Source organism: Gymnogyps californianus, chromosome 1, assembly GCF_018139145.2.
Source record: "Gymnogyps californianus isolate 813 chromosome 1, ASM1813914v2, whole genome shotgun sequence".
NCBI classification, from domain to species: domain Eukaryota; kingdom Metazoa; phylum Chordata; class Aves; order Accipitriformes; family Cathartidae; genus Gymnogyps; species Gymnogyps californianus.
Genome location: NC_059471.1, coordinates 147,953,601 through 148,069,601, shown reverse-complemented (window position 1 = coordinate 148,069,601; position 116,001 = coordinate 147,953,601). Strand labels below are relative to the sequence as shown.

The 116,001-nt window shown below is 40.8% G+C and overlaps 2 protein-coding genes across 4 annotated transcripts; both read left to right on the top strand.

Moving 5' to 3' along the window:
- Positions 1–35,425: 35,425 nt before the first annotated feature.
- STRAP (serine/threonine kinase receptor associated protein) lies at positions 35,426–43,940 on the top strand. Its single transcript, XM_050913939.1, has 10 exons — positions 35,426–35,618; positions 36,838–36,973; positions 37,736–37,817; positions 38,081–38,153; positions 38,740–38,836; positions 40,302–40,439; positions 41,022–41,158; positions 41,907–42,056; positions 42,608–42,673; positions 43,011–43,940. The coding sequence occupies exons 1-10, from the start codon at positions 35,507–35,509 to the stop codon at positions 43,070–43,072; spliced, it is 1,053 nt and encodes a 350-aa protein (XP_050769896.1). The 5' UTR covers positions 35,426–35,506; the 3' UTR covers positions 43,073–43,940.
- A 1,520-nt stretch (positions 43,941–45,460) lies between these two features.
- On the top strand, positions 45,461–100,905 carry DERA (deoxyribose-phosphate aldolase). 3 transcript variants are annotated; one of them, XM_050906714.1, is made up of 9 exons: positions 45,461–45,494; positions 56,244–56,341; positions 59,733–59,880; positions 61,579–61,674; positions 62,988–63,122; positions 71,121–71,192; positions 94,607–94,719; positions 98,425–98,574; positions 100,309–100,905. In XM_050906714.1, the coding sequence occupies exons 1-9, from the start codon at positions 45,464–45,466 to the stop codon at positions 100,363–100,365; spliced, it is 900 nt and encodes a 299-aa protein (XP_050762671.1). In that variant the 5' UTR covers positions 45,461–45,463; the 3' UTR covers positions 100,366–100,905. The 3 variants fall into 3 exon arrangements, with proteins under 3 accessions (XP_050762671.1, XP_050762661.1, XP_050762679.1); XM_050906704.1 differs by having other exon boundaries at positions 71,121–71,249; XM_050906722.1 differs by lacking the exon at positions 71,121–71,192.
- The last annotated feature ends 15,096 nt before the right edge of the window (positions 100,906–116,001 follow it).

Genomic DNA, 116,001 nt, shown 5'->3' with positions numbered 1-116,001 from the left:
ATGTGTACAGAAAGTATGGACATTTATAAAATTATTTTATATGATTATGAAGCTAATATCACTGCAGATAGGAAACCAGAACATTGTAACACAGGGGATGAAGAAGGCTTTTCATCAATGTTTTTCTGTTTGGGGAAAAGATGAAATACGCCAAAGAATTTCCTTCTGTTGCAGAATAGCCTAAAGATACTTTCCGTGCTGGAAACCTGCAGAATGACTTACACACAACAAATGACTTACACAACTGTCTGGCAGACCCAGCAGAGTCTGTTTGCTGACACCCCCCCTTCCTGCGTGGAATTCGGCCAAACGCCGTGGCCCCAACCAGTTGCAATCTCCTTTGCAGGTGTACACGCGATGGAAGGCACGGTGCGGGGAACAAACCTGCACATTCACGGGGAGCGCCATTGTTCAGGCTGTATTGAAAATAGATGGGCAAGTGTTCAATTTGTACAGTATTGGCTGCAGCAAGCCTGAGGATTTAGGATTAACTGCTTGATACTGGAATTTCCACTCTTGTTGAAAACAGACACGACCGTATCCATAGAGTTTTCAGAAGAAAAATACACAAAGGAAGCCTGATTCTTCTCTTGATTTTAAGGCACGTGCAGCTACAGTGAGAAAGAGCAGAATTGTTCCTGATTTAGGATCATAAAAATGCGAGGTTAATCCAGAGGAATCCACAGCAAATGAGAGAAACAAAAGAGACTGGCTATCGGTCCATGCTCCTCCGTTCTTTATGCTATGAAAAAGAAGAAAGAAATCCCAAATACAGAAAGTATTTATTTTCTGCTTAGGTAAAATTATAGACAACCTTTTGCATAAAGGATAAACATAGTCCTATCTAGAAAACAATGCAGGCCAGAGGATCTGAAGAATAAGCATAAGAGATTTTTCTAGTCCCAAAGTCATTTGTAGTCTGATTGGGAGTTTCTTTGGGGTGTGTCTGGCTTTAAAATATTCTGCTTAAATGTGTCATCCTTCGTGCTATAAATATATATATAAATTTAAAAAAAATATTAAAAGACCTTCTCTCTCCCCATAGGCTTTGGAACATTAAGAAGTAGTTAGTCGATTCCTTTATTGGAGAGCTTGTGCTTAGTTGATTAATATGAAATTACAGAAGCTACTTGCATTTTCTTTAATAACCTTTCCAGGGAAGGTTGGTTCAGGCAAACAAAGTAAAGCTGACCAGAGAGCTACCCATGATCTAAACGTGAAAAGGAAGGAGGAACCCAGCATGTCTGTAATCCTCTCCCCGCAGAAACCGAACTCCAGACTCAGTTCTGAACCAGAGGGAAAACGTCTGGACTGCTCCTGGCTGACTCTTACCCTTTATCCCAGGTATGGAGCCAAAGCAGCGCAAAGGATTCCCAGAAGCCTCATTCCCACCCAAGAAATGATTCTTCTGAAGAGCTCGAGGATACGGCAGAGAATATATCAGGCGAGAACAAGGTGTCTGTCAGAGTGCAGTCACGGTGCTGAACTCCACGGAGACTCCCAGTGACTGTGATAGATAGGAGGGCCTCAAAGAGCTGTCGTGAGTCACTTTTTGCCCCAGTTATACGAGGGACCACTCTATACTGCAGAAAAGTTTGGTGTCTTAAAAAAAAGAAAAGGCACAATCATTTGCTCATGGTCCCTGTGGTGCCTGCATCCCCAAGTCAGAGAACGCGGAGTTACACCTCCTGGATGTACTGGTCTCTGTTTTGCTTAATTTAGAGCTTGCATCAGTGAATATACACCTTTTCTATTTGTCCCTTAGTCTAGCTACCAGGGGTTATTAGGTTTTTATTCCTTGTTCTTAATTATTGTTACATCCATGAGGGAGATTATTTGAGTGAGCTGACTAGGATAAATGAACCAGCTGTTTATCCTGAGCCCAAAACTCTTCAGCCTGAAGCTGCCACCATCGATGACTTACAAACTTGCCATCCAGCCGTTCCAGTTACTAATGCATCAATTACAAGCCACGTAAATTTATGGCTAGGATTAAAGTTGAATGCGTGGTGATAAAAAGCCTTCCAGTAAGACAAGGGCTCTGTGATATTATGAATTATCTGGCAGTTCTGCACAATCCTATGTGGATCGCAATCAGCTAGTGAAGTAACGCAGAGGACCTTTCTCCCACTGGAGCCATGGGGAGTGTTGCCATTTATTTCGGAAGGAATAGAATCAGACTCAAATCCTTAATTTGCACATTACTCAATCTCTGCACTGAGAGCTGGTTGGCTGACACTCGGATTTGGAAGTCAAGGACTCTGTCCTGAAAGAAACCTGAGGCGTATGAAAAGCCATATGGGAACCACTGACATCATGTGGGCAAAGCTCAGCACGTTCGTGATTACTAGATTTTGATCTGTGCCCTCTCAAGAGCTACACTGTGTTTGATGGATGAGACTCTAATTGAATTTAAGCAAATAAATTGCAGGTTAGAAAGCAAACTCAAACGTTGTTATGCATTTTGATGCCTCCATATTCCTATCTTATGGAGACAAAAATGAAATAAGACACAGACAATCAATCTTTTTGTATCTATGCTCTGCTCTTTATAGGGAACCATGACAGATGTTTTTTATTACAATTGTATGTTTATTGGGAGAAAGGTAGAGCATTAAACCTCAGATATTTCATTTTCCTTATATCTCATATTTGTGAGAAAAGAAAGAGAGCAGGCAGAAAGAAAAATAAATAACTGAAAAAAAATTTTCATCTGTTTTGCCAGAATTTATAGAAGTTTCTGCTTTTTCTTTTTTCTTCTAGGCTTTTGAACTATACTTCTCTGACGGAGGAGGGGGAACAATCTTAACCATATGGCTCATCCCAAGCCTTCAGAATTCTTGAGTCAAGCATCTAAAATCAAGAAATTTCTTTAATAATCACGAGGTGTTGATAAAAAGATGCTGACATTTTTATTTGGGTTTGGGGTCTGTAGATTTCATGTTTCCTAGCAGAAATGTCAGAGGGAGAGGCTTTCTTCTTCTAACAAATGACAAGGATTTGGTGCATTCAGAAGACTATAGCCAATTAAGCTTTTAAGAAATATATCAAATATCATTACCACAATACTAAAATCACTAGATTGGCCAGAATTACTTTGTAAACTGTATTTTTACTGTTAATTGTGCTGAATTTTAATTTTGAAAATAGTAGTCCCAGTTCCTGTTTTTAAGGACAGAAGGGCCTGGTTTCACTGTCTGACCTGTTTAGAGAATGTGTAGGTCACCTGAAATTCTGCATTTGCATATGTGAGAAAAAATCCCCATCATTTCAGCACACACTTGCTTAGTTCTGACTGCATAATTATTTCATTAGCTGAGGGAAGTAATTAATAATGCTGATGACAATTTTTGGTTACATAGCTCTTGCCACAGACCTCAAAATTGTCTACCAGCATTAATGAATCTGGAGAGACAACCTTCATTGTACAGAAGGAGTGGCCAAAGCTCAGCTAATACTGAAAAACCTCACAGTTATATCCTGAAACTTGGATAAGTTGTATTTTTATTAAAGCCTAAAATCACAGAATTTAAAAGATGGTGCCATCTGATCCTGGGAGATCAGAAATAGAAAATAACAACAAATGCATATAAAATAACTCTGTGTGTGTGTGTGTGTGTGTGTACGTGTAGTTTTAAATACATTTTATGTGAATCTCATGAGTTTTGGGTGGAAGAACATGACTCCTTATTTCTGGTCACACCACATTGGCAAAGCTGAAGAGGCTCTGTCACGCTGGGTAGTTGCATCCAGTGCCCATGGAAGCAGGGCTATGGTGGGGCCCAGGAACCCACGTTCCCAGCATGGTGCTCTGACCATTACAGTGCCTTGTACAAAAATGGGACAATGTCTCTGAATTTGATTTCACGCAGAGTCACGGGTGTGGTCCTGGGAGTTACGACTGAGATGGTTATGGCATGATTGAAAGGCTGCGTATATTGTCACAAACACAACTAGACTCAACAAGCTTTTTCTTTCCTAAGGAAGATGCCCACGAGATAGTTTCATTTCCATACAGTTTTCAGATAAACATATGTAATGTCCAAGTTGATAATTGCTTAAGTCTATGACAGATGTGGCAGATCTACAGCTGCATTACTTGAAGCTATGATTTTGCCTTAAGGCACCCCAAACCCCATGCTAATATCAGCATTTGAAGCACACATACTACCAAACCAAAGAGGACCTTCCCTGAGCTTATAACAAGTAAAGTCAGGGAAGGCTAATAATAATTAAAAGGGAGACTAAATCCTGCCTTTGTTATGATCATTAGTCAGCCAGTTGTGGATGTCATACTGAGGCGGTCACAACGATTTGCTCAGATATGCTGGCACAAGGAGAAGCCACCTACCATAGCAGACATTATGCAGCCCTCCTGGAGCGCACAGAAATATGGTTGAAGGCCCTCTGATGCAGTCTGACACTGAGCAAGCAGTCTAATGGCTACTTTCAGATATTGAATAAAAATCTGCCCAGAAAAAACAATTAAGCCCACAAAGCTCATTAGGTGGACTGTAATGGCTTCTTAACAATTTACTAGCATGCTACACAATAGTACAAGGCAAAGTGAGAACATAAATACAATCAAACAAAAACACACTTTAGAAAGGCAGGGTTCAATTACTTGGGCTGAATTTTGCCCAGTCTCTATGCACGCTACAGAAGTCACTGCAGAGCAATAGATGAGAATGGAGAGAACAGAATATAAATGATGTGCCAGTCAACACACACTTCTAAAGCAATTTTGGAACCCTTATTATGGATGCCTGGGATAATATTCTATTTTAATTGCCTCTTACATTTATCCCATGGCCCACTCCTGATTTCATCACCTTTGTTTAGGATCTTGCCTCAAAGACCTATGAACCTCTTGTGAGAAGTTTCTTTTTCTCAGACAGCTTTAAGTAAATTGAAGGCGTTGAGGACAAAGAGTCCACACTCTAACTCACCAAAATATCCCAAATGCTATGGGACATACTGCATATATATCTACAAAGTGGGAAGCATCTTGTATGGTTTACAGCATGTCGCTGTTCTTGTGTGCCATTCTCCTTCCTCCACCATGTGAGGAGCTTTTAATTTAAAATTGATTCCTCTAAATGCTATTTTGCACCACTAGCTTATTAAAATCTCTTAGGGTTACTCACCTTGGAAGTTCACTGCAGATGTATGTATTCAGAAACAAATATTTTCCCCTTTTACTAAATAAATAAGCGAAGTTTTAGTACGTAGTTTTCAGATAGTACTGACGAATGTCCTTCCAGAGGTCTGAAAGACCTTTTGTACTCCAAAATAATCCTGTCTGGTAAAGAGGGCATGAGAGATTTCAGAGGACATCCACCATATGCATATTATTCCAGGCAGAAACAGTGCAAAGATGTGGTTTTTAACCCAAGGGCTTATGAAAGTTTGTAGTGTTTGGCACCTTCTCTCCCACCAATGCAGCAACTGGGAGGTAGCATCGCCAGCTGTGTGACACACATCTCGGGAAGTATTGAACAGAAATGGCTGGGACACAGAAAAAGTACTCAGGAAAACTCCCAGCTGGAGGTCACTGCCTCTCACCAGACCTGAATGGTGGAGGGGTCTTTGAGAGCACCATCCCTGTAATGGCCATCCTACCATCAGCTTGGTCAGCTTTTTTCAGCTGTAACTGAAGAAGCGACACCAGGACAGAGAAGATCCCACAGCGTGCTCCACCCCTGTGTCTTTTGGGCATCAGGTTGCCTTCAGGCAAGGGATGTTTTGCTTTTGCTGGGTGGCTGTTTGCCAAACCTCCCTTCTCCCTCCACTCCCCCAGAAGTGTCCCTCCCTCCTCCCCAGCCCTGTGCACCCAACTGTAGCCTCCTAGCCCAGGAAGCATGGCGCTGCCATGGTTAGGGACAGTCCGCAGGCTTTGTACTAACCCGGCAACACCCCAGGACATGTCAGACTTTGTCTGGACTTGTTTTGGCCTGCCTGGAATAGTGTTTTAGCTTGTTTAGCTGTAACAGCAATTTTCTAATGTTCAGGTGGCTATTGCCTAATTTACTTAATTTTTGCTTAGCTCTAGAGCTGAGCAAAATCATATGGCAGAATCATATGGTATAACCATATGGCATAATAATTTTTATACAGATAATAGTAACAAGCTGATAGTCTGTGTATTATGACATATTTATACCCTAGTATAATGATGTAGGAGGACAGCAGAAGACTCCAAAGTGGGGACACAGGATGCAGCCCAGAGAAGTACAGGCACAGGATGGTACTGGAGACTTCAGGGTGATAAACCATTCACCTGTGGTGAATGAACCGGGGTCAGACACAGCCCCAGGATGGCCAGGCAGGGCCATGGGGATGGGGACGGGTCAGGATGTAGGCCCATGTGTGGGCCTGGCTCCAGGGACCCATGGCTGGGGAGGGCAGAGCTGTGGGGAGCTGGAGACCAGCCCTGCTGCAGCACCTCTGGGGCAGGGACTGACGGCCCTGGGGGGCTGAAACGGGGTCCTGGGCTGTGGGCTGGGCAGGGACAGTGAGGGCTGGTGGTGCTCCCAGGGCCATGACACACGGGACACTGATGCCTTGCTGCAAACCCACTGCTTGCTTTGTTCATAAGGAAGACTCATGCCATTTCCCCCAGGACACAGGCAGGCAGTGGAAAGAAACATAACACCGGAGAATGAGGGGTAGATTTGTGAGGCTGGTTTCCTTGTATAACAATTTTTAACTACTTTATTAATAGGACTTATTTTATATTAATTAGATAATTTGGACAGTGAATATTTGTGTATTGTAACTGTACTACTACTAATTAACTGTGTGTTGTATATTAGTTAGCACATTAAGATTTTAATTAGACTAAAAAATTCTTGGCTTGTGTGTTCCCCCTTTGCCAATAACAAGATTTTGCACATAAAACCCTCTCCATCAGTCCTCCCCTCTTTCCCTGTTCTTCCTTTCCTTTTTATTGTGATGCCCCATCACTTTTCCCACCCCTTTACAAGTAAGTGCACTCATCAACACCCACTGACACAGTGATGGGCCAAAAGCATTTTTGTCCTTTCTAGTGCCAGTAAGATGCCAGGCATTTTACCCCTCTGGTGCTAGAGGTCGGAAAACCAGAGGTGTGTTCTTCAAGACCGACAGACCCTGACCTCGATACGCCTGTCGCCGGCACACCATGAACGTGAGACTCGCAGAGCTGACTCCCCCCCATCCCGCTGTGAAGCCAGGCAGCACTGGGGCCTCTCCCTCCCTCCGTGACCCTATACAAGAGACACAAGGGGGTGATGAGGCGAAAGGGTACGGGGTGGGGAGAAGCCATCGTGCCAAGCGGCAGGTGACAGGCACATCAGCAGAAAGGCTCCCATGCAGCAGCTTAGCATCATGGTCCATCCCCGCCTCTGCACCCGACCGCCACCGAAAGCGGGAGAAACCTGAGCTGCCTTCCCTCTTGACCCTTCACAGGGGTGCTTTTCAATGAGCTGAAGGAAGAAATCGAGCTTACACACAATGACAATCACCCTGTTTGTTTACAGAAACATTTTCCCACATCTTTTGTGGTTTCAGTTTTTAAAAGGGTGAGATTTTCAAGGCTGGGACTTATCCTCACATATATATGTGTACAGTGCCTAGCACAGCCAGGGCTCCGTGCTGAGGAAAGCCTCTGTATCCTACCAAAACAGGCAAAATAATAACAAAAGTAATGTCAGTCCTTCCTCTTTACACGAGCCTATGTTAAAAGAATAAGCAAGTACTTGGCCAAGAGAATTTCTTCTTCCTCTGGAGTGGTGTCAGCCAGCAGAATTCACCACTCCAAAGGGCAGAGACACCCGGACTGCTGTTGAATTTAAAAAAGGGGGGTTGAATGGTCTTGATCAGGCGATGCTTGTGGCTGGTGCAGCTGTATGGAGACAAAAGGAAAAACTGAGAAGGATTGAAACTCTTATAACGTGACACAGATGACTTAACCCCTAGAACTAAGGATTGGGAACACAGTTGTGATATAGATATTTCTGGACTATAAGAAAAATAGGAAGAGAAGGAATTGAGTTAATCCCAAAGTAAAATAAACAAACAAAGAGTTATTGGAAATAACTGCATAGATAATCTGGGAAACTCCCTGGAGGGACCGTAAGAGCTTTCAGATTCACAACCGTAAGACAGCAATACATGCCAGAAATGTACACAGCAAGGCACTGCTAGCCTACCTGGTCTAACAGAAACCTATTTCAAGGATTCGTAACCCACAAAGTATTTGTGGATTTGTGGGATCTGAAAAAAACATTGCAGGTTTATGACTCTTTTTTTCTTGCATTTAAAACTTGGGGGATGTATTTTTTTTGATGGAGGTAAGGAAAGTGAACCTTGGATGTCTGGAACATCCCTTCTCAGTCTGAAAACAAAAGCAAAGCCAACACAAATGAGATAGTCAATGGGATTTCCACCCTAAGACCCCAAATCTCTTTTCAAAATAAAAACGCTTAAGTGCTCTTATTTATTTAAACTTCTGGTCCTTTTCTCTTTGTCTTTATTGCAAAGTGAAACTTATTCCTAATTTGTTTTGATAACAGTTGTACAAATTACTTTGCTCCCTTCTTCTTAAGCATATTCACACATTGTAGAAGCTGCAGGAAATGGCAATAATTTTGTTGTAACGCTGCTCCTAATGCTCCCCCAAAATAGAGGCTCCATGACACTTTAAAGTGGTGGTGTATCTGCATTAAAAAAGAAGCTCTCTTTCTGAGGTGTATTATATGCACGCCATAGCCAAATGGAATAAGGGTAAGAATAAGCATATCTCAGATTTCTTTTCCTTTTAAATCAACACAGACTTTTATAGCCCTACAAGAAAGCGCAGGTCCATCACAAGGGAGCGTGAGTAGGCAGGCTCTGGTTTTGCACATGCACCCGCAGGAGAGGCAGCTCTCCCCTAGCGAGGCACTATGGCCAGCTCTGCATTTCTCTCTTGTTCTCTGCCTCCAAATTCTACCCTGCCCTCTGGAGAAAGTGAATTGCTACATGGAGGAGAGTGAGACACAGTGAAGATTTATTCAGGTGTAATTACAAAACACTCTGAGATCCCGAGATGAGAATTGTGATAAAACTGAATCCAAAGTCCACTAAAGCCAAAAGGATATTTTCAATTTATGGGGCACTGGAGCAGGCCCATACATACTGCAAAATTACTACTGAACTTTACAGAGTAAATGACTGTTGCAACAGATAAATCAGGATGCACACAGTACTATGAAAGTAGAATTAATTACTCTTTCATGTGCCTTTGCTCTGTATTATTCCAAAGAGATATTCTTGTTATCCTCATCTAAGTTACAGGCTGTTAAATTATCAGCACGAAGACTGCAACAACTGAAAACAAATCAGGAACAATGACTTGAGCTTCTCTGTCTGTGAGAACAGGGCAAATGGCAAAGACTGTTTTTCAATGGCTGAGTTGAACATAACATATATAACATCTGACAGCAGCCCCAATCAAATCACTATAGCACGGAGAGACAATACTCCCCCAGTGTCAGGCTCTGTGTGCTGAGAGCTATTTTCAATTAACTTTCCTCATTTACGAGGTAGATGCTAGAGTAGTGTTGAAGGAATCCAAAAGCTTAGTGGTAAATGAAAAATTCTCTTGTGTGCTTCATTCAATGCACTTCTCTCAGGAAGAGCAGGGAGAGACAGTTTGACAGCTTATTTCTTTAGTGGAGAGACAGACAGACATGTTATGTTACCCAGTCTTGTCAGCAGTCTCCATTCACTCACAACTGAATACACACAATAAGTCAGGTTGTCCTAAAGGGGACACAGGAGTTTTCATGCAACTCCCTGTGCAGTTCCCTTGAGGAGCTACTGGCCAAGAAAGTGGAAGGTTTTAAAGAAAATTTTGTGTTTATGAGTGCATCTTCTCAATATGGGGTTAACTCCCGTTGGACACTGACGTGACCTGCACTGGCATATACTCCAGCATGTGGGCTGAGTGAATCTTCCCATTTCAAGCAGATACGAACTTCTCCAGTTCAGACTGTGGGCTGTTTTCTCCAGACAGCAGTTTGCCCAGTGTAGTGACTCCAGCTGATGGCCACTCATGGCCGAATCTGAGATTTGATGGACCTGATTCTTGTTTACTCTGCTACAGCAGTGTAGTTTAACCATTTCATTTACTTACATGGATATTTTATTTATTTATTTATACTTACTTGAAAGCCCTGTAAAACTGCAAGAATTGGCGTAAAAGAGGCTTTAATATAAAGGAGAACCAGAAAATTACAGATTCAGATAGTAATTCAGTTTGGAAGGGACCTCTAGAGGTCATCTAGTACAACCTGCTGCTCCAAGCAAGGCTAACTTCTAAGTTAGCTCAGGTTGCTCAGGGACTCATACAGTTGAGTTTTGAGTATCTCCAAGAAATGAAAATTCCACAACCTATCTGCGTCCGTGTCCCCGTGTTGACCAACTTCATGGTGATTTTTTTTTTCCTTTCATCCACTTGGAATTTCCCGTGTTCCAACCTGTGCCCATCACTTCTCATCCTTCCCTTGTGCACCTCTAAGCCACGTCTGACCCTGTCTCCTCCTCACACTTTTGTTAGGTAGTTACAGACAGCAATAAGATCTCCCCTAAATTTTCTCTTCTTAAGGCTGAAGAAATCCAGCCTTCTCACACTCTCTTTGTACATCATATCACCCAAATAAATCATCTTAATGACCCTTCACTAGATTCACTTCAGTTTGTCTATATTGCTCTTGTATTCAGGGGCCCAAAACCAGACACGCTGCTCCAGACATGGCTTCACAAGCACGACTGGAGAAGCAGAATCACTTCTTGTGATCTGCAGCTACCTTCTTGTTACTACCACCTAGTATGTGCTCAGCCTCCATTTCCTTGGGGCACACTGCTGAAGCATGCTCAAACCTGGCTGTCTACCAGGACCCCCAAGTCCTTTATGGCAAAGCTGCTCCCTGGCCCAGTCAGTCCCCAGCTTTGTCCCCAGCTCTATAGCCCTAGAGCTATTTCATGTTTGGTCATATTTTTCAAGCATTTGTACATTAAAATCAGCTGCCGTTTTGCATTTTGCATTTGATTTTAAGCAACTTGGAGTGGGGTCAATGTGTGTCCATTGCTGCAGTCTAGCTGTTGCATAACCCTAGTTTGAGTGCTTTCAAGCATTTCTGTTCCACAAAACGATAACAGTAATAATATGGTAATGTCTGCAAAATCTGGAGTGAATAAAAGAAAAATAACAAGAAAAAGACAATACATTATATATTCTTGTTAATAATACATTATGATTATTGCCTATACGGTCTATTATTATTATAGCAAACCTACAATCCTAATAAAGAACCCAGCAGTGTAAGAAACCAGCTCATAGAAATCTTTGGGAGCTAAAAGGATTCATATCAATGTAAGCTGTTTCAGACTTGGGTTTCACTGACTATTGTGTCCATTTAACTGTAATCCTTCCAGCTCTTCTATCTCCTTTACTTAAAATACACATCCAAGTTGTAGTTAACATATTGATATAAAATGCAAATATGGTGAATTCACTTCCATGTCCAACCTTTCTCTCGCTCATCCATAAGCTGATTTTAAGACCACCAACACTGATTTGAGAGGCCTTCTCCCTGACCATTCCCACCAGACTTCTCTTTCCTCATATGCCAACAGCTTTATGACCCAAACTTTCTTTTGCAGTTCAAAAATAAATCCCAAGGCTTGAAATCTCTTTTCTTTTTCGAATCACCAATTTCTGAACTCTGCTGGCTATGAAATCTGGCTTAGCATACATCCCCATTCAACACAAAAGTTTATGTTGACAAGTTAGGGTATGTTGCTGGACTGTATAATTGTAATGCAGGATGGCTGTGCAGAGGCATGGTAGTGTTACTGTCTTTTTATGGAATATGAAGGAATTAATTGCATAGTTTAGAATGAACTTGATTCTCTGGGTATGAATAAAATTCTTTTGCTGCTTGACCCAGGAACAGAGTATTATTCAAATCATGTTTATCCTAGTGAAAATATATTAATTCTCTGAGTAACAGCTATAACAGAACGAAGGTCTCCTTAGTAGTAGGCCTGTTTTTCAACAGGTAGGCTTTCCTCTTATCAACATTTTTTCATGAAGTTTTATTTTCATATTAGGAAGATTTCATTGCTGCTATTAAACAAGACTTTATGGGCTAAGGGTTGGAGAAAAGTGAGAGAGAACTTGATTAATTGATGGCAAGATTGAAGTTTGTGACTGTGGATCTCACAATACATTGGAAATAAATAGCTCACAGTCCCCCATCATCATTTGTCAGCAAGTGATTTGCTACGTTTTTCATCCTCATTGATATATTTCATTGAGTTTACAATGTTGTATTGACCTTATCCTTGTTCTAGTCATCAATTTCTATCCTTAAGATATTTAAGGTTATTAAATCTTTAGAGTTATTGCAGTAGACCTTTCTCTTCAGAGGATTTATTATTTTATACTAGAGGAATGTGATTTTTAATGACCTGCATTTTAAATTATTTCTCACTTGTAGGCAGTTTTGACCATATAGCAATAAAAATGAGGTACAGGTCTCCTCCTGGGTCCCAGGAGGAGAGCAATAAACTCTAACAGCTAACTACTTATAGTATTACTGTTTGCATTAACTTAAATTGTGGGAATATGCCAAAGAAATTGCACTTGATTTCTCATTAGGTTCCCCAAATTTTAGTATGCTTTATTTCACCTTGTTGGGCCTCATTCTTGGGTTTGGGTTTGTTTTGTTTTGTTTGGAGACCTGTATTGATATTTGGAAACAGAAAAAGTTGGCTGTCGGATATGTTTTTATAGGTCATGACAGGGGGTAATTTAAAATTGCCTTTTCTACCACTGAGTCATCTTTTGGACTCATATGAAGATCTGCAGATACCTTCTTCTTTCTACCAACAGCCAACACTTCATTTGCCCAAGGGTTGTTCTAGCATCCCGTGGATTCCAGGCCCATGTTGTCACAGCTGCACTTATTAGAACAGGAAGTTTGTCATTAAGTTAGAGATATAAAACAGAAAAAAAATTATTTAGCTCACAGAGTTATAAAGCCAGAAAGTATCGAGCTTCTAAACTGAAATATCATCTGCACTTCTACGGCATTAAAAGCACACAATAGTGCAGTGTAGAGGAATTTGAACATTGAGCAGTCCAGAGGATACTGTCATATACAGAAACTCAGCTGTTTTGTATTTTTCAAAGCTACCTTCTTCACTTCCAATACTATATAGATACTGTATAGTTGCTTGTATGGCCACTATACTGAGGCTTGTGAGGTTGCTTGTCATATCTATATCTACATCAGCATTACAGCTCCTGGACAGAGAGATTTCTCTTCCAGCCTCTTTAAGTGCTTTTTGGGCATCTTTAAACACGGGGATCTGAGTGAGAGCAGCACCTCCTCAGCAGAGTCCTTTCAGTGTCAGAAAGTTTTCCTGACTGCTTACACACTACCCTGTGCAGCAGGGAGCCCTGATAATATGATACAGAAGCAAGAAACACAGACACTAGTATTATGCACTCACAAGTCAAGATTTATTTTTCCATTTTAAAAATGATGGGCATATTTCAGTGATAGTGCTCTTTCCAGTTGGTTCTTTATGGAACTTTATAGGCATAGGAGGGACATTCATATTAGCTATCAGTGGGTATCAGTATACAGATATTGCTCACTAGATCAGTTTCTCAAAGATATGAACACTTAAACCCAAGCTTACTCAAGACCACAGCCCAGACCATAACCCTCACAGCACAGAGGATGAAGCAGCCAAAACAGTAAAGATTTAACTAGTGAGTTCAGAACCTTTGTGTTTTGCAGTTGTCTGGTACATTGCAATTTCCCAGTTCATTTTTAAAACCTCCTAATGTATATTCAATATTTGGGACCTACACCTAAGACAGGGAAAAAACCTACTGTATTTGCAAAAGGACAGACAAGCCACTGTAGGTCTGGAACAAAACAAAACCCAGCACTCTCCTACAACTGCCACCACCATCTTCTACCCAATTCTGGAACCACATGGCTGTTCAGAACAAATCTTTGTGCATCCTTGACCTTAGTCATTGCCACTTTGAGATCCGTAATAGTTCCTCCTTATCAACTTAGTACAGCCTAACCCCTGTGTCCCCAGACAGACCTTCAGCTCTTGCTGAGTACAGCAGTTAGGCTGCTGGAGAACGGGCAGCTTAAGGATGGGATGGGGTAAGGGGGTGGGGGCATCTTCCTAGGGCTTAAACAGTTGTAAGGGTTTAAAAGGAGGCAGAGAAATAAACAGAAGACATGAACATTTGACATTGGAGAAGAGCCTGTTTGTTTTTAATACACCAGAGAAATAGCTGAAGCACAGAACAGCCGTGTGAAAAATACGAAGTTAGCTTGCAGAGCTGACCTTGGCAGCAAAGCAACAGATGCCCGAGAGACGATATCAGTTTTGCATCCAATTTCTGTGAGATTGAAAACAAAAACAAATCAATGTTAGAAGAAAGCTGTCCTTTTCCTCTTCATTTGCAAGGATTTGAAACAGACTCCCCTTGAAATAAATGTGCAAACATATATCCTTACCAATATTAGAATCTTCACACATTTTTGCAACAGGATTTATTATCCTGGACCATGCTGAGTGTGAACCAGAACAGTCTCCAAAATAAAATCACAAATACAATCTAGAGATACCTTAGACCATATTATTTAAATTGAATTGTTCAAAGTCTAAAAAGTTTCTGGGAAAATAAGGATCCCATCAAGAATATTAAAACTTCATTTGGACACATTTTGAAACAAGAAAAAATGTTTCAAAATAACAAAAATAGCTTATATAGGTAAGGTATGGCTGTGTTCTCTTGGCTAGACAAAAATAAAATTGATTTGCAACAAATGTAGATTAAAAACTTAAAAAAAAATTAAACCAATCCTATTTTGTTCTCATATAATACCTTACAGTGCCTTACAAATATCATTTAACGACATTCAAAACTTAATGAAAGAGACACCAATTATCTGTCCCATTCCATTGTAGGAAATAGAAGGACAGAAATCACACATCCCTTAAATATTTATTCCCGCTATAAAAATAAATGAAAAGACCATATGCAAAATTCATATCTGGTCTAGTGTCTCTATTTCAGGTACTTACTATGACAAATTTTGGGGTTAAATTCTACTATTAATTTGTAACATCCTTTGCCAAAACACAGTATGAATATCAATATATATTGCCACATTTTCCTAGTGGTTCCTCTTTCAACACAGGACAGCCATTCATGAGACCACTAAGAACTTAACCTGATGTAGCACAAGCTGGTGGTTCCCAAACACAGTGTGTAATCTATCTGGAACAGGCAGAAGCATTTGATACCAAATTCCAAAGAGATAATGTTGAAACAGAAGCTTGTACACAAGTGCAGTATTTTTAGTTGCAGAATAAGAAGCTGGAGGTTCAAAGTGACCTTGCGGCACTCTGCGATGCTGTGGCACACGCGGCACACTTCACCAGAACATCTTCTTACAGCAGCCGGACCAAGCACACCGGGCCCAGGGCGGAGTAGGTATAGGAGGACAGACATTTGTAGGCACATTGGTATTGCCTTCGTAGTTCTTCTCAAATGTTATTTATTTTACTGTATCCGTTTAGTACGGGATGTTCCAAGAAACTGATGTCCTTAATTTAACCACAAAACAGAAACAGAATGCACAGAGTCTGCCTGAAGTGAGGGAAATGTGTCGAAGGGATAGGGATTTCTCCTTCTGTATGCACTGAATCGTTGAGAAACTACCAGCAAGTATGCTCATCAAACTGTCCTGCATTATCTAGAATTCGCACACTGGATAAGCCTCTACACCATTCAAAAGTTTTATCACTTTATTAATAACTACTTTATTCATTATATGCAGATAAATGAACACATCTACGGGCTTCAAAATCAGGCTCCGCTTCTGGTAAACACTCAGTGTGCATTCTCACTCCTATTATTTTCCTTTGTGAAGTGTTCTGCTACAAGAGTGAAGATGACAGAATCTGTCCCACTGTAACTGTCTGTTTATAGTCAAACAGAAGAAAACGTAAAGAATCCCATTTTACAGATGCTATATGAGGCAGAGAGAGTATGTGATTTGACAAATTACACAGAAAACACAAGAAAAAGGTGAAAATAAACTGCAGTTCTGCTGACATCTAGTTGAGTCTATGCAGCCTTCCACAACTAATGACAGCTGGGTTTGTACTTGTAGCAGGTAACAAAAACTGCTGCCCACTAAGAAATTATCAGAAGTCGTGAGTTTCTTTCTTATCATAAATTCAAAATGGATAATGCATTTGTTATTGTTAATGTTATTTGTGTCATCATGGCTCCCAGAGAATAAAAATCCCATGACACTGAGATCATGGGAAAGATTGAAAATAACTCCCTTCACAAGTGAATCACAAAACTGGAATCCTTGAAATGTCTTTGAGGGTACACCATTTTATATTTAAATTATAAAAAGTTATCTCAGAAAAATTTGATATCTAGAACAGAATCTTCGGCAAAATTGCTAGTTGTAAATGTCGCAAATTATGCAGTCCAGCTGTGAAATATTAAATGAAGATATTTTCACTTTCCCTGTAACTTTGAGCCCTTAAGGTGCACTTGGGTTCATATTTTATTTTTTTTCTCTGTGAGACCTAATAACTTTATAAAAGTGAAGTTCAAGCTTCTTCAGGATCCAAAGTATCAAGTAAAAACATGCAATACTGAAAGTTTGAGAATGAAGCTTCAACAATCAGTAGTGTTATTTCACTGTTGCTAGCCAAATAGGAGGGTGGGTATGAAAGCAAGCACCATTGGAAAAAAAAGGCATTCTTTGCTTTCTCTCTTAAACTATCATACAAATATCAACAGGCAGAGTTCTCTTGTTGGCCTAGTACAAGGCAGAATAATAAATGCAAAATAAATGCAATGAGTTGTGGGGTTGGTCATCGGTTGTTTTTGCTTAACACTTCCCTTTTTTACCTCCTACTCACTAAAAAAATGGAGCAAATTGTAGGCTGCTGTATAGATCAGGTGATCTTCAAGCTGGTACCTGATTCCTAGCATTGCCTCACCACCTGGAACACAGCTGATTGCTTATAAAGGAAAGATAAATCTACTTTTCTGCAAGAGTCCCTTCACACAATGGTAGGCACTTTATTGCAAATGTAAATCTTGCATCAAATCGTTGCTTGAGCAATCTCAGCATGAATCAGCAGCTGCAGGGGATTATCTCCATCAGGACACGTGGAAAGGCAGAAGAGGCTGATTCTGAAGGGAGTTGAATATGTAACATAAATCTTCCTCTGTTAGGAAAGATTTACTTTATAATTTTGAATCAACTCAGTTCTAGTGGAAAAAAGTCTTTCACAAGAAAGGTTGGGAGGTGTATCTAAAATCGGTCAAATCTGGGAACTAACAGCATCTCTTTCCAAACGGCAAACTCCAAAGTCAGAGCCCAGGATTTCATAAGGATCCCAAAATGAGCAGCATTTTTTTTTTTTTTGTGTAAGAACTTTTCAATGATTGTAGGTTTGTTCGTTCTAGATTGTAAATAAATCTCAGTAATCTTAGTTTACAGTTCCACGTTTCTGATATAAAATAAATTATTTTTGTACCATAAAGATGAGGGGAACATTCTACAGGGAAGATAGGTAACTTTGGAAAGCATATGAGGAGTGGTTTTATGGTTCAGGACTGCTGAATGTGTGACCTCCTTGAGGAGATTACTCAGTAGTGAAGACCCTCTGCCAAAACTATCTGTCTTCAGCCTTAGTGTACTTTGTCCTGGACTCTGAGTTGCTTTTCTGAGAAGGATGCAGCTCTGTAGCTGTAGTGCAGATAGCGATGCCCTGCCAGTACGAATAGATTAAAACTTGGTGATGGCTTTGAAGATTAGGATCTGACCCTCAAATTGGCAGCCAGAGTAGACCTGAAGCTAACAAAGATCAGTGCAGAGGAACAATATAGAATAGCTGCAGCTCTTAATCCCCCTGAAAATTAGACAGCTGCATTCTTCAGCAGTAGAAGCCCTGGTGTTGTCTTTACCTTTGGACAACATCTGTAACTGATGGGCTACTGTAGTCAGGATCTCTTCTGACAGGATACAGGGAAATGGGATCAAGTTTAAGGATGAGTTTTTGCCACACTGCCTATGAGCTAAGGAATAGGCTAGTGTTTCTGATCACATTCACATCTGGGTGGAAGGAAGAAAATATATTCTAACTATGTAGGTGTCGAGGTTTAACCCCAGCTGGCAACTAAGCACCACACAGCCGCTCACTCACTCCCCCTCTGGTGGGATGGAGGAGAGAATCAGAAGAGTAAAAGTGAGAAAACTCGTGGGTTGAGATAAAGACAGTTTAATAGGTAAAGCAAAAGCCACACACGCAAACAAAGCAAAACAAGGAATTCGTTCACTGCTTCCCATCGGCAGGCAGGTGTTCAGCCATCTCCAGGAAAGCCGGGCTCCATCACGCGTAACGGCTACTTGGGAAGACAAATGCCATCACTCCGAATGTCCCCCCTACTTCCTTCTTCTTCCCCCAGCTTTATATGCTGAGCATGACATCATACAGTATGGAATATCCCTTTGGTCAGTTGGGGTCAGCTGTCCCGGCTGTGTCCCCTCCCAGCTTCTTGTGCACCCCCAGCCTCCTCGCTGGTGGGGTGGGGTGAGAAGCAGAAAAGGCCTTGACTCTGTGTAAGCACTGCTCAGCAGTAACGAAAACATCCCTGTGTTATCAACATTGTTTTCAGCACAAATCCAAAACACAGCCCCATACTAGCTACTATAAAGAAAATTAACTCTATCCCAGCCAAAACCAGCACAGTAGGTCAGCTCTGGGAGGCAGCTACTGTTATTTTGGCATGGCACACCATTAATCTGAATAACTGGTTCCTCATTCAAGCATTAAATACTGTGGAATTTTTGATGCTGAATTCTTCTGTGGAAAACTGTATCTCCAAACAATTATATCTGATGTGTGGTTGATATCAGTCCATTTTCCCAAGTGGTATCATATATTTACTGAAGCAGGATTTCTGTCCAGGACAACTTGGCAGAAAAGGACTTCTTGCTCCTTACTGATCTCACAATGCTTTTGATAGGGAATGACTGACTCCCGTGTAATACTGAGTGGCCAAATCGTACTGTTTTCCTGTTCCACTTTGTGATGTGAACAGGTTTTCTGCATCGATGGTCAGACATGCCATCAAAATGCCATCAAAAGGCTGAATATGCACATATAGTTTCTATCCAGTGTCACGAGAAAGTCTTGCCCTTTCTTTGCATCATTGCTAGCCTCTCTGTATCTTGCTAATATCCAGTTAATCCAGCAGCAGGAACATTTGCAAGCCTTACTGTTTCTTGATAATGATTTTGTCTAAAAATAGGAGGATGAAATAGCGGATAAATGGGGAGGCTTCCAGTATCCATTGTTATCCTGATGCTTCTATTGCTTTCATGAAATTCATAGTGGTCTTATTTCTCTGAAGGAAGCTCATAATTTCCATTAATAAATATATGCTTCTTCGGCAGTCAGAAGACACGCCAGGATAGTTTTGCAGGTTGTCATGTTTCGAAGCCAAAATGTGAGAGGTTCACGTACGTGTAAAACTAACTCAGAGAGGTGGGAATCCTCTGTCCCCCGGGAGCGCCACTCCTACTTGGCTGATATTGCCTGTAAAATAGGATAGATAGTCACCCCAGATATCACTGCTGTGGTTGAATTACACAGTTAGTACAACAGGATAAAAAGCTAAGAGATCTGCTTAAATGAGAAGTGGCACTAGATGACCTAGCCTTGCAAAAAATGTTATTTGAAATAGAGACGCTGTGTGTCTTCCATTTCCTCTAATAAAAGAAGAAAAGCTGGACACAAACTGAAAATGCACTCTATGGTGGTATAAACCCACAGTAACTTCTTATCATAGAACCATAGAATCACAGAATAGTTTGGTTGGAAGTGACCTTTAAAGGTCATCTAGTCCAACCCCCCATGCCATGAACAGGAACATCTTCAACTAGATCAGGTTGCTCAGAGCCCCATCCAACCTGACCTTGCATCTTTCCAGGAATGGGGCATCTACCACCTCTCAGGGCAACCTGTTCCAGTGTTTCACTACTCTCATAATAAAAAAATTTCTTCATTATATCTAGTCTGAATCTACCCTTTTTTAGTTTAAAACCATTACCCCTTGTCCTATCGCAACAGGCCCTACTAAAAAGTCTGTCCCCAATTCTTCAATTGGCTCAATGCTCTTTGTATCAACTATCAATTCAACTATCATACATCTTCTCCCTAGTGTGCCACTGTGCCGCTTTGTAATTATTTCCATATGTATACATTTACCAGATGAGTTTCTCAGGCTTCTGGAAGAAAAGATCTCTAGTTTCTGCCAAAAAAGATCTATAGAGGGGATGGTACATATTCTGATGGTAGCTTCTTGCAACTGCAAAAAACCAAAACCAAAATCAAAACCAAACTTCAGGCATATTTAGACTGGCAATCTTCTTACATCTTTAAGCAAAATGATAAATCAGTAGGTTTGTTTTCTGTTTTTAATGCACCATCTTTTCTTCAATTAACTAAGTTTTACTTATTGTTTAATCTAGTCTACCTAATAAAGATTGTGGAAAAAGAATTAAGTGCCCAATCTACTTTCACTAAAATCATTGTACAGGCGCCCAATGGCTTGACTGGAAACAAGTCTGGACACATTTCAGTTATCACTAGAAATAGAAAGGCTTGATTTTTTTGGTCACTGGTTCCATAACCATATCCAAGCTTATTGGAAAATACTCGTATTTCTTTTACAAGTTGCTTAAAAATCTGGAATATCATACATTTTCCAAATTATTTTGAATTATTTTAATTCAGGGGCTAGAAAACACTTAACTGCCAGGACCAGCTACATGCCTTTTGGGAAGCAGCAAATGCACATGGAATTTCTGTAGAGGGGATAATAGTGGAGAAACTTCCTTCAATCCTGAACTGAGTATAATATAATATAAGCCCTTTACCTTTGATAGATTAATGCATTTGTGATGAAATGACAAACATTACTGCCATCTCTCCACTCAGAGCAGGTATGAGAGCAGCAAAAGCAGCGACTGCAAGACTCCGCATTCCCCGCAGTGCCCTAGCAATGACTTTGGTTTTGTTCCTTTGCCTTTATGTCTTAACTCTCAGCTGAGACTGCCCACAAAGCACCTAGCTAGAATTACTTCTCTTAATCAGCAGACATCTTAGGGAGGTGGACAAAAAAACCTCGCTGACTCACTAAATAAATGCCACCCAATCGTCAAATGGTAATGTGTAATCACTACCAACTGCCCATTCTTCTTCGTCCTCCTAGGCCATGGTGTATCTTAGGTTGACAACAAAGAATGAAGTTAACAAGCCCATTTGCTTACTACTTGAAGTTGATGGAAGACGCTTCTGGCAGGTTTTTGGAGGGTGCTTTAGAACCCCTAGCTTACAGATGCCTTTGTTCATTTCCAACAGTCTCATGCAAGATACATGACACCACGTGAAATGCAAAACAAATAGGAGAGAAGAAAGCATTTGATAGAAGGCAAAATTTGCACCACGACTTTTCCTGGTTAACTCTCTTTGGGAGTGTGCCTATGTTGATGGTTCAGGTAAAGCTGTTTTCTAAGTAAGAGAGTAAGTGGGTAATGAACACACTACTGGGAAAGACATTGAATGTCCTCATTGAATGAAATTTTTTGTATGATAATGCAGAAATGATGAAGAAAACTAGGTAAATGACATTTGTTTTAAACAGTGCTTTGAGACTACTCTGTATATGAAAGTATCAAAGGAACATCACAAATGTCAATGAAGACATACCATTATATTGCATGATTTGTAACACAGAAGTTGTCCTCATCCTTCAAAGAAGGTGACATTTATTGACTCCTTCTACTGACTACAGTAACAGTTGGATACCCAGTGGTGGTGCAAATCAGTCCAAATCTGACCTAGGTCAGAGTGTATGGCAAAACCAGGAAAAAATAGCATTCACATCTCTAGTCTTAACTACAGAGTCGTTCTTCTTGCAGAGTGCTAAATAAGGAGTCTGCAAACTTTTCTTCAGCAGTCCTAATGGAGGCTGCCAATGGCAGTGCCAGCTCTCATTCCATCTTGCATTTCTGTACCACAAATGAATGTCCTACACTTTGGGAACTTCCACGCTAGACTTGCAGCAAAACATGGGCTGAAAATCACTTTCCTCATCTTGCCCCATAATAATTAGAAAAATCTGCTGTTTGACCACAGAAAAATTTCCACTGCTGATTGATTCCTAGGTCTGTTTGGCTGATTATAATTCTCCAACCTACCCTTATGTGATTCACACCCATACATCTGCTCTAGCTTCAGCATATAATTGTTATTCCATACAGACAGCCCAGTATTTATTCAAACAAGGGTGCTCTTGTGTATTTCTCCTTTTTTAGCTTCTCTAAAAAAAGTACATCAGTCACAATACATTACATTGTATGTGCATGTTTGTGTGTGGGAATAAAAACTAATTTTATTATCCTCTCAAAGGCAGCAGCTGATTACTAAGACAGAATAAATAAAAGAAGTATGTTAAATGGAGTACTGTACATTTACATTAGAGACAGGGCATTCCAGCCTTCTCTAAAATACTGTGGCTAGTTAAAAAAGATGATGATTTCTGTTATTTTCCAACATCATTTTCCATATTACAAAACAAATATTTGCTCTCCTGCAGATCTGTTGCTACAGTACAAAAAATCTAGGCCGTGACTCTGTGACGCTGCAAGTCTTTGACGCCTATGTTATCATTTTGTCCTGGGAGAAGCAGAAAAGATGCTTGTGGAATGAGCAAGTTGGTACTGCTTGGATTATCTTCATAAAAGAAGCTGAAATGAGTTTAAAAACATTTGTGCTCTGCCAGAGTCAGTTGATTTGGTTCTCAGGAGTTTGTGTGAACTGTTGTTTCATGGGGTTTTTTGGCTCATGCATGTGTTAGGACCTTGGGAGATTTCAATGAACCTAGATCTCAAAGCAAAAATATTTTACCTACATTTTCTAGTGGAGATGGTTTTTAAAAGCTAGATTTAGTTTTCTGGAAAATATTTTAAAAGTAATTTTAGACTAACTTAACTTGTTTTGTGAAAACAATCCATATATAGACATGAAAGTCTAGGGTTGGCAGCTTGGCTTTTGGTTTAAGGCATTATACAAGTAGGGACGTACTCCTAAAAAATTTTGTAACTACAAGCTTATTGCCAAGTCATGTGATATCTGGATGTGGAATTTGAGGTATTTTCAGTAACATCTATTGAGATAAAAGCAAAGCATTGTTTTTTTCCTAGAATTATAAAGACTCTCAGCAAAGGAATTAATACAGGTTTTATTCCTGAGACCTTTGTGCTTCCTATCACTGTTTTCCACGGTACTTGCAGTCACATCAAGAGCATATGAAAGGGATATGTTTGTTTTTATCTACTCATTCACATTGTAGCTCTGAACAAACAGCCAGTAACTATGTTTCCTCTCAAACTCACATCCCTTCGAGTACTTCAATTCCGAGTTTCGCAAATGGAATCAGACCAGCAGCTGGCACTCCTGAAACCAAGAGACTCATACGCAGTGAATTGAAAGCTTGCACAGAAAGCCACAAAAGTAGCTTTCATCTGGAGTCTTCTGCATTGTCATCAAGTTCTGTGGTGGAAAACAGGTGAAGGGAATACATAAATTTAGTTAGCAAAACATTTATAAAGCAATAAGGATAAGAATATCCAGCAAATTAGCTGTGGCTTTAATGGAGGAGCTGATAAGAGGAGAAGAGACAGGTAGCACAAAAAGCAAAGAGAGGTATTGAAGCCTGGTTAGGAGCCACAGGGCAAAAGCCTGAAGGCCTTCAGGAGGGTAGGGGTTACTTCAGTTATCACAGTGAACAAAATATTTCACTTCCAGGCAACCAATTCACACTCAGCTACAGTCAGCAGTGCCTACAAGTACTGGTGATCTGACAGATAAGATGGTGATCTGTCAGTTCTTTAATGGAATATGTAGAAGAAATCCATTTTTCAGTAGAATGAAATGAAGGTACTAATACATAACTTTACACTTTTCCACCAATGTATTTTAACTCTCACAAGAAGAAGAAAAGTTGTTCAGATTATAGGATTAAACTGTCTTTGGCCTTTCAAGTGATGCTGTCAACAAGAGGGCTTTCTGATACTTTTGATTTTTTTTTAAGATGACAAGCTAACTGATAGCAGGTTTTGGTCTTTCAAGTCGGCACAGATTTGATTAATGATCCACAGATGGAAATCTCTGTAGCTCTTGCCAACTGTAGTAACAGCCCATTCCCAGGTGCTGGGCAGATTTTTAATAGATTTTTTTTTTTTTTTGGCTGATAATGTAACACAATAAGTTAAATTACTCATATCATTCCTGTAGGTTACCAGTTATTAGTTTCCAAATTCTGCTCCCATTTCTTACTTTACATATGGTTATTTGTTCAGTGCCTTGAATAGGTGAGATACTAGATGCATATTATTGGTTATAATACCATATTCACATTAATTATTTTTAGTGTTGTTTTATTATTCATGTAAATAGACTAGCTGAAGTCCCCAGATATGCTACTGTGATATGGGGTTTTGTCTGTAATCTGTTTGCAGCTGTCAACCCTTAGGTGGTCACAATGTTCAAAGGATTTGCAGGAATGTAGAGTGTAACTAGTTCTGTAAAATGACTTTTTTTGTCTGCCAGAAAAATTCCTTCCCAAAAGCCTGCACTTGATAATATTCCCACACTGGTCCTCTGTACTTCAGCAAATCAACAGTGCCCCAACTATCTCAGGGAATGTCTCTGAGATGCCTGAATACACTGCTTCCTTTGGATTTACTGCCCCCACAAAGATGGGGCAATCCAAGTCTGTAAAACACAAGGACAAAAATTGAGGTAAAAGATTAGGCATAAAACCAGGGGGGAAAATGACAAGTAGAACAACTAGAGAATGCTATTCTAGCTGACACGTAACTGGATACCTCTGTTTGCTCCAATATTCTCACAATGAGTTCCTATGATATGCTCCAGCGTTCAGAGCCAAGTACTCAGTTTCCATAGAAATAGAGCACTTTCCAGATAAGGCCTAAGATTAACTACTTAATGATTTTTCCTTACATGGTCCTATACTTATGCCCTTAGCGTTAGGCTTTGTTGTTAAACTTCAAAGGCTCTTGATGAGTGTGAAGGGATCTAGCTATCTTGGGAACTTGTGATTTCTTCCTGGTTCATGCTCAGTCAGCTGATGAACCTGTAACTGTGTAAGCAAAGATGATGGTTTCACCTGGAATCAAGCGGTATGGGTGTCTACAGATTATTTCTTCTTCTATTATCCAGTCTGACAGCCAGCCACTTCTAGCCTAAATCTAAACTGCTCTTTCATATAAAACTATTCATACATCCACATTAAATGTTATATAAAACCTGGGTCCCACCAACATTCACATGCAAATAAGATTCTTGTTTTTAGCATCCTGTCATGATTGCAGATGATCCGTTACTAGTACAGACTAGCTTGGACATGACTGGGAGATGAACTAATGCCTCCCTCCAGCTTGTCAAGCTGATCCTGTGTCACCATCAAGAAACAAAAAGAAAGAAACAATAATTACACATTTTGGAATCCTAGTCTGTATTTTGCATGGCACGATTACATGATGTGCAGCACCAAACGTGCAGGTCTCACAGAAACCCAACTGGCAAGTATCTTCATTGCACTAATGAATTTCCAAATATTTGTATAAGCCTCGTGAGCAAAGTTTTACTCAAGAATAATGATAGTACTTCCTATCTTTTTGACTCGCTCCACCATTATATATTTTCAGTTCCTTGGAGTTATATAATTGTGATGCATCTTGGGACAATAATCTTTGTTCCCCAAAATTTCAATAAAATGGAAACCTTTGCAGATCTCCCTGTCATGTCTCATACTTGTAAAAGCACGGTCACTGTCTTCTACCATCAGTGCTATTAATTTCTTTCAAAGTTTGATCCTGGCAAAAAACCAAAACCCCACAACTGTAGTTACTCCAAGCATAATACCATGAGCCAAATTAATCCATGATCTAATACTGATGACATTGGTGGATTCAGTCCAGAGACAAATGTAGCTTAAAGTTGTTTGAAATGGAACATATTCTCAAATCTCAGAAGAGCAATAATACTTGTTTAAAAGTTGAGAGTTTTATGCCCTTAGGGCAGAGATAATCATATGAATTGCTGTCTATGCAAAGAAATTTTATCTAATAATTTTTCTCAATAACATAAATATACGTCGCATATGAGTAGTCTCTCTTATCTTTCTCTTGCTATCCTCTATTTTCAAGTTCACCTATTTTTCTGGTGTGTCCTAAAAAGGAAAGACAGTCTACTACATAGTACTTCCCATTTAAAAAAAAAAAGTTCTACTTTTTCAACTCTTATTTATTGTACAAGTAGTAGCAGAACAACAATGCTGTGTTCTAGTTCTCTGCAATGCATAACTTGTTCTGATAAACCAGCAAATGTCATGTTGCCTGGTGAAGAGAGGCTTACAGTCAAGTTACAAACTAAGCTTTATTTATCAGAGATTAGAGCATTTTACATCTTGGCCCTGTACCACTAATATTAATGGTATAACAACTGGACTTGCAAGGGACTGCTGAAAAACAGAATCTGAAGAAAATCTGCATGATTGTTCAAAAAGCGATTAGAAAAGGCTTATCAACAAGCCTGACTGATGTTACCGAGTTTAGCTTCTTTTTTGTCAAACTGTTGAATTCAGCAAAGCTTACACCTCCAAAAACAAGGAAAAAACATTACAGTACCTGCCGACATAAATTTAATTCTGTATCCGCTGCCCTGTAGAGGTCTTGATAGCTGCCATGGATTATATAAATAAATTTTACTGTGTTCTTTGCATCTGGTCTAGCACTTTTCATTGCTGGAGGCATTTGCTGCACTAGCCTGGCATTATTGCAATGTAAGGAGGCCACTTAAGGAGTATCACTGACCTTCTCCCTGACACGTCTGGTTGTGTGACTAAAGGAAGCAGATGTATGATTCTTTTGAATGATCCAATTTGATGCTGAGTTATAGCAATCCTGCATCAGTCAGCATTGTGTTGCTGATATATAGACTCAATAATGCATAGGAAGCATATGTTAGATGACATCCTGTGCATGAAGGTGAAGGACTTGTAAAATCTAGCAGTGGAGCAGGATATACTTCTGAGGAATCAGGTCAATGCTTGAATATAAAGTATGTGTAGGTGACTCCTGTCAGTCCTTTAAGATATAATGCTTTGCCTTAAACAAGATGACAATTTTGGAAGCTATTCTGACTCATCTTCAAAGGCTGAGAGCAAATACATGTAGTGAAGGCATAAGAAATCATCATTCAAAGGAAACAGGAAAGGAACTAAAATCACATAGGCTGAAAGGAAACTCCAGAGTTAACCTCATCCCACCTTCTACTCAAAGGAGGGACAATGTAGATCAGGTTGCTCAGGGACTTGTACAGTCAAGTTTTGAGTATATCCAAGACAGGAGATTCCACCAACTCTCTGGGCACCTCTTCCAGCACTTGATCACTGTTGTGGTGAATTTTTTTTTTTTTGCTTACATTTACTTGGAATTTCCCATATTCCAACTTGTGTCCATTGCTTCTCATCCTTCCACTCTGCACCTCTGAGAACAGTCTGCCTCTGTCTTCTTTAAATCCTTTTATAGGTAGTTATACATAACAATAAGGTCCTCCACCTTTGCTTTATCTTCTTATGCCTGAATGAACCCAGTACCCAAAGTGCAGGACTTTGCACTTGCCTTTGCTGAACTTCATGAGGTTCCCTTCAGCCCATTTCTCCAGGCTTCAACAGCCCCACTCTCCCCCTTGGCACCCCTCATGTGGGATCATTTGCAAATTTGCTGGAAGTGCACTCTACCCCATCATCCAGATTGTTAACAAAGACATTACATGTTACTGGCCACAACAATGGTTACTGAGGGATGTCGCTGGTAACCAGTTGCCAGCTCGACTTGTACCACCAATCACAATCCCTTGAGCCCAGCACTCCAGCTGATTTTCCACCCACCTATCCACTTACTCAGTTCTTATCATTGTGGCCCTAAGGATACTATAAGAGACCGTATCAAAAGCCTTGCTAAAGTCAAGGTATGTAGCATACATTGCTCTCCCCTCATCCACACAGCCAGCTATCTTGTTATAGAAGGCAATATGGTTGGTCAGGCATAATTTTTCGTTGGTCTGGAAACAGCTCTACAACCTTCCCAGGAACACAGATGAGGCCGACTGGCCTGCAGTTCCCTGGATCCTTCTCTTGTCCTTCTTGAAGATGGGTGTGTTCATCTCTTTCCAGTTATGAAGAACCTCCCCCGATCCCCATGACTTCTAAAGCTGATAGAGGGCAGCCATGCAACGGCACTGACTTGCTCCCTTGGCACTCTTGGAAGGCTTCTGTCTGGTCCCATGGACTTGTATATGTCCAATCAGCTTTAGTACTCCTAGGATAGCTGGACTAAGGCTGTCTGCTATGGTTGATTTTCAGAGGCTGATGTTTGAATTACTTTAGCCTTTTAGAACAGTAAGTATAAACGTCTTGCGCTGTGAAGAACATCTTCCAAGTGAAAACATCAAAGCAGCCTACAATTATGAATTAGCTCAGCTAAAGCTCATTCCTGAAAATTTGTATTACTGTTTCTTACAGTACAGTAAGCACAGAGAGAGGTATTACAGATGTGATGATACTTAGAGAATAAGAATTTTGCTAAACTGTTTCCTGGAAAGCAAGTGAACTGCCAGACAATTTTAATTCTCTTTTAGCAAAGCTTTTACAATCAGATTCATTTTTATTATGAATTGAAATTCATTTTGCAGAGGTAAATACTTATTTAGCTAGCCTGAATTATCAAGTGGTTCCAATATGAGGCTTGAAAGAGCTAGGACAAGAGTATTATATTACTTCTATGTCTCCTCCTTTACAGTGCAGTCATGCTTTGAATGGTCTAGAGAGCAAAGCTGCTGACTGAGAAAGAAAATACAGAAATGGCTTCTTTCAGCCAGAACTTAGCACCCATAATACCCATAACTTAGCTGTTTCACTTTGTCTTGGTTACAAGAACTCTAAGCATGAGAACAGACTTGTGTATCTCTCTTTATCTCCATTTCCCCTTCCCATCTTCCCTACTAACACCGCAAGATCGCCTATCCCACCAAGCCTTGTGTGAGCTGCTATAACGCTGTTCATTGACCTTTGTTCCTTCTATAAATGCATATCATATGCATTGGCTTACTGCAACATTCTATACTGTTAAATGGATTGACTGAGCACAGTCCTAGTACAAGACTTTGGAACACACGTACATATTTTCCTCTCTAGTTGAGTTCCCTATATTGACCCTGTCCGGGCTTCCCCAACTATGTCTTTGCATCTTTCAGCCTAAACCCTGAATATGTATATATTTACTTTACTTTTTTTTTTTTCTGAGGGTTAACTTTAGCAACAGTATATTCTGAGAACAATTGGGTAGAAACTGGGGAAGCACTTCCTTTTCTTGGATTTGTTTTTTAATAATTTCTTCAACTGTTGTCCCTTTGGTTTGGCAGTGGCTCAGCTTTTCAGTGAAAACACTGGCTACTTATGTCCTTTCTTTTTCTTATCACTCTCCTCTATCTGCCCAGCACTACGAACTTTTTCCTTTCAAAAGACAGAATGGGACCTGAAGACTGAGGAACAGAGAAGCTATTATAGCAAAGATAAAACAATTTTTAATATTCCTTATTGGTTTCATCACTCTATGGTTGGTGCATGCTCTGAATGTGCCTGATCCCTGCCCTCCAGACAGATGGAAAGGCTCCTGATGGTCTAACTTGAATGCAGACAGCGTTAGGAACAATATTCTTCTCAGAAGGGTAAATCCTTTTGAGATCGTAACACTAAGATGGTGATTAAAGAAGGGATCTTACATCTGACCTCACCTGAAGAGACAGGAAAAAAGGTACAAATCTCACTATGAGGCACACAATTGGACTCTGAGGCAAGTCTCCTATTTCCCCTCCTATCCAGCTTCCATGTGTTATATTTCTCCTGCTAAACCACTTATCTTCTCTTCCTTGCTGCTGTCCCAAACTCCTCTTCACACTCTTCCCTATTCCTCTACAGCCCATTTCCCTCTCTAATCCCCTTGGCCTCTATTCACACACACAAACTATACTACCATGCACACCCAACAGAAGTGTCTGTGGTCCAGCACTCACGTTCCCTAGATCTATGTCACAAGAAGTTGCATGAAACTAGAAAAAATGTGGTCACCTGCTGTGAAAGGCTGATCTAGAAAGGACTCCTTGACTTGAAGTACACTGTTCTATTATTTGTGAAATATGATTACATCTGCCTTTTATCTTTCATCTTGTTACCCAGTGATAATTGACTGCTCGAGGCTGGCACGCAGTTGTAATTATTCCCCTGGTGAAAACACAGCAACATGCTCTGCAATTACAGCATCTGTAATGCACCATCCTTCAGCAAACAGCCATTCCTCCCCACCCCCACCCCCCAAATTAGTTGTACAAATTAGTAGGGGACATTTCTCCAAAGAAAAACTTAACAGAGGTAGAGAGCATCAATGTGCCCACAGATTACACTGAATGTTTCACAATACATTAAAATAACTCGTATTCAAGGTCCGCTAACAAAGGGGCTGCCTGCTGCTGTCTCTTGTGGCACCCAGAGATTTCCATTTAACTATTTAGCCAATTCATTTTAGAGATTTAAGCATCTAGTAACTTCTTGAGTGCTATGTCCATGAAACTGCCAGATACAAGCTGAAATAAGCATCAGTAAGTCACCTCACAGCAGAAGCTCTCAGCTAGATGGTTAATGTACTAATACATATGTAAGGAGCTCCACTCAGTGGCAAGAGAACGCGTTTCCAACTATGATATCTAACATAACAGGAGAAGAAAGGAGTCTTTGGAAATGTAAATATGTATACTAAACACCCTCTACTTAATTCAATCGCTGCACGATTTATTTTAATCAAAGCACTAGAATCATGACCTTTCACTAGGATAGCTTTATTCATCATCAGCAACATTTCTGAGAAAATTCAGTCACCGGCTGTAGAAAGATATTGTGTAATCAAGCAGACACTCTGAATTATAAATGTTAAGTAAAAGAGAGTCTTGGCCAGATACTTTATAACCTATGATTGGCATACTTGTTACTCCATGCAGTAATGGGGTGAATTACTCTGTATGATTACAAGGCCCAAGTTGGGGTTGGCGAATACTTGTTTAACACTACAAGACAGTTATTTGGGCAATAAATAGACAAATATGAAACTTTGAATAAAAAGTTTTTAATGACATTTCTTTTCTTTGTAACATTATTGGAATCCGATACATAATCACCTTGGCTAAAACAATAAAACTCAGTATTAACTCAGTATTTTTATTTTAAGCTTGCTAGGCTTTCATTTGTAAGTAACTACTTTTTCCATCTTTCCTTCTTTTTCTTGCACCTTCTCTAGACTTTCTTGAAAAACTGAGGCCTGTTTCACAGTTCCCAGCTTCTCTAACAATCTCTGTATTAAACGTAGTCTAGCCTGAGGGCACAGAATTAGTGTATTTCTAAATCAAATATTCTCAAACTGTGGGGAATAAACATATTTAAATGGAGATGCTACTAGGGAGCTAAAAGGAGGGCAATGGCGGGGGAAATGCCAGAGGAGTTGCAGCTAGGGCCAAAGGCTGTTAGGCTCCAACAGAGGAAAACAGCAGCTCTGAACACAAGCAGAGGAAGCACATCTGATAGAAATGACCACATTAGGATGTTGCTCCTCAGCAAGAGCTCGCTGACAATGCCGGATCAGTTCAGCACCTCCTTTTGCTCAGGCTCTGTGTGTATTTGGCCCCTTCCCTTCTCATCCTTGCTCTTGCTTCTCTTTGAAACACTTCCTCCTGAACACACTTCTCATTCCACTTGCAGTGGCTCCACAGCAAAGTGTTTCTCCTTCCCCAACCACAAACATGCTTCGTGGTAGTATCTCCCCTCCCCATGCTCAGTTTAAGAAATGTTGCATTAGAAATTTCTAGTTGGAGTTGGGCTAGAGATGCAGACTGTACCCTGGAATGCAGCAGGAAAAAAGTCTGAGACGGCTGCTAAACAAACTGGCTGACTGACTTATGCATGATATATCCTGAGTTAGGCCTAGGACAAACTTCGGAGACTTTCAATTACTATGTTCTGTCCTGGTATTAAAGATTTAAGAAAAAATGTAGACAGCTTTATTTTCAGTATTATTTCTCGACGTCCTTAGTCATATTTCCCAAAGACAATAAGGGTCCCCCCTGCTTTCCAGAATTGCAGTTTAAGTAGTCATATCCTTCTGTATCACTGTTAAATCTAGACTCTAAGGGCCTAGTTCCTATACTTCTTGTCCAGCCATGCGACTGTACTATTACTGTACGTAGGAATGGAAACATCTTAAGTGTGGAAGGCAAAAATCAGTTTCTGGAAGCCACAGTCTGGTACAGAGCAGGGGAGCTAGTGCGTGGGAAATGAGGCCAGAGAGGCTGTGGCTGGGGCCAGCAGGGAAGCGTCAAGCTCTAACTGGGAATCAATCAAGTCCCTCCTGCTGGAAGGGGATACGGGCACCGCGTGTGGCTCAGGTAATCATCTACATGCTTGTACCAAGTCCACCTACCAGCAGATTAATAACTTCTATAAAACCGGGCAGTAGCTGATAACAATCAACACACAGGTTTCTACCCAGTACAATTATTTTCCTCAGGATGAAACACAGCAGCTAGCAGCATGATGCCTAAAGTCTGCCTAGGTCCGACAGTAGGTATCAAAGTCCCTTTTTAAGGATCTGGCTTTAGTGACACCCATCATGTTCCTTATTAGAATTTTCATGTTCCTGCAGCATACAAAAAACTTAATTCATAATATTACCCTATAGTTTTGCTGGGCCTAGTGGGATTTTTAATATGTCTAGATTTTATAGGTTTCACGTCTCCATGATTTTTCTCCTTTTCTGATTTTCAGCTACTTACTGGCAAATTGGAAATATTTTTGCCTTTGTCTGCCTGTTACAGATTTTGTGTCTTCCGAAGTGGATGTCATATTGTTGCTTGGTGCAGGTGGAAAATCACGCTCCAATTTAGTAGAAGACAAAATCAATCAAAGCTATGAAATAATTAAAAATAAACTTCCCTAAACACAATCTTCCCTTTCTTTCCCTTCCTCAATACTGAATTTTAAGTAGGTAATTTAAATTTAATACTAAGTTTTTATCTTTACTGACCCTTAGGGGTTTTTTTTTCCCACTCAAAAAGTTGGTAACATCAGTTACCAGAACAGTTTTTTAAAATGTAAACCCAAGCAGCATTTCTAACTTAGGAGACATAATTCTATGTTTAGATTAGGTTTTGAAAAATGTAAATTTAAAAGTAATAAATCTTTTGTTTAGCCCTGTTTTAAATACAGGCTTAGAAAAGGGATCTCCATCTACCTTCCCCCCTAGTTTCTGCCCCATTCCTATAAATGTACTTTTTGGTGTGCAATGGCTCTAATGAAAATCAAAACAGATATACAGTTAGGAACAAAGAAAAAAAATGACAAGGAATAGGACAAATAGAGAACATACACGTAAGGTTTAGAACACTAAGACTAATACATCATGACATTTTGGAAACACTGCTATAATATAAAGTATAATAAAATTGCATTTGACTTTTGCACTCTGAAGTTTTAGCCACTGTGCTGAATAAAAACATTTTATACATTAAGCTCTCAAAGTATTCCTAAGGATGGGATAAAATACAGAAAATTCCTCAGTCACAAACAGTTTTATCAAGAGAAACACATGTTTTGGGAATTCTATTTAAATATGACTTCTAATGTTAATTTAAAAGCTTTCAGTGATGCATTTGAATTCCCCATGATTATAATCTGTAGTCTGAGACTCGATAGATTCAGCTATAGGCCTGTGTCAAAGCACGGTGAGAGACTGGTATCACTGTTAGGAAAAAATCGAGAAAATCTCAAAGATACTGAAAAGGTCTATGTGGTAGTCTGGGGCTGTGTGTGGAAAAACTGGAAATGTCAGTTACAGCAGTAGTATGCATGAAAATGGGTCATGAAATTACAAAATCATTAGGAGTTACTTTCGAGAACTCTGGGATGATAGATGACACACCAGAAGGTCAGAAACTGAAATATGGTGCCTATCCTTTAAAGAGAAGCTGTGGAAGACTGAAGTTATCTTAAACTTCAATTATCTGTTAATGATTTTAATGCTTTTCCTAGTTGTAAGACTTGAAAAAGGAGGTAACTGTCAATCATTCTGATTTTTTAGCCTGTTGAAAGAAGAGAAACACCACTTCCCTGATTTTTAAGTAAGGCTGTTGACACATCTTCAAGTGCCATCTTTAGATGCTTCTGAGGGCAAGTCTAGACGCTACCATCAGCTTGGCTCCCTCATCTTGTATGCAGACCCAGGTGGGTGCTGCTACGTATCCCGAGATCCCCACGTCCCCTTCAGTCTGTCTTCCTACCGCCTCCCCGGCTGGAAAGGCTTATCAGATCCTGCAGCGAGCCATGAGGAGAGCTGCCCCTACAGCACAAACTGTGCTTCCTTTTGGTAGGATTCATTTGCTGGTGGTTTAGGAGCCTGAAGAGAGCAGAGCAGCACCACAGGCCCACAAAGAACTAACTGGGAAGGAGCTGGGCATGGGGAGATGGGCAGGGCCGTGCCACCACTGGCATCGATTTATGCGAAACGCCAACTACTGAGAAGCAAGGACAAGGCTGGGGACTGCTGGGAACCGCTGTAGAAGAGCTCCTAGTCAAAATAAAGGAGCACTGAGGAGCCTTGGACCCTACCCTGGAGTCAGTGAAGCAGTATTCCTTCAGGAACTGGGATGAGGGAACAGAGGGCGCCATTATCGCATTGGCGGGGAACGCCGCGGTGTCAGAGGCCGTCACGGCTGAGGAGGAATTCAGCGCCGCCCGCGGGCGGGCCGGCTGCCCTGTCACAGGCCGCCGGACACAACGCGGGCGCACTCAGCGCCGCGGGGCCGGGGCGGCGCCGCCCCTCGATGGCGCTGCGGGGGCGAAGAGCTCCGGACCTCCCGGCTCCCCTCAAGGCCACGCCGCGCGGTGACGCCCCGCCCCGCCCCCGTGCGCCTGCGCCGAGCGGCGCTTCCGGCTGCGCCCCCGCTGGCTGACGTAGCTTCCGCTCCGAAGCGTTTCCGTGCCGTCATTTCCTCCCTCGCCGCCACCGTCGCCGCTTCCTGCCCGGCCGGAGGGGACTCGTGTCCCTTCCCAGGTTCCGTGCGCGCGCGCCCCGCCGCCGCCCCGCGCCCCTTTCCCCCCCCTCCCTCCCTCCCTCCCCCCGCCTCCGGGGCTGCCGCCGCCGCCATGGCCATGAGGCAGACCCCGCTGACGTGCTCCGGGCACACGCGGCCCGTGGTGGACCTGGCCTTCAGCGGCGTCACCCCCTACGGCTACTTCCTCATCAGCGCCTGCAAGGGTGAGCGGTGACGGGCGGCGGCGGCGCTCCTGTCGCCGGCCCCTTTGTTTTAGTCTGCCCGGCGGGGATGCCCTCGCCCCCGGGGGCGGCGGTGTGTGGGGAGCGGGGGGGGGGAGTGGGCCGTGCCGCGCCTCCGCCCCGCTGCTCGTAGGCCGCGCATCGCCTTCCTCGGGGGGGGGGGGTGTGTGTGGTGTTGCTGGGGCGGGCGGGAGCGCGGGAGGAGGCCGCGGGAGGGTGCCGAGCGGCCGGTGCTCGCCGGGGCAGTTGTGGAGGGGCGCCCTGTTCGCCCAGTGAAACGCTGATGCTTGTAGGGGAATACCAGCTTACGGTGTTGCCGAATGACAAAGGGAGCGGACAGCTGATTGTCGTGGTGCTTAATTACCGGGTTAGCCTAGGGGGTATCAAAGCCCGTATTCGCCCGGTTTGGAGCCAAACTGTTGAGGGGTTGGGAAGCCTCGAAAAGATTTCTTTCTAAACCAGCCCGTTTCTACTGTCTGTGCACATAGGCTGTAGGTTTTAAAGTGAGCTCCTGTTTAACCAGGGCAGCTGCCTTGCTGGACACAGAATGATGACGTCTGCCTCTTTTCCCATGAGAACTCTCTTCTCATTATGTGAATAGCATTTCCCCTTCGTCCATGTATATGTTAATCTTATGCATGTATTCATAAGTTTAAAAGGACGTTCCTTTTTGCCTTGGAGTGCTTCTAATTCAGCTCTACATCTTCTTGTGTAAACAACTTTTTGATAGCCTCCCAGAAAAAATAATCACAGGAAAGACTTTCTATTTCTGTTTCATTTTTACAATATCTCTGTATGTATTTTAAATGTATCTGATTACAAACACAAGACTTATTTTGGCATACTGTTAGTCTGATAATACTGTTCCAAAGTAAAAAAAAAAACCAAACCTGTCCTGCCTGGAGAAAACTTTAGTAGAAATAAAACCTAAACGAAATGCACCTTTCTATCTCCCTTCTACCTTAACACAAACCTAAAGAAAACTTTTATCTCATTTGGAGTAGTATTTTGATGTCTGTACAGTTTTAGATGCATGCAGCAAGTACAGCTGCATATCTAAGCTCTTCAGCTAAACTCTTTTACAAAGAATAGCTTCATGAAGTATGTGGTATTTCCACATGCCGGTGCAAGGGAATCTTTTTTTTAAAACAGCTTCCTTTTTTTATCATGTTACCTGAATATTGGTTTTGTTTTTGTGAAGATGGGAAGCCTATGCTGCGTCAGGGCGACACAGGAGACTGGATTGGCACATTTCTAGGTCATAAAGGTGCTGTTTGGGGTGCCACTTTGAACACGGATGCCACTAAAGCAGCTACAGCAGCAGCAGATTTTACAGCGTAAGTGATTAACTGTCTTTGAAGTCTGTATTTTGATTTTAGTCTATAGTGCTCTTTGGTGGCATAAAGCTCTAGTAAATTACTGATTCATTTGTTTTTCTTTAGTGATTGTTAGCTTATTTATGGCTAGCCAAATTAAAACCTAGACACTTAGGTTCTTGAAAGCAGCTACAGTTAATTCCGTCATGATGAACAACTATGATTGCTTCTTGATAAATATACTTAATTACCATACCGGTTTGCTAGAATAACGTTTCTGTGCGGCTCTAATCTCTGGCACTGTAGTTACAGCAGAGTTCAAAGAGTGATTTTTATTTTGCTTCTACCAGTTAGCCGTTTTTTATTACAAGAAAACTCTTGTGAAAATTCTAGTGGATTATTTCTTTGATGTTCTTTGTTGTTTGTTTGTGCTGTTTGCAGCATATGTTAATATTTGGCAAGTTGAATCCTGTTAGTAGAGGGCAATCTCTATTAATAAAGTTGCAGAGAACAACTGCCTTTGTCTTAAAACTAAAATGCTAATCAGTCTGCATTATCCTGAAGAAGAGGATAAAGGAAAGTGGTGGGATAGTACAAGAAAAGCTTTAGTAAAAACATATAAAGTATTCTTATTGACTAACTGGGTTATAACTTAAAAGAATGTAGCATTTATGGTAAAGTGTTATGGTGGTATGAGGAAAGATTGCTTACAAACTGATCTGACTGTCCAGGTTGATTTGTCCTGGTGCTACTAAAATAAAAATGTTTTCTCTTGCCGTTTAGCAAAGTGTGGGATGCTGTGTCAGGTGATGAACTAATCACATTGGCTCACAAACACATTGTCAAAAGTGTGGATTTTACACAGGTATGAGAAACCTTTATACCTTATTCACCAGGGAAGTAAGCTCTTGAGTATGTTTTGCTCTTAGTTATTTTTCTACTTTTTTACATGTGTAGCTTAACAGGCAAATAATCTAGCATACCACTTCTAGTTTTTAAGATTGTAGCTTAAATGTAGTAAGTGTGTTAGAAGCTGTCTGAGAGAAAGAGCTGTTATTTTAGGACTCATGAATGAAGGCTGGTATTTTGATTCAAAATAGAGTTGACCCTTTATAACTTCTGTTTCAGGATAGCAATTATCTGTTAACAGGTGGACAAGATAAACTGTTGCGTATCTATGACTTGAGCAAGCCAGAAGCAGGTGAGTCTGCTTTTAGAACTGATTGTTTTTTGGAGTTAAATAAAAGTTCTGAAACTAAGAGCCACTTTCTGTTATGAATCACAAAAGATAAAGTTGAGGATTATTTTACAAATGTAGTGTCTGTAACCTTTTGCTATAGTAAGGTAATCTGTATATTTTAAGTTTACGCTTTTACAAGTGAATTAGAGTTTATCTATAATGGACTTGAAGGATAGCATGTTTCAGTTCAACACAGACTCATTAGAAATAGGTCTAATTAACTAAAATTTAGTCATCTGAAAGAAAAAAGACTCCACATATTTTAAGTGTGTTTAAATTCATGTTGATACTGAACTACTGATGATTGATAGGAAGCTAGAGATCCTTGATGTTAAACTAGTGAAGCTTTTTAAATTTAGGCAATCAGATGCCCAGTTTACATTTATCCTGTTCCTGGAATAAGATCTACAAATAAAGTCATAAGTGCTTGAAGTAATTTTACAGTTCCTAGTAAATGGAAATCTGTATTACTTAAGAAAGCTCCCAAACTGCTGCATGACATATTTCATTTTCTTACATGTATTAAAATATTTGGCTTTATTTTAAGAACCTGATGTTGTCAGTGGGCATACTTCTGGCATTAAAAAGGCCTTATGGAGCAGTGATGACAAACAGATTCTTTCAGCTGATGATAAAACTGTCCGGTAAGAAAAAGTAACTTTCAGTTTTCTAAGAAGCTCACTTTTATTTGTTGTCATAATCTATGTGAGAAGATAGTTATGTTTTTTGGTAACGGATATAAGTAGCACAGGTTATTTGATCCTAGATTCTTACAGCTGCATGCCTAATACAGTTCTCTTCTGCTGTTAGAGACATAACTTTTGTAATAATTCTAATTTACCCCATAAATGTGTCCTCCCTGATAAGAAGAGGTGGTCTTTGAGAACTGCATAGTAGAATAAATTTATGCCTCTCGTAATCCTAGAGAAGATGAATTTATAGATGAGGTCTTGTGCATACACGTTGTGCTGAGATATTGCTGCCTTGTCTTCTGCAATCCAGCCTTTAAAGATGCACAAGGCATGGACTAGCCAGGCACTGGGATAAAAGATTGGGAAGAGTATCTGGAAACAGTGCACTGTTGATAGACATAGCCCTCTTTCTCTGCCATGCTGATAAGTTGAGTAGGCTTTAGTGTTTTTATAAGATGGCTCATCCAGTCACGGTTAAGTGTTTGGTTTATTTTATGCCCAATTGGTAGGAGATGTGCTGAAACCTAGACAAACCTGGCTGCTGGGGAGATGAATTGACAAAGACCCTTCCTCAAACTATGCTGTCCAGAAAAGATGGGAGATGTGCCTAACTGCTTCCTCAGCTTTCTGGCTGATATGACCAGTGTCATGTCATGCCTAGCTGTTTCACCATTCTTACATTTATGGCACAAAGGAGAGAGAAAAGAATGGTCTTTTCTGCTTTGGGGAAGGAAGGATGGGAGGGTGAAGTCACTGGTGCAATTTCCCTGTAGTCTCCTTTTCAGCTCCAGTTCTTTTCAGTTTCCTAGTGTTCAAGATAGGCGAGAGCCTAGTCTTGTTTTTTTTCTCTTGTTTTTTTTCTCTGAATTGCAGAAATAGAAATGCAGCAGTCAGCTAATGAATGAAGATTCTTACTTGTCATAGCAGAAATAATTAATTTCTTTTCTGTTTAGATAGGTCTTGCACCCCTAGATAGAAAACTATATTATCTTAAATGAACCTCTGTTCTTTGTATAAATTGGCATTAGTACCTCTTTGCCTTGTGAGGTAAAAAGGCAGAATGGAATCTTCAAGCCTTGCTTCTAGAAAGCTCTGTTGCTCAGGAGACTTACAACAAGATTTTTAATCTCCAAGAGAATCCTTGAGTAGTTAAATGGTATGTGTACCATTTCATGTTGTAGCATTAAGCTTCAAAAGTAGCAGTATTTTAAAGTAAGCATGCCTTAAAACTTTGCCCAGGTGAGAATGAAGATAAGGATGCCACTGAAAATCCAAAGTACCTGTGGAGTCAAACCACGTTCTTTGTTAGGTGGCGTTTTTGATCCAAATCTTGCCAGGGATGGGAGGTGAAAATTGTTTGATTTGCTGAAGTAATCTGAGAGTCTTTTTTTTTTTTCCCTTTTTGTTTCCTCTTAAGCCTCTGGGACCGGAGTACCATGACTGAAGTAAAGGCACTAAATGTTGCAATGTCGGTGAGCAGCATGGAGTATGTTCCAGAAGGACAGATACTTGTGATAACCTATGGGAAGACTATTGCTTTTCATAGTGCAGAAACGTGAGTCCAAAACACAGAATTTTCACAGGTTGAGTAATGGGCTTGGTTGTGGGTAAAAACTGACCGCACAAGGCCAAAAATCACCAATTTGTCAGAAGTGGCATTAGTGGATATCTTTGCTTGCCATCTTGTCAGAGGCACAGTGTGAAACAACCACCCTTTCTAAAATAGTGAACCCTAACTGTCTATAAGATGCTAGACTGTAAAGGTTCGGTGCCATTTTTGTATTTCACACTAATTGTAATTGTTGTTAAATAAGTTTCAGCCAGGGTTCAGTTCAGTGCTTTTCAGAGAACTAATTATTTATACATCTCTATGATGTCTTAAGAAAGCAAGTTACACACTTAAACATATTCCAGAAAGTAGCTCTGAATGTGTGAGCTTTTGTTTTGCTTATTCTGAACTCGTTTCTAACTTGATAAGCATGATTTGCAAGTGTTAAAACTTGTTTCAGAAACTGTGTGGGTGTATTCTGTTTTTCTTAAAAGCAGTTGTGACAGTAGAATCACAGTTTCTTTGCTCTCAGGATCTTTTTTTTTTTTTTTTGTAATGAACTTTGTTAACAACCTTTTTCTCCCTCAGTCTAGAGCAGATTAAATCGTTCGAAGCACCTGCTACAATCAATTCTGCATCACTTCACCCTGCAAAAGAATGTTTGGTTGCGGGTGGTGAAGATTTTAAACTCTATAAATATGACTATAATACAGGAGAAGAATTAGGTATGTTTGTCTTCTATAATAAAAAATGAGTTCTGAAATGGGTATTAGATTAATGAAATAATGACTAATAAATGAAACTTGTACTTGAATAAGGTCTTAGCATAGCATGCTGTGCAAGAGGATGAAAAGGTATATTATCAGTTAAGCATTTTTTCCTATCGGTATACCTAACGTTATTCTTCTAGAACTAATTAAAGCCTCCATTAAACAGCTCTTTGCACCTGATTAAAAAAAAGGTTGTCATTCTGTATTGCTGCAATAGCAAGCTGTTTGTTAACTTAAGTGTTATACTATAGCATTCATTAGATATGTCTAACGAGCCGCAGTTACTTGCTTTTATGAAAAATGTGATATGTTTGTGTTCTTGTTAATGTTGGCCAAATATATTTCAAAAAAGGTGTGTTTCTAAGTTTGTTCGTTGATCCTGTCCTCGTTTAAAATTGTATGTGTGTGGAGTGAGTGGTTGAAGGAACAGAGCATGTGTACTCTGTGCTACTGGCTTGCTTTGTAGTTTTGCCTACAATAAATAAGCACTGTTTTCTTGCGGTTAATAAAACATTAACATGTTACCCAAATTAGAGATCACTGAGATACCAATTAATAGAAGCTTTGTTTTGCATCAGAAGTTAAATATTGAGAAAGTGCCCTCCCATCAGTATTTTTTCCCCTCTTCTGATCAGTTTTTACTTACTAATTTCAGTTGTTGGCTGAAATTTGATATTGATGGTCTTGTTATGTCCTCTTACAGAATCTTACAAAGGACACTTTGGTCCAATTCACTGTGTGAGATTTAGCCCTGATGGAGAGTTATATGCAAGTGGCTCTGAGGATGGTACACTAAGGCTGTGGCAGACAACAGTAGGGAAAACCTATGGTCTTTGGAAGTGTGTAGTTCCTGGTAAGTGTGTGCTTGTTCCTGGTGAAACTTGGCTGCTTCGTGTGCACTTTTTAAGTAATGTCTATCGTAAGTGGTAAACATCCCTGAATTTCATACAGTAACTGTACTGTCTTCTGAGGGTTTCTGTATCCACTCAGATCTGTTAGATTTAAGGATTTACTTTTGTAGCTGTCATTTTAAGCAATTAACTTCAAAACTGTAAGGTTATTGAATATAGACACTTTGTGGATGTTTAAGCAAACAGTCTGATGTATTTTTATGTTAAAGAGCAAGAAATATGAAGTACCACTTTTATAAGTCTTAAAGAGATAAGAATCTCTAGAAAGAAGTGTGGATGATAGTTTTGTTTTATATTGTACTTTGGTTCTCTAAACTTGGGGGGGAAGCAATGTCTAGAAAACCACAAATGAGTATTCATTAATGGAATTGCTTACCCAACTGGTTCTCCTCAACACTAAATTAAAAGGAATGTGGTGTTTTTTTTTTTTTTTATTAAGGTGGGTGGGGGGGAACTGAAGGTACTGACTGTTTTTTCTCCCTCCTCTCTGCAGAAGAGGAGAATGCAGAAGCAGCAAAAGCAAGGGCCACCCTTCCAGGAACTGCAGAGGAGGAAATAGGTAATGCACTGAACTGCCAGCTTCAACTCCGCTAAGTGTTAAAAGATCAGCCAAGATGGTAGCATTCTTTAGTATGGAAGAGGTAGTTTTCCCCAAGTACCTTCTGGCATTTTTCACTCTTCTCAAAAGATCTTTGCATGCATTTTCCTGAAAATGACCATGTGGTAAGTGTCAGACTAGTGACTAGAGCTGTGCAGACTGAACAGATGGGGTAGAATAACTGGATCAGGTTAAATGGGAAAACAAACTGAACTGGTCTTTAAGCAATCCTTGCAACATTTCTTTGGTTTATGTATCTAAGGTGAACTTAAATAATACCCTTTTTATTTAATTGCAGAAGAGCTTGCCTCTGAAAACTCAGATTCAGTGTACAGCTCAACTCCTGAAGTTAAGGCCTGATTATTGCAACTGTTATGCGACATATGGACATACGAGACTAAATCAAGTGAACAGTGATAAACAGCAGCCTTCCAGAGTGCACTCTCTACACGAGGCAAAGATGAGCAGTAATTGATGAGAATGCGGTGGAACTGGCTAGGTGTTGTCTGTAAGAGAACTGAATATCAAAAAAAAAAAAGACAAGTAGTAGAGTTTTGCTATATTTTTAGCATAACTGCCTACTGTCTTTTCAAAGAAGTGTGCAAGCCAAGATCCAGTCTCTCCACTTTCAATTAGACTCATTGTAGTGTGTTTTCTTTATTATGGAGAAGAGATACAATGGCTTTTACCCTTTTTTTTTTTCTTGAAAGTTGGAAAATTTGGCTTTAGTTGAAAAGAAGGGATTATGTACTTAAAGTATTTGGTTCGGGTTTTGTTTCATTGTACGCTGCTTCTGAACATTTAACTGTTTTCAGTTGTCTAAATAAAATGCCTCTCAAAACTCGTGTCTTACTGTTGAGCGTTGGGTTCATGGAATGGAAAAACAACCAAGTTAATTACGTAATCCTTTCTAGCATCTTGGTTTTGTACTATACAGAGGGAAAGCAATAAGAATGTTTCAGTGTTGGTACGGAGGGTGGCAAGTTCTTTGATCTGTAAGCTTTGTGTCTTTTTATTCTTTGAAGTTTGAATGTAAATGTGAGTCTCAAAAACAGTGAAAACTCCTAAACTAAACGTGCTGCCTGAAATATTTGGTTGTACATGAAAATCTCAGAGGCTGGCTATGAATCTGTATAAAGCTTGGGTTTAGTCTTCCAGACTGGATAAAAAAGTTACTCTTTCAAGGTTACAAATCATATTTTCTTCATTAAAGAAAATATTGCCATTCTTCCACTTGTCATTTCCCTTAATGTTATGCTGAAAGGTTTACATAATGCATTCTGTATGGAAAGGAGAAAAGTTATACAGTGGTATAGTTATTCATACACCTTTTTATTTTTTCATATTCATACTTGTCCTTACTGTTCTTTTGGATTTTTTCACAAGAGTACAGTAATGCCATCATCTTAGAAAATTGAAGCTTAACATTTGAAAATTGGGGTATACATTGAAACATGGGCAATTCTGTCTGAACATAAGAAAATCCTTTTCCATTGTGAAGGGCAGTCAAAACACTGCAACAGGTTGCCTGGAAAGGTTGTGAAGTCTCCGTTCTTGAAGATACTCAAAACCCAACTGGATGTGGTCCTAGGGGACCTGCTGTATCTGAGCCTGCTTGAGCAGGTGGTTGGACTCGGGTGGTTGACAGAGGTCCCTTCCAGCTTCAGCTGTTCGGGTGGGGAAGTAAGAAGGAAAACAGAGAATGATCCCATGAATGATGGTTTCTTAGTGCAATAGTAGTCTTAAGGATATGGCATTTCACAGACTTTTATTCCAAAATTAGTTTTGCAGTTATCTATTTGAGTTTTACTCTAAAAACAGGCAAGTCGTAACCCTCTGGTTAACAGCTAATTGTTTCAGCCTTATCATTAATTCCATTAAGGCTTATGAGGGCTCCAAATCTAGTATTTCAGTCTAGGAGCTGTTCATTTTACAAGCTGAAGGATGTGTTTAAAACAAGAAACTCACACACTTCACCCCATGGCAAAACGTCTTGCAGGCTGTGGTCTTCATGCGGTATTTCAAGTAGGCTGTGTAGCGTTTCATAGAGACGCCTGGAACAGCGTCCTCCGATTTCAGAGCTGTGACCCTTTGCTGCTTTACATGATGCTGTTGTGAGTTTGTGGTTTCTTTGCTAGTACCGAGCAAGTAGGGCTAAAGTTGCAAGATGTTTCATCCAAATGACAATATTAACAATGTTTAATACTTTTTTCATGCGGGTTTGTCATTACAACTCTGGGAAAAAAGTAAAGGCTGTGAAGTTGTCAGTGGCTTTGTTACCGGGCTTCCATTTTGCAAGTGTTACTAGTAAGTTTTACAAGGTTGGTAAGTTTATTAGAGCTCATTGTGTACGTGTGGCACAAGTTTCTACTTGAAGATTCAACTCAAATCGGAAGTTGCCTGGACTCGTTATCATCAAGACGGCAAGATAGGTGTTACTTAGCACTGAAGGAACAGAATAGCCTAGCAGCTCCCGTCACAGAAGGGCAGTGCTCTCACCCTGTCGAGGTTGAGGGCTGCGGGTAGGCCTTGGCTGCCTCGTTACCGACGGCTCTGGTGCGGTGGGCTCGCTACTAACGCCATGGCGGCGGGGGAACGCCGTGCCCCGGCGGCCGTAGCAGACCTGCCGAACCTGCCCGGCCGCCGCCGCCGCCGCTTCCTGTCCGCGGGGGGCGGGTCCAGCGAGGCCGAAGGCTGCCAGCCTCGCCCGGGTCCGCCAACGGGGGCGGCGAGCCGCCGGCAACGCGGGCCATGGCGGGCCGAAACCCGGGCACCGAGCTGGGTAAGGGGCGGCGGCCTACGGGGAGGGCCGGGGCGCCCACCCGCTGCGGCGCCCCCCACCGCGCGGGGGCCGTGGAGGCAGGCCTGGCCGCGGCTCCTCAGGCGAGAGCTGTTAGCCGCGGAGCCGTGGCGTGAGGCGTTCCCGAGGCGGGCAAACCGGGGAGAGCTGCTCGGGCAGGGCCGCCTGCCCTGGGAACGGGCGGAGAAGTGCCGGTGGGCGCCCGGGAGGCTGAGGCGCCGGGTAGCTCCCGGCTGTGCGGCCGGCCTCCCGCCCGCCTGCCCGCGCCTCTCCCCCGCCTCTCCCCCACCCCCGGCTCACCTCCTCAGGGTGTACGAGCCAGGCTGCTGCAAAACCTTGTTTTTCTGAAAAGTCAGAATAGAAATAGACTTACGATTCCTTTAGATCCTTTAACATACACTCGTGACATATTGTTCGGGCTGTCTTTTCAACCGGGGGGCCTGCAGGAGGCTTATTTTCCCTTTGGTACTCCAGGTTAAACAGAAGTTGAGGTTTGCCCATCACGTATGGCCTCGGCTTGCGAGGCTCCGAGCAGGGTGACAGCTCACAGGACGGCCGGCGCTGCGGGGCTCGGCAGCCCTAGTCCTGTCACAAAGCTGGGCCTGATCCCCTCTTGCACACCTTTCTGGTTCTCACTGAATAAACCTCCCCCTCTTCCCCGAGAGTTTCAAACCGCTTTTTATTAGTTGGATTCTGATTTGTAAACTCGGGACTTTACTAATCGTTCTCCTTGTTGCTTGGTCTCTGAAGACTGATAAGGATTTTCCAGGTGTTTGCAGGTGGTCTCTAGGCCTGAAAGGTGGCTGTGCCTAAGGTAAGGCAGAGAGGAGCCAAGAAAGGGTTTCTCTGCCATTTCCCAGCTGGAGCTCCTCTTCTGCTGATAGCTGGGAGTGGGGAAGGAGAAATGGCTACAGCTTTCTGACTTCTCCACCCAGCAAACCCCAACTGCAGCAGTGGAATGAATTAAGGTGATTAGCCTTCCTACAGTCCACCTCTTAAGGTATGAAAATTTGGTCAATACGAGTAGATGGACAATTAAGTGGAGGAGCTATGGGGGTGGTGTCATGGAAGATGGGAAGCAAAGGACAGCTGGTGTGGAACAGGGAGATCTCAAAGTTAGCACGAGCAGAGTTCAGGAGGCCATGCTGCACGGTGTCACGTGGCTATACTCCTGTCTCTAGCACAAGCATGGGCATTTTTAGAGAGCTAACATGCAGTTTAAATGATTAGCCTGTGGACAACTGAAAGTTGACTCTGTTTTCATTCTCTGAAATGACTGATATGCTGTAACTCCTAAAAGTGAGCTGTCGAGTTCCTCTTTGATGTGCTTATCTGTGGGCTGCTTGCAGGGACGGGTGAGTTTCAACTGTAGCCATCTTAACAGCATCTTTTTGCTGAAACAAACATAGTAATAATATAGTGGCAAAACTTCAGTGTCTGTTAGGAAAAAAGCTAGCATGGAAGTTTGCAAATGCACTCCAATTACTTTAAACTAGGTGTGTGTTGTGCTTTTTCTTACTGTAAATTTAATCTTAAAATTAATTGTTGGTATGTGTGGGGAATCCAGAAACTTGAATGTGAAGTCCGTTCAGTTCCTATCAAACAGTCATCCTCCAACAGACAGGCTTACATGTAAGGAAGGCGATGCTGCCAAGCGGGAAATTATTGGAAGAAACAGGCGACCTCACTAACATTTGGCTGGATCTTGCTGTACAACCATAGGCAAGGGAAAAGTATTCAATATGCAGCTGACCAGCACAACATAATTGTTGGGTTTTTGCACCCGCTAAAACAGTCTTTGAGTATGTTCCAAATATTTTCTATAACTCTTTCTTCTCCCAATAAGTAGCCCTCCCCTCCCCAAGAGGCAGAGTCAACTAATGCTCAAGATTATTGACAGAGAGCACAGAGGGATGGATGTCTTCAGGGCTGTACCATGTGGCCTCGTCCAGCTGCAACTGATTTACCTGAAAGGGCCACTGCCCTCAGCTTATCCACAGGTACTTGTTGTACCCTTCCCAGTGATCTTTGTTTAAATCGGTTGCAGTCAAAATGAGCTGAGTTAGATGTGCGGGGCAGGCGTAGTAGGCGAACAGTGTGGCCATGAGTGCGTTTGTATTAAGCGGCAGCATACCCGTTGTGGCTGTTTCTAACAGCTGCCTTATGCTGGCTGCTTTAAAGGGAGAACTGAATCTCCCTGCCACTTGCTCTCCCACTAAATACACATCTGAAATACGTTAAGTGCTACATTTAAGTAAGTTGCTGTATCTTACTTAGTGCTATATCTTAGCTGGTAGCAGTACTCAAAAAGGACATGTTAAATACTTGCCTTTATCTTTCATGGTCTCTAACAATCCACACTGGTTCTGTGACTTAGACACTTTGGCTTTTGAAGGTTTTGCCAGCTTGTGCCAGCAGCTTTAACAGTAATTCAAATTATTTGCCCTGTATCTCACAGGGCATTCTGTAGGATTATAGTTTTGTAACAGGGACACCTAGTGGTAAAATATCTTTTACTTAAAATTATATTATTTGGGTCCTTTTCTCTGTGTCTGCTATTTCTATGCTTGCTACCTAATGTCATTATTTAAGGAGTAAATTTCTGATGCTGCCATTAGAGAACATCTATTTTGTTTATCAATGACAAGTCAAGCTCTTCTCAAATCATGGCATGTAATGCTTTCCCATGTGATTTTTTTTTTTTTTTTGTAAAATAAATACATTTTTGTAAAAGCCCTTAATTCATCCTTTCTTTCTTTCTTATCACTGTTCCTTAGTAGGAGAACAAGATGTTTACTTGGAATAAAGAACAGGTACATGTAACATAAAAAGACACTGATTTGCATGAACTAGTCAGAGGGTTGCTAGCCTAATACACTGATACATTTGCCGTCAGAGATTCGTGTAAAGAAGGTGGATAAGGAATTTTACAAGTTTGTCATTCCAAAGGGACTGTTTGCAGAGTCGTTCTTGGGTACTCAGGTTCACCACGATGCCTGCGGGGGCTGAAAGGAGTCTGCCTCTCCTGCTCTGCTCCCAAGGATGCTGGAGTATAATGGATCAGATGCTTAATGTTTTGTCATGTTTCAGAAAAGCATCATATGTGACTTTTTAATGCCACTTCACAACAAAACAGTGAAACACATCAATAAGCATCTGTTTTGTGGTGTAAGCTAGAAGCATACTCCTTTGGTTTAACTGTGGGGATGTAGACATGTGCCACATGGGTTTTCTGTTCCTTGCAGATGGAATTTTGATGCAACAACTTCAGAAGCTGTGGAGAAAGAAAGTCATTCAGTAATTTTGGGTAGAGACAGAAAATGGCAGGTAGGGTGTTTAAAACCAAGTAGGTAACACATCTTTTTGTGTGGAGCCTGAACCTGTGCCTAGATACAAGTCTGTCTTCAAGGCCAGTCAGTAGGGAGATTGAAAGGGGGAATGGCCTGAACGATAACACAAGGTCACGTGGCAAAACAACAGTGGAGTTGTCACATAGTTTTATCATTTATTGTATTGGTAAAAGGGTAAATCGTGCCTGACCAACCTAATTGCCTTCCATAGTAAAATGACTGGATATGTTGACAAGAGAAGAGCAGTGGATGTTTTACTTCAACTTTAGCAAGGCTTTTGACATTGTCTTTTGCAATATTTCTTATCCAAGTTGAGACATTTGGATGGGTGGATACTGAAATGGTTAAAAACCTGGTTGGGTGATTGGGCTGAGACGGTGATGGTCAATAGGTCATACTCTGCTTTGGGGCTGGTACCAAGTAGGGTAATGCGGGGGTCTAGCCTGGGACCCATCCCATTTGACATTTTTTTCAATGACTTGGAAGAGGTGATGGACTGCTTGCTCATAAAGTTTGCAGATGAGACTAAATTAGGCAGATCATTCAGAGGGACCCAAACTGGCTGGGGAGATGGGTCAACAGGAGCCCAGTGACATTCAGCAGGGCCGAAGGCAGAGCCCTGCCCCGGGGAGGACGAGCCCCAGCAGCCACACCGGCTGGGGCCTGCCTGCCTGGGGAGCAGCTCTGCCAAAAGGCCCCGGGGCCTGGTGGGCAGCGAGCTGGGCACGAGCCAGCAGTGCCCTGGCAGCAGAGACGGCTAGTGGCCTCCTGGGCCGTACCAGCAGGGACACGGCCAGTAGCTTGCGGGAAGCGAGGGATCATCCCCTCTGGTCAGCACTTGTTAGACCATATCTGGAAGACTCTGTGCAGTTTTGTTGCCTGCCAATAGGTGAAAGCGATTGATAAACTGTCACAAGTTCAGCAGAGGGCCACCAAGATGGTCAGGGGCTGGAGCACCTGCCCTGTGAGGAGAGGCTGAGGGAGCTGGGCTGGTTCAGCCTGGGGAAGCGATGGCTTTGGGGGTCCTAACAGCAGCCTGCTCATCCTTGTGGAGAATGTATAAAGAAAGCAGAGCCAGGCTCTTCATAGCATTGCATGATGGGATGAAGCGAGACAGCAGGCTTGTCTTGAGACAGAGAAGTTCATACTGGATATAAGGAAAAATTTCTTCATGCAGGATAGTCAGGTGGTGGGGCAGGTTGCCCAGAGAGGCTGTGCAGTCCCCATCCTTGGGGACTCTCAAAACCCAACCGAATAAAGCCCTCAGCAGCCTTGTCTGAGCTCAGAGCTGACCCTGCTTTGCACAGGAGGTTGGACAAATGACCTTCAGAGATCTTCCAACTCAAATTATTCTGTGATTATATGGGTTTTTAGCTGTGTGTGTGTATATATATGTATTCTGAGTAATGAATAATTAGTTACAGTTGTTTTGCAAAGTATGTTCTTGGATTCTAAAAAAAAAAAAATAACCTATCTGTGTTGCTCAGCTCCTCTAGTTGAAGGGCCAGAAATACATTCATTATGTTTCAATTGATATTTTTAATTATAGTTGGTATTTCTGAGCCATTTATGTGTGAGAGCTAGCCTGTTGGTAAGTGGCATTTAGATAATGAAGTGTTGCATCCCTTTTCAAGACAGCATAATTCTGTTCTAATATATTAATAGCTGGTTTTAGCCTGTACTGTGGCTCTGTTTCTTCACTGTTCCTTTCTAACACCTTTTGAATCTGCTAGATAATTTTAATCAAATTTGAAGGACAGATAGATGTCTCAGAAATAAGTCACTGGGTGGAGTGACCAAATTAGTCCCTTCTGTTGAGGGAAAGGCAGGCACAGCTCAACAATTACATGACTTTTCATTACATCTTTTTGGGGGGGCTTTATGCAAGTAACAATGTCCTGTTTTACTCCATGGTCGTAAGGACCATAACAGGACAGCTGGGTTATTGGAGTGAGGAGAGGTCTCTGGAGCCAGGGAAGAAGAGAGGGAACAGCAGAGGACTTGGACCTGCAGGAAACCAAGCTCCTGTTGTTCTGCAGCTCACCTACTGAGGAAAGGCTTGTCAGCAGTTTTCAAAGTGCTTTGGAGGATACCATGATCCATTTCATGAGATCCATGGTCAATGTTGTGTGATTTCACTAATGTCACAAGATAATAGAGCTGATTTCTAGTTCATGGCTCATGCCTTGGTGTCCTGCTTTGAGTATCTGAATGCTGATGACTTGGAGACTGAACTTCTCATATAAGGAGGACCCATCTGAAAATAAAACAGGTCCATAGCAAGAGTCACTATGGGAAAATAACTACAGCGTTTGTCTCTAAGAAATAACCCCCAAACCTCTAAACAGTTTACATGATATGATAACTGTAACAAGACCTGATCCTGAAGCCTTTTAGCCCTCTTCAGCGGCTTTGCTTGGCTATGCATGGCCAGCTGGGGTCAGTGTCCTGGTTTCAGCTGGGATAAAGTTAATTTTCTTCTTAGTAGCTGGTACAGTGCTATGTTTTGCATTTAGTGTGAGAATAATGTTGATAACACACTGATGTTTTAGTTGTTGCTAAGTAGCGCTTATCCTAAGGTAAGGATTTCTCAGTTTCCCATGCTCTGCCAGCAAGCAGGTGTACAGGAAGCTGGGAGAGAGCACAGCCAGGACAGCTGACCTGAACTAGCCAAAGGGGTATTCCATACCGTAGAATGTCATGCTCAGTATATAAACTGGGGGGAGTTTGCCAGGAGGGGCGGATCGCTGCTGGGGGCATTGGTCAGCGAGTGGTGAGCAACTGCATTGTGCATGACTTGTCTTTTCTTGGGTTTTACTTCTCTCTCTTTTTTTTTTTGTTATATTCCTTTTCAATACTATAATTATTATTATTATATTTTATTATTATTGTTAGTAATATATTTTATTTTACTTTAGTTATTAAACTGCTCTTATCTCAACCCACAAGTTTTACTTTTTTTCCCAATTCTCCTCCCCATCCCACTGGGAGGGGGGAGGAGTGAGTGAGCGGCTGCATGGTGCTTAGTTGCTGGCTGGGGTTAAACCATGACAGTCAGCCTGTGTCCAGCTGAATACGTCATTTCTGCGCTAAAGGTTCAGGGCACAGTTTCACTCACTTCTCCAGAAATAACAGCTTTCATCACTTCCATTACCCATTTTATCATGTGTTCATGGTAAGAGCAGGAGCACACATGCTGTTTCTGGCGCAGAGGAGGAAATAACCAATTGAGGGGGCAGCTTCTTTTGGGGACAGTGCTGCCTTAAAATGCTTGTGAAACTACAGCCTCAGGCATTCTTGAGCTTTCTGTTTCACCATCTGAAGGGATGCCATCTACACATTTTTTTAAAGCTTCTGAAAAGCTTAGTCTGTTTTATGAGGAATGTGTTAGGTATCTTAGATATTTATGTAATTATACTAATGAAGTGGTTTTATTTATTGTTTTCTCAGGAAATGCTTGGTATTTTTGGCTTCATGTTCTTCAAAGAGAGGAGTTGAATTTCCTGTTAAGATTTTGAATATAATTTTTTCAAATGTCTTCAGAGAAAAAAGTAAACTTGAAGAGTGATTACAGAATATTGGCTAATTAGCTATAGTGTAACTGCTTTCATTACTTTTATCCCTGAAGCCACATGACTGTGCAGATGACTAGCAGATGACTTATTTAAAAAAAAAAAAAAAAGACATGTTCACACTGCAAGGTTAATGAGCCTAATTAAATATAGTTTTTCTTAGCCAGATACTAAATCATAAAGCTTGGGGGAGTAGGGGAGGGGGAGAATCCAAAGGCAGTCAGTTCTATTTCAAATAATGGTTTTATTCTGATTTTTAATGCAAAAAAAAAAAAAAAGCTGGATTTGTAAGTGATTTTTCTGAATAGAGACACTTACATTTAAAGATTTGGTGAGACCTCACATGGCAAACTTTTCAAGTCTATTTAGAGACAATTACGCTGAGACATATTTGTTTTTACTTGCCCACTGCTTTAATTAATGGAGAAGTGGGCTTGAATAAAAGGTCTGTATTAGACAGAAGTCTCCATCTGCTGCTGCATATTACTAGAACCTTTGTCCTTCCTCACCATGCATTTTTTTATTACACCATTTTGTTTCCTTTAGTAAGCTGCATAATGTCTCACATTAAGTTGTACAGACAGGATGGAGTTCTGATTTTTTTTTTTAAATTATTTTAAAATTTTTTTTAAGTTTTCTGCCTGTGCTTTGCACAGTGGTTCGATATCCCACATTCAAAAAAGTACTTGGAGATCCAAATTCTATGGTCTTGCAAGGAAACTTGCGTCTCAGGCACAAAAATTAGATATTACACCTTACTGAGTTGCCATGTGTCAGCTACCTTCATGACGAGTCTTGAGTTATTGAAAACAGAAGGTAAAATGTGTTGCACAGTGAAAAGGGCTTAAGCCAATGAATTTAATCATATTTGTGAAGAACATGCAATCAGCTATTGCTGATCAGCTGATATATAGTAACTTTCACAGGTGACTTTGGGCAAAGCAAAAGTAGTAGCTTATTTCACTTCCACTGTTCTTCCCCATCTTTTCTCCCATTGATTATGAATTTATTTTCTTCTTTTTTTTTCTTTTTTTTTTTCTTTCTCCAAATGGTATTATACTTGACTATTTCCTTTAAGCTAATCTAGTGTGCAGTGCTTGATTGCCTGAAAAGGTTACTCAGACCTTCTGAGAAGCTATGCTCAAAAGTCAGGTAGGGGCAGATACAATAGCTGTATGTATATTTCTACCGAAGTCCAGCACAAGATGAATCAGACTGAATCCTCTCCAAATAATATGTAATGAAGAGTTAATGTACTCATGGGGGAAATTTCTGTTCTTCCACTTAAATTTTCATCTGAAACCTCAATTGTCCATATCTAACAGACTGGACGCTGTCTTCATATACTTCCAGACTCTCCTATAGAAGGCTGTAGTTTTTGTTAATTAATTACTTAGTTGTATTTCTTGGGTGTCTTTCATAATGTAGAAAGAATAGGTTAGAGTAGAGTAACTGAAAGGATCCTTATTAGAGAACGAGAAGCCGAGTTCCTCATCTAAACTGCTTTCTTTGATTTTATCACATTTTCCAAAGGGGCTGAAAGGTCACCATGCACCCAGTAGGGTACAAAAGTTATCTTGATAAATTGGGTTATGATTAAATGATTCTACCTGAGCACTTGGCACACAGTAGGAGAATCACAACACAGAGTTTGTGTTTCCATTTATTTATTTATTTACTTGTATTTTCCTCCCCCATGGACTTTGTCAAATATTGCTTATAGCGGCCCCATGGGAAGTGATGTACACTCTCTGCTGATCACGTAGGAGCCTTGACCTTAAAGCAACTGCGGAGGATGTAGAGGTTTCACTAGCTTACATTTCAGCTGTCTGTGTATGGTTTGCATTTATTGATATTCAAAAAGAAGGAAAGTTCTAGCCATAGGTTTTGTAGCAATAGCTTTTCTCACCTGCTTTCTACATGACAGTTGAGCTTTTTGCTTTTGGGGCAGAATGGATAAGCCTGTGGCTTTGAAAGTGGAGAGAAGTAATGAGGGTTTGTTGTTCGACTGGTTTGCAGCTTTGCAAGCTCCTCCTTTTCTTTGTCGCCATACAGTGAGACTGTTGCTAAATTCTTAAAGAAATCCTTAAATTCCTTAGGAGTCCTTTGAAATTCCTTCTGTGATTTACTTTTTCTGCTTTTGGCCAACATTTTGACCTTGTAGGTACCGCTCATTTAATTACTTGTTTGTGGTAATAGGAAAGTGGTAGCAAAGTGGCTTACTATGCTCAGAACAAGATTTTGTTTAGCTGTATTTCATGCCTTTGTCCTGCATTTCCACTGAGTCATCTTTACCCTAAATTGGTTTCTCCAGAGCTTTTTGTAAGTCTAATTAGGTAAACAAGCTTGTATTTACATACTTTAGCTAGTATATTAGTTCTGCACTTTTTTTGGCTATTAAAACTATAAAGTAGGAAGAAAAAAATTTGAGGATAAGATTTCTGTACAAAATTAGTGATTTTGGCTATCAGCTTTTTTTAAAGTTTTAAACCTTTTTTAATCAATGTGCTCGAGGGAAATGCAAGTTTAATACAGTAGTGAAGAAGACTCATAGAGATGAGATGCTCTTAATAAATTAAGTCATCCAGAATTATTATCTTTTAGTATCTAAGCCCATGTCCATATACTGACCTTAACTGATGATGATATTTGATGATTGATGGTGATGATTTGCTGATGATTGGTGGTTATGATTGTTGATGTTGTTTTCAGAGTATTTTCATGGATTGCTTGTATGATTAGAAGAATTATTTATGTTTTGGGATATGAAAAATTTTAAAGATATTCCGATTTCTTTTTCCTGTGTACTTCTGTGAGCAGTTTGTGTTTATTAACATTCAGAATTACGCTTTTGGTTTATCATACTAAGCAGAAATTTCAAGATTCAAGAGCCTGAACTCTCAGTTCTCCTTTATCAGTCAGTTACCCTTCGTTAAGCAGTGTCCAATTTTTGGTGCCTCTGTTTTTAGACAGTTCCATTATTTTAGTAAATGTTGAGCATCTGCTTCTCTTTGGGTCCGGTTATTGTTTATGGATACTGACACTCATTGAAATTGTGAGCCAGGCTGTCTGCAGTGGGCATCTGAAGGAATTCATGCGTTGAAGATGTTGCCCTGAGTCCTCCGGGGTGCTTGGCAAGGTGAGCACTTCTCAGTCAGGCACGCATCTCGGCAGCTTCCAGGCGGGTATGTTGCCCAGGAATTCAGTGCTTTTGGAAACTTGCAGTTAGTCAGGCCCTAGTAGCAAATTCAGTAAAATTAGCTGTAGACAATAACAACCCAAATGCTTTGTTATGCAAGAGTCTGTCCAGGGGTTTTGGTGACCGTGTGGGGTACAGTTCCTGTAAACAAACGTTCATGCACACAAAAAATGCTGTTGTATTCTGGGTGCCAGCAAACAAGCAAAGGACTGAACAAATGTTACCATATTCTGGAATCAACAAGTAAATCAGCAAGCAATGGCAGAAGGCTGTTTTGTGGGGGCTTTTTATATGCTACATGTATAATAAACTTCATAGTCCAGGACTGGCAATATAGTGTCTCTCATCAGCAGTAAGTTAATTCAGTTGTAATGGCAAAAAAACCATGCTGTGTGAAACATCCAGTTCACAGATCATACCCTAACAGAAGTTAATGCTATTATGATATTTTGGACTGGTGATAAGTATGCAAGCCCTTAAAAGGACATGAAAGCACAACGTGCTCTTCAGAGGTTCCAAACCAAGCTACAGATTTCTTCTAGAGTCCCACACCATATATTAAAAGAACACAGAAATAGATGAGAATTTTTTTTTTTTTTTCGCACCCCAGAGCTTGGCTGGATCTCAAAAGTGCATGTGAATCGACCTGCAGTTGTGAGGCATGCAGAACAAATTAAAAAATGGAGAACTGTGAAAGGTAATTGGCAAGTAAGTGCTCTTTTTATGCATTCTGTTCCTGTATTTTTAAAGCAGTCACTCTCCCTCTCCAGGCTGCAATATTGAATTTTTTTCAAGATACATGTAAACTTAAAAGATGTGCTTGTCCATGTCTTATTTTAATAATTTGTATTTGATGATGATGGGATGGAATAAGGTGATGCATTTATCCAAACAAGTTAAAAACCTTATAACTCATGAGTGGCAAAACCACAAATGAATTTAAGTCATCTTTATTCATGAGTGGATTAAATTGTATATTACTATCCCACCACATTTATTCTATTTCCCAGACAGACTTCTCTGCATGCTGCCTTCTTATTTTTTAATTTTAAAGCTGTAAGATATGATCATGGTCCCTGTCAAGTTTGACCTACTTGGATGATTTTTCTTTACTTAAACATCCCCAACATGTGATTTCTTTGCTTAACTAGTTCTTACCTAAAACTCAAAAATCCTGACTGGTTATGGCACCTGGGGGGAGAAAGGGAAGAAAAAAAAGAAGAAAAAAAAAAAGAAAGAGCCCACTAATACTAATGTTAAGGGGACTGACTTCTCAGCTCCTGAGATAAGGTAAATGATCAGTTACTGTCCATCTTAGTATAAAATAGGTTCACATAAGCCATCGCTAAAGCCAGTGGTGCAAATGAAGTTTTCTTCAAGGCTGACTTGTATTCATTGAACATACATGTTTAGAGTGTCTTAGCAGTTACCCTCAACCTCTGCTGTTACTGCCCTGCTGGCAGAATTGACGGATACTGGCCTGGTGTGCATTTTGGTTTCTCCAATTTGTACGTGAGAATCGTAATGCAAAGCCATCAGATCAGCAACGTAAGCTAATGCGTTCTGCAAAGCAGAGCAGGTGAGGCACGGCCACGTGCTGGCTTCTGCCACCTCAGCAGCAGGACGGGAATCGCTGAGAGGGGAACAGCAAGCAGAGCTGGCTGCAGGATGCTGCAAATGCTTTGGCAGCGTTCAGCCAAGGGCAAGGTCTGAGAAATGCCATGCAGCAGACCTGGAGCTCCCAGTGAGCTCTCAGCCATGGGGTTGTAACTGGTGTCCAAAGGACAAATTGATTTTTCATTCACCAAACAGCTGTTCTGCAAGCAAATGCTTGTGATTCCTCCCCTCTGCACGCTAAAGAAGTCGTTTACTTGCAACAGTAACTGAAAACCTGGAAGCGGGAGGAAGGAGACAATGAAGGATCAGTTGTAACAGTGCAACGTAGTAGAACAAAGCAAGACTCATTTAATTATGCTTAATTCTTAAAAAAGCTGTTCAAAATAGTTGGCGTCCTGACCTTAGCATGTCGGGCAGCCATTCTGGCATGGCTGAAGCTGCGTTCACAATGAGCACAGATCTTGCGGATTACAGTTTGGGTATAATTTGATGTAGCTGTAAGATCCTACTGGAAGGTGATAGAAAAAAACTTCCTGCCTGTTACATGAACCTGAAAGTTTGTGCTTTACATGTTATGATTAAATAAAAAATAGACATAAACTGAGGAAAGTTAGACACCAGCTCAGCATTTCTCAAGAGTTTCTTATGCATAAAAAGTCACTTGATACCAAGTTTAGCAGTCCAGTGGCTCTGGATTGGAAAATAGTGTTCGTGAGAACATCCAGAGAATATTCCATAACCTTGGCTATCTTCAGATACTGCGGGTGTAGTAATGTAAAAAGTAAATCTTCTCATTTGACCAAAGTTACTATACAAAGAACAAAGACATAGAGAGCCATAGGCTTTGATAACAAAGAATCATTGGGAAGAAAGAGATTTAGTGTCACTTCCTCAACATGGCTGTAGGACAGATGTTTAATTATTACTAACACTTGCCATTCTCCTGTGTGGTAACACTGGTACTGAGCTACTCGAGTAAAGTTTTACTTTGAAGAATGCCAGAAGCATCTCTCCTGTATTTGAACACTGACATTGCAGGATAGTCATGTGCTGTTTATTTCACACAGATGATTTTGAACCTTTACATGTTTGAATGTAAGTAGCACCACTGATGCAAATTTTGAAGCCCATTTCCCAAAATAGGCATTTGAGAAACCCTTTTAAAAGAATGAAGTTCATAACAGTTCTTGGAACTCCCTGACTACATCTGTCTTGATGACTTTGTGATTTATGTCATAAGAGATGAGACAAAAATTCCCTCAAACGAAGGATAAAAAAATCCAAGTAAAAGAGACTTAAAACCATTTAAAGTGAAAAACCCATTTGAAGTATTATAGGCTGAAAGTAGAAATTAGTTAGAAACAAGCAGTCAAGCTTAGACTAACAGAGGCCAGTAATGGTTCATTACTCCGTTTAGTCACCCCAAAGCAGCTTTCAGTGTAACATTTACTGCAAGTTCAGAAAGGAGACTCCCATCAGCGAAGTGTGAAAAGTTTGTAGGCTGGCCAGCCACTTAAGATTTGCAGAGTAATACCTCCACGCAGAAGCAACAAGTTTTGTTGCCTATACTGACAAATTGTGTCACAGAGCAGAGCAGTCAGAGAGGGACTTTATGGACTCAAATGGACTTTGCCATTGCAAACTCTCCCCTTGTTGAACAAGTGCCCACTAAGAGATGTCAGCTTTTAGTGAAGCCATCACTGTAAATGAGAATTTGCTGCAAGACCTTCAACAAATATTTCAAAATAATGTCTTAAGCTCAATTTTTGTTCAGCAAAAAAGCTCAAAAATATTTTAGTTGTGCTTCTATTCCATTCTCCAATTAATAAGTCTTTTAAAATTCTGTAGCATTTTCATCTAAAGAGTGCTTTAGCCTTGTCACTTAGCTCTTGCTTTTGTTTTTTGCACCAAATAATTACAGATGTTTTTTATTCCCGATTCACACAAAAGAAAGTGGAAACATCTGGAGTCTAGACCGTAAGTTTTAAGAAGTCTGCCTTCTTACCCCCCACGGATTCCATGTTTCACTCTCACAGCAGGAGAAGCGTGCAAACGTGCAAGTGTGCAAATTGCTGATGTGTAGACTCATCTGGTCACTGGCAATTGCAAACCTGTGCTCCTCTTGAAGCATGTGTATAATTTCTCGTGCATATAAACCTTAAAGACACAGACATACTGTATAGAATGGAGCATATTATAACAGTGAGGTTCCTCACATAGGTGATGTTTTTATCTTTGTCTTACAGAATTAAATTTGAAACAAGATGCTTTTTGTCCAGGAAAAAATGTTTGTCTGATTCTTACAGAGTCCCATTTGGTAGTTTGTCAGAAACCATTCTTTGCATATCCTCCGTGCTATATCCCATACGTTTCCTCATTCTTAGAGTGAGAGCCAGGCTTCTGATTCCTGCATCTTCTAAGTCAGTTTGGCTTTGGAAGCATAAACTGAAATACTGTGTTCCTTGCTTCACTCCCTTTGTAGGCTGCTTGGCTGCTGAAAGCTGTTACCTGCATAGACCTTACCACTCTTTCAGGCGATGATACTCCTTCAAATGTTCACAGACTGTGCTTTAAAGCAAAGCATCCCATCAGAGAGGATCTGCTGAAAGCCTTGGACATGCATGATAAAGGTATGATAGTTTTTGTTGTGTCTATTTTGTAGAGAAGATGTCTAAATTTCCTCATTATTTTTTCAGTTTTCAGAAAGGTGTAAAAATGGGCTCTTCTTCCTATAATGGAAGCAGTTATGGTAGGCAGCACTGCAGAATTAATAGTTCTGAGAGAACAAACTAGGTCCTATATGGTCTTATTCAAAGCAACTATCTTAAGTTCTGCCTGCAAAATATCTATCCCTTTGAGTTAATACAAGGAGAAAAAAATCCATTCTCAGTTTGGCAACCAAAGTGAATCACGGACTCAGGGCGACACTGTAAGTTATGACACCTAATGAGCAAATTTGATGTGGAAGCCACAAGTGTGTAACCTCAGTGTATATTTTTTAATAACAGTGCACTAAGGTGAAACTAATTGAGTATTCTGTTAATCTGTTGATGTCCTTAGTAAATTGGAGAAGAGGAGAGTGTTCATGTGACTCCTTTAGATTTCATGCTTAGCTGCTGTTTCTGTATGTAACTAGCGAGCCTGCCACTTTGCCTGTCAGAAAAGATGCATTCCACAGTCCTAAGCATGTTATTTTTCCTTCAGAAAACATTATCTGTTACCTGCTTGTTTCAGTAGTTAAGATAGGAGACATCTTTGCAGCCCAGTCTACTTTAAGGAATCGGTCCTGTAGTGATTGTGCAGTTGTGCTTATCATGTCTACACACACACATACACCACCCGCCCCACAGACACACCACCCGCCCCCCCAGCTAAGTCAACAGAGTTGAAGGGGCAGGAGACAGCCCTTAAGAACTAGTGGTAAAACTTTCATTGACATTACTCAAGCAGGCTCCATCTGAAGTCCCAATGTTACACCTAAGACTGAACACGATAAAACTTCAGAGCAAATTGAGACTGTCAATATAACTATCAATAAAACCTCTTTATATCTGAGCAGCATTTCTGAATTTTTCCAGATGTAATCACTGATGTGTCAGTGAATACCATTTGACTTTTGTCCTGTCATGTTGACCTTATGATGATCTAACAAAAAGAAAATCCCAGCAACATTTGGGGCATACTTTTACTATTGCAATACTTCAGTTTTTCACAGGCATTGGTTCACTGATTGAAGTCATATGATGTAGAACCAAAGGGGAATCAGGCCTCTGATTTTAAGCCATAAACATAAAAGATCAAAGATTAGTCTTTTTTTAAAACTTGGATTTATGGACTCTTCAGACAGTTGAAGTATTAAATATGAAGTCAATTATCTGAGACTTTGAGAGAATAGCATTTTAACTAGAAATGCAGTAGGACTGCATTAACATAAAGACTGCTCAGTTGCTGCTGGGCTCAGTCTGGCTCAGCAAGTAAGGACAGAGCGTGGCAGTGCAGTTTCTCTCACAGTAATTTGCTGACTAAGCATGTCTTAACTACATGTTGGCTTTAAACAGTGAATCTGTCGATAAAAATCTTGGCGTTTTAACTCCTGCTAATGCAAACTTGCTCCCAGGGTCAGGTGAAGGAACATGAGGGAGGTAACAGTATGGAGAATTACCTGAACTGTTTGAGCAATATAACAGACGTCCCTAGTGTAGGTGTTTAAGATCCTTGTGAGAACGCAGAAGTGGGAGTTGAGAACAGTGCACACATGCTCATAATATGGATTGCACTCAAGAAGGTGGAAATCTATATATGAAAAAAGTGAACTGAGGCTTTTGCAGGTATTACTGTTGGAGCAGTTTGTGTATATCCCGCAAGAGTCACCGATGCTGTTAATGCCCTAAAGGCTGCTGGTTGTAACATACCAGTAGCGTCAGGTAAGCTTTATTCAAAAATATCCAATTAAATATTTTGATGCTGTGAAATATGTAGAAAAATCCAGAAATTTGGACTTGCTTTTGTTTCAGAGAGTAAGGTGAAAAGGTAGCAGGTAGAAGGAAAGGAATGGAGGGGAGGATTTACTTCTGGTATAATCTTTTGGTTTCTTTCAACTTCAAGCTTATCAGGAATGCCAAATCTGTTTTGCTGGAAGCTCTTCAAAGAGATCCTTAAGATATATCAGTGTTTTCCTCACCCGAATAGAAGAAATTGAGGTAGTGTGCTGGACAAAGTATCAGTAGACACTAAGTAGATGATCATAATAATAATAATAATACTGCAATATGAGCTTTAGGAGTTCTAATACAAGTTTTTTTTTCCTTATCAGTTGTTTGGTTTTTAAATATAATCCCACAAGCTGAATTCAATGAAGCTGTATGCAGAGGCAAGGGTTATTGCCTGCTGAGCAGCCCACAGGTTCCGGACTTGTATTTACAAATCTAATTGTACCAGCTGTTCTCCAGTCACCACACATGAGAGAAAAGTCCTGAATTTACAATAAGCAAGAAGTAGAGTCAAAGAATTATGCAGGTTGGAAGGGAGCTCTGGATGTCATCTGGTCCAACGTCCTGCTCAAAGCAGGGACTAACTTTGAAGTTAGGTCAGGTGTTTAATGCTAAGATCCATGTTTTCTGGTGGGTTTTTTTGTTGTTGTTTCATTGTTGTGTAGGGGAAAAAATATGTACTAAATGCATTTATATGTCAGAGAGAAAGAGGATCTCTGACAAAGCCATTATTTTTTCCATTTCCAAAGTTACCTTTGGGTTTTGTACTTAAACATCATAAACATAATCTTAAGTAGACCTCATTGAAAGCAGTTTTTGCTATATTGTGATTTAACTGTTAAACATATTACTAGGATTTAACTTGAAATACTACTTAAAAGAATTGGGGAGAGTTAAAAATGTATGTATTGCTTCATATATGAGTTCACTCCTTGTTTGCTCAATTCTGCTGGAAGCAATAGATATTGTGCTTTCTTACGTAGGCTGCTTTGGAAAAATTTAAGGCATGTGAAAGAGACCTTTTCACAAGATGCACTTAGTATCTTACTGGATATTGGTTCTTGAGGGAAGAGCTAATGCTTTTGTGGATGAAGAGAGGGCAGGATGAGGTGCCTTTATATTTTTTGAATCATGGTAGTGATAAAAAAAGAAAAACTTTCAAACTCTTTGGTGTATTAGAGGTATATGCAATTTTATGGTCAATTTATAAAACATTTTCTTCCCTCTGCCTGCATCCTTCTTGCTAGTGGCTGCTGGGTTTCCATCTGGACAAACTCCTTTAGAAACCAAACTGGCCGAAATAAAGCTAGCTGTGGAATATGGTGCCAGAGAGATTGACATTGTCATTAGCAGGAGTCTGGTGCTGACTGGCCAGTGGGAAGGTAAGTACCCATCCTTTGGGAAGGAACCTAAACTTCTGTATGTGCGTGTGCAAGCTCTGTCTTTATCTCTTCCCCAAGTCTCCACATCAGTCCTGGAAGAATTTGGTTGCTCCCCTAACAGTAACTGATAATCTGGGGCACTGAACTAAATAAAAACTATTTAACTAATTTATGACGAATGGTTGCATTTTTTGAAAAGAATGCTGTTACAAGTCCTGTCAGGCTGGGCATGCAGAATGACTTTGTGTTTTGAAAATTCAGGTCTATTCCTTCTATGCCTTTAGAGGATTTTGTGTACAGGATTAAAAAAATAGCAAGTGAAATGGAAGAGAATGCCTAATTATTTGAACAGTTTTGTTAAACCCCCCAAGGGCTTGCTAATGTAGATTATACCTTGTTAAATATACATGTTTCAATTCTTGACAAAAAAATATATTTTAGTTGTTTTCTTTTTCCTGAAAGTTGAGGGTACAAATTGACTGTTCATATTATTATTGATGTTCTTGTGTCTGTAGACTACTACTAATTAGTAAGAACAATAATGCTGAAGATGGTTTTTGCTCTAATTGCCTCCTTAATGTACTGTCAATGGTTTGCCTTAAGTGCTGACAATGCTCCTATAACTAATCTCCATGTGAAGGTAAACACGTCGTCTTGGAATGAATTTTCCATTTAGTTGTATAACGCAGTGCTGTAGTAGCCTGTTTGCTTGGAAGACTTCATAAAGGACGCCTGGTACCTGAGTTTGGTTAAGGAAATACAGTCATCATGGTAACAGATCATATTTTCTGATTTTGGCCTTCCTTCAATTAACAGTTAGAATTGAACCAAAAAACCCACATGTTTCTACATCTGTGTCTTCAGGACTGATATCCTGGTTTCCACTTGCTGGAACATCTTGGCCCCTTTTGTGGTATTTACCATCTCCATCCTTTTGCTCTTAAACATATGCAGCTTTACAAATGTTTGACTTCTTGAGAATGAGCATTGTTGCAGACATTTGTTTCTTTCAGTGTGGCTATTTTAAGTTCAGGTATGGCCTCAGAAATTGCTGGAATGTGGAGACTGGGTGATTGAGCGGTTTTAAATAAGACAGAATGATGGATCAATTTCTGTACCAGCTGGCAGCAAGACTATGCACACCTTCCTACGCTGTATCTTTGTTAGGGTCTACACTATGATCTACAGAGCAGGTATCCCCTCCAGGAGCTGCGCTCTGCTGGGAACACATATTGGTCTTGGATACAAAGTGAGCTGAGTCAGTGATCTGTCACTAAGACTAAAAAAAGACCACTAAACTGGACTTGAGCAGCACTTGCAATTGTGTCTGAAAAAGTCTGTCTCGTAGAAATTTCTGACGTAACTGTGGTTACCATGCTTCAGACTTCGTGGTACAAACCACTGTTCAGTGCAAGTTGCATAGAGCAGAGATCAGAAAGTTAGTGCACGTAGGCAATTGCAAATGCAGGCTCGAGGTTATATTGCCCAGGATTATGTGAAGGAGAACTCAGAGGAGAAATACAGGGCTAGATTCAGAGAGGAAGTTTGTGTTGGTGATTGAAATGAACTGGACATACATTGTTAGGTTTTTCTATGTGGGAAATGAATTGGTTTTTGTGATCACAAATTACAGGGGAGGAGTACACAGACATAGCAATGATGGATAAAGCTGTCAGTTTACTAAATAAGTAAATTAGGAATGACTTTTGATTTGGTATACATATTCTTTTATCCAGAGCTGAAGTCATGACAAGTTTGAAAGCCATCCTTCTTTTGGCAATGGTTGGTTTACTTTTTTTTTTACTAAGGGCAGAATTGAAATTATTTCCAAATGTTTTCTGAAAGTTTATTCATGAACGTGAGTCTGTGTATGGCATGTATTTACACGGTCTTGAAAAAAGCTACCTCAGGAACAGAATTTACTTGCCATCCAGATAATGATGCTACAGGGTGAAAAATTATAATATTTAACTTGCCCATCCAAAAAAATTACTTCATTAGGTGATCTGAATATTTTGGTGAAAATCTTGTGTTCTGACTTCCTGTTTAGCTTTCAATAGATGTATGTTACCTGTGTGATCACGCAGGTTTCCACCTCTAATGATTAGATATGATACACACCAATGTATAAAGTACGTTTAAGGAAGCTAGAAGAAGGGACGAAGAAGTCTTTTTTTAGGATGGATCCCTAATTTACATAAAATTGAAAAGTCTAGTGTAGTAACTATGCCTGTGTTCAAGGCGCTTCATCAACTAGAGCTGCCTTGCAGTTATGACAGAACCTTTGCTTATGCTTATAACACTAATATATTTTTATTGTTATTTTCTCATGCTGCCTGTCTTCACAACTTCAGGAGTTATTGACAAAAATATGTATGTGGTAGAGTGCTTGATCTTACCGTTCATATATTTTTAGCTTTTCTTCTAGCCTGTGCAATAATTGGGGTCACCATGCTAGAATAGTGTTGCTTTGTGATTTGTTTCAAAGGCTTGTTTGGTTATTAAATATTTTAGTGTATGTCCAATTATGTCAAGTTATTTTAAAGGAGTTCTTAAATATTGTTGGAGTTCTTTATGACACTCAGAATATATTTTCTAGATCTTTATGAAGTGATTGTTAAGATCTTTTTAATAGTGCTGAACATGAAAGCAACTTTATTGGACAGCTAATTTACATTGGAAAATAACTTTAAATGAGATTTAAGTTTATGAACTTATATACCTTTTACAATCTATTAGCTTTTAAAGCAATACCTACTTTACGATAGTTTACTCAACCATTGTCTTGTATCACTTGACAAAGTATGGATTAAGCTTAAAAATCACAATTTAGATACTGTCTTTAGGCACAGAATGTGGAGCCTGTATGTAAAGAGTGATGAAGTTGACCAACAAATTGTTGAAAGAAACTGGATTTATTTATTTTTCTTTTTTTTTTTTCCCTGTTATCAATGAATATGTTGCAGTTGCTGTACCTTCTGAAGCTGTCTGGGGTGCTGTAATATTACTTTTAGTTCCACAGCTTTTAGCAAACACCTGGATGTACTACACTGTCAATGGCTTCAGAGGTATTGTTAACCCATCGTTTGCTCTATGTCAGTTGAATTTTCCTACAAGAAAAGGGAACAAAACAAGTATACTCTAAGAAATTTGAATGTGACTGCATCCATGAAATACATTAGGTATAACCTCATTATGAAAGCTGCCTTTCAAATCTGTTAATAACTATTCAACTGTGAGTTTAGAGGCTTTGTTCAGGGATTGGGGCCTCCTTTTGTGCTACATACTTTATAAACAGCGCAGAGAAAATACACTCCCTGTTCCAGAGACTTGGAAAAGACGCCACGTGTTGTTCAGAAATATTATAGTTGAATTTACCTTTTTCTGGAGGTGCAAGCTGACTTGGGATCTTGAAGTCTGGTTGCACAATTTCTGTCTTATATTGTCAGCAGCAGCTCAGACTCCTGAAGCCAGGCTCTGTTTTCAGTTTTATGTGAATCACTGGAGCCTGGAGTTGCACATATGTGGCTGAGAGCAGAACTGAAAGAGTCGTGTTGTGCTGATAGCCTTGTGCTTGTCATTTTGTTAACAAACCTGCCATTAACATGCAAGACGGAAAAGACTCCAGCTCATCTTCCAGTTTCCCATCATGATTACCTTGATCTTTTGGTCTAACAGAAATCGAAACATCTTCCCTCCTCGTCTCACTTTCTAGCCTTAACATCAGTCAATGTGACTGACTAGATAAAAACAGCAAATAAGCTGAATTTAAAAAAAGAAAAAGTGTTTTTATCACCACATTTTTGGAGAAGAGCTGTTTCATAAAAATTTAAGCTGTGTTTTTTTCCACTTAATATTTTAATTTCCTGTGTAGGAGATGTGGATTATCCCCTTTATTTTGTGATTTTTAGGACAAATGTATTAGACCAAAGCAAAAGACCATCTAGACAATCTAAGGCAGATTATAGCCAGCAGTAATTGTCAGGGATGTTTGCTTGAGAAATGTGTAGGGGGAGGAATGTTTTCTTTGGTGTATTTTATAGCTGCTAAAAATCAATATAATGTACTGAATAGTTAGAATTTTAGGAAAACTACAAAAAAGACACCTTCCAACACTTATCTTTTATAGCAGTGAAATTAAAACCACAGCTATGAAAGGGGCTTTTTTTCCTATAAAATCTGAATTTTTCTGACTTCTATAAATGTATCCAATAAAAGCAGATCTAAAGTTCATGAAAGCAGTAAGGTTTCTTAAGTAAGTGGGTGCAAAGTAAAAGAGTTCTTATGTGGCATCCATTTTAACAGCTAAGTCAGTGGAGCTACTACAGACTACATCAGTGAGCATCTGCCTCCAAATATATTCTATATAGGTTGGCTTGCTTTGAGGGTTTTTTTGGTGTGTTTTTTTTCTTTTCTTTTTTTATTCTCCTGGCTTAAGACTTAGACCTGTTTGAGTAGGGGTAGTGTTGGTGCTGTGTTCAAGATGCTACATGGCGCTGGCCGTTTGCTTTGAGAGCTCTTGATTTTCTTTTCCTTGTTTTTAGCAGACAGGAGAGTCTCTTGCAACCTCTTCATGGTGGTCTTAGCTCACAGTTGAAAATACGCCTGCAGGGTTTTTTGTGATAGAGGTTTTTCCCAAAATCTTTGTGCCACTATTGCTAACCAGAGAAGCTCTATCTGCTGCGTCAGTTACTGGTGTTCTGCACAGGTCACAGATATTCCCAGAACCGCAGCATGCAGCTCTGCTCCTGCTACTGATCGGCTTGACAGAACTGAGTAGTTAAGTGATGGACTTTTTCGCAGTACAGACTGTCCGAGAAGCAGCCTGGGACCCCTTGAAACACTGAGTGCATTTTCAAATGCGATTAGCTCCACCCGTACTTTATACATTTGCCAGGAAGTTTCAGGATAATCAAGTTATTTGTGCCTTGATGTAAAACTGAGTACTAAAACTTCTTTTTTATTTTTGAAAGGAGCAGGAGTTTTTGCACTTGTTCTGTATCAAAGCAGTTCCTGCTTGCACTGGGACTGGGGTCCTTGGGTTAATTTTCTCTGTCCCAGAGGTAGTTGCATTTCTATTTGCGCTTTTACTGTAGGGTTGAGAATGTCCTATGAATGCCAGCTATTGTCTGCAATAATTGGTCTCTGAATAAAAAGCAGTATTTATTACCTACACACCTGCCCCATTAAAGTATGCCCACTTTTCCACCACCTCAGCTAACCTGATAGACACGGATGATTGAAGATCCTCAGTTGTTCCTGTCCGTGGGTTGATGCGTGCTGTCAGATAGTGAGACTGTTCAAATGATCTTGGCACTAATTGCATATAAAAGTACCTTCCAACAATAGGAAGGGTGCTGTAGCTGCGACACTAACTCCAGTGAACAACAGCTATGAGGATATAATTTCTTTTCATGGAATCCAACCTAAATGTACATTTTGTTGATTTTATTTTGACATTTTTGGTGGCGTATCTTAAAGGTAGAGAAAACTTGAGTCTTTTCTTCTTGTTACCGAAACTAGAAGAACATGAAAGCTGCTTTCTCTGGCTTTCCAAAAGCTTCGGGAAAGAGTTACTCCACAAAAAGAGACTGCATTTGGATCTAACATGAGCAGTGTTAGCAAATGCACAAGAAAATAGCAGAGGTTCTTTGTATTTCCTTTTTGAGTCTCGATTTGATGTAGGTTTCTGGAGTATCATCAATTGATCAATAAAACATGTTAGACTGCATGCTAGTACTGATTAATTCACACCTTTGGTACACAGTAAGAAACAAGGTGAAGCCTGGTGTCTATAAAGGGACTTGCTAAGTGCATTAGCCAGTTGTCTACTAATGTGTGTAGTACGTCTCAGAGGACCACCCCAGCGATCCCAGCCCCGGCCACCTGGTGTGCCGATGGCATCAACAGGATGCCACAGCGTCACGGGTGTAGGGGAGGTCCAGCCGTATAGCAGCTGGCAAACCCTACTGTATGTTTCCAGGTCTCGCTTGAGGACTGAGGGGGAAAAAAAAGCAAGTATTGCTGGAAAAATTTAGTCTTCATAGCCGTATCCTGGACTTTTTTAGCAAGAAAGATTTGTTAAAAGCCGTATTTTAGCCTTCCATAAAAGAACTTTTTGATTATATGTTTGAAGATTGAGTACGATTTGTGAAAAGGACTCTCTTGCAAAGGATCCTGTTTGCTTATTTTGCGTCTTTTTTTAAATCAAATTCCAGAAATGGTGGCTGTATGCTGTAAGAGCTGCTTTTCTCTCCACACTGGAGGAGTCTTAAACATCCCCAAGCAGTCAGCTTCTAACAGCTATATTTCGATAATTTCTATCTCTTTTAGCCTCCCTATGTTTAAAATTTTGTGGGAGCACTGCTGAATTTTACCAAAAAGAGTGGGAGAGTTTCCCTGTGCTCCCCGTGTTGTGTTACCTGACCAGGTCCACAAGTTCTAGCCTTTTTACAGTCGGTTATGCCCAAATTTATTCCAGTCCTTACTGAGTCCGTGAAAACATAAAACTGTTAGAAAGTTAAGCATGCCTCTGGCCATGACACTTCGTAAATCCGAAAGCAGGAGTTTGTGAGGGGGTGGTCTGCTCCGGACAATGTCCATGAGCAGCCAAATGCTGGCCTGTCCTCCCTGTCCCTGCTTCTCCCTGGCTGCAGCCGGTGGCTGGCTGGTTGAGTGGCAGTTCACTGAGAAGCCGTGAGGAGGTGGGATGTGTGCTGGTTTGTCTCAGGGACATGCTGACTGCTTGGAGATGAGAGCTAAGGAGAGCTGTAGGTCAGAAGACAGACTGATAGCAAGAGGCCCTCCAAAGGCAGTGGAGCTGTCTGTGGGGAGGGAGGGGTAACTCCAGGGCAGGGTTTGCTTTTTGTTTTCCAAGTGGTGTGAAGATACAGAGATAATGGTCTGCTTTATCTCCCATCTAAAAGGCTTTATATAAGTCAGTCCTGCTGTCTGTGCCAGTGCGAGTGGCAGTGCTTGTGTGTATAACAGTGGCTCATGACAAACCTCCTTCCTGAACTCTAGCTGGCTTCCTCAGCGAGCGTGGGCATCAGAAGCGAGGGTCCAGCTCTGCCCGTGGAGCTGTAGCTCCACAGCACGCTAAAGAGATGTCCTGCTGGCCCTGCTGCCGTGGTGCTTCCTTCACCTTTGCCGGAGCCGTTTGAGGTCACGGCACAGGATGGTCCAAGTCCTCGATAACCTTGTGGGCAATGCAACTACTTGAGGTGGTTTGTAAACACAGATCCGTGCGGATTTGCTGGTCCTTGAGGTGTGATCCCAGGCCTCGGTCTCTCCTTAATAGGGATGTTAGCAGACAGCATCGTTTTTTTCAGGAAATTCTTATTTTCAAGAAGCTTAAAGTGGGATTCAGATGCCTAAACACAGACATCGAGCTCCATAATTGGACTTCCTGAGATGGTCCCATGGTACTAGGGGGAACAGTAGGAAACCGAAGGGAGATGTGGAGCCTCCAGGAGTGGCAGCTGGAAGCCAAGGGGGATATGTCATGGCATCTCAGGTGGCACTAATGTTTGTAATTAGACAGCTTGGTCACACCTTTGGTGTCTTTTAGGCTAAGCCTTTTGGCAAATGTGGCTGAAGGGGACAGAGGGGGTGATGATGTGATGTGGACAGGAAAACATAACTGTCCTCGGGTACTGATTCAATGTACTACCATATTTATTGCTGAAAAAGCTGTTTTAAAATCAGTCTTCACTATCATAGCATTTTTTACTCCTGATGTATTCATGAGTGTTTGGCATACTGTGCACATTCTTAGTTTTGAGAGAACCGACATTAATAGCTATTAAGTTAAGTCTGAAACTGTGTGGCGTTGTTAATTACCTCCAGTCATGTAATTTATTGAATTTAAAAAACTTAAGTTTTTGAGTGCTATGACTAATTATAAGATTGGAAATTAATCCAGAAGTGGAAATTACAGCCATACTTGAAAATGTCTCTCAGGCCACTTTGATCATTTTCACATGCTTTTATCCACAGGTCTCTATGAGGAGATCCGTCAGTGCCGTGAGGCCTGTGGAGAAGCTCATATGAAAACAATCCTGGCAACAGGTGAACTAGGGTCCCTTGCTAATGTCTACAAAGCCAGTATGATAGCTATGATGGCAGGTAAATATATGTGGTTTTCTTTTTAAGCTAAGAATGTCTTAGCTATATTATTTATGAAGCTTAAAAAATTCTAGTCGTGAAAGTTTAGTTTTGCTGATAGTAGAAAAAAAACTATTATGCAGCAATTAATGAAGTTGCAGGTGTAGTAATAAAGTGTCACTTGTTTTGTATAACCTACAAAAACTGCATGAAATGTTAAATAACACTTAAAACTGCTAAATGACGAAATTTGTAGGAACAAGTAATATTTGTTGTCAAACGTCTGATCCTTGGTATATTTAATAAGGACACATACATTTGGAGCAGATAGATAAACATATTATCCAGGCAGTTGTGGTGAGCTACAGATGTGGTGTAGGTAGATGGCTCATAAGCTTATTTTAAATGCAGAAGGAACTTCCCTGTGAAGATTCATGCTGACAGCTCTCGTTTCTGGTTTGCGATCACTTCTAACTAACTGTGCCAGAAATGCAGTGAGGGGAAGAACACCATGCGCTCCAGCAGGCACTGGGATGGTTATAACTGGTTTTAACTGGCACACTCACAAGCAGTAGCGCTCACTACCGGCAATTAATTGGCACTTCAAAAGGTGTTCAGTCTTCCCTGTCTTTGAAAACTCGATTACATCTGACCTAATGTGTAGGAGTTTGTCTGTCTTATTTTGAACTTTTCAGCTAAGAAACACATTCCCATGAGCAGGATAGAGTTTTTAGGGGCTACGTATAGTTTGTAGGTATTACTTTTTTGCATAGCTATAGCCATTGCAGACTGAATGTAGTGAAGCACCCATTTGAGCGCAGATTTACAGCAGTATATTCTCTCTGCAGCTTTGGGTCTGCGCTGGTACAATTTTCCCTAGTTTAACCAGGATTTTAGGGCTGTGTTTTAATGCCATCTTTAAGATGCAAAACCGGGAATTGGCTGATAAGGCTATGTTCTTTGAACACTGTTCGAGACACCTGCTTCTTCCACTGTGCTTGAAAGAGGGCTCTTCAAGTATATTGATAGAAGTGTAAAGATATACTAAGAACCACTTGGGTTAGTCTGTCTTCTAAACTTTCCCTCATTTTTGTGTTGATTTTTTTTTTTCTATTGTAAGCTCTTCAGACCTGGAATTTCTTATTATTTTCGAGCAAGAAAAAAACCATCCAAGTGTCTTGTCAGTATTTAAATAAATATTCAACTTGCTGCTGACCTCATTGTCTCCTTACACAACACTATGCTTAGCTACTTCGAATGGAATGGGAAGCATTTCAGGCTTTTTACATGCTCAGCTACAATGTCAGTGTCATTAGACACAGAGGATCAGTATTATGCCAGTAAATATTGCTTTTAATTAGAAGAGGTGTAAGAAATACACATTTTCTGTCATTTAAACTGGTGTACTAATCATTATGATCACTTTCTGTAACATGGAGTAGTGAAAAATTCAGGTTGTAAAGCATTTTAACATTTTCAGATTTTTTTGCTGGTGTAGTTTTTTTGAAATACAGCAGATGGCTCTATTGTTAATGATTTTCCTTGCATAGTTATTCATTTTACAAGATACTTATCCATCTGAATATATGCAGTAATTTCCTTATTTCAGTCTCTTGCTTTTTCTTTGGGGATAGGTGTAAAAATAATAATTTATTGGTGCCCTACGTACAAATATGGAGGGCCAGATTTTCAGACTCTGACTTGTCAGAACTGCTGAGAACCTCAAATTCCAGTTGAATTTTGTTTGATTTGTATATTTGTAGCATTTTGGGGAGAAAATAATTTGGTACAGTAGTTTTAAATTCTAGCTTTAGTATCCATATAGTTTTTTCAATTGGAGCCATGATTTAAAAGAAAGAAAGAAAAAAAGCAGATGATCTTGTGGATATGGCAGGCCCTGGCAACTTTTGTCTGAAGATAAAGCAACAGCTCTGATAAACTTGACCGTAGTAATTAGTTTTATATGGGGAAATTAGGTACACAGTATAGTGAATTCAACTACAAAACTGGCTTTAGAAGTTTTTGCTGTCTCTGGCCAATTGCTCCTGTCCTTTACACCAAAATTTGCTGCTCCTTCAGCTGTGCTGTTAGAAGTACTCATCATGCTGCGTTGTAAGCTGAGTTTTCAAAGTAATACAGTTGAAAATTACTCCAGAAAAGGCTTAACTAGTTTGCTGTGTGTTTTTTGTGATTGGTTGGCAATGTTTTTTTTCAAATGGTCACAGCCTCAATAATCTGGTTTACAGCCTTGCCTTGCATGTGATTGTATCAGTGCAGCTGAGGACGTGGTGTGCAGTCCTTAAACTGTTTTCACTTCATTATGCATAATATAATCCTATCATGTAAGGAGCACAAAATCCTAGACTTACAGATGTTTACGTTGCCCATGCTGAGCATGCACACATTCACCTAGGTCCGGAAGCACAAAGCCACTAGATGTGTTGCATCGTGTATGTAAAATATATGTATTGCCCATGTGTCTCATTTGTAAGACTCAGAAGGCTGAGAGGGTAACACAGTGCTGATTTATCAGTAGCTCCATGGTTAAAAAGCTTGCCTGGGATGTCTGGGACTTGGTCTCTCTGACTAAGGTGGTTCTTCCACACAGAGGTCAATTTTACAGTGTATTTGCTGTTAGGACCTCAGTCCCTCCTGATAAAGTTGCTCTGCTTTGCAGAAAGCAATTAACTGGACGGGAAATACAACCCAGATGTCTCCTCTCCCAAATAACTTTCCAAAATTTGTATACAGTCTTCCTTGTGCTGGCTTGAGGAATTATTGGTGTATGCTGGGAACCACAGCATGTTACATTTGGTCTGATTCAGCTAGCAGGTGGGGGTTCAGCCACTGGACGTGAGGCCAGCTGCACAGATCACTGACTTGAAAAGGGATGGTAAAAGGTCAAAAAATGTGCACCTCTGCATTGGCTGGGATTTTAAAAGAATGCTAAAGGCTGTGCTCAGGGTGGGGTGGTGTGCAAGTGCACTTTTATATTCAAAGCAGATTGCATAGGCCAATTCTGTAGGCAAACAGCTGTACTCTGAATCACAGCCCTTGCAGGACTCAGCGGACACCATTCACTGCACACCAGCGAGTGAGACTGAGCCCATGGAGACGTGCAGATCCCAGCAGAGCACTGGAGGTGGAGGCCAGTTGTAGAAACGGTGCTTTGCACAACATGCCTGTGTACAAGATCTTAATGCTTGCACCTGCAGGAACTTGGGAAAAAATGTTGCTTCACAGTGAGGTATGAGAATAATTTGCCTCTATTTGAAGCAGTGGCTCTTGGCTCCTCCTATGTCTGAAATCATATCTCCGAAGTACCATGACTACTTTTTCTTCCTTCTCTAGCACAGTACATAAGGAGAAAGACATCAGAATGGAAGCAGGCACACAGTTCTCTTAAATTATTTTAACCATACCTTTACAGACTTGACTGACACGCAATAAATTCTTCTGGAATATTTAAGTACCTCTTTCTGAGTGAAAGAGGCTGACAGCCCTCTAAGGACAGTGGCTCACCTGGCAAGAATAATCCTTACAGTGCTAAGGAGGACATAATGGCAGGTAGGATTGCACATCAGTGGCTCTGTGTCACTACCAAAGGAGCACATTGTTTTCAGAAAGCTGACCGAGAGAAAATCTCAGCATTGAATCAGGGAATTTTTGGTCATTGGTTTATAACGTGCCATTTCTTGAGCTTCTTGAAGTCTTATAATGGTTTGAGTACATGAGCTTCTCAAGGGAAACTGACTGCATCTTTGACTCTACCAGACAGCTTCCAGACAATGAGTAGAGCAAACTAATTAGTGGTTTTCACTGGCTGGTATATACCTGTGTGAGTCACGTCCATTTCTACAGGAGACACTCAAATCTGTGTCTTCGTAGCCTCTTGGAATAAACAGTCGTAAGGAACACAAATGGGAATGCCTGACTCCCCCACACCAGTGGTAACTATTCTATGTTTCTTCATTGTGGTGTCTTTAAAAAAACCAGGTCTTGTACACAGTTCTCTTATGAGAGGTAGGCCATTTTTTAACTTTTATTTTTTGACACAAACATCAGAAACTGCCAAGGAAGCCAGACAAGGAAGGGAAAGATGTAAACTTGCAGTGGGAAAGGAACGCTTCAGTAAAGGTGTGGATGACTTATTTGCATATTTCAGTCATATATAAGGTTTTTATTTTGGAAAATCACATTTTAACCGTATTACCTAATTACAAAATCTTTATTGTTCTGTGTAACAATTCATATTAATTAAGATATGCAGACTGGGGGAGAGGGGGAGAAAGTGATTAAGTAAATGTACTTCACTTTAAAAGTGAAAACTTCATCTGTGTCATTTTGACTGTGAAAGCTGGTTTTGATAGCTCCTTTTACATTACTCTCCGGGAAGCTAAGGGAAACACAACAGTGACATGTGAAAGATATTTGTTTTCATTATATATATCTAAACAAGTACCTGTGGAAGATCAGGAAGGAGTGATGTATGTTCTTCTTCAGCTCTACTAAACGTATGAGTTTAAAACAATTTTTTCATAGGTCATTAAGCAGTTAGTCAAATAAACTGTAAGTTGAGATACTGTCTAATGTAAAAATTGAATTTAGAAAGGGAATGAGTTAATGCTAAAACAAACTCACTTCTAAAGTCTCTAGCACAAAAAAACCTGCAAAAAGTAGCAGAAGATGGCTGAGGCAATAAGGTCTCTGATGCTGATAGTCTAGAAGAAGAAAAGTAAAACACATTAAATGTGTGAGCAGAATTTTTTTTAGATGCTTTGATACTGTTCATTCCAAAGTGAACAGAAATAATATAGCCAAACCGTGAAGAAAAGCTGTGTCTTGCAGTTCTCAGGAGAGCCCACTATCAATCCTTCCAGGCTTCATCCTGCTTTACAGGAGTGGTTCCAGTTAATACATGCTTAGCATTTTCACAGCAAACCTTACCAAAACTTAAAGGCCCAAATAGGCTGGCCTTGTGCTGGATCTGGAGGGAGACTGGCTGAGGGCTGTAGTATCCAGTTGTTGTCTCTAAAAGCAGAGAGCAGTGCCACAAGGTTCCCCCAAAGAAAACTCGGGACACGGCAGTACTGCATGAAAAGGTTATCTCAAAAATCCTCAAGACTGGAACATCCCACTGCACAAAAGCCTAGTCCTGAATTAAGAAAAGATACAACAGTTTAATGATTATAAGAAGAGAGAGTCCAAGATATGTGGTTTGGAACATCGCAAAACGCTGCCTGCTACACAACACTTTTACCTCAGCTCTAAATAAGATTTTTATACTGTAGTTAATATTGGTGCAGATCCATTTTTAGTATGAATAATGGGAAGACAGTACCAGTAGCTGTTGTTGTTTTGAGCACTGTCTTGCAAAAATTTGTTTTGAGCAGGGTTAGGTGGTGTGGCTGTAAACATGCTAGCAGCTGTCTGAGTGCAAGGGATGACTTTCCTCCTGCTGGATGTGGACCACCATGATCCAAAACCTCTACCAAGCAAATGTTTCATGAAAAATGAAAGAGAAGAAAGGAAACCAAACTAGCAAAATTTGACTGAAAAGCTAGGCGTGCTTTGCGCGAATGCGACTAACGTAGGAAACAAGACTACTGAATAAGTAATAATACTTGGCACTTAGATAGCACTTTACGTCTTCAAAGCACATACTGATATTAGCAGAATAAATCTTACAATTGCCCTGTGAAGTATGAGACAAAGATAATAACAGACAAGTCGAAAGTCAAGCTGAGATCAGTTGTGAGTTCCTGGCTTTAAATCCCACGCTTAAACCAAAAGTCGAGGGTCCCCTCAATAGCATGTGAGTTGTATTATGTATTGATTTAATTATGTGTCTACAACTTCAGCTGTAATTTGATGCTAAGTCAGTCAGTTATTAGAGCCCAGAGCATTTCCAAATGAAAGGCAAACCAAGGGAGGAGGCTTGGTAACACATATAAAACAAGATTTCAATTTGTGTCTTGTTTTACACATCTGAAATACAACCAACTGTATTGATTTTACAGTGTATCTTCAAAGGGTACATTTTACCCTGTAAAAGGTCCATCAGAAATCAGGGGCAATGTGTGGCTGTCATCTTCTAAAAGCAGACCGGGTCAAAATTGGCAGCTCCTTTCTACAGATGTGAACTGTCTCTGAGTGCTTTCCAGGGTGACAGATGATGTTAAGCTCTGGTCTGGAGGTCCAGTATAGGGCTGAGGACAAACTAGTAAGTCCTTACGCTTCTGAATGTGTGGGAAGAGGACTTACCACCTGACTAGTGACTAAGGCTTTCTCGGTCACAGTCTGGTGGCCATTTCCTTTCTCCCTCCAACCAAGCAGGAGTCAGAGTGAGTCCAAGGTGTGTTGGGGATTGCTTGCTGTTCCAGCTTGGCTGAGCTGCGCTCACTGGCTGGGGAAGGTGGATGTTGAAATGCAGCGTGTTCTTGCATCTGACTGCTTGTCTTCAGAGAACAAAGCGCAGTGCCGAGAGAGTTCTCCCACCTGTGTTGTCAAATGGTAGAGAATAATGCCAATTTTCTTTGGCTGTAATCTTTTGGCAGTACAGATTAGATCTAGCGTGGGCATGAGCACATTTCTGAATTTCTGTCAGTTTACTGAAAGCGCATAAAATGATGTTTATGTCAGCTCTCTTCTGTCTGCATGCATGCAGACAATGCCTCATTTGTCCAAAGATCTGCCCATTCCTTCAGAATTTTTAGATAAATTTGAACTTGCAGAGTTTGTACTACTTCAGCACTTTGCATCATGCAGATGCAGTGTTGTATGTTGTTTTAGGAACATAGCCTTGGTTACTGTCTTGAATATGTAGAAGTGGTTGCAGTTGGCTGCTGTAACAGGCTCATCAGGACAGTAATTAATGCTATGGAATTATATTAGTAGTTGATAACTTTCCTGTGTGCTGCAGCAGATGTCCTATATTCTGCATAGTCTGTGGTTGTTCTGCATGTTCAGAGCTCTGGTTAACATCACTGAAAGTTTAGTGCAAGGAACGAGCGCAAAACATGCTGTAGAACGCCAGGATACAGAGCAGGTCAGAGTGACACAGTCTGTCTCAAAATTTTGAATGATATTATGGACTAAAAAAGTTTTTGAATTAGGAGTTAGATCAAAAGATGGATGGTCTTTAAATACAATTGGTCTAAAAGAGGTCTCTACAGGAACAAGTGACTTCATTTATTCTGGTACAGAGTGGGGGGAAATAAAAAAGCCAGTAGTATAAAAATGCAGATAGCTGCACGTTCGGTAAGGCGGTACAAGGCTGCTCCCTTAAATGATGTAATTGCCTACAAGCTTAACAGTGATACTGCAGCTCATCACTAGAAATAATGTAGGCATGATAGATAAGCTTGGACTTGAAAAGTTCTGACAATGCAATCACAGTATCCTCAGGTTTGAATTACTGATGAGAGTCCATACAAAGAGTAGTAACACAAAAAAAATGTTGGGCTTGAGTAAAGCAGACCTTGAAGGAATGCAAAATGAGACTTAAAAATCTGTCTGGAATTCAATAATGTATGTATAGGGAATCAGAAGTGAAGGAACAGAAAGTGGTTGAGAAACACTAGGGCAGGCTCTAATGAAAAGTCTTTTCAGTAGAGTCAAAAGAGCAACAGAACCCTATATGGTAAGTAGAGAACAGAAGTAATGCGTAAGAGAAACAGAGATGTTGGGGGAAAAAAAGATACAAAGAGTCTGTGAAGGGAGAACAGAGTTAGAGTGTATACAGTAAAACCTCACTTGTTTGCAGTTTGTTAAGCTAGTAACCCAGTTGTGCATGCGATGCCACATTTTGTTATGCATTTATTTATGTGCTTACTGAACTGTGCACTAGCCTAATACAGCCATATCTGAGGGCAGATAGTTATTTGGGGCCATTCATATTTGTCATACCAGGATGCCTGGCAACTCAGTTTGCTAATTTTGTGAAAGGTCTGTTCTATTAATGGTATTCTACTGTAATCAGAAAATAGCAATATACACCCTCTACTGAAGTCAAAGAAGAAATACCAGTGTAAAACAGATGACATTTGTCAGCTCTGTACCTGTTTGTTTGATTTTGTGTTATCCACAACACCACTTGACTTTCTCCCTCCACCATCCCCATTTACAAATAGAAACAGTGCTATTTCCAAGCACTTCTCACCAGAAGAATACCAACTTAAGTCAGGAAGCCAGAAGATGGGTAGGATTGTTTGAGGTAGAAGAATGACTCCTAACATCATCACCTTTGACAACTCTGTTAGCTTCTCTGTTTTTCCATATGTAAAATTAACATTGCACATTTTATAGGACCTCTGTGAGGTCTAGTAAATTAAGGTATAAGCAGAAATATGTTTCTCTCATTAGAAGGCAGAAATTTTCCATGCCTGTGCATGAAGATGGAATACCCTTGGTCACAATTGGAATTGGGAAACGGAGCAAGAGAAAGTCTGGAAATTTTCTGGTGGGAGCTGCTGACTCTGATTTACTAGTACAACCGACCCTGGGAGCAACAGTGGAGGTGGGAGCTGGCACGGCTTGCCGTGGTACTCTAGGGTGATGGTATTGTGCACGGCACGATTGACCGGCACTGCCCATAGCAGCAGGGAGGTCGCCTCCCTTCAGCTGTTTTAATAGCACTCCACCCAAAAATTTCTTTTAAATGAAAGAGTTTTGCCGTGCCTCCCATATGCCTGTTTTGCTGTGCTTTGGTGTTCTCCCTGCACTGAGCAAAGTGGAATGAGCAGTATGCCCCTACAAGAAATTGTAGAGGAGCAGGAGCATGATAACTCCCCAGAAATCCCAGGACTTGTCACTGGATCTGAGAGAAGGGTTTGAACCCTGATTTGCAGATTTCTGCTTCTTGACCTGTAAGAAAGTGTCTAGTCTTTATGCTTCAACCTTTGAAACTGGTTGTGAAATAGTAGGTTACAGTGGGTAGGCAAGTGCTGACAGTATAACATACTGTTGAGAGGGGTCAACCTTCTATTAACAAACTATCCTAAATGCCTGAATAGCATTTTTCTTTTGCTGATATTCAAGATCTTTGCAAAGTATGTTAATTAAGGAATATCTAAATGGTATACTTTCAATTTATAACAACTGATGCAGAGAGGTGAGAAAGCACCCCTGTTGCGTTAATTTTCCCCATGAATGAAACCTTGTTTCTATGTTAAATAATTTGTTAGAATTTGAGTTAAAACTTCTGAAGTTTCATATCACCTCGGACTCAGAAATCGTTGCACAGTGAATAGTTCTAGTCAAACATGCCATCAAAATAACACGGCTTCCTAGCAAAAAAACTTTGCATCTGTGAAGCTCCAGTATTGAAGGTAATGGTTTGAGAGAATGCAATTTTAAAACATGGAAATATTATGTAAAATCAATAGATGTACAGGGTTCTATTTATTTCTCTGATATTTCAGGTTGTTTTTTTATTCTGTCAGCAGCAGGTGTTAAATTCTACTAAACCAGTGAAAAATAGAAATAAATATTTAATTTGCTGTATCTATCAATTATACAAAATTGGCTTATGAAATATTAAAGTATCTTTTAAGAGATTGCAAGTAGGAACACTAGTTAGAAAATCCAATCCCTTAACAGAAACTTAATATAGATGTGGAAATAAACTAAGCATGATTTTAGGGTTGTAGGTCCTGGGATTTTTTTGTTGCTTTTTAAGGTGACAAGGCCTAGTGATTGTGCCTATCTAATTTGAAGGTATATGCTCATGACAGCAGAAATATGAAATTAGACTTCTAACGAGAAAGATGTTGAATGAAAAATACACTAGGAATACGTGATGTTGAACATCAATAGGTTATTGTAAAACACTATGGACACTCATTTGAATAAGCCCATTTAATCATAAGGAACAGGAATACAGTGGAAAACAAAGAAGCATAACAAGAGGTGGACACAAACATAAGTGAAATACGTATTGAGACATAGAAGTGGGACAAAAATTAGTCATATGAAACAGGAAGCTTGCCGTAAGGAGGTTATGGATAGTTTCCTTACCGATAAACTGGATATTAAAACACACCGAGATCAATATAAAGACATCCACTAACTTTTAACAGATCATGTCCTAATGGTGATGATGCTGTATTTCAAAGTGTTACATCATTAAGTGCAGAGAAACAGGGTGAATACCCAAGCTGACTGTGGGGTGCTTCAGCTACAAGTGATGCTACAAACACATTCCTTACTGAGCTAAACAGGGCTGCCTATTCAAATGCAAACATTTATGCTTGTGTTTAACATTTTCCCTTCCTTATAAATGTAAGTTTTTAACCGGAATTTAAAAGGTCTTCTTAATAGACTTTGTCAGTCTTTTCTCAAAGGAAAATATTTCTATCAGAATATGGCCACAGGATACAGCAATATTCTTCAGGAACGTTCTCATTTCAGTGGTGTTCGGAGAGAGAGCTCCATGGCTTTTTCCAGCTTGCCTCTGTGGTCGCTTGCAGTATTTTTGGTGAGTTGCACAAGGGACTTGAACTTCCTTGGTAGGTACCTGGGTTACTTGGAGCCTGTCTCCCAGGCTTTCTGCGCTCCTTTGATTTGTGTTGCCAAAGTGCAAACCGTGTTGGGAAGATGTTGAAAAGAACGGAAGATACTCCCTTCTTTGATACTATACTTTGGAATTTCATCCCCTGGGAAACGTTCCTGATTTATATTTTTTTAATTCCTTTTCTGAAATGGTAGTTTTTAATTTCAGCGTCTCTCCGATAAGACAGTTTCTAGTTTCTGACTATGCTTACTTTATAGTTACCAGAGACAATAGCTTTCCCAGAGCTGTCTGTAATAGTCCTGCTTTTGAGAGAATTTCTTCAAAGACAAAGATGACAGCAAAGTCCATCGTCTTCATGGCAAGTCAACAGGGATCTGACATCTGATTGTTATTTGCACCTTTGATGTTTCTTCCCCTCTAGCATTTGTGCTATAAAGTGATTTCCCTGCAGTGTACAGCTGCAGCTGATTTCTCAAGTTGACTTCTCCCTAAATCTAAGATGTAGAAAAGATTCCTCCTTGATGATGACAGGACTTTTTCTTAAGCAAAAAGTCTTCCTTCCATCACCTTTGCAGTTACACTGCCAATCCAATGTCGAACTTACCAGCCTACCCCAAACATCGCAGAGGTGAAGTCTTGTAGTTTATCAAGATTTGTTAATTCATCTCTAATGGACCAAAAACGAAACAGATGATGATGTTCCATATTCTGTGCAGCACATTAAACTTAAATTATGCAATGCAAAATTATGAATCATATATCTTCAAAAGCCTCCTTCCCACTGGTCACGGAAAATGGACGTGTAGAGAGCTCAAAGGAAACACAAAGCCTTACACATAAATGGAGCTTTGAAACGAACCAGGGCCCCAGGATGAGAAATCAGCTTGGTAGGGAGTGATGGAAGGGCATGCCATGTTTCTCATGACTTCTAGTCCCCAGTAAGAGGAGGGACAGCATTTTCAGGTCATGCTCTGGTAACAAGATACCATATACATGCTGTTGATAGCTAACTGGTTACATTTATGCTGTAATCAGGTACTGTGTTTGCAGCTACTCTGGATGTCAGCAGATTTAGCTTCACAGCAGTTTGCTTGGTTGCCAGTTGCAGCTTCGAGGCAGGCTCCTCCGGGCACTTCAGCTGGATGGACCCTGTGCTATTGTAACAATGCCATTTCCAGCGATTTCCAGCGCCTGGGTTAGAATTACAATTCACTTAGCTTTAAACTAACTGTCTCCAGAGTGTACTGCAGAAATGCTGGTTTGTTGCTTAGAAGGAAAACAAAAAAATCCTAGTAAAATAAACAGAGCTACTCCATGCTTTTGAACAACTTCTTGGCGAGTTCGTTTGCAGGGACTTGCTTGTATTAGGAAGTAAGAACTGAAGACAGGCGAGAAACCTAGGAAGAAAGTAATATATTTTTCTGCTGAAATGTTTAAGAGATTAAGTAAAAAAAAAAAAGTGTTAGTGAGGGGTAAAGAGAAGCCTGAAGGGTTCCTGTGCCTTTTTTACTGTCTTAAGAACACAATTTTGGAGTGAAACACAGGAACATGCAGAGCACTTTGCAATCTATGTATGAAAATGCTGCAGATGAGAACAAATAATTATTAATTAGTAACACTGCTGCATTTTGTTACTCAGAAATAATTCAGAGAAGTGTTCTGGCAGTTGAAGTTATTGTCTAATGTCTGGTTCGTGAAAGACAGAAGCAGGAGAGGATCTGAGATTATTTGAGTGGAATTTCTAAATGGCGGAAGGCAAAGGGAAGGTAAGAACAGAATCCGTTCAAGTTGGAAGGAGGCAACTAATATGCCATTTGAGGTATCAGTGATGCGTTCTGTATTATTTACAGCCATGACTCTGGTGTGGCTTGTAGGTTTTCTACGTTTTCATTGCTAAATTAGGTGGGACATCACATAAAGAGTAAAGTAGTCAGTGAAATGTAGAAAGGTTTAGATCATCATGATCATACAAAGCTTGCAGACGCCTTTCCACAAAGTGTGAGTTGCTACAGCACTGATTTTTATGTTAATTTACTAGTGAATAATTTAAAGAGGCCTGTTTATTTTTTAATAAAAAGGAAAGATATAAATTGGCTGAGTGTTTCTAATGTTACTTACAGCTGCCATTGAGCAGATGTTAGGGATTCTTAGTGGTATGCTAGACCAAAATAAGTTTTATGAATAAACAAACAATTTCTTTTTACTACCAACTCTTTCAGGCTGATTCTCTCCCAAATTCACAATAAATGGCTTTTTAAAGTCTCCTCATAAATAATTACCTTTCTTGTGCCACTTTTTTCTAGGCACTTGGATTTTAATTACAATGATGAACTGTTTTAATAAGTTGTTAAATAATTTTATCTTTTTAGGGCTGAATCCATTTTCCATTTCTCTTTGACTTCATTGGTTCCTGGGATTTTAATCCTTTAAATTCTTGCTAGTTCACTTGATATTGCACTTTCATTCCCTTTATAAATTCACATTGGAGAAGCAAACAGCATGCAACAGCATCTTTTACTTCTGAACTCTACACACATACACCCACCTTAGCTTGCTGGTTAACAATGGTCTGCTGTTACTAGTCACCATTTTGTTTAACTCAGTCCTTTTGATCACAGTAAGTTAGAAAAGATAGGTAATTAAATGGACACGATGTGTTTTTGCTTTGGGCTAATGTCTGGGGGCCTTAAAGCACCCTACAGAAGATGTCTAGCAAAGTGAATACTGTGCTTAGTTGATAGATAAGGGATATGCAACGCTGCTATACTCCACTTCAGACCAGTGTTTTCCAATGTAAATACTTATTAGATAACTTTGTATGTGATTTGATGTAGAGAAATGCTGAACACGTAATTCTTTGTAACTTCTGCTGTGATTCAGTATCTGTGAAAAACAGCTGCTTTATTGAAATGTATGCATCGCTATCGGGATGGGGGAGAGAAGAGCCAAGTGACAGGTTTTTAAACTTCCTGATTTTTAGCCTCATGGCATGATCAAGATTTACTTAATTAAAAATTAAGTAAAATTTTGCTATTAAAAACAAAAACCCCACAGATCGTGTTTAAACTTTCGTAGTTTTCTTTCAGATTATGTATGAAACACAAAACGTGGTAGTACATCTCATGGTCCCACCCCTGACACTGAATAATTGGAGTCACTGCAAAAAATATTACCAATTTAGATATTTTTAGAAGTCATAATTAAAAGTGTGGATCTTGCAAGGCTTTACTTTTATTGCGTTAGGGTCTATCTGTTCACATCAAATATCTGTTTCTTTGGGGTGCAGCCTTGGGTAGCTCTGCTTCCTGTTATGCTCTGTACGACCTAAGCAGAGCATGCTTAGGACCAAGCTCAAATGGAGAGACAGTACTGCAACTTTTTGCTATTTATGTCAGAAGCTCAGGATTACAGAAGGAAAGGTACAGGCCAGGCGTTCGTGCTTCCTGGTGTGATGGTGACACCATCACTACCGCTGCAGTTTGGCAAGTGACAACTCACTAAAACACAGGTAATGTTTTGCTTGACCACTTCTATTTCTGAACATGTAAGTGTGGATGAAGAAGCCATTGATATGAAAGAGAGGCTCTGAAATATTGCCATGCAAAGCTACAAATTTTAGATAGATTTTTTTTTTCTGTAAGAAAGACATAAAATGTACTGTCTCAATGAATAGTGACATTTAATAACTTGCCACTAAATACCTATGAGGATATATATACATCTAACACAAAGAGAGTTTGATACTCAATTTCTTTCATTCACAGTATTTCAGTAAAAAGAGTGGAATGCCAAAGTACAAAATGATAATATATATTTAGTGTAGGTTTTTAAAAATATAAGACCTATATATAAAATGTAGATTTGAAGATTGAAATATCATCTTCATTTTGCCAGTGGACTAACGAAATGTGCATTTCTATATCAGTTTCAATTATTTTTAACCAAAACCCAGGCAATTGTTTAATCAGATTGTCGGTACTTTTGGTTTGAGATGCTCGCCATAATTGCAGTCCGTAACCAGATCAGCACACAGGCTGTTGACAAATGGAGGTGGAGAAACAATGCCCCAGCATATTAAATACCTTTTTATGAATTGCTACCTATTTCTGATAGCACTTAAGGGTCTTTTTGATTTCCTTAGTTTTTTAAAGTCGTGCTCAGTAGATTGTTATGCCAGAAAACTCTGACTGAATTTATTAGCAACATGCCTTCATAAGCATCCCTTTGAAATAAAATTGTTACTTTTGCCATGTAAGCATCATTAATAATACAATGGGGGGAAAAAAGATTTCTTAAAAAACCAGAAGCATGTCTTTCCCTGACCCCCAGGAGAGAGGTACCTCGTGCTTGAAGTGTGGCTGCACAGTCAGGGGTTTTGGTTGTTTTTTATTGAAGGGAACTGGCAGGCTTTTTGGTATTCAGGCTACCTGAAGAGCTAGAAACCTTGTAAAACAGCCCTACTGACAGTGGTGAAAACATCTGTCATACCTGGAAGTTCTCACCCACATTGCAGCCTACACACGTGGGCTTTTGCAGTTTTGCCAGATGACAAATTATCCAGGTGGGGAAAGGAGGAGGAAACACTCTGCAGGGCAAAAACTTCTAGGAAGTAGGAGCTGCGAGTAAGATCTCTACCTTTTAAAAACAACCATAGCTTGCCATTTTACTATGCTGCCTTATGTGTAGGTAAGGCCTGCCAGGGTGTTACCCTTTGGATATTTGTTGCATCAGGAGAATGCCCAACACCTGCACCCAGGAAGTCCATGATGGAATGTACATGTTTGTAAGTTGATTGTATTGAAGACTTTCAAGTATTATAAAAATTAAACTAGAAGTGCCTAACATTTTCCTAGTAATCGCATGATTACTGGAAGTGGAATATTCAGCCCTCTGTGCAAGCCCCTAAGTAACCTATTCTACCTGATTTGTAAAAGCCAGGAGGAAACAAACACATCACAGATGAGTCTGGTGAGATCTGGCACCTTACATTTTTTTTTTTCAGGCAAAGCCAAAAGCTTGAAATTGGCCATGAAGTGCTCTTGGGAAATGCTTTTGATACTGGGAATCCCCCCAGTGCTGAAGCCTCCACCTGTGCTGGCTGCCTTTTTATGTGTAGGGAACAGTGTGGAAGAGGGGCTGATGCTGGCTTTTTGTCCTCTGCATGACAAAGAGGCTGGATGCTGGATAGATTCTGACTGTGGCATTAAGACATGACTTTTAAATCTCAAAAATCAATCCTGCCTTTCTCTGGGTTAGAGTCAGAACAGAATCTTAAACTGCTTTTATCATGAGGTGTTGAAAAACACTCAGAATGACATTGAAGTGTCATGATTTTGGCTGTATTATGTATGTTTTTTTTAAAAAATCTTTAAAATTCATAGCACCTTCTTGATAAAGTAGACTGATTTTCTACTTGCTTTGTTCAGTGTGGAGTATTTCCAAATGGATTTTAAACAACTATTTAGTCAATTTGAGTAATTTTGTTACAAGCTAATACCCAATACATAAGCATACCTGAGTTTTAATGTTAACATATTTGTTTCAAAGTTGCTATCAACATTAAAAAGCACAAAGCTAAATATGGCTGCTAAAACATGGTATGCAATATGCCATGTAGTGCTGTGATTCTAAGCAGTCATGCATATTTATTATTTTCTTCCAAATTGCAGTGCTATTACTGGTAGATATATCAGGGTTTTAGCCTCAGTCTGTAATATGTCATGTACTGGACAACATTTAGAGAGACTGAGATGTATTGATCCAAAACCCAGAATGCCAAGAGGGAAAAAGCCTGACCTAGATCAGTGCTGTTTTAATTATATCACAGCTTAGGATAGTTTATCATTGTTTAGATTAGTTTAAGTGTGAACAAGTAAATGATGCAAAGTAATTCAGTGTTTGTAAGGGAAGCTTAATGGGTGAGATTTTCAAATCAAGTCTAGTTTCTCCCACAGCATTTTGCTTTTTCACCCAGCCCAGCAGGAGCACGTGGCTCAGTGCTGAGAACCTGAGTGCTTGCATCTAATCTGAAAGGAGAGGCCAACCTTTATGTTGCTCCATAAAGGAGCAACAACCTGTTTTAGCAGCAACCTGTGTGTCACTGGTAAAGCAATGAGAATGAATGCTGTGGTTCCTTCTCAAACACCCAGCGTGCCTTTAGCTGCTCTATGTGGGACACTAACACTCTGCCAAAGCAGGGAAAGTCACCATCCCCCTCTTAGCCCCTGGCCACATCCGTATCCCTGTACAAAGACAATTTGTTATTTTATAACCTTTAGCTTTTTTTTATGCAAAATGGCTTTTGGACATTAGGGCAATCTGCAGAATTCAGCCATCACTATCTTTGCAGCAGAGAGTCAGAACGAGGTGTTGAAAGATGTGACTGACTTTTTTGTACGTAGCCGCTGTGTAATTGTGGAGATGGTGGTGGTGGCAATGAGAGGAAGCAGGTCTGCTGCTCTGTGTCTTCATGCATGCTGCGGAGCACTTCCACTAGATTTTATGCAGGTGCTGCCACTACTCTCACCACTAGCACACTATCCATGCTTTTTTCAGTTGTTTGTGGTTCTTCTACTCCCTTCCCCCTTACTCTTCAGGTATTTTGGTAGCTGATGGAACAGCCACATCTTAAAGCTAATGGTAACGGACACGCTTCTATCTCCACATACCACTTCTGCTACTCCTTTGACCCTGTTCACTCTTCTGTCCACTGGATAAAATGTGCCACAGCTGGCTGTTTCCATTTTGTTATGGGTATTGTGCTGGAGGAGGCCATGGGTTCAGGCATCTGGGGTCAGAGCTGTGCCACCAGCACTGCCTCCTGCCCTGGGTGCACTGGGGTGCGCGCTCAAGCTGAGCCTGTGCTAGAGTAGAGAGGAGATTTGCACTGATATCTCTTGTATTTTGTGTCTTGCTCAAAATCAGAAGGGAGGTGGCAAAAAATAGCCCACAGAATAGTCTGTAAAGGAAAACAGCATTGCAAGTGGATAAGCTGAGAGGAGAGGTGTATTTTTTCTCAGTGATTATAGTAAAGTTAGGATTAGGTGTTGGGATGCATTGATTTATTTCTTCTTTCTACCTTTGGCTCGTCATGTGTCATTAGGCAAACTGCTTAACCAGTTCCAGTAATGCCATCTACAAAATGAAATAAGGTTAATATAGGTCAAACGCTGTAAAGCCCTTGAGTGTAATACATGGTACACAGTTTTAAAGGAGAAAAATGAGATCTCGGTAAAGAAACATGAAATTTAACAAGCAGATAACAATACAGGAATTCGTTAAGCTTCCTTGTGGTTCCACTAGTCACTCTTGGGGGATATCCTGCTGCTTCCTCTTTGGAGAGGAAGAGGAATGGCTGTTCCAGCAGCATGTAGTTGCCTGAACTGCTCCTGCACCCTGGCATCTCCCAACACTGCTTCTGCCTGGCAATACAGGAGGGGACTGGGAACATGTTTCCTCCTGTGCTTTAGTGTGGTTTGAACCCTAAAGCCAAGAGCCACCATTGACAGGGATTCCAGCTGTGGCCTTTGAGCCTAGAGCGCATGTCAATTATTTATCTTCTCTTTCACCATACCAAATAGGGATTGGATTGGAAGGAATGCTCTAAAAATAGCAAGAGCCCATGCTATATAGCCGAGCAACAGAAGGTGGTATGGATCTTTCTGTCGAACCTTCTAAAGAAACACATTTTAAATGAACACACAAGAAACTAATACTAATTAAGTAATAGTATTCTATGGAGACCTGTGGTACACACTATAATAGTGCATTAGCGAGCTATGCATAATTCAGCAATGCTGAATTCTTTCAGACAGCATCTACAGGGAATTTTGCATAAGTATGGACTTAATAATTTGTCCCTTTGTGTGCATGCGTAAGTGTTCCTAAGGGCATCATTTGGCCTGCAGAACGCCTATTACCAGAGGTGGTGTACAAGAGAGGAAGCATCCATTCTGAGTCTTGAAAACCAAGCTGAGATGATAGGATGGGTCATTAGAAAGGTTGTCTTGTTTGTAAACAGACATTAAACATGGAGCCCTATGGTGTGATTTTTCTTCCCCCCCCCGCCGCCCCTGTGCAGGCACTTTTCCAAAAAGAATTGCAAAAAATAGGCGGTTCACCAAAGACCAAGTTATAAGCTAGCATTTTTCAAAATGGTAGCTTAGACACAGGCGTGTGAAAACATGCGTAGGCACCTAACCAAGTGGTCTGGCAGTGTAGCCATGTGTGATGGAGTTAAAGCTACTTGGTGAGCTACTGCTAAAGTGAGTTGTCACAGCTTTGTATTCTCTTCTCGTCCTCAACGGCAAAGTTAAGCTAGCAGGGAATGTATTTTATCTTGCCACTGGAGTAGGATAAGGACATGTAAGTGGACAATTACGATGACTCAACTGACAAGAATTAGCTACTACATTAGCCTTTTATATCTTGCCCTGCCTCTTATTTTCAGAGGGTTGGTAACCTGGCTGCCCCTAGTCAGGCTAATTGTGTGTGGATCTTAAGACCCTTATTTTAGGTACTCATAAAATAGAAAGATGACTTGCTAATGGGACTTTATGCACATTTGATAATGTATTATTTTATCATTGCTATCTTGTCAGCACAAACAGCAGGGGCTTTTGCAGGTCCCCTCAGCAGCATGCATCTTTTTGCTACCAGTCCTAGAAGTCTTGGAAGGGTATGTGTTCACCCTATTTCACCGCATATTGTTATATCTGAGTTGCAGCAACATAGATATATTTGTGCTCATTGCAAGTACTTACAAAGTAGCATGGCATAATTGTCCCTCTGCAAGCATCTCTCTCTAAACTATTGTTTAAAACTGCCAGACGCATCTTTGTTCTTTATTAAGAGTAAGGCAACAACACAGAGTCTGTAGTTATCAGGAGATAATCATTCCTCAAGCGCATTTGAAGCACTTTGCAACCAAAAGGTTGAGATTACTCCACGTTTGCTATACTGCTTATTATTCCTTATTGCTTAATTGTGGAACCAGAGTGTGTTTCCTGGATGCTGTCATCTAAATAAGATTCTCCAGTTCTCATGCTCTGCTTCAATGTTACGTGGACTGGGAAGCTTTGTAGTGTTTCGAGATGATGTAGGGGATAGCAGTAGGGCGGGCCAGTCATGACAGCTCTTCTGGCCTTTGGGACACCAGGGCGTTCAATCTCTGCCCTGCCAAATGCTTGCTGAGATGTCTTGGGCAAGTCACTCAGCTTCTGTATACCTCAGCTCTACACCTCTGCTCAGATGCTACCATAAAAAAGGCTGTGTGAGTATCTAGAATAGAAATAATATAATGGTCTTCATCTTGACCTCTAGGTATGGACTCAGGCAACAGGCTATGAAGACACTGATTTTCTTTTTAGCATGTGCACATTCAGCTGGCTTATTTTGAGTGGTCTTTGGTGGAGTGCAGTGGCTGGGGGTCGTGTGTGTATGGGGAGTGATAGTGCAAGGGAAGAGGGGATTTAATATCTTAAAATACTCTACCTGATTTCACAAGATGTCTGACTGCAGGCCAAGTGGTCTGGCTCCCAACAGTGCTGAGAACTCGGTTGCACTCGACCAGAGAGAGCTTCTCAAACAGAGGCTGCAGCACTGTTCACATTTCTTCAGGTCTATTCAGATTTCCATCTCTGGTTAAAGTAAGCCGATGCAGTTTGTGCTTGCCAGGCTGTGGTGCTGTAATGTATCACACACAGGTGGGTTACTAGGTTGGCAGCAAGCCCACCTGAAACAGGCATGTAATGCTGCTGTGTTTCAAAAAGGCTTTGATGTCTCCACTCTCTACTGATTCAATGAGTCTTACATGACTCGCTGCCTTGAAAGGCAATGTACTGTTGTGGTTACACATTGGAAGAGAGTAGAAAGTGTGGCCCTTTCCAGGCTCACTGGGCCTAGAAATCTACCCTGAAGAACTCTTTTTTTTTTTTTTTTTTAAGTCTGATTTAATGTTTCATTGAATCCTGTAACCTACTCTAAGGAAGAGGAAAGCCATCCAGCATGTATTTTAACATTAGCCTTGATTTTTTGAGTGTATACATTCATAGGAAGATGAGAAGACGGGTGATAAAACTCAGTTTCTAAATCATCACCTGAATTTCCAGATGAAACGCCTGCTGAACTTCATTCCTTAGACTTGTTTTTGAAAATTTAAATAAGAAATAGACTTGGTGAAACTCCCTTATTATTACAAGGTTGGCATAAAGTCTACTTAATGAGGTGCTTTTTATGGCAGTGGTTGATTTTTAAATCCCCCTTTTCATACCTGAAATCTAAATGTTAATAGCACCTTCCATTGTGGCACTCTCTGCTAGCATGCATCTTCTGTCTTCTGTGAGAGGCTGAATGCAATCCTGCTAGCAAGCTCTTGTGTCATAAATAGAATTTGTTCAGGAAATAAAAATGTATTGTTTTCATTGTTAGAGGATGCTACTAAATTGGCTGTATATTTGTCTAATAATCACATCTAAAGCTGATTATTCTGGTAATAGCCTTAAGATATTATTTAAAAATAAATATATAAGTGCACTACTTTTGTACTAATACTAGTTTTTAATCTCTTCTTGTTTCTATGAAGTCTGAATGAGATTTTCAAAATTGAATAATAATTTGATCCGTTAATCTTTTGAAGCTAGTAATTTTATTTTCCCCTCTTTGCAGTCTCTGAGGCTCGCAAATGAATAGAGCTTCATTACTGGAGTGTGCATTTAATAACCATTATCCATTATCTTGTAATTAAGACTCCCTGTAACGAATCATGAGGACAATGCAAAAATACATAGTACATTTCTTTAATGAACTGGAAAATGTTCATCTTGTTCTATTTAGTAATGAGTTGCTGAATAGTCGTTAAATCCACTGGAGAATAGAGCTAGATGGATTTTGAAGACTATCTTGAGTTTGTGGTTAATCTATTAGAATTAAAATTTCATCTTCTATTTTTATCAACAGCTGATTAGAAGTCATTCTGTTTGACCAAATTGATTAGAAGACCATATACAAGGGCAGCTGTTGTTTAATGAAAGTTTTTAATGAAACTGTACCATAGAGACTTGTAATTATAAGACTTATAAAAGCTTTGACTTACCTTATACTAGAAAAAAATGAAAAGTATTGCACTGAAGGACTTTAAGTGCTGCATTTCGAAAGGGAAATTAAAAATATAATTTGGCGATGTTGAAGTTTCACTTTCACTGTTTCTTGTTTTAATGTGACTATCAGATGTCCATAGAGTCTCTCTGGAAGGGAGTAGCTCTGAAATATGTAACTCAATTGTCTCTCCTGTGTGCTCTGTTCTTTGCAAAGCTCAATCAACTATTAATTGCCTCTTTTGCACATTGCACTTTCTCTGGAGTTAGAACTTTTTTCACAAATAACTGTTTCTCTTTAGAATGGGAATTGTCATAGGAGGGTGCGATTTAATCACCAATGGGCTGAGTTAGTGCCTACACAGGAAGCCTACAGAGAAAACCGTGGTCTTACAAGACACAATGTTAGTGATACCGCTTGATTATGTTTAAATCACAGGATGCAGAAAGATGCCTGGCTTTGCCTTAACTTCCCATCAGGCTGAGACCTAGCTGTGTGCCAGTCAGCTGTGTCATCAGGAAGACGGGTCTCTGCAGTGTGCCGCAGCACACCGTCAAAATGTAGTCTGGGCAACTCTTTAGTTTGAGCCAGTAGTGAAACTTTCCTTGCTTACTCTAGGGGATGTTGTAGAGGCATCATCATTCAAATAAGAGACAAAATGGACCCTAAGCCAAATTTGAAGTGGAAGCAGATGCAGTTCCAATTGACTTAAGTGGATGATGCACTACTACACGATGTTTGAATTATCCCTCTTCTTCTCCCGATTACTTTTGATAATTAATGATCCCACAGTACACCTTCTCTAAGAAGTAGGTTCCCAGGGATGAAGTGCGCCCTAATGCAATTAAAGAAGTTTTGTCATTGTATTGTGTCAATGCAGGTACACTGCAAGGCAAATATTTTGGTTAGTTTCTTAGCTTTTTGTTATATTGTGCTGCAGGATTCGTTTTAAGCCAACCCAGAACAGCAAGAATGCACAAGAACACTACACAAGTATTCAGGACAGGCAGTGGAGAATATTGTTCACAAGTGAGAAACCAGGAAAAAAAAAGCCAAGGCTAACTCTCCTTTAAATAACACAGATGTTTTGACCTTGTTACTGCATTATATCAGACCATAGCTTTAAGTATAGTAATTTGCAATGTTACAATTGCAAAATGCATAAGAAGGGAGTTTTTCCCCTGTTTACAGTATTACACAGCTGGTTTCGTAAATACACATGGGATTTCTTGCCTTTCACTTTAAACAGCTACGGGAGATACAATACTAGACAGTCAAATGTGAGACTAAATAGATGCAAAGTTAAATTAAAAAAACTGATGAAAATTGTTTCTATTCAGAAAGATCCTTGTGGAAATACTAAAATGTTGATTTATATGCAAAATTTGTTCAGAGGAAATAATTTTTATTGTTGTGGTTAGTCAGACACATTCCTATTAACGTAGATATACACATGTATTGAGTGTCCATACAGGAGCATATATTATATTGGACAGTCCTGATGAGATTGTTGGTCTGATAGCTAGAGCAAAGAATTAGGAGCTAGGATGTTCATTTAGCTGCTGGGATGTCTGACTTGCTCTGAAACTGGGTGGGTGTCATCCTTCCGCTCTAGCCTCGACCAGAGCAAGGTTAGCACAGACACCACAGGGACGTGCGTGTAAAAGAATGCTGCATAATTCCTGTGAAGCATGAGGACATCTTTGGAAGGTGTGAACTGTGTATGTGCACAGGGCTCTTGTTCTAAATAAAGCTTTTTACTTCCTCTCAGGTTCTGATTTTATAAAGACATCTACAGGAAAGGAGGTGGAAAATGCGACCTTTCCAGTCGGAGTAGTCATGATGCGAGCCATTAGAGAATTCTACTGGCAAACTGGCAACAAGGTAATTCTCGCTGCCTTTATAAAAATTATCCAAACAGGCTCATTTGGAAGGAAATAAGACTGTGGTAGTTTCAAAATACTTCAAAAAGTAGTTCAAAAGGAGAATGTATAAATCCACATACATTAGCTTCTGTGGCTATATGAGCAATAGGTAATGGGACTTCTCTCTTGTATTCCTTATTTGATTTGCTAATATTTGTATACTTTAAAAAAAAAAAAAGGCAGCACTTTTGGCTTTCCTCCCTTGAATAACTGTTACTTTATTCCCTAAAAGCTCATGCAATCTTGATGCATCCCCTGCTGCATTTGGGTTTGAGTTTTGTTTCACCATTTAAGGTATTTAAATGATCATCTCCATTAATAACAGGGCAAATCTCAAGCTGACAGTGATTGGCATACTCCCATAAACCTCAATGAAGCTATACAAATTTATAGCCATCGAGAGTCTGTCCAGTGTACACAACTGTATTTTCTGACTTTGTTCTGGCAACCCAAGGGATAAATTCTGCTCTTTCCTCCCTTGCCAAGGGGCTTTCCAAGGGGACAATAAGGCAGATCCGGTTGGATCCTGTTGTCTGGGATGGAGGGAGGGAGGGATAGGGGCCGGAAGAACATTATGTCCTGGTACACAACATTTATCTGTCGGGTCACTGTCAAGTGAGGTCAGTGGAGGCAAGTAGCAGGGGGGAGCGTATGGCAGAGCCAGTGATGAACTATCTGTGCGTCCATCCTTGCGCTGAAGCAGTGAGAAAGGAGGAGGTTATCCAGGAAGGCTTAAGCCACCTCTCACCTCCTTTATCCACAGGCAAGTGGGGGCTGCCAGTTAGATTTGGTGCTGGTGTTCAGCAGTGGGCTTTGTCCTCACCTGCAGCCTCAGGGAAGGAAACTGTATCTCTAGCTAAGACCCTCTCCCCATTTCTGGGTCACCCTTCTGTCCTCTCCAGCTCACCCTTCTGTCCCTTCTGCAGGTAGCCTTTGAAGGTATGATGTTAGGACATAGGATGAGCAGTGGGATAGGGGCTGAGATGGCTTCAGGGGCTGTTGGAGCTTGAGGAGCACGTGACAGCAGGTTAGACATATGTCCATCTGCTCTCTGTAGTCGTCCAGATGAGGCCAACATGGATCCCAGGGCTGTCCTCACTACTCCCTTCCCCATGCTGCATCTCTCTGCCACCCAACAACTCGAGCAGCTCCAACAGTCTTGCTTCTGCGGGAGCATCGTCACTGCTGCCAACTTGGGGCCGGGTGACTCACCTCGGCACCGGTGCTGCTTACATGAGCTGTGTGCCAGAGGTTGGGCTCTGCTGCATTAACGCAGCTTTGTACCTATAATTGGATATAAATGTTGAATTCACCTTTTGCTTTAAAAGGATGCATTCATGGTATAAAACGTGTTATTAAGAATGAGTGCTTATGTCTGTGTGCATGTGTGTGTCAGTGAATTAGATGTAAACTGACTTTATGTGCTTTTATTAACTGAAGACAATATTATCAGTGACGAGATTTCTAAATGGTTTCTTTAACAAACTAATTTTGCTGCTGTAGGGATGCTTTCTAGCAAGGCGTTGGCTGGGAAAAACAGGTTAATACAGAAATTAAACTTCTTCGAGGAAAGGAACAAGTTGCAGAGTAACATTTATTGAATGATAAGCTGTGGTGGTGATATGAAAAGTGTGCAATATAATGGGAAATAATCTTTTCCTGTCATTATTGAAGGACATACATAAATTGGTTTTTCTGTTGGGAAAACCCCCAATCCAGAAAAACTTATTACTTTTAATAATATAAGGTGAAGAGAAAATTCTTGAGGAGATGAACTTATTAAGCAAAATAATGAAATGCTGTGAAACAGCAGGAAAGTGGTAGCTGGACTTTGTACTGCTCTTGAATTAAATTCCAACCCCCCTTCCTTTTTGCGTTTTTTATGGCAGTCAGATGTGCCGTTTGGAAAGCTGGTAAATGGAGGAGAAGACAGGCTTGTCTTTGTCAGCTTTTTTGAAAAGAAAAGAGCTTTCAGAATTTGCTAAAAGGGGAAGGAATTCTGCATGGTGTTTTTAATTCTCTTACTAACTCTATTTTACTTGTTTTTGCTACAGACTATCTCAAAGAGCTGTAATATTTCTAGGAAGAAATCTAAATTTGAATTTCATTAGAATTTCTCTTCATGAGGGAAAACACATTCCCACTATTTTAATTTATTGTCTAGAAGATGCTTTTCCAGTTGCTGTAGTTTAAATTCCTTTTGGAAATCTAATGTTAACAGATGTATGCATACACTCATGCCTCCATCCATCCACAAAAACACAGTCTTTGTGTTTTGGATTTATCAAGCTTTTCCTGTTATTGTTCTTTATAATCTTATTGGAAATATGCTGTTATCACAATGCTTCAGTGTGAGAGAAAGATTTATTCTGTGTTTGTTTGTCCTGAAATCACTATTAAAAAAAAAATTACCAAACACATTTAAAACCAGATACTTTTTGATTCCACTATTATATCCGTAAGGTACAAAGAAATCCTCAATGCAGTGAGGTTTCAGGAACGTATATACAGAAATCAGAACGATAATTCTTGCAGAAGGAGGCTGCCGGGAAGGAGTACCCAAGGTAAAGGTTTATGGCAGAGGGAAATGTGGAAAGAATCACTGCGTGCTACTGTACAGATTGTTCAGATTTAATTTTTTTTACGCAGAAACACTTTTTCCTAATTATCCTTGTTTTTCAAGAGTTTAGTAAGCTGCAGGCCAATATTTTGGCTAATGCAGGTGACAAAATTTTTGACGAGGGGTTTGATAGCTGTGTGTCACAAGCTCTGTCTTAGAATGAGATGCATTTAAACGGCACGTAACCAAAAGACTGGCATTAGGGGTTCATGCCAAGTCACCTCAGTGCTGGCTCTGCACAGCAGGTTGATCATGGGATTCAAGACATGCTTTACGTCAAAGATAGGTTTTTCTTGGCGTGTGTGCCTCTACATACATGGCAGTTCACCTGACCAAATATGACACATATCTCACATCAAGTGACTGAAAACATATCCAGCATGTGTTGGGAGAGAAGTTTTGTGGTTCCTGTGAAGCACAAAACTTTCAATTTTTGGTAAAGACAGACCTAATTTAATTCCCATGTGGAAAATTTTAGTGAAAATTAAACCTCTGATAGGTTTGAATATATAGCCCAATCATGTATAACTGTGGCGCACAGGCTTTTTATAAAGTACAACCGTCTCTCGCTGCTCTCCACATGAGTCAGCTGCCTCACGTGCTTTATTTCAGCCTCTTTAGTGTTATGTTATTGCATGTATATTTGTTGTTATATATTTGGAATTAGATTGCGACATGGGCAGTAGGTGATATGCAGATATCCCAGGTCCTGCCTAAATCACTTGGCCTAATATGTGCTATGGGCAAAGTACGCCCATTAGACCTCAAACCCAGCTCCCGAGAAAGTGCACTGGGGTCAAAAGTATATACTCCCTCAGTTGCTGTCCCTCGGAATGAAAATGTTATCTTTCGCAGTGATGGCTGAGGCTTGATAGCTCTCAGCACTAGTCCAGTGCTTATACTGTTTGCAGTCAGATACTTACCGAGCAGAGTTGTTACATACACCACAGGCACTTTGAGACTGCTGGTGTACAAATGCTGATTGCCCTTCTAGGGTTGCTGATGAATGAAAATGTGTATTGCACTTCTTTTTTCTATATAAAGGTTGGATTTAAACCTGCTGGGGGCATTCGGACAGCAAAAGAAGCTATTACTTGGCTTATGCTGGTGAAGGAGGAACTGGGAGTGGAATGGCTAACACCAGAGCTCTTTCGCCTGGGTGCCAGTAGTTTGCTGGAAGACATTGAGAAACAGGTTAGTTGTTAACGGTTTTCAGCTTGGTGGAGAGAAAAAGTAATCTTTCTAAATATGCTGGCTTACTGTTTTTGCAGAATATGCTTTTTGGTGCTGTTTAAAAGATAATAGAACATACATCTAATTCATTATTAAGGAGAGGTTCACTTCCAGCCCAGTATTTCTTTAAATTTGGCCTGTCATTACAGACATCTGGGACTCTGATATTCCAGCAGCTGGCAATTGCCTGGGCCAGGTTTGCAATGCAGTGAGCAAAGAGGCTCCGTTTGTACATATACGGAGTCTTTTGCAAATGTGTGGTAGTGCACTCCCCTGCACTCCTAGCTGTTGCCAGTTCAGCTGACCCTCAAAATATCTCACAGACCCTTTGTGTCACTGTGCCGCAACTGTTCACAATATATTTCCATGCCGTGGAGAAAGTCACGCCTCATCCTACATATGGTACTGCTGATAAAGAAGTTTTTACATATTGATTGTTTCCTGGGGAAGAAAAGCAATTGCCTCCTACAAAGCCTTATTTTTCTAATTGCTTTTATTTTTGTGCAGGCTGGTCACTGTGTTTCCTGGCAGCGTAGTGTGTGAGGTGCAGTGGCAATGTGTAGTTCCCGGTGGGAAGAATCTGACCTATCTACCCATGACCTACCTCACTGGCACAGGGTATCAACCCCAAAGGATACAGCATAGCTGAGAACAGTGTAGTGTTATAGGAACTACATTAGGGCTGCTGAACTTCTCTCCCATGTTCATTAAACCCAGGAGATGAGGTGATGTTAGCTTTAACCAAGAAAAAAGTTTGACAGTCCTTGTGCTGTTGCTGCTGGTGGGAGAACATGAGATGTAGTGGATTTGGGGGAGGAAAAAAGCGTCAGTCTGTTCCCTTTCCCCGCCTTTCCTAGCAACTGAAATACTAACATGTCTTAAGAAATATAGAACAGCTGAGAGAGTCAGGTGAATATTCGTGACGTGAAAACCTCTGGCTCACTCCTGCAATGAGAAGAATATTGGCTTGCTTCATTGCCAGACTGCCTCTGCCTCACTCTTGACCTAAAATCCTGTCCCTGGTTATGACAAAGCAGCGTGAGCTTTCTTGTTGCCACTGCCATCGCTGCTGAGTCTTACAACACAGCCAGCGATTGTGTGCATGATTTGTTCTGATTTCTTAAGGGTGGCTTCCTTTTATCTGCCAGGGATTGCACAAATGCCCCAGTCACGACCAAAGCTCTGCTATACTGTGCCATCTAAAAACATGTAAGATAAAATATCCCAGTCATTATATTCAATAAAACAAACAGGTATTTAAAAAAACCCAAACAAACATAGAAAATGGGGAGAACACTCCCACACCCCCAAGACAGTACAGTTAAAAGAGTAGTTGGAAATGAGCCGTATAAAAGCATAAGCAATTTTGGATACTTTGAATACCACTGAAATCATCAAAATCATATTACAGTGAGAGTAAAGCATGGTCTTCTACTTGGCCCTTTTTGAAAGATTAGTTAAAAGCAGCAAGAGTCTTTGCTTTTTTTCTTTTTTTCCAAGCAAAGCAGCAAGAGCCCTTAGTTCAGCTCCTATAAACAAGTATATAAAGGTATATTACATCATATTTTATGCACACACACACACAAACAAATATCCATCATCTTCATCTGGCATGCCTTTAATTTGTTACTTCCTTGACACTTTCAGATTTATAGTCATATATAATTCCATCATAAATTTTCTTTTTTCTTGCAGATTTTCTATCACGTGACTGGCTCTTATGCACTTCAGCATGACCTGGCGATGGCTTAGACACAAAATCAACTCAGGATTACTTTTACAAAAGAGGTCTTTAAGCAAACAGCATTCAGAAGTCTTCTGACAACTAAGTGCAAATGATAGACTTAAAGGCCTAATTCTCCCTTCTTCATATTTTATAGTATTTAAAAATATGCTCAAGTCTGCTGGTTGTACTTGATCCAAAAGCAGAAAAAATGGTAATTCTGAAATAGTTAAATAGTTAATACTTACAGATTTGCAAAGTTAATCTTGCAAAGTCTTCCTCAGACCGGCCTGAAAAGCTTATTAATGGCAACACTGAAATACTATGAAAAAGATTTAGGTGGCCTGGTAACTCTTTGCAGTCGCAGAATATGAAATATCTATGGAACATTTCAGATTGCTAATTAAGAGCTACAGATCTTGGAACAGCTTTGCATTCACCTCAGACAAAATCTTCTGCCACAGATGTGTTGGACTATTAATTGTTATGTTGATTCAGTTTCAAGCATTGTAACCTGAGAAAATGAAACTTGGCTATTACTTTCTTTTATAAAATGTCTCTGTAGCAAAAAACCCTTTTTTTTTTTTTTTTTTTTGTATTTTTTCCCCCAAACTTGGGCACAGACATCCATATTTAGACCCTTGAATAAAGGTGGCTTGATTTCTAGAACAGCTGAGTATCCACAGTTGCTCCTGAAGTTAATGGGAGCTCTGGGTGATCAGAACAACTGAAAATCAAGCAGCCTCTATATAGGTGCCTAACTATGCATTCAGGGGCCTATTTTTAGGCATTTCACTCTTAAAATTTTAGTCTAACTTGCTTAGAAGCTCCCATTCCTGTCTCCTGTCATTTTAAAACACATTCATGCAAATCTTTCCATTTTAATGTAGGGGGGTTTGACTGTCAGTTTGCAGGTGTCACTGCTATGCTGGCTGAACTTCAACTTTGCCATTCTAAAAGCAATTCTTTAATTTAAAAGGTGATTTGAATTGTGTCCTATACAGGGTTTACAGCTTTAATGTAAAAAGTATCTTTCTCAGAGCACATTAAGAATAATGCCGAAATCATCAACACCTTTTGAATATCAGACTGGAGCTAGTAGATTCATTATTTCAGAACTGCATTCTGCTCACTAACCAGAGTTGTACTAAAAACTTAATTATCATCATGCCTAGTCTCACTGACTTAAGTAGGTCTCATCAGGGAAGTAAGAGGAGGAGGATTTTGCTGTAAATCAAGCTACAAGGTACATTTATTACAAAGAGATCTGTGCTTCATAAAGATAATAACTCAGTTATTTATCTGGTTATACCACCTGAATCACTAGTGCTCTACAAAACACCTTGGACAGATAGGAAAGCTGAATAGGGAAAAGAAAAAATCACAGAAACAACATATAGAGAAAGCAAAATCCTATATGCAGTGCTCAGTACTAAAAAGAGGCCTTAATTTCCCAGGAAGTAGCTCATCCAAGGCTCTCAGCCTTTTTCTGGTTTAGGTCTCAACACAGAAAATGAGGCTGAGCTGTGACTATATTTTCACACCTTTGTTTTCCTGGAAAGTGGCCTTTTTTGCCACGTGTTTTCTTTCTGATTTCACTGCCAGTTTCTTGAAGGAAAAATCCAGTGCCTGTTTGCATATTTAGAGGAAAATTCTGCTGCTGAGCTTTCAGAAATACAGAGCCTGTTATATGAAGTCAGCTCCCACCAGGTGCTTGCCAGGTTGACCCTCTGCCATGGCCTCCCAGCAGCTGCACACTGGATTTTGCTGCAGTTTAGCAATAGCCGTATAAATGTTAGAGTGTATTTCAATACTTTTGTAACAGAAAGATTCACCTCACTTGCAAAGTACACTTTTTTGTTGTTGGTTGTCTTTTGGGCATTTAGGGCAAAGATAGAAGATATTTTTTGGAGATGCTTTCGTTTCTAGGTGAAGGACTCTGCGTAGTTCCTTAAAATTAATGAAGGTCCAACTTTGCCACCTAACTGTTTAACGTGAGTACCTGTGAGAACAACCTCACTGTTTCCATGGGAGCTACATGTCGATTAATGAACTTGCCAGGAGGAATTGTTTTTATTTCTGTTGACGGCCCCCCTTCCTTTTGATGTGCACATGGGCTGCTGCTGGTTACTTTGCTTCAGAGGTAACAGGCTTCATTTGCAGAGGGAGAGGTTCGGCTTCCTGAAAAGTCGAAGATAGCCGCTTCCCTTTTCCATGAATGTTACAAACACACTGATAGGAAATACTGTGCAACTCCAAGCCAACCAGTGTTTTGGGAGAAGCTGAATTGGGAAGTAATTTAAACATTTTTTCTGTTGAAACCTGCAATTTTTGGGGAAAAAAAAAAAATGTAAAAGTAACAGAATCTGTAAACACATTCAATAAAGATGATTCCGGTTTTAGGGTGGGGTTTTTTCGAGGAACAAGCAGAAGGCTCAGTGTTACAGAGTGACTGCTTGTCTTTGCTAACTTCTCTGTGACTCAAGTGAGTTGTATTCATATTGTCTATGGTTGTGGACCCCCAACATGACCCAGAGCCTCACCTCTCACTCCTCCTACAGAAGCTGCTGGTACCAGCCAGGTATTGGTCTGTTGACAGCCCTAGTTGATGCGAGGGGTTGAACCTGGGCTGGGGGTCCCATCAGGAGCAGCAGGGAACGAGGCTGGAGACATACAACAAGGCATGTCCAAGGGGGGCCCATCCAGGAGACAGCTACCAACAGTGTGAGTCCGAGGTCCAGCCCGGAGGCGGAGGCAGAGACAGGGCTGGAGACTGGCACTCCTGCAGCATAGCTCAGGGAGGCGCTGAGGGCCATGGGCTGAGCTGAAGCGGGGCTCCTGGATCCCTGCTGGGGGTGGGGGGAGGCTGGGCAGGGCCAGAAACATCACTGGGCTTGTTCCAGTACTGAGCCCGTGAGAGCGCCAAACACGGGGGATACAGGGACTAACAGGCGTTTTGAGTTCAGGTCAGAGGCTGGCATGGCAGGACCTACACCCCCACCCATGGGGAACTGGAAGTACTCGCAGTGTGTGGGGAACTGGAAGCACTCACAGTGTGGTCTCCTGGGCTTGCTGCCCTTCATCCTGACCAGCACTTCCACTGCCCTCTCTTCCATCTCTCCCATCGCTGACGGCCGTTTGCTGCTATTTAGTTCCCGTGGTGAGGGGGCAGTTGAGATTTATCGAGGCTGCTACAGCTGGTTGTCACTCCTGCAGACAGCACGTGAAAAGCGATGGGGACCTGAACTCAGTTGGGAACCAGGGAGGGAGCGGCGTTCCGTCGCTGCATAGACTTTGGGAAAAGTTCAGATTTAGCGCTGTGCTTCAGGCCATTAGAAAAGGAACAGGCAATTATGCGCTCCCGTCTAAATATATTTCAGAGTATAACATATGTTTTGTGCAAGTCAGTCTTGTATACTAATTTATTATTTTTATAACACTTATTCATTTAGGATTTTAAATAGCTTCATTTTGTCGACCACATTACTTTGCAAAGAAGAGAATAAATTCAAGAAGAAAGTCAAGTAGAAACTGCAAATCTAGAATATTCTGCATCAGCTTATTTACAAGAAGAGGGAATTGGGAGAGAGGGTAAGCTTTTTTCATGGTTTGTAGGAAACAAAGATATTAAATAGTAATTATATGTGAAGTGTACATATCAGCTGGGGCAAGCAATACTTTGATATCTTTATTTCATCAGTCGTATAAGTTCATTCTTTCATTTCCTTTGTGAAGCAGGGAACATCCATTATATACCATAGCACATGCTACTGAGACAGAAAATACTGATCTACTTTTAATTTTATTTTGCTCAGTTGGAACTTTGGCTCCCTGCCTCCCCTGGGGGGAAAAAAACACAAAGCAACAACAGCAAGTTTTATCCAAATCTTGGTGAGCTTTTGCTGAAATTACCAGTGCTGACATCTGGATGATATGTATAGTGTGCAGTAGGAGTAGGAGGAGGAAACTGCTTTTAATTAGATGTAACCTGCCCAGGAGAGAAAGACAGAGAATTGTCCATCTGGTCAGTCCTTATTTAACAGGGCAACCAAGGATAAGAGTATTCGTAATATGCAAAGACACCATCGGTAAAATTACTGATTGACCATTTTTATTAAATCCCAGAAGGCTGGAACTGTGCTAAATTAAGAGGTGGTAAGACTTAGAAAGAAAGAAGTGTCAAGAAAGGTTGCAGTCCTTGCACGCCCTAAAAGCAAGAGTAAGCAAGTGATGGGTGACTATCAAGTCCCAGCCAGCTATACTGTAGAGACCTTTCCTCTGTTCTAGACAATTTACAGATCCTTCCCCTTCTGTGAGGACCTATAGTAACCACTTACCAAGAGAAAGTGTGACAAAGTTGTTTTAATAGCCTTTAATGAAATTTAACATTGATGCAATGAAGGAGTGCGACCAAGACGCTCTAGCCATTCCTAATGAGTCTAGTGATTTTCAATGGCTCTGTTTTGAGCACGGGGGACATCTTGTGGATTGCTAATTCTTGGAAATTGCAGAAAATTTGGTCTTCTGGAAGCAAAGCTTTCTCGAGGCATAACAGTTTCAGATCTCTGAGATCACAGGGAGTGTTTGAAAACACTGAATTGTAAAAGCATCAGTTTAGAATTGCTTCCTTAGCTGAGATGAAAACAAAGGATTTTTTAAAGAATGTTAACAAACTGAGGAAGCCATACTGGAACTGACTACACTTGTTTTTTCAAGTCTTGCTTTCTCTATGGGAGGAGCAGAGGAAGGAGCTTTGCAGGCTCAGCTAGTGGAGATTAGCATCATCTCTATACAGTACAGTGTTGTATAAAACCAAACCCCAAAATGGATGATGGTTTGCCCAGAAAAACAAGGGAAAGCTTTATAAGCTGATTTTTCCATTTCAATAATAGCAGAAGCTCTGTTCTTATTCAAAGACTTACATGAATTCTCACCTATTTACTAGTCATAACAAACAAGCGAACAAGCAAACCAGCCAACCAGTTCACTTCCTACGTCTGGGCCGAGGCCAGTGGCAAGGCTGGTTTGGTAATCCCACGGGTTAGGGGTCCCCGCCACCGCTGCAACCTGGAGAGCAAGTGGGCTGATGGAGGAGCCTGCCAAGGCTTACCGTCGTGCCTGCCGGCTGCGCGAACCAGCCCGTGCTCGTACTGCCTGAGAGGTTGCCCTGGGGGTGGAAGGTGCTAAAATTGTCTGTAGTGATTACTGGTCCATCGAGAACTTCTTTCTCCCACCCTAATGTGCAGACCTGAGCAACCAGCTTCTGAGGAGAAGCTGGAGAATGCGTATTCTCCGTGATTTAATTTAATTACAGGTAAGTTGATTAAGGATGTTATCTTCATTTCCAGGGGAAATTAAACATTCAGCCGGCATCATGTCAGAAGTCTGGCTGAAGGCTGGCACGTCTCAGCGCTGGCGGCTTTCTGCTGCCTTCAGCAGAGTCTTGGGCTTTCTTCAAAGTACAGGCACCGGCTGACCCGGAGCATGATTTCTTCCTCTAACTTATTTAAAGGCATGGATTGAACCAGAGCAAAGAACGACTATCTGGGCTCTGAACAAGAAGTGCTTTGTGTTCTAGTTAGCGCAAATCTGTCCAATTCCAAAAAACCTGTGAATGCCATCACCCCATCTGATAGCAACTGTAACAAGGCCTCTGGGAGGGCAGTGACAGGAAGCTGTAGATAAAGGAAAAAGAGAGGGGTAAAAAGAGAAGTTGTGAGAAGTAAGAGAGATCATCGCCACCGCTGTTACTGCTTCATAGAAGTGTAATCTTTTGTGATCTCTTTGGAACAGGAGGTAAATAATAAAACACAAGGGAGGGAAAAAATTAAAATAAATGTAGTGTGTGAGTGCATGTTAAAGCAGATGTCAGATTAAAAATAACTGAAAAGGAAATTCTACTGTAGGGGAAAAACTGCTTTTTCCTTCAACATTTTACATTCCACCTTCATTAGGCAGAAAGTGAAAGAGCTGTAAAGGAAAAGGGGAACTTTTGTTGTTTCCCTCTGAACGTTAAGAGAAGCCTAACGCAAGCGCAGGGGGGATGCTCTGTGGCGTGTGGTGCTGGAACAATTCTCAGGGTGAAGCCCAGAAGCAGCAAGGATGTTAAACAGATGCACTGTGTGCGCCGAGCCCTGGGACTTGGAGCTTTAAACCTGCAGTGCTGCACATCCAGGTGGTTTCATCCTCTCCATCCTCCCTCCCTTAGTCCCTTCAGGGTTGATGAGTTCTCTAATGTTGTAAAAAAATAAACCCTGCAATCTGGTAGGATCACATCATCCAGTAATGCCCCTCTAACTATAGATCTGGGCACCAGGGACTTCATTCTAGTTTCTTCAGCACTTTTAAATGGGCTGTTTCAGTGTTTGATGACAGCAGAGTGGGAAACATCTACACAAACACATATTTTTCCCCACATGGAGCCAGACCACACCCATCCTTGGAGGTGGTAAGTACTCGCAGAAATACCGGTGCCACTCTGTAAAACAGTGTCATCCTGGGTCTCTTCTGCTAAACATGCTTCAGAACAGCTCCTAAAAATTCATGGTCTGAAAAGTGACCTGCCCTGCACCTGTTTAAAGCTCAAGGAGCTTTAAATAAATACCTTGAAGACGTGCTGAGGCTGGACTGGGAACCACTAAATTTCTTGGAGAGCTAGCATGGGTCTTTTGGCTTGTTCAGATTAGCTAATGAAATGAGAATAACCTTTATATGGTTTCCTCTTTTCTTGCTGAGTGTGGGATGCAGGTTTTAAAAAAAAAAAGGCACAGCTCTGTGACTAATGCCTCGGCTTACAGGAAGAGTCAGAAATGACAGATATCTTTGGCTACCGTTACAGTGTGAATGTCCAATATACTTGAACAACGCGATGGGATCCAGAGCGGGTATATTCCTACAGTGTTTGAGAAAAACATCTTTACTTTTCATACCGTTATCTTGAGCGAATTCCCACAACTCCTATTTCTTTAAGACACTTAAGCTAAGGAGGAGGCAGCTAAGACAGAAGTAGAAGGCATCCTAAAAGGTATCCCCAGCAGACTGAAGGCAAAGCTGTTTCACAATTTCTGAAACTTTTCTTAAGCTTGTCCTGAAAATGCCAGGTAAGGTCCCAATGCAGAGTCCTCCTAACGAGAACCGCTGACGAGCAGGAGCATCTCGGCGTTACACTGGCTTAGGATTTGCCAGAGAGGAAGGAGCAGACGTAGCCCGAAGCAACTCCACGCAGCCAGTCAGGGTGAAATGGGTACGTTAGCAATACGGGAGAGTACATTACTGGTTAAATGTATTGTGTTAGACTACAGTCAAATGAGGCAGTATTAGCAACGTGTAACATTTTCAGAGAGGATTGCTAGGTATTAACGGCCGCTCACTGGACACACACCACCTCTGCCCACAGACTGTCTCTCAGAGACACAGCAGAGAAGCAGGGACGTCCCCAGTAGCAATGGCTTCTGCAGTGAAGGTGGGGAGGCTGAGGTCTCCAGGAGGATGCACCTGCACTCTTCCCACTAATCTAATTTCATTCACCCCCCACCCCTGCTTCTCACTAAAAAGAAAACTCATGACCTTCTGCTCTGAATAAACAAATAAATGCATAAATAAAAGTTACTTCAACTGCAGGAAAATAATCTGTCCGCTCTTAATTGAGTATGTGCTTTCAGAGCTGCCTCCTCCAGGGGAAATGTCTTTGTTAAGCGTTAATTCCATTTCATTTTGCTGAACATGTCTGCCATTTTCTCCATTAGAGGGCTGCAGAGCAGTGTGTTACAGTGTTTTAGAAAGGGATTTAAACCTGTATATGTACTTTGGGCCTAATTTCCTGCTGTATAGCACTCCTGAACTCAATGGGGTGTAAAACTGGTGCAACACACGGAGAGAAAAAAAAAAGTGCAGCGCCTCAGAATACATCAGTGCTTTGGGTTTTGCTGACGAGATTAAGAAACGCCGAGATGCTAAGACAGAATTTTAAATACACATGTGACAGGTGAGGCAGATGAGTAAGTTAATTGCTGCTTGTGTGTTTGAACACAGTGTAATTGGTCAATAGGGTATGTTTCCAGAGAAGAGTAGTGGAGTGCATGAGCAAAGCACAAGTAGAGCTTTAAATCCTTCCTTAGAAACTATGCTTATTCTAGGCAGAAGTTAGAGTCTCTAACGCTTAGAAGAGTCATAAATGTTATATTCTCCGTTATGCTCCAATTGTGGCGTTGGCGAGCTAATTGCTTGGACTGAAATTTTCTAGGTAGATGTCTTCCTCAGCTGAACTTTCTTCTAAAAAAGAGTCAGAAAATAAAGCTGAATAAAAATATGGAGTGGGCTGGGGGTTTTCAGCCCACACCTAGAAACTTTGGCAATTGAGCTCTGTGAAATTGCCACATTTCAGAGCATGAACCCGTGGCAAGGGGGAGAACGGTCCCGCTCCTCGGCAACTGCCTTCCGTGGTGTTAGTACAATGTGTGGTGCCAGCAGGAGGAGTGTAATTCCACTGACAGGCAAAAGCTAGACTAGAGGGAGAGAAAGACACTGGCACAGGTTAGAGAAATAAAGGAAACGGGGAGTGCCAGTGTGAGCAGGGAAAGTGGAAGAAAAGGCATGGGAGGGGGAGATGCCTCAGAAGACCAGAAGCAGGAACTGGTAGCTGCACAGCAAGAGTGAGGTGATCCGGGCAAGAAGAGTGGGAGTGAACCTGCCAGAAACACGGTGCCTCATCAGGAGAGGAGGAGTACTGAGACCAAAAGAAAATGGTTCACAGACCTAATCTCCCATCCATGAATTTAATTTTGGGAATGGCTGGAAGAGAAACAGACAGATGGACCTGGGAACAACATTGTCACTGAAAGCGGCATTTACAAAAGTTGAGCTACGGTGGCACGGGCAACCTTAGTACTTACTGTTTTGTAACTTTGAAATGCTTCGCCCCCCAGAGCTCAGTGTTTATTCTTTGTTTCTTGTCATGCATGTTGTAAATTTAATTCATCTGAGCAATTAACTCACTGAGGCAGGGATTGATTTTTTTTGTTCTGTTTTCGCACAGCACTTGCTGCGATGTGTTGTGGTTCCTGGCTAGTGGCCTTACATGTCACTAATGCAAACAGGCAACAGCATGTTGATGGAGGTAAATGTGAATTCCAGCAATGGAGGAGAACGGTTTGATACAAAATACTGGGTTTATGTCAGGTGCACCAGGCAAAAATAACAAGTGGAAAATTTAGGGTGAGTACCAACAAGTCTTTCTGTAAGTAGTTAGGCGAGGCTGTTTGGCAGCCCACTGGGGAAGCAGCAAAGGCCCCTCAGCTGGGACCCGACTGAATACGAGACAGCTACATTCAGAAAGCACAAGCCTGTGCAGGGAGGCAGACGGGCTGGATGGTCTAATGGGTCCACTCCATCTTTAACTTCTCTGATTCTGCACAGCCTTCCCCAAAAGCCGGCACAAAGACACAATACATATTCATGGACATTTCTGGAGCTGCAAACTATGAAAAGAAATCAAGTCATTCTCATGCGTGGACTGAAACTGAGAGTACACTCTAATCCAAAAGGATGCCAGCTCGCAGAGTGCTGTATGAAAATCTTATAAAGCTCTGCAACACTCCATAAATAATTTTCAAACAAGAAGCTTTTTGTTTCAGTGATGGCAATACTAAAAAGGAAGAATGGCAAATAGCCATCAAAAAACGGCTGAAACAGCCTGCACTCTGTACCGATGTTAACTTTAATCACTGCAAGAGTTACACACAGAGTTATCAGTCATTTATTAGAAACCACAGATGATCATTGCAGAGGTTTAGATTAACGCAGGCCGGAGCCTGATACCTTGCCAATGGGGCACCATGTGATGGGCAGCCCATGGAATAAACATTCTGGCACGTCAGCATGCTATAAATCCTCCAAATGAAAGAAATTAAAAAGCCAGGAGCAATTTTGAAAATGATTTACGATTGGAGGTGCACTTAGGAGTGCTTTTATTGTCATGGGAACATCTCCTTTCACATCCTTAAGGTGACAGACCCACTCTGCTTCCCTCCGGATTTCTTGGGCTACCCTGCAACTGTGTGTGATGCGGAGGTGAGCACCATGGGAGCGCGCTGGGTGATGGGGGGCATACAAGCACTTTAGCAGCACCCCCCTGTTGTGAGGGTTAGCTTTGCACCCCCTGAGGGTGAGAGAACTGCAAATCCGCTCTGACATTTTAAGTATGCGAAAAGACACCAGTTGTGGGGTGGTTTTTTTTTTTCTTTTACAGCTATACCATAACCTTGCTCCTAAGTGCACGTATAAACATTTTATAATGTGGATTTGGAATAACACTTGAAAAATAAACTTAAGAATAGTTCCTAAGCAGAAGGTATTCTTATCAAAATAGCAGTCTGTTGCAAGTCAACCCTTTGCTCCATACGTAAAAAGACGCAGCACTATCTGTTAGTGTACTTCTAGTGTAAATATTACTAAATGTTTCACTAAAATACAATTTTAGTACTAATATAGATATGTTTTCTTAAACAAAAAATGCTTTTGCTATAAACTGAAAGGCAAAAGATTGTGGTTTTCAGGCAGAGTACTCTGTTACCTATCTAAAGAATAGCAGTGACAGTGTGAGTGAAAGCCTGGATATCTTGTATATCCAAGATATGGGCACGACGGTTAATCCTGCCCCAAGCCAGTGATACCCTGAGCCATGGACACAAACCTACCTGCAGCATTGCTGCCTTCCTGGTTTCTACTTTGGTCATGCTTTCAGGCGCTTGGCCTTGTGCCTCTTGTTCTTCTGGGGTGGCATTGGGGTGTCCCACACAGGGTGCCATGCACATGTACCCAGCAGGGCCAGCTGGTTTGGATACATTTGGATTAGCAAGTCTGTCTGATCATTACTGCTTCTGTCCACAGCTGGAACAAAAGTTTAAAAAACATAGTCTGCATGGGTGATTATTTCAGTTAAAGGCTCACACATCTCCCAGTGTTGCCTGTCTTCTTCAGGTGATTGTGGATATCTGTATCGAACTAAAAATATTTCCTCCGCATGTTCCCACAGCTGACTTCTTAGAAAGGGTTAATTTTGCATCTATCTACTGATCCTTCTGATGTTCCCATCCTGGGGCAGCACAGCAAAACAACTTTTATAACTTGGTTGGAGGTCGGCTCTTCAAAGCCAGTAGCTCAGGAGCTGTCTTATAAAACTCTGCATGTGTTTGCTGAACGTGACTTTTCCTTTGCTGGGCTTTAAACTCCTGCAAGGTTCTTTCACCCTTTTTGGGGGGTCCACACTCACTTAGACCCACTCACATCCCCACCTCCATCGAGGCTAGGCAGTGCCTCCTCCCCGGGAACACTATGAGTGGACTGATGGTACAGGGCACAATGTGTGGGGACCTGCACCGCAGGTGGGCATATGTGACCTTGTGGGGTCCCTCCTCACCCTCATGTGGGGTGGATGTGGTGGGAGGGCGTGGGATTAAAACTTCTTGGGATTACTTATGGAAGGCCTTTCTTCCTTGCAAGTGTTTATTTACATTTTGTAAGCATCTTGTATTGTGGTTTATCTGTTGTGCTGCTGATACTGACCCTAGATGTATAGTTCACTGATTGCCAGTTAATTACATTTCATTAATAAATCAATAACCTGCTTTGATCCTGATTTGCTTTAAAACATAAGAATTGAGCAGCTTTTCCCGCAACAACACTAATCTTTCTCTGTCCATTTCTCAGAAAGAAACCAATGAAGTTGCAAAGCAGAGACCCCCCCGAATGCAGGTATCTCTTTGCATGTACCATACCTCATCCACCATGCTGCAACAAAAGGGGCAGAATGAGATAAAAAGAAGCTGGACACTAAGGGAGAAGTTCCCCGTGGCACTGGAAATGACGGGTACAGCTAAGTGTTTTCCAGGGTAGCAATAACTCTGGGTGGGGGAGAAGACCAATGAGCTCTTGCAGCACAGGGAGAGTACTGTAAGTTGTACAAATTGTGCTAAGGGAAACTGGAGGGACTGGAGTTGTCTCAAACTGAGTGAGCACAAAGAAGGCTTTAAGCCATTCAAGCTTCCTCCCTGCAAAACCTGTGCTGAGGCACTGCAGACTCGTAGCTCGGGAGCTTCCCCGCCTCTGTACAGACCAGGTGTTAGTTTGCTCTGTGCATCCAGTCTGGTCTTGATCTCTCTTCCCATTTTACTGAAAAGGCTGCTGAGCAGTGGCTGCTATGACAGTAATATAGGCACCTGTGGATCCCTATTTAATAAGAAATAACCTGAGAGAAATTCTCCAGCTGCATAGTAGGTTAAAGTTCGTCCTTTTATTCTAATTTGGATTGATTTAGAAACGCTAAGCCGTAATTTTAACAAGGCAGATGCTGCTAGAAATGCAAGATGCAACAAAAAGTGATTTAATCATTGTGTTGTATTTAAAACAAGAATATGAGTAGATGCAGTGAAGGACATTTTAGCATGTATCAGCTCCATAACAAGTTCTCCATCCTAAGTGGAGGGGCACATCTGAAACGGTGGCCTGGGAGCCAGCCATGTTCCTCAATGAACTGAGGGGCTGTGATCCCACCGCACAACCCTACGCACCCCCAGTTTGGTGTTTCGGCATTCGAATCTGAGCTGCAGAAGTGTACGAAGTATGTGTGGTTTTGTTAGTGGGTCTGCCTGTCCCCTGCCCCATGCAATCAGCAGCATAACTCCCAGTGAACAGACTGATCTCTGTTCTCAGAGAGAGATCTCACTGTCGCGGTTTGTAAGGATGTATGCCTTGTCTCGTGGGGCCTTTTCCTCCCTCTCTCTCTCACCCACCCCATCAACACTCCAGCATGAAAACGGGATGCCATCAGGCACAGTTATTAATACACAATAGAAGTGCCATGTGTGATTGTCTGTGAAAGCCCCAGTGTTTTATGTAATGCAGATTTAGAGATTTCTTTGTAAAGTCGTTTTAAACTCTGAACTAATGGGTAGTTTGGCAACAGCTTCTAAGTATGAAATCATTATTAATTCCTTTAGTACCATAATAACATTGATTTAGATGAACTCTTATAACATAGAAATTGTATAGTATTTAGCTGTAATTAACGTCCCCTAATTAGGAAGTGTTGCCAAGTAGTTTTCTCTGCTGGCTCTGTTGTACTTAAGTGCAGCTGGATGAAAATTAACCACAAAGGGAACAGCTTGTGTTTTATGTGAAGTTTGCCTTTGATTGATTAAAAAAATATTCCTTGGTACTTTATTTTATTATCAAAAAGGGTGCACTGGATTATTAATGTTACAGAGAGCCACAAAGTCCACATGCCGTAAACTACACACACATTTGTATAGTATAGAAGCCCAATGACTTAGCTACACATTCAGAAAATTCACAATTTATTTTGTCTCAATACCACAAGTTACCATAATAAAAATGAATTGATTTTAATGTGGCTGTCATTAATAAAGTCTGTAGAAATTTAAGTAGAATTAGCATAACTTAATGTCCACTCAGAGGAAAGAGTCATGCACTGCAAGCTGAGAGGCATTTGTTGATGTGAAAAATGCTGACATTTTTGGAAATTCAAATTATAAATGAAATACTGCTGTCAGTTTACTGTGCAACTTCGTAGCATATGGTGCTTCTGCTGGTGGGTGTTATTTCAAAGTTTGCAAATCACACTATGAGAGTGTCCCTCTGGTGAGCTTTTGCAACACTTAGCAACTGTGAATCAAAAGTGACAGTACAGAGGAAGAGGGACTAAAAAAAATATTTCTCTCTCTAAGTCAGTAGAACAAAGTACATGATAAGTTAATACATTTTTACAGGGGGAAAAAAGGAGGCCAACAGGCTAAAGCTAAAAGAGATTCAGTGCCTCCATTCTTGCAGAATAATGCACAAAGTCTTCTAAATTGTTAAAATAAAAATATGGTTTCTCTCTCCCAGTCTCTTTGACTTTGGTATGATAAGAGAATTAAAACAACTGGCAGATAGAGCATATAATGGTTCACTTTCAAAATTAGGAAGGTTGCTTCAAGACATAACGCAATCTCCTCAGAAGGTCCAGATGTTTCTTTTACCCATCTCTCTGAAAAAAGTTCCTACAACCACAAAATAGCATTCACTGTTTGAAAAGTATTGTCCACCCGAGGCTGTCCACACAGAGGGAAAACAGCCAGAAAAATATTAAGTTCTGTATTAGCCCAGCAATGTGAATTCTAACTAGTCTAATAAAAAGCATACACTAATAAGGTAAATTTAAATAACTGAAATATGATGACACCCTACACCACGGTTTTCAAGAATCTGCTACCCAGTGACCCCTTTAACATGCATATACACTATCAAGAAGTAAACATAAAACTTCAATTCATTGTGATTTGATCTGACCGTAGTTGCTACTCGTCGTTCTGCTCCAGGTAGTGATTTTTGGCACCAAGATGGAACCGTGGCAGCACGGTACAGACCTCATCAATTTGCCAATCAAGCTGGCTGAGAATAGAAAGTGATGGAGCTGTCAGTAGCAGTTCAACCATAAGCAATTCTAAACTAAGCAATTTGGAAATTTAAATAGTTATAATGACCAAGATTCTCTACGTTGGCCCTTAATTACTGGAATGTCAATTCAGCTGAAAATTGCCTTTCCCAGGTAATGATAATTCTTAGAAAAGTCTTTGCTTATACACCCACCCACAGCACTCATTAAGTCAAGCTTCTTCCTTTTGTCTGAAGAGCTGTCAATTCTATGTGACATCACCAATCATCTGCCATCTAAAAAATCTCTAGGCTGTCTTGCTGAAGGCAGGCTTATTCTCTTTTAGCTGCAGCGCACTGCATGGCAGCACAGCCTGCTGTTACAAGCAACGTTGCACCAAATGAGTGTCATGAGTTGCCCAGTCTTGGCACCGCTAAACGACGAGCCACTCAAATTTGGTTGTTGGCATCTCGGGTGAAACCTGGGGTCCGTGAAATAGCAGTACGTGTTTTATGTGTGAAGGGAAACTCCACTACCCAGCCTTTCGCAGCACTCAGCACTGGAAGAGAAGGTTGACATCCCCTCCATCACTTCTTCTGGAAAGGAAAGGGAGAGGGAAGTTGCTGGATTCGCTGTATCAGAGGGCTGCCCCTGAGAGGGGCATAAGGGATAGAGATATGTGGAATGAACCTATGGTGCATGAACAGATAACTATGATGTATTCCATTGTTGTGGTTTAACCCCAGCCAGCAACTAAGCACCAGGCAGCCGCTTCCCCCTCCCCCCTCCCAGTGGGGTGGGGAGGAGGAAAAAAAAGTAAAACTCGTGGGTTGAGATAAGAACGGTTTAATAATTAAAGTAAAATAAAGTACACTACTAAGAATAATAATAATAAAATAATAATAATAGTTGTAATGAAAAAGAATATAACAAAAAAGAGAAATAACACCCAAGAAAAAGACAAGTGATGCACAATGCAATTGCTCACCATCCACTGACTGATGCCCGAGCAGCAATCCACCCCTCCCGGCCAACTCCTCCAGTTTATATACTGGGCATGACATTCCATGGTATGGAATATCCCTTTGGCTAGTTTGGGTCAGCTGTCCTGGCTGTGCTCCCTCCCAGCCTCTTGTACACCTGCTTGCCGGCAGAGCATGGGAGACTGAAAAATCCTTGACTTAAGCACTACTTAGCAACACCTAAAACATGTGTGTGTTATCAACATTATTCT

What these genes read in the sequence shown, in the direction of transcription:
- STRAP (XM_050913939.1), top strand. Translation starts at nt 35,507, where the DNA reads ATGGCCATGAGGCAGACCCCGCTGACGTGCTCCGGGCACACGCGGCCC. An exon ending in CTTGAGCAAGCCAGAAGCAG is followed by an intron (nt 38,154 to 38,739) that starts GTGAGTCTGCTT and finishes CTTTATTTTAAG; the next exon opens with AACCTGATGTTGTCAGTGGG. An exon ending in TTGGAAGTGTGTAGTTCCTG is followed by an intron (nt 42,057 to 42,607) that starts GTAAGTGTGTGC and finishes TCCTCTCTGCAG; the next exon opens with AAGAGGAGAATGCAGAAGCA.
- DERA (XM_050906704.1), top strand. Translation starts at nt 45,464, where the DNA reads ATGGCGGGCCGAAACCCGGGCACCGAGCTGG. An exon ending in CTTGGACATGCATGATAAAG is followed by an intron (nt 59,881 to 61,578) that starts GTATGATAGTTT and finishes AGGCTTTTGCAG; the next exon opens with GTATTACTGTTGGAGCAGTT. An exon ending in ACTGGCAAACTGGCAACAAG is followed by an intron (nt 94,720 to 98,424) that starts GTAATTCTCGCT and finishes TTCTATATAAAG; the next exon opens with GTTGGATTTAAACCTGCTGG.